Genomic DNA, 121,896 nt, shown 5'->3' on the forward strand with positions numbered 1-121,896 from the left:
GTTCCGCAGGTGTGGCTGACTCCCGGCCTCTTTGGAGAGCCACCACGTGCTTCAAGAGCCGTTGGTGACCGTTGCTTTCCAGTCATTACGCTCGCAATAAAAAACGGAGAAAGCCCATAAAAGCAGAGGGGAAAAAAAATTCAGCTCGAGCGCAGGCTCAGCCCAGGAAGGGGCAGGAGTTACATCGGGCTCAAATCTTGGCCCGGGCTCGCTGCCAGGCACAAAAAGCTTCCTGCAGACCTGGTGTGGAGACAGAGCTTTGTCACGGCCTGGGCCTGAAGGCCTAGGTCTGAACCACCTCCGAAGGGGCTTCCAGGAACCCCTGTGCACCGATGGTGGACCGTGGCTGGAGCGAGGTGGGACAGGCAGCAAAGCGTCTTCAGGCCCCAGCGTTAGGCAGCAGCTTGTGGGGGCTAAAACTTGCAGAATCAGGGTGTGAAGTTCACCCAGATCCCATCATAGGCACCACAGCTTTGTGGTGGGTCGCTCTCTGGAGCAGGACTCCTTAGGCTGACCGGCACGAGAGCTGCAAAATCCGTCTCCATCTCTAGCACCGAGCCATTTCCTCACCTCAAGCCAAAGACCTAAGCTCCGTGCCTCAGTTTCCCTGCCTGCTACAGGAGCCCGGAAGCCTTCCAGCAAAAGTAATGCCCCGTGTGAGAAGCAGGGATCGTTGCAGAGTAAATATAATCCGTGTAAATATAATAGTTTCTCGTATTACTTGCGGCTTGCTTCCTCTCTCTGCTGGCTCGCAGGAGGTGGAGCGTCACCGCAGGGAGCCCCGCTCACGCCACCGCCGTTTTGGGACACGTTGTTCGATTCGCACCAGCCTCCTACATCATGTTTCTTTCAGGAATGCAACAAAAAGAGCGTGGGAAGCACGGAGGGACCAAGCCACTGATCTACGGCACTCAGAAAAATCCCGGCGCGCTTGCTCCTTTCTCCCTTGCCTCTGCTCCTTTGTAGTCGTGACCTCTCCCTGACGAGGCCAAACTTCTCCTTGATGGTATTTCAGAGCTGACCAGGGCACTGAATGAAGAATTAGCCAGAACACAGCATTCTTTGTTAAAATACTTATTTTAACGTATGTAAATGGGGCAGGTTCCTGCTCAAACTCGTACACCCATCAGCAGGTACGGACCTTTCGTGAGTGGCAGAAGCCAGAGCGTAGCCAAGCGCACGTTTCCGTGTAACGCAGGCTGCATTCCTCCATCACAGCCTTCCCAGAGCAATTTGATTGTGTAAAGTGAAAATCAAACACGACATTTTGCAGGGCAAGAACTCTTTTCATCCCTTCCAGCAGGCTCGGGGTTCTCGTGCTGTCTCTTCTCGCCGCCAAGTTGTCAGAGCTGGCTTAGGGATCCCAAACAAGGCCCAACATCCCACAGCGCAAGCTGGCAGTACCTCCAGATCTCCTCAAGAAATCTCATTGCTCCTCGCTCTGTTTTTCCTGACATTCCTTTGTCCCTTACCTTTTCAGAGGTGACACTAGATGTCCCGGATGCAAATTAACTGGAAACCTTCACAAGAAGGCGGCAGCAACTTGCAGGTCACAGCACTACTTGTGGGACTATCTCCTGTAAGCACCAAGCTGTTTAGATACCACCTGGTGCACGAGGTGGAGAAAAAAAGGGCAGAGAAGTCTCGTTCACCTGTTGCTTTCCTGTCAATGGTAAAGTACTCTTGTAAAACGCTTTTCAGACACTGACTGCTGCTATCGGGGTCATCCTGGGGCTTCGTGTACCGAGAGATGGACATCCAGATCCTGTTCACAGCTCCACATCTTGTCCCATGCTTAGGTAAACCCCATTGACAAACCCAAAAATCAAGGTTTGACTTGAGGCAATAAAGAAGAAAGAAAAGGAAATTAAAAAAACCGAGAGAGAGGGGGAGGAAGATTAGAGGCTAAAGGGCATCCAGAGCCTCGTACAAAGCACTCCTCTTTCTTTTTGATCTTGTTCTTGGTCAAGAAGATCCTTCCCACTTCTGTGCAGTCACAGGCCACATTGCGGTCTGCTTTCTTGACAAGAAGAAACACAACGCCAGAAATTTGCAGAGAGCATCTGCTCTCACACAAACCTGAATAAGGGTCACATTTTCAAAGAGGCCAGCGCCCATTATATCCCAAGCCAAGGACATGAGAGGGCCCAAAAGATCTGAGGGTTGCCTGCAGCTCTACAATATGCTTTCCACACAAACGTAGACGAGCAGTTTAGGGCCCCTCTCCTTTCCACCACGCCTCGGTCTCCCTGATCATATAGCAGTGCACATTCCTCCCTCATCAAAGAGGCAGTTGCAAAGTTTGCGAGCAGAAGTGTGCTCAGCAAAGCGCTGGGATCGTTGGGTGAGAAAATCTGAGCATAATGCACACGGGTAATGCTTCTATCGTGCCCAGAAAAAGAGCTGCCCTTATCATGTGTCCACCTGACACTTTCATACAGCTGGGGTCTTACTCCCAGATGGGGCTTTTACCTGCAATAGCAATTGAATTTTGGCTGGGTTTCTTAGGGAGTGAGGCTTGCACGAGCAACTGAGCAGGTCTCTGCTTTGGTCTCCTTAGTTTGAGACTGTAGTCAGCACTGACACCTCTTTCTTGGGGTTCCTCAACGTATCAAGACTTATAAACAGCAGAAGGAATAACAGTTTTGGTGGACTTCAGAATACATCCTACTTTTTAAAAAAAAAACACAAAACAACTCTACAAAGTAAAGTTCTCCAGGGAAAGCACAGAGCATTTCCAGCCACTGAAGAGAAGGGTTTCCGATGGAAAGTGGAGCTCCTCCATCCCAACAACGATGCGCTGGAGATCTGTGTCACCTCATGCAGGAATATGCTGCCTCTGACTGATCCCAGGGAGGATGGATGCATGACATGAGCAGGTTCAACTGGTATAAGGGATGAGAAGTGCAAGTCGTAGCTCATGCCGAGGCTTACCTCACTTACCGTGCCATCCTTCAGTACGCTCAAGCCCTAAAAAAGATGTTGGCAAGACCAAACACATCTTAAGAGCGGTTAGGAGATCCAGGAAAAAAACGTTAGCCCCTAACAACTGCTAGGAAGCAGCGGGATACATCCATAAACGCAGATACAGGATCTTAGAGCCTATCACAAACTGGGGCTGGTCTCAGTGAGCCAAGAGGTTCTGCCAACTCCAGTATTTTCACATACTATTTCCTTCATTAAACACATATTTGCATACGTATTTCCTGCATTCCTGCATGAAGAATGCCCATTTCCAAGAACTTGACGCATGCTTTGTGCCATGAGGTTAGAGACAGCAAGAATTAAGGAGTTTAGGTCCTGATGCAAAAGGAAGACAAACAGAACCACACCATTACTGCAGCCACCCCAAAACAATCTGTGCAACCAATGACAAGATTCAGCTCTGCCCAACATTGCAGCAAGCCTATGTATTAAAATTTGGATCTGACTAGAAAATGGATCTGTACAGGCAGCGACCTCTTACTTCGGACGCATGACTGCAAGGTGTAACTGTACAGAGGTGTAGAAATTGGGGACAGTTTTCATTCCTGTGTTATTCACTGCCTTGTTTCCCTTTGCGGTTCATGCCTCAGAGACAGCAAAGACGACTGATACACGGGATTATTCTTGTTAATGAGTGAACGGGAAAGAACCCGGAATAGGCTCTCGGTTTCCAGACGGAGCTTCAGGGATTGGCACTCAGAAAAACCCTATTTGAATTTGCTTTGGTTGAGAAATCTTGTTTAGACTCCGCTTTTGTCTCACCCAGCAGTTCGTTAGTCATTATGGCACGCGCATGTACCTGTGAGAACCAAGCAGGGTTGCGAGCACAACGCCACCATGGGCCTTTATGTCACGTTGTGATGCTCTAACCCTTCCCTCCACACAAAAACACCACTCTGGTGACATATCTAAGCACAAGGCATCCAGAATCACTTGGAGATCTTTCCTTTGCAGTTGTGATGCTCCTAGCAAGGGGACTTAATACCCAGCTCCATGCCTTCTCACTGGGGAGATGTCAGAAGAGGAAGCCAAACCCCAGGCAGCAATGACGAGAAGCTTGCAGATTTCCTGTTGGGTCATCTATCAAGAAGGATTGACTTATTTCCCTTCCATATTTTCTCATTTATTCATGCTGAACGCTCCCCCGTGCTTCCCGTCTCCGCAGAAGGTACCTCACTGACTGAGAAATGCTCATTCAAAGGACAAGACCACCACATGCCATCAAAGTGGCAGCCCCGAGATACATTTGCATGATTTTAAACCAAAATAATTCTGTCTCTTGAGAGTTCAATTCTTCATATGACTTCGGGATTTCTTGAGGATCAGATTATTGTCTATAGTTTCTGAAATTATTTCTATTCAAAAACAGTACACAGAAGTCACAAGTCACACTCGAGACATTACCAGGTCTCATTTGAAGTACGTAGTATTTATTAAAATTATTACATGAGCAATTAGTGTTCTTTGAAATACTATTTGTGTTTTTAAAAGCAATCTTGTTACTTACTTCGGAGCTCAACCTTTTTCTGGTTGGAGAGGGCAATCAATTTCAGAAGTTTGGTCCACGTCTCAGAACCTGCTGACGAGGTCACTGTGTTTGTCCTAAGGAAAGACCTTTCATTTCCATGAAGAGATTAATTATTTCAGTTAATTATTTCAAGTTTAATTCAATTTCACATACCTACTTGACACGCAGAATGCTTAGAGACTGTAGAGCTAGATATTTTTAACTACCTCTTTCTGTCCTGTCTCCATTACTTTTTCCTCCAATCATCCTTTTCTGAAAGTCTAGGGGCAGAGAGATTTTTTTCTTTCCTCTTAATTTCTTGATACAAGGCAACTTCGTGCATCATTTGGCAGTTCAGCGCAAGCATTTTGTACTTGAATTTCCAGAAAAAGAGGGTGTTATTTACATTTCCAGTTGCAACACTTTTTCTGTGTAAAAGCTCTTGGATTTCACCAATCGCCGCCTTTTTTTGAATAAACAGTCGCCGGAGGCAAAAACACTGCTGGGCAGAGAGAAATCATAGCTGCTCTCGGAGACGCAGAGAGACGCCGCTGGCTTCAGCTGATGAACTTGCTGGAATTGCTGGATCAGCCCCAAAATTTCAGCTTCCCGGTGACAACGCACAAATTATCTGCCTTCTGGCAGAGCTTCGTGGCATCTTTCAGCAGAACGTGTTGATTAGCCACCAATTTGGTTGAAGAATGAGTTGAATTTGGTCACTGACCAAAGCATTCAGGTGCCAAACTTAACTAGGGGCTGAAATGAACCCAGGGCATCCCACCCTCAGCGCAGCCTCCCAAAATGCGTGGCTGCGATCCAAAGCACACCAGAGCCCCCGGAGAAGTCACAGCTGTAATTCTGGGAAGGTTTTAATCCTCTGCTGCTGCCCAGAGGGTCAGGGAAGCAGCAAGGTGCTTGCCCCGCCAATCGCTCTGCTGAGAGGGTGTGGGGTAGTTTTGCTGTTTGACGGCACCGACCCACCAGAGGTGAGCTGCTCTGCCAACAAAAGGTCTGGGAGCAGCATTTGAAGAAGCATCTCTGAAGTCCAAATGCAGGAGCCGTAGGTAAAACCAGAAAAAGGCCCAAGCGGGGGGAAAAAAACATCATGGAAAAAAGATTTGTGACCTCTTGGGATCCTCCAGCCTGAGAGCATTTTTCTTTCGGGGGCCTCTGCACTGCAACAGCTGTGCACGCACACCAAAAAAATACAGAAGAGTCCGAATAAAACAGCTTCTCCTCCCAACCCAAGCACCCTGCAGGACCCCCCCCCACCCTCCATGACTTCTGTTTGGGGGTCTGAAGCATCACCCACGGGGCCGGTGCTGCTCAGCACCAGCACGCAAACAGCAGTGGAAGTCCACAGGTGCCTGAAAACCTTCCAGACCAGGAGACAGATCTATGGGGCGCTGCGGGGTTAACGCCTGGGAGGGAGAAATCCTGGGAAGGAGCCCCAGCTTTTATTGCTGGAGCCTTGCAGAACCCAGTGTAACGCTTCAAGTGCTTCGCCCTTTGTCAGCATCACATTTTTCACATCCAGACGTCGGGGAAAGCACACAAGGAGCAGAGCAGGAGCACCGAGGGGAAGAAGCTCATCTGCTTTTTTCTTTTTTTTGCATTATCATCTCAGATGTTGATTTTCCACATGCCTCGCCAGCTCCACACAAGCTTTTTTTTTCTTCCCCTTCCAGCATTTCATTGAGAAACAAAGCTCAGACGCACAACTCTGCCCCTGCTGAAGGGTGGAAAGAGCCAGGGCTGGCCGCTGGTGAGTGCTGCTATTCATCTGACTAAGCAGCTTTTGATATTTGGGCACGGTGGGTCTCAAGTTTCCCTCTTCCCTCTAGCAAGATATGGGCTGACTCGGCAGCAGCCAATCTCAGGCGGAGGCTGCAGATGATGCCGGAGGGAGGAGAGGCGCACACACATCCCAACAACAGGGCACGGCGAGGCTCCTCCAGGGCTGCGTGAGCGTAGATCCAGCGAGGCTGACCTCAGCTGCACGCCACCGCTTCCCCTCCTCCTGCACCTTCTGGCAGAGTTATTCAGCCTCCAGTTCTTTTTGTTTCCCGGTCGCCTGCGCTGGGTTTCGCTTTTCTTCGCCCATTTTACGAGGGCCGCGTTTCCTGCCGCTGCACGGCTCGCCTGCTGTTGGAATCGGAGCCAAGTGGAAGCCGTATTACGGGAGCGGCGGTTTCCCAACTCAGCCCGAGCTTGGTGCAATCTACCCGGCAGCATAAAGGGAAATCCTTTATGCAAGCCGGTGTTTCAGGGGGAAGACAATCAGTTAAACGGGAGTTGAAGTCGTACCAAAAACGACAGCTTGCTGAACTGGCTGAGTGTTGCAAGGAGGCCGAGTTGAATCCCTGACTCAGACATGCCTTCCCTGGATGGAGAGGGTCTGAGTCAGGCGCCAATACCACAGTCGAGTCTTTTGGGAGGTGTAAACCACCAAAAAAAAATAATCCTCATCTCAGCGGATGTGTCACTGTCCAAGCACGATGCAGCCAGCTGGGAGAAGCTGGCTGTAAAGCGTTTGTCTTTGTTGCCTAAAGCATTAAGTCCAATTTGATAGGGAAACTTTGTGGTATTGGGAAGACCTATAAAAATCCTATAAGCTTCGCATCCTTTTCCTTTGCCACATCCACTTCTCCTTCTCTCCACCGCCAAGACTTTGTAATTAACTACAAGCAATGACTAACACAGTACAGTTTAATATCAAAGCTCAAGTAAGTGCTATCATAATGGCAGTTAAAAGTATTATCCGTTTCCAATTTGAGCACTAAAATCCTCCTCTACACGACTTAAAATCTATTTGCAAATGTTATTTTTCAAGAAGTAATAGCCCTTTGTCATCTTATTTTGCACCAGACCTCTCACAACCATCACTTCAACATTGCTTCAGTCTCCCACCTCCATCAGAGCTGTCCCCCCCAGAAAAAAACACACACAATTGTCACCTTCACTTTAACTTCATGATGCCCCCGAGTTCATAAAGTTTGCGGAGTTGCTTGTGTAACTCACGTGCAAACTAAGTTGAGCACCAACACTTCTCTTGGATGACAAGAAACCTTTATCAGCCCTGAAGGCATCCACTCACCCAAAAAGCTCTGTAGGGACCCTAACCCCAGTCCCATTGAAGCAAGTGTGCGTGGAGGAAGCACTAACCCCAGACCACAAGTGCTGTGAACACTGCAAAGCCACAACAGCCCCGTAAGAGCAGATCCTGCATCCGTTTGAGGCATCTTGGGGGATGAAACCGGGGTCTCGCTCCCACTAGATGACCCCGAAAACCTTGGCTGCACAAACACCGTGGCATATCCTGACCTCCCCTTGACACTGCTTGGCTGAAGTGCCCCAGAGCACGCAGTCCCTACTAAATACCCGACAGAAGACCTGGCAAGTAATGGAGCAGTGGTGGTGACTGAGCAGAGATGGAGGAGCAGGACAGGTATAACTAGATAGCTAGCTGCTGCTGAGTAAGCCCAAAGCCCAAACCCAAACGTGGTCCAAAACAAACAAGGGGAGACTCCACTTCTCCAGGGAACAGTTCGTTCGGGTCACGCCGTTGAAGCCTCAAGCGCCTAACAAAAGAGCAACACCTCCCTAACCAAGCATCTCCACCCTCTCAAAGGCTTCATGCTCACGGGCATTAAGCACACTCCTCAAAGTAGAATGAAGAGGTTAAACCCAGGAGAAAGACCATGGCATACAGAGTTAAACCACAGACTTTGAGCCCTACTTGCTCTGATTGTCTTAAGTGGTCACACACCAGTGAGAGGAAGCTACCTCCAGCTGTGAGTACTCACAGTGCTGTAGTTTTGTGTTTCATAAGAGAAAAGCAAGCCTTTTTCCCCCCCAGCTCCTCAGGGGGGATACAAGATGCGGTGCTTGGACACTTCTGGCTGAACCATAGGAGGACAAGCAGGTTTAAGCCTGGCCCATAGGGATCCAGAGGGCTGGAAAGGTTTGCTTGTGCCCTAAGGCACACCATCAGCAGTGCAACCACCACCCCCAACGCCTCCCCAGAGAAGGAAGAAAAAGGTTGACCAGATAGTTGTTCATCAAATAGGCTTCAAAACTGTCCGTAGGTTCCCTTGTTCTGTCAAGACACTGCGCTCCTACCATATAGCCTTCAGGCTGAGACTGGATGAGTCCCACCACATTTAGCAACTGCTTCCATGTGTGCGTGACTGCTCCTATCATCCAGGTTTGGAGAGAAGAAGTGGGAAGAGAGGAGTTTCCTTACCCCTTCTCAGCTCGAGGAGAGCTTGGAGAATGCTACCACGAAGCCTGCAGAAGCCAGCAACGCCTCAGCTCATGTGCTGTGTGAGCATCAGACTGTCAGCACCACGTAAACGCACTGAGAGCCGTTCACTGCACGTGTGACAAGCAGCTCTATAAATCATACAAAACATTATTAGAAACACAGTCTACATCACTGGAGCTTTGTTTTTGCTGAAGATCCCTCCCTTTGCTTTTCAGGGCAGAAACTCACGGATGTAAAGGGACAGAGAGAAGGCCAGCTGCAAGCTCTCTAGCAGCCCAGCAAGTACCTTGATAAGCTTCAGGAATATTTGTGGTGGTTGATGAACCAAAGGATTTCACTTGAAACAAATACGTGCTTTAAAAAGCTGATGGTCATTTCAAAATACGCCCAGCTGACCCTTACACCGGTCTCAAAAACAATACATTTACATAAGAAATCAAGCTCCCCTCAGAACAAACACCAGACTGCACAATGCCTTTACTCAGCAAGCGCTGAGAACACTCATTTCTTAACCGACCTTCGTGAATGTGACACACACCAACGTAACCTTGCCTTACCCCATCCAGGGTTCAGACTGCGTGCCTGCACAGCAGTCGTGCCACACAAAGAAGCATGGCAGAGCTCAAGCACCAGGCCAGGGCAAACCAAGCAGCTCCACAAAACAGTGAGGGCTTCCACTCCCTCTTAAACCCCCACACCCTTCCAGCGTTACAACAACCATAGCCTCCATTTTGAGAGCTGGGGCTCCTGGGCCTTAAATACCTCCTTCCATCACCTGGATCCCTTTACCGCAAGCGTTTCAGTATCTGTTTCAGCTGGCGATGCTGCACGGGACCGGTCTGAGAGCCAGGTGTTGAATTGTGCCCCCGAGCTCCCCACCTGGAGCCTGTTTTTGATCGCGGTCAGCAGCAGCCCTCAGCTGCTCAGGTCCCTGTTGGGAAACAGGCATCTAGCAAACCCAGTGCCAGGAGGAGCTCAAGGGCTGGCAAAGAACAGGAGATTGGGGTCATGAATTTGAAATTCAGATTTCGAATAATTATTTTGGGGGATGACAGTTAAAATACACTGGACTCTGACAACGATTTTATGCAACGTGCTACAGGGTTTTACCAGGCACCTATCCTGCCTCTATCAGTGGTATGTAATAGTTTAATGAGCTGTCTTGTGCAGGGACTCACTCCAGAATTTTAACATACTTTATTTCACAGAAAAATAACTTTCTACTATTCATTTTTTAGCTAACTGTCAGGCCAATAGATCTGCCCCTGAATTCTACCCAGGCCCAAAGACTGCAACCGTCTGACATCAAGGAGGGTGGAAGCTTGGGACTTAAGCCTTTGGGGGCCTGTACTGCACTCTGGAGCTTTGCATCTTGCTTCCAAATGTCCCTTGTTATTTATTTTTCTTATGCGGTATGCTCTTCAGATCCATGCACAAGGGGGCGGGAAAGAACGACGGGGGCCCACCCGCAACATTAAACAGAGTCAGAGAATCTCCCGACACAAAAAACTCTGCTGCGGTTGGCAGCCCTTGAGAATTAGGCTGAGGTAGGAGGGTAAAGTCCACCAAACCTGCAGCAACCCCACGGAGATGCCCGTCCCAGTATTGTCACACCTAGCTATCGCTCTGGCTACCTCGCTGTCTCTGGAGGATGTGCCACGTAATCTCACAGATGTCCAAATAACAAGGGGAAAACGGGGAAGGGAAGGAAGAAAGAAAGGAAACGGAACATTTCTATGTGGTAACGACAAGCTACTTCTCCTCCATCACACGTGCACCGATGGAGTCACCGACACTCCCCCTTCATTCCCAGGAGAGTCACAGTGGAATCATTCCCAACCCCCAAGCCAGTGATTTAGACCGGAGTTACCCAGGTGGTAGCAACATACCTCAAATTCTTCGGGTTTGATTGGATCTGAAATGAGTCTCAGGGCGTCTATTTTTAGGCCTGCGATTGCAGTTTTCCCGGTGCTTCAAGTTTTCACCTTGCCCCAAGCCCCAGAACTTGGGCAGAGCAGAAAGGGCAGCCACCGGTGGCTAAAGACAGAGACCAGCCCTCCAGCATGGGAAACACAAACTCCAGCGAGGAGCAGACGTGCTTGGAAGTACAAGAGTCGTAGGTCCACCACTGAGATACCAGGGAGCCATTTTACAACGTCAGTTCAAGCATCACGAGGAGTGAAGCAACGCGAAGGTCTTGAGAACCTGACTGACCACACAATCGCAGACCGGCTGGGGTTGCAAGGGACCTCTGGGTCCCCTCAGGGCCCCCCCGAGCAGGGTGCCCAGCCCCATGTCCAGGGGGCTGCTGGAGATGTTCCCGAGGAGCCCCCGGCTCCTCTCTGGGCAGCCCAGCACAGCACCGCGGCCTGGCGGGCAGGTGGAGCCACCATGCTAGGCCCGGGGCCTCTGGGCCTGGACATGGACACCATGGAGAGAGCCCAGATCTGTCCTTTCCACACCTCCCTGCTGGTGTTTATGGCCATGAGATCCCCCTGAGCCTCCCCTTCTCCAGGCTGAGCAGCCCCAGCTCTATCAGCCTCTCCTCATAAGGAAGCACTCCAGTTCCCTCATCGTTTCCGTGGCCCTTCGTTGGACTCTGTCCGCTACGTCCATGGCTCTCAAAGACCTGACGATAGCACCTGGGGTCCAGATCTCCAAGATGTAATGCTACAGGCATTCCTTCCCCTGAATCTCGGGTATTCAAACATTGGCCTTTGCCACCATTGGAGTAAAATTAGTCACAAGTGTCGAGTCCTACTTCTTGTCCACCACAACCTTGCGTGCTTTTCTGCAAACGAGGCCAATTTGTACCATTCTACCAACTGCTGATTTGCCAGATCTCACAATTTTATTATGATTTAGAAGTTCCTGGAGTTGGGGGAGTCTACATTTTCTTAAAAAGAGCATAATTTTAGCTTTGCATACATGGGAAACTTTAGCCTTGCGACTGGGCGGAAAAAAGCCCTGGCAGCATGATTTGTTTAATGGTCAATTTAATGATCAAATGTCCAGTAAATATGACTTCTCAACACTCTGCCATCTCTTAAAGTTTTTTCTTCTGTTTAAATTATGTTATCTTCTGCTTCACGCTCTTTCTAGACCTTGTAAAGCCCTTTTCAAAACTTAAGAAACTTTGTTTATAAATAACCACAGAAGAGGGGAAAAACATTGAAGTGTACAACATTCTTAAAAGCTAAGCAATTAAAACAATCAATTTAACCCGTGTTTTTTTTTTTTTGGTGGTGGTGGTGCAGTATCTTATATTAGAAATAAATATTTATAGAGGGATTCTGATTTTTTTTTTCCTCCCTGGCAACAGCTACAATAAATACTCTTGTAGAGAAAAATGAGTGAGACAGAAGAGTTTCACCGAACAGTGAAGAAACATGTTTGGATACAGTACTGTGAGGAACTTGCAGCAGAATCTAACCATGAAAATTCTGAGCTCCAGCTTGGGGCCAATATTAAGATCTCAAAGAGTGCAACTCCTTGGGCGAGTTTTCCTTTGAGATGTAGTGAGATGGTGTTTCCCAGCTCCCTTAAACAGATTATTTAGTAAAAGGAAGGATTAAGCATTTCACATAGGTTATCAGGCAGCAACCAGAAATAAAAGCATGAAACTTTTCCCCTTCTTGCTGCTTCTTCCTCGCCCCCAGTGGACAGTTTCTGGTTCATAGACACTAACCAGAGGTACCCCATGCCACATAGCACCACGCTCTGCAATAAAAGGAAAAAAAGGGGCTTTTGGGAGGCTGGCTATTACTCTACCCATGGGAGGTGGTGAGCGATTGCATCACTTGTTTTCTTTCACTCTTCTTCTGCTTCTCCTTTGCTTATTAAACAATTTTTATCTCAACCCACAGATTTTTTTTTTTGGTTTTAGTCTTCCTTTTTCTCTTCCCGCATCCCACAGGGGGCAAGAGGGGAGCGAGCGAGCGGTGATGTAGTGCTTAGCTCTCTGCCGAGGTTAACCCACAACACTTCCCTCTACCTTGAGACAGGAATTTGGACTGCCTGCTGTTAATGTCTAGTTTAGGGACCGCAATCTCTCCGCGGACTGGCACAGTAGCTGTCTTGAGCTTGTCATCTTGAGCTTCCGTGCAACAGCTCCCCGCCTCACTGATCTTCCCAGAGATTAAAGCTGTGGTTTCACAATCGTTAATGCCACATTTGGGCAACTCCCGATCTCCCAGAAAACAGATGCAGTCCAGGTGGGGTGTGAACACGCAGCCCTACTTCTGCTGTATCCGTGTAAATGTATGCCCACCAGAGGATAACCAATAGCTGCTCTGGTACAACACCTGCCGGGATGAATTATCACTCTGGCATTTTCAGATAGCTGTGGTTTAGCAACCCGAGTTTACACCTGATCCACCCTGCAATTCATATGGCTACTGTATTTTGACCTGGCATTGCTAGACTCCCAGTGGGATTTGTTATCACATGGCAGCCTTAAATACATTTAGAATGTTGCCTTTTATCTTTTTACCTCGCTTTCTACAAGAAATATTTATCCATTATAAAATTAAAAGGTGAGGTGAGATCTGCCTGAAATTGTGCACTTGAGGAGCTTCAAAAAAAAGATATTTTTTAATAGCATGTTAGATAAGATGACATTTTAACTGTTAGCCCTCCACTCACAGCATGGCAGAACTGCTTACACATAGCCCCAAAATGAGTGTGACAGGTTAAGACTATCTTCATCGAGTCTCCATACCTTCTCCCTCTCACACGTACAGTTGCTTCGGGCTCAGGTTTAATAGTCTGTTTTCTGGACACAGGAATCTTTGGATTTACCCTCTTCTGCGTCTTCTGTCGAATGCAGCACTTCACTTATCAACCTAAAGGAAACTTCACGGTCTGAAAAAGCTGAGAGAGACGGGGGTCGGTGGGGCTGGCTGGCGGCTGAGGGAGCTCGGGCAGGACCCGCAGGCCCCTGGGGTCGGGTAGGAGAGGGGATGAGGGAGGTGGGAGGCAGCAGGGACTGTGGCCAGAGCCAGAAACACAGGCCACGAGCCCTGCCCCGAGCGGCTGGGCCCTCACTGCAGGCTTAGCAACCCCTCGGGGGGGCCAGCATTTGTGCCCCGGCCCTGGCCCAGCCTTCCCCCCGGCTGCTTCACTCACCGGTGGCTCAGGCCAAACTGCAGCACCGCTGTCTGCAGCTGGCCCTAGGAACAGCCCCCCCATTACGAATCGTCCTCTGTGGTGGCACCCGCGCCCCCACCCCACCGCAGGCCCTGCCCTCGGTCCCCACACAGGCCCTGGCGTCACCCAAGGGCCGGACAGAGCTCCCCGGGCTCCCTTTACGCAGCCCATGGAGCCCCCAGGGCCGTCTGTGGAAAGAAATTTGGGTGCTGGAGCCCGTGGAAACCGTGCTCCTCGTGTGCCATGAGAGCGCAGTGCTTCACAGGAGACATTTCTGAAGGGGGGTGAGGGTATGCAGGAGACTCGTTGGACACTTGTTCCTCCCGTGCCTTCCTGTGAGAAAAATCACGATAATTTTTTCAGTTGGGATCTTCTGTGAAGCTATTTTATTCGTGAGTGCAATGTCGAGCGTCCTGCATGCAGGAGTGCCCAGCGAAAGTATATCATAACCTTATATTCCCTATTCGCGGGACCTCTTGCGATTATTTTTCAACGGTCTCGGGAATCTGGAGAGGTCCCAGTTGACTGGAAGCTGGCAAATGTTGCGCCAATTTTCAGGAAGGGCAAGAAAGAAGACCCTGGTAACTACAGGCCCGTCAGTCTCACGTCAGTGCCTGGTTAAATTACGGAGAAAATTATCCTGGGAATTATTGAAGTGCACCTGGGGGACAATGCAGTCATAGGTCCCAGCCAGCATGGGTTCATGAGGGGTAGGTCCTGTTTAACAAATTTGATTTCCTTTTACGATAAGATCACCCATCCAGCCGATCAAGGGAAACCAGCTGAGGTGATCTTTTTGGATTTCACTAAAGCTTTCGGTACAGTTTCCCGTAGGATCCTCCTGGACAAAATGTCCAGCACACAGCTAGATAAAACCATCATACGATGGGTGAGCAATTGGCTGACGGGCAGGGCACGAAGGGTTATGGTACATGCGGTTCCAACATTAACCTAGGCCAGACTTGCAAGAAAAGCAGAGCTACTGCTGAGAGGACAGATGCCACAGCAATACAGCGAGAAATGTCTAAAACGCACCACCCAGTGGCAGAAAGCTATAGCTACATTTATCAGTAAATTCATAGCTTTCCCAGAAATGCTTCTTTTTACCACGGATTTCAAGAAGGATAAAAAAATCGGTGTTTTCATTATAATGGGCCATACAGACTACTTACAAAAATGAAGAATACTCCAGCGCCTAAAAAGAAAAATAGAATGTATGCACATTTTTATAGTTGAGAAGAAAAAGACAAGACTCTTGAAGCACAGCAAGTGGTATTTTTTCCATCACCTAGCACAGACCTGCCTCAGGGAATATCACACTCTAGGCTTAAAAACAAAACCAGGAATTATAGCAAAGAAAAGCAGTGTATTTCCCCCAAACCCAGAGCATCCACGCACCTTTCGGAACAGCTTCCTGCTGGAGACAAAGCTATTGATGACTGGCAGTTTACACAGAGAGATTGCCAGTGGTCTCAACCCCAGAACAGTTAATTGACCCCAAGTCAATTAACCCCAAGTCAGACTGCTTTTGACAGCAGTCTAACAAGTGAGCCAAATTTCAAATGGACAACAGTGAGCAGAAGTACACATGAGGTCGAGTTGTATGTGGATTGTCCAACTTAGAACACTTAGGTCAGTTTTAAACCTAAAGAAAGAATTGCATTCTTCCTAACCACACTTAATTTGTCATCTTTTGGAGTGTTTAGACCACCAGGCATTGCAACCTGAGACCACAGAGAGGCAAAAAGAACTAAGTCTACTCCCCAGACAAGAGCATTTTCCCTTAGGCTCTCTTCAAACTGACGCTGAACTTTAAAATCTCGAAGCTGTGGAAGAAGTTGCAAATATTAGAACTATAACACATTAAGTCCCGGTAACTTTATGGGAAAGGATTTCACTTTCACTTTAGTTCGACAAAGCCCCTCACCAGAGGCTCTTCCAGGAAACGGACAGGATAAAAATAGAATGATACGGGAATAAGCAGTGGGCAAAGAAAGGTTTCTAGCAGGATGTACGACAATGACCCGTGCTGGTAACATACTCGTTATCTGGAAAACGGAGTGAGTATCATGATGCATTTTACAGAAACATTATGCTGGATGACCAAATGCAACTCTCAAAGAGAATTACACGTGGATTTCAAGAACTTGAGTGATACAAGAGGGCAATTAAACATTACGGGCAAAATAAGTGCATGACGTACATGAAGGGGATTATTTTTTACTGTACCTACAGAATCACAAGCTCTGAAAGAATTGTTACTACGCAGGGAAGAGAGCTTGGAAAAACTGGAGCCAGATCTCTGAAAAGACGAGTTCGATGATAATCCACAGTCAAAAAGTGAGAAGGAATTAGATATTTGATACTATAGAAGGAACCAAGACGACATCCTGCTTTATAAAATCCATGTGGCAAATGCATCTTGAACAGTGAAACCCTGATAACCCTAACTTACTAAAACATAGTAGAGGGAGGAAAAAAGACACCGCGTTAAATGAGCATCTGGTTTGCTGCCTTATAGCAGCTGGTTTTTTGAATCCTTGCAATGACTTTAGAAATATTTAGTGCTGTTTAAAGAAACTGCATCCGTAAGTAACCTTAGGAATGGTGATCAGCATACTTTTAACTGCTACCCACCAGTTCTAACGCCACTTGCCTTGACTTGAACTCGTTGCTCGTCTGGACATTCTGGTTCTGAATGGCCTCGAATCTTTCACAATCACCACAGCTCAAGGCAGTGGAGTGGCAGGAAGAAGTCACATCTCAACAGGATGAAGATGAGAAACTGAAGACTGAAGTCTTCGCTACCACTTTAGCCCATGTAGCACAGTACAGTGATTTAAAACAAATTCACAAACACACGCCGAGACCTTTTTCATTACATTTATTGTTCTTTCAAGAGGCACAATGACGATTTCAGCTTCCCCTCATTTTCTTTTACCTTGCAAAACAGCAGGGTACAGGTTAGAGCCATCGATCTACGATCAGTATATACTTCAGATGGTCTCCAATTAAGTTTCCACATTTCCTGATAAGAGAGGCACATGTGCCAGACAGCAGCAGCAGCTGAAATAAGGAAAGTTAAAGCAATACTTGCTTAACAAGCCGCACTGCTATTTTAAGGCAGGTTTGGTGAAAGTTTGACAGGCAATTTCCTCAGGAAATGAAAAGAATTTTGCCTACGGAAATATAATAAACTTGATTGAAAAGAGGCTTTTAGAAAATACGTCATCAGTGTGAAATTACATTGGTACTACACTTTCTTTAGGTACAAAGACATTACTGAGTCTTCTCGTTCAGAATTCAGACTTCTCAGTTATTCCTTAATCTTGCAGGAACACGTGAAGGGAGGCAGTGATGCTTTACTGTCACAGAAGGCAGAAGTTTTCCACAGAATCAGGAATTTGGGCACCGCTGAAGTCTCCAAAATCTCTCAGGCGGTGTTCTCAATGAGAAGGGCAATACCCTGTCCACCTCCAATGCAAGCTGACCCGACTGCGTATTTCCCACCACGCCGCCTGTAGAGAAAATACAACAGTGAAAATGACTTACATTTATGAAACCACGGTAGCTGTTGTCCCGATTTTATCAACAGAAACTAGCTATCGACTTTTCAAAGGTACTAATAACGAGGAGATTTTCCAATCTTCTTTTCCTAGGAAAATCTTACGAAGCCTCAGCTGCTACTGAAATATTTCTGTAGAAAAACAGAGTTCTGCGTCTGGGTCTTTCCCACCTAAAAGACAGTTTATTATATTGCTCTTAGGAGCACAAAACAGAAAGGAACGGCATTAGGGGATACTTCAGGTTTCAACACATGGTAAAATATCGCATAACTCAAATATAATTTTATGGCCAAGGTGGTCTTTAAAAGCTAAGTTTTCTACGGCCGCACTCAACCATTTTTTGCAAGCTGTAAATTAAGGTTTTATGGTTGAATATTAGTAGAGTGTTGCAAGTACCAGCGAAAACATATAGGGATCTCTGCCCTGAAGGGAGGGGAGGGGGAAGGAAAAAAAAATAAAGGGAAAATTCAGATTAAAATGATACTGAGCATACCAAGCAAGCCAAAAGAGTCAGCATTTCTGAAAACGGATTAAAGGAGAAGGAGGGCGATGGCAAAGGCTTTTAAATGTAGCCCGTTAAGGAAGGGACAGACTTTGATCGAGGCAATTTCAATAAAGGAAGCTTCCCACTGACTGCTGGGGGCTTTGGATCAGAAGAAGAGGAAGGCAAAAAGTCCTGTAATGACGAGAGAATGGAATGCGAGGCTGGACTTGGACTGCAGGACACAGGCAACGTTTGTGTACAAAGAGGAACACCTCAGTGATGACAATTTAGAGCCAGTGGACTGGAAGATTTTAGTCGTAGTGCTACAACGCCTTTGCAGGCGTGAATACGTCAGCACTGCATTACCAGTAGCTGTTGGCCATACACATACCTTAATTCGTGAACCAGATGAGCTGTGATCCGTGCTCCCGAAGCACCCAAAGGATGGCCGATAGCGATGGCACCTCCGTTGACGTTGGTTTTCTCAGGGTCGAGGCCCAACACTTTCTCAACAGCCAGATATTGCGGTGCAAATGCCTCATTCACCTGAAACACCAGAGAAATAATACAGCCGTTCACATCCGTTCAACTGGCCACTTGTACGAGGGGAAGCGTTCCTGCTAAAAAGATGGGTAACCTCGCTGTTCGCGTTAAATCCTCTCACCTCTATCAAATCCATGTCCTTCAGGGTCAGTCCCGCTTTCTTCAGAACCTCAGTAATTGCAGGTACAGGGCCTATTTGGAAAATTATGTGCACAGTTAATGAAAGGAAAAATAAAGCCTTATGAACATGCTATACATTGGATAGCTTTATAAAGCCTCAACAGATTCCATCCCCATGAGCTGCTGTGGAGCCCATGAACCTCGGATATGGCACTCACCTACTTTATTAGGTGGCGAGAGAACTCCAAAACCTAAACAATTAACTATTTGACATCTTCCTCAACAAACTGCCAAGGAAAGTTAGGAGCGTCATTGCTGCTGCACAGCGATGTTGGTGAACGCGTACCTAAGTTTCAAGTCAAGAGGACAGAATCCCATGACAAATAAAACCACCTTTTGAGGCATTCTCCTCTCCAGTACTCACACACAAAAAAAAAAAATAAGGCAGGCTTTCTGGAGCTTGGTGGTCATGTGTTTAATTATGGGTACTGCTGTTTTGGTGCTCTTAGTATAACTTAGCTGTAAATCTAGCTTAAGAACAAACAAACAAAAAAAGCAAACAACAAAAACACACAACGAAATGTCGCTTTGGACCCAGGCTGAAGCAGTCCACTGAAGCAAGTAAGATTTTTTTGGGAGAGTATTAGTTTGGCAATAAAATTGTCTCTAGAAGAAAGCTGACATCTGCAACCTAGTAAAATCCACTAAGAAAGATTCATCTCAAAGCACAGCTACCTAAGGAAAGATACCCTCAAAGAGAATTTGAAAGGGCTGTTTCGATATGTGCTTGCAGGTCAAGGACACCGTGACGTTAGATGGGAGCTGACCGTCAGACGAATAAAACCAATCCTAAAATGCTTTTTAAGTATCTCACTACCAAGAAATGGTGCGGACAACTCAGAGCTCAGGAATAAACAAAGCATAAAAATGAGTAAATGACCTAAGAGGCAGAAAGGTTACAAAGAAGAAAGGGCCCAGGTCAAAGCTCAGTGGATCATTAGAAAGACTCCGGCTTAATACTAGGCCCTAGATGTATTTCATGGACTGATTTTAGTATGCTCATTGTGTGAGAGAGAAACGGGAGGGTCTCATGTGGACAACACAAAGACTCCTAATGACAGACAAGGAGACTAAACTTCCCACCCCCCCCAACCTCCCTTTTCTCTTTCTTAAATAATGAATTCTCTCAGAGATTGTAAAGGCAGGGCTCCCTAACACCATCAGTATGTGAAAAGGCAGTCGTTCGGTCTGAGCTCCTCTGTTCTCTCAGATCCATTGCTGTCATGTCTATGAATCTCTTCTGGTCTTTTTGGGTTGCTGGGGACAAGCCGCGGTATTAAGAAGCGAAGACACGAGCTGTTTCTCCGTATGACTTACGAAGTTTTTAAACAGGCTGAAAGAGTTGCCTGACCTACGAAGAATGGGCTGGTTTAGAAAGCACAACGACAGCGTGAAGTCTAGCGAAAGAAACCCTCCCTCTACATTTGCTTTGAAGGTTGGGTTAGTCGGATAGCCCGAGCGAGAAAGCAAAATCTGACAATGCTTCATTTGCATCTCTCCTGACACGTGAAACCAGCCAACAACGACTTCTCTGAACAGAAGGGCAGAGAGGGAAAGTAATGCTGGGATACAATGCTGTCTACGAACTGAACAGAAGGGAAGACTCCCGGCACGTCTGGATCAGCTTTGAGGGTTTGTTTGCGTTAACAGCTACTTGGTGAGAAAGCGTAAAATACGGGACGTGCAAAAAAGTCGGTTGGTTTGCCAGAATAATGCCTAAACGGACACATCTGTCCCGTCTTAACTTGAATCCAGTCTTAACTTGAGCAACTGAGTTACGGCTCGAAAGGGTACACATAGCCAATATTTTTTCAACAAGGCGACTCGTAATTACGCGATAATGGGATGGAAAGCTTACGGGAAACTAAGGTAAGCTTCAGGAGAAAACCAGGTTTTAAAAAAAATTGAGAGCACACCTGTTTTCTTAACTAAGAGAGTAAAAAAAGGGGAAAAAACGTGGCTGGAGGGACTGTAGTTCAGAGCTAACACTCTAGGTCAGGCACTGCGAATACCCTTTCAGCCAAACCGAAGTCCATCCCTCTGCATAAAAGGGTTGGATGGATGCCGCGGGACAATCCCTCTGCAGGAAGCCACCCAAATTTCTCCTTCAGAGCTACCAGACTCGGTACGCTGCAGCCTCCTTTCTTAGGACGCCCACCACAAGAAGAGCGTGCTTGATGCCGTAAGAAAAACGTGCTTTATTGCCGCTTACCGATGCCCATTATGGAAGGGTCACAGCCGGATGAGTGATAAGCTACTACTCTCGCCAGAGGAGTGAGACTGTGCTTTTTAAGGGCCGATTCGCTGGCAACGATGACTGCGCTGGCTCCGTCGCACACCCCCTTGCAGTAAGAGAGAAAAGCATTCTTAGGGGAGAAAGCGCAAACAAAAAAAAAAACCCACATTTTAAACTAAATATGTCCCCCTCAAAGAGAAACCAAAACCCACTTTCAGTCTACAATGCTATCATTAACGTTTAATGAAGAATTATATTAGTGTTTACTCAAAACGTACCACAATCTTTCACTACTCTGCCGACTGTGAAAGAAAGTTAAACACAGATGATTAATTTTATTAAATACAGTTGATTAATTTTAACGTTTTAGAAAAGTAAAATCCATTTTTGCCGCTGAAAGCCTCCCTTATACGGGAAACATTCCATAGATTTGCGGGGACCCTATTAATATCAGGTAACCCACGTATCATTAATAGGAAAAGATACTACACAGACACCCATCCTTACTGTGGCCACGGTCTATTTTAGGCAGGAATTGGGATTGTATTCTCACCGCAGCCCAAAGAACATCGATCAATTGATGAAGGTGATGACTGTAAGAGGAACTGTCCCGAAGGACGCGCTGCTAAGTTCTCAGCCTACTCCGAGTAACAGCAGAGCGTGGTTTGGGCTAGAGAGGATACTAATTGTGGCAGGAAGAGAAGCAGCAGCGTGCCCAGGGGGATAACGGCTGATTTGTAAAGCAGGTATCAGTAATCGTCGCCCCCAGAAGAAAGCAGAATGGCTAAATCCACGCAGCCACTGCGAATATAAAGAATTAGAAATCCTCTCCATCAGGAGACGCTGCTGACAGCCGAAGGTGGCTCAGAAAGGCGTAACGACAGCGACAACGAATTTAGAGAACGTTAAAGGTGACACTTCCGTAAGCCAAGGCTTTGACGTACTCACTGAAGCATTCCCAGCCGTGACCGTCCCATCCTTTTTAAAGACGGCCGGGAGCTTTGCCAATTGCTCCGGAGTGGTCTGGGGTTTCGGGTGCTCGTCCTTTTGCATGCTTTCCTTCCCTTTTTTTGTTTTCACTTCCACCGGTGCCATCTCCGCGTTAAAATGGCCAGCATCTTGAGCTGCAAGCACACAAAGGAAAATAAAAGACGGATAAAAAAAAATGTAGTATACGATTGCCTTTTGCTCTGTTTCAGCCAAGAGTTCAGGGACAGTACCATTTGTGCTTCCTTTAGTTTAAATGGGCCAGCTGGGGGTTTACTGTTTGTTTGTGTTTTTTTGGAAACAGAACAAAAACTGTACGAATACTTTCTAAAACTTCTCCAAATAATACTTTAATATTGGAGATTTTATTTCAGCAAAGGCTCCAGAAACGGTAGGAATTAGCTTCGAATATCAGCAGGGAGGGCATCCCCTTATTTCTAGGTTGGATATTAGGATGAACTTCTTTACAGAAAGGGTTGTGAGGCATTGGAATGGGCTGCCCAGGGAAGTGGTTGAGTCACCATCCCTGGGGGTCTTTAAAAGACGTTTAGATGTAGAGCTTAGTGATACGGTTTAGTGGAGGGCTTGTTAGTGTTAGGGCTGAGGTTGGACTGGGTGATCTTGGAGGTCTCTTCCAACCTAGATGATCCTGTGATTATTGATGAATACTGAGGAATATTGAGGAACAGGACTTCCACACCCATTAAAAATATAAAAGCTACCTTCAAGAGTAGCAGCTGATAAAAACCAACATCATTTGAATCTAAAAACATGCCTAGGTCCTTTATCTCGCGGCCACCTTTGGATTGCAATGTATGTTGAAGGTCACAACTGGCTATTATCCTGTTTACACTATCGATCGACTTCGTAGTAACACAACGCCTCTAAGTTATGGCTTTGGTGATATAAACTGCCCAGAGAAAAGTTTAAAAACGGGTCCTGAAGAAATTTCCCCTCCTTAGATCCCCATCTGCTCTAAATGTTCAAGGGTTGTAGAACAGCATACGACTTGCAGAAGAAAAAAAGAACAATTTAGGTCAATCACAGTAAACGTTGATGTGCAAGAAGGACGTGGGCTGGTGTGGAAGAGGACTACTCTGCAGCAGAAAAGAAAGGAAGGAGGGGACGTCAGGCATCCCACCAAAAGGGCACCAAGCCACACGCCGTGCAGCCAGGGAAAAAAAAAAAAGTGACAACCAAAAAACAAGCGGCACCAAAAAAACAAGTGACAATCCAAAAACAAGCGACGCCAATATGCACGAGCCACATAAAACTTACAAACAGTCCGGATTGTTGCTAAAAACTCTCTGTATTTGAAAATGGCGTCACATGAACGCTTGCATTCCTAAATTTACCAACCAGCTTTGCATCTCTGCTGTGTTTTGAAGGCGTAGCGGTCACAGTCCTCCCGCGTGATGCTGTACTTTGCAGCCAGGTTTTCAGCCGTAACTGCCATGGGTATTTTCACGTGCGTGTCAGTCAGACCTTCCCACAAGGTGTCTTCCAACTGCACGGAACAGTATTAAAAGACAAAAGACCACAAAGCACAGCAATATTAATATTTATTACTGACAGTTTCTAATTATCCTGATTTTTTAGCTTTTCTATTATATGGAGCACTTTGATGGGATACACCAAGTGACCTAAGTTTTTGGTCTGAGTGTTTTATTACACCTACCTTGGAATAGAAATTCTAATATTGTTTTGGAAAAGCTACAAAACCGTCAGCATTATGGAAACCTACTGTCTGCATACTACTGGATAAATGCTTTGACCATCTAAATCTGGATCTAATCTCCAACGATTTCCTTTAGAAGACTGCAGCGTCTATATGGCTGATACTTTACACTCCTTTTGAAACACAACTTCATTCACAGGAAATAAAAAGGAAGTTAGACCTTGAGTTCTGCTCCTAATCTGGTTCCAAACCGAATGTTTCGAACTGCATAAGGAGCCTGGCTCATGTTTTCAGCTCCACCACACAGGACAACTTCGGAGTCATTAAGGCAAATTTCCTGTAAATAAAACCAAAACAGATTTAGGATTTCAGGATTTAGTCTGCTGGTTTTGAAAGACGGTAACGATCGGTTTAGAAAAATACCTCGTCAACTATAAAGCCACACACAGAATGAACTCATGCTTAGTTGTGCGTACTTAAAAAGGGCTTACCCTATTAGGATTGGGCTTATCCTATTAGGATTGGGGTCTCTCCCTTTCATCACATGCTCTTTCCCCCTCCTGTCAGTGAGGAACAGTCATGACAACGAAGGAGGAAGAGAATACAGACGCACACATAACAGGAAAGAGGAACAGGACTGAGAACCTGATGGCATCTCCATGCTTGTGTGGTTAGGTTAACAGACGTTTGAGCCTGTGGTTTGGGTTTGAGTATCACTGCCACAAAACCAAAACTTATTTTTTTTCCCCCCATCTGTTGCCTCTTCAGCTCCCAATCGTCTCAAAAGGAACACAAATTAAACCTCTAAGCCTGAAACTAGACTTTATGATTCTTAATAAATAAAGGGACAAAGTATTAGAAAATTTTAGCCAGGTAAACTGCCAAAAGAAACACCAGCCACACACTAATTCACCACCAGTAACTCATTAATAATTGTGACTGATTTGTGGCATTATGTGCTGAGACGCTTCCTACAGTTTCTAGAAACTGCACATTTAAGCAGTTGTGAACAGCCTCGTCACGTGCCAGAAAAATACAGGAACAAGCACCACTGATGAAATGCCACTGCGGGTAAAGATCTCACGACGATGCTTGGACAAAATCTCCAACAGATCTTTTCAGTGGAGTGCGTATAGACTTCCAGAAAGCGCTAGGGAGAACATTTAGATCAGTATTATTGGGAAAAAAATCACTCTCATAACGATTCATTGCTCCTCAGACAAAAAAAACGTGTTGCTGCTTTTCTGAAGGGAACTATGAGAAACTTGTGATTAGGCAGAGAGTAAATACTACGTTAAAAAAGATGAGCAACACTTCTGCGTGAAAAACACCTCGTTTTTTAAGCAGAAAAATGTCAAATGAACAATGATGTAATTATTCTTGACAGCAATCAAGTGAACTTGTTGAAGGAACGGAGTAAGCAAAGCTTAAAAAAAATCCCCTGGTAAAAGGCATCACAGGAAACTTCCAAAGCGCACGTTAGAAACTGTGGCAGAGTTTCGTGTTTGACAAAGGATATCGAAGAGTCCAGCAGAAATAAAGAGAAGGTGGATCAGGAGATGTGATTTCAAGCCACTAATGGATCTCTCATAAATCTCACGCAATGGTCAGCTGCAAATAAGTTGATTTTTTTTTTTCTATTTTAAAAAAAGCGATGCCATAAACTACCTAACCCATGAGAGCATGAGGATCTTTGAACGAAGACACAATTAAAAAGACACAATTACAAAACCAGACGTAAAAAAACAGCACTGCAGAGGCACACGACCCTGCAGGACAATATGATGCCTCTAGCAGTGGTAGCCAAGAACCCGTAACTCGTCTCAAACCCGCAATAAATGCTTTTACACACCTCTTCTCTCAGTTAACAACGTGATAGAAGTTACAACTAATACAGAAATACGGGAGGAAAAAAAAAAGAGCTCAGTACCTGACATCCATTGGCGATGGCCTGGAAACCAGAGCCGCAAAGTCTGTTGACGGTGAGGGCTGGAACCGGGACGGGAACTCCCACCCGCAACCCGACGTGTCGCGCGATGTAAATTGCGTCCGCGGAGCTCTGCGGGCGGAACAAACAATAAGTTGTGTTACACTCACATTTCGTTGGGAAGCAAACGTCTTGAGCAAAAGTCACACCGGCAGGGAACCGATCTTTTCCAAACAGAAAAAACAAAAAAACTTACGCTCTTGGGGATCGTGCCCCAAGCTAACGGGTGTTATAAGCACACGATTCTGCGCACAACGCTACCTGACCATGGAAACCGTGGAAAAAAAAGTGGAACCGAGTCATTTCTGCTGAAGAAGGGGAGTTGAAAATAGCCCCTTCGTAGTTACTTGTACTTAACCGAGTAGAAAACGGACTAAAAAATCGAAAATTTACTGGTGGGGGAGATGGAAGAGTATGATGCAAAGGAAAAGAAATATAATTCCAACGTGAAAAGACTGCTATTCCTTGCGTGAAAACGAATTACACGATGGAGCAATTTATCTGTTTTTTTTGACAAATAATTCTCACAAAAAGCCCAAAAATTTGAGTAAAAGAAACCGAGATGGTAGCCGTGGCAGACAGAAGAATCAAAAGCCACTCTTTTGGCTACGGATCCTTTAGAAGGAATACAGCGTGTTTGGTCACTTATCACTTCAGTTCCCTGGTATCTTTTTCTTCTGCACCCTTGAAATAGTCAGATTTGCAAGGGAAGTGTCAGCGTCCACCCTTAGCACAATAAAATCAGAATGCAAAACAAAAATAGGAAGAGAAACGCACCTGCCTAAAACAAATACCCTCACCTACATGTGTGGATAACTGCGGCTTTGTAACGCCGGTGCCCTGCATACAACAGCATCCAGATCAAAAACTCTTTGTTAAAAAAATCTCTTTAGAAAGCTCGAGGGAAATGGGCCCAAATCAGTTCCAGTCTCTAAAAGAACAGGATTTATACAATCCAGGGCAAATTCATCGATGATTTAATGACACAGGTCATTAAAGCAGGAAAAACATAGCAGGGATTAGCACCTAGCCATGCGATGAACCCGTATTTTTGAATCAGCCTCACCTGGTTTAAACTATTTTTGTGGAGCTAGAAGAAAGCTAAGCCTTGCTCCCAGCAACGGCACCGATCACGCAGGGTACGTCCCTTAAACACGAACGGGAAGCACTACGCTACGAGCGCTACTTACCCCTTCCATTTCCACCCCTGTGGGTTATTCTCGGCTGCGAAACAGAGGGAGCTATCTATAGGACCGCGCTGAAGATGACTGAAATAATCCCCGGCCGGCGAGTTTTCCGTGCTACCAACCTGCATGACGTTGCCAACGATGACGCTGTCGATGATCTCAGGGGAGACCTTGCCGGCAGCCAGGGCAGCCCGAGCAGCATGTTCTGTCAGATCGGTGGCCGTGAAGTCCTTCAGCAAGCCCCCGTAGGTCCCGAAAGGCGTTCGCTTCGCCGCAACGATGAAGACACCTGCAACAGAAGCGAGAAAGATCCAGATCTGCAGATCAGGGAGCACTCAGGCTCTCTTATTTTCGCTTACGTGAGTTAACAGCCAGACCCACACCAAAGAGAAGCACATAAAAAAGGAGACACAGGGCGTACCGAAGAGAAAACGAGCAAGGTAGCCTCAGCAGAATAACATCCTAAATTCACAACAGGATTCATAAACGCTATCGACATCCTACGTTCATCCTAAAAGACAGCGTGAACCCAAGCAGCTCAAGACAAGTAAGATACAGGAGGCAGCGATACTTTAGACAGGGAAAATATGCCGGAATTAATGGTCAGAAAGAAAAGCTAGAAGACTCCAGGGACACCTCCTTTCCAAGAAGTCTGGAAAAAGTAGGTAGTTTGGATACGGGGCAGACAAAGGAGGCTGCCACGCTCCATCAGATATCAGTGACAGCGCACTAAAAGCATGAAGGGAACTTCCATGAAAACCCACACTGGATACCCGTGAAATAATCTGTCAGATGAGGAACTGTTCTTTTAAAACCGAAAACGGCCACTTCCTATCTTATAAAAATCAGGGAATTTGGGGCTTACTCACTGAAACAGTGTTCACAAAGGTTTTTTTTTAAAAATGTTTTAAATTTGACACCTTTAGCTTTAGAGGAAAAAAAAGCGTTCTCTTATAAAAATATAATGATATTTTCCTAATTAATATAGGTCACCTAAGCTGCATTAGCACCGGTCTTCCAGCTTCGGAGAAGAAAATCCAGTTTCCAACGGAAAGGAGAGCCTGTGCAGGCGCCCAAACGCCTCGGCCGGAAGGAGCCTAAGAGGATTTGAGCTCCAGCAAAGCCCCGCACCCTACAGAACACGTACCGACTGCTCGGCACAGCAGCTCTCTGCTTCCACGTGTCGGGACAAGAGGGAAGCAGGCTGTGAACTTTCCCCCAGTTGAGCTCACGCGCCTTCTCTGCGGCTGCCATGGGACAGCCGCTGTTATTTTAAGCAACGCTGGAAGGATACGCACAGATGGAAGGATGAAGGCAAACGAAAAGGCCTGTTCTTTACGCTGCCCGCGACCACCCTTCTGACTGCTTTCAGGCCTTCTGTTACAGGCTGCGCGATCTTTGGCTGGTTTGTCACTGAGGGTGCTCCTCCATCTCTCGTGTACGTGGATTACGCGGACCCCAGGCTGCACGATTTACAGGAAAGGACTCTCCAAACTCGTGAAGGTCAAGCTCGCTCCACTGACAAGGACCTGAATGCAGTGCTGGGACCCGAAGCAGGCAGTCCTTACGCTCTGAAAACCGTCTGGGAAATGCCCTGATGTAGACCGAGCAAGAATTGCAGCTTCAAGGATAAGCACGAACGTCCACTGACTGAAATCCATTCACCGAAAGTTTTTTTTACTTAGCTTGTACATGTAGGTTTTATTTAAAAAAAACCAAACTGAAAACTAATAACAGATGGAAACTGGGAACCCCTACAGGTGTTTTTGTTCTAAAGAAAATGAGGATGCTTTAATTAACTTATCATTATGGAAAACAGCCACATTTAGTATATTAGTACTCAGCTGCAAGGCTTTGCTGTGAACCAGGTCAAGGACCCGACCAAGCCAAAGAATTTTTCCCCTCCCTTTTGACCTAGAGGTTGGCTGCCCGCATTATCTGCTGAATCACACACAGACAGCTTTACAAACAGGCCCGGGGTGGGGTAGAACTTTGCCCTTCAGTTGACAATTAACAACATTTTCTCTTCCAACCCGACCGTTCGCCGCTGCCCACGTCTTCCCCCACAGCACCACGGGGCCAAAGTGTAACCCAGACCAGATCATGCAACAGAAGGATAAAGACTACGGCTGATGATATTCATGTGGATCAGTTCTGCAACCGAGTCCACTTTCTGGCTGCTCAGTAAAACAGTAGTTTCAGACTAAAGGAGAAGATTGGAGTGAACTAGCGAGGAAAGAAGAAAAAGCACAACCTTACCTCGCAGGCATGAAATTACACTGACCACAGAGATACTCCCCTGAGGGCAATTACTCTCATTTTGCTTGTGGGGAGAGACATCATCTACAAACGCTACACCCTTCACTGAATTTCAGAAAGGAAGACAAGAGGTAGATGAAATCCTGTGAGGAGGAACCCTGCCCTTTTTCCCAAGTCCCCATTAATTAGCACTGTCCTACATCACCACAGCAAGACTCCCAGTCTCCGCTATTTCCCAAGGTGATAAATGCATGACAAAAGCAGAATATTACCAAATGCATACGGATTTGGAAACCTTTGGGACTAGAAAGTAGAGGTAACTGGGCATTCTTATCAAATACTCAGTTCAAGACATGTTTTAATTTGATTTTGTTAAGAACCCTCTGCCAAAATCAGACACAGATCTGAAACCTTCTGTAACCCTCCAACGCTTCTTAAATGCGCTTGGTATGAAAATATTTCTTCACCAGGACTCCTTTACCTTATTTTTAGAGGACGTACGATTTAAACCACACAAAGTAGTTCTTTACACAAAACACTTGCAGGAGCTGCTGGAGCTTACAAGCGGCGTTCAACCTGCACTGTTACTTCATATGCCTGCATATAGGTTTGTGTGCTGCCTCCGGCCCTACAGAAAGTTAAGGACAGTATAATCCTGTCACGGGTCTTTAGACCAGCGGAGGTGTGCCAGCACCCTGTGCTTTATTTGAAATATTAATGTTATTCCCAGCCGTTTATCCATGCTGACACAGGACCGACAAGACAGTGAGGAGGAAAACAGAAGAAACCAAAACAAACCCAAGCAAGACCCACAAGCCAACCAACACCCACAACCCCACCACCCCCCCGCAGACAGAAAGGGGCTCAAAAATGCCATTTTCCCTTTTTTTTCTCAACCCCACAACCCGCCGAGGGGCTGAGGGACCCAGCCCTTGCTGCACCCCCCGCACCCGGCGCTGCCCCCTCGGGCAGGGCAGCGGGGCCAGCCCGTGGCACCGACCCCCGAGCCCTTTTGGGGAGCCTCCCCGGGTGACAGGGGGGCGCCCCGGGCTGACAGGACCCCACAAGGACCCCTCCGGGCCCCCCAAAACCCGACTCACCCCTGAGGAGCGCCATGGCCGCCCCGCTCCGCGCCCGCCCTCTGTGGCGCCCCTCAGCCCGCACATTCGCCACGCCAAGGGAGGAGGCGCCTGTACCGATTTCCGCGCAGGCGCCGCTTTTTGTTGATTTCATTATTTCTTTATCTTTATTTGATGTGTCCCCTCCTCGCCGTCCCCGCGCTTGGGGAAAGGGGAGCGGGGGGACGGCCTGAGGCGAATCGGCGGCGGCACAAAATGGCGGGCGGCCCCGTGAGGGTCCCTCAGGGCACTGATATCTGGTTTGGCCCATGTTGGCGGCTTTACATGGAGGACGAGGGGCTTTTCCTCTCGGTCTTCTCCCTGTCTGCACCTCGACCTTGTCAGTTGGTGAGGGGGATGCCCCCCCAAAGCACCTCACAAATTTCTAGTATTTGAAAAGGCACGCTGAGGTGTAAAAAGTGTGGTGGTTGGTGGAACGCCTCGGGCTGCCAAAGGGCGGATCGATAAAAATGCTTTGTTACAAACAGAAAAAATGCCATAGGTCTTCAATGAAGGAATTTAAAACATTTTTCTTCTAGATTTTCCATATGAAAAGTGTCCTATTCAAAATGTCTTTCAACTGCTTTGCCGACGTAATTCCGATGATTCAATGAATCTGGAGACCAGTGAATGTACCTGTAACCTAACCTTAAAAAAATAAAATAAGGAGGAAAAGGGGAGAGAAAAGGGGAAAAACATAAGCAAAAGGAAAAAAATGTTCTACTTTACTTTCTCTCTTTGCCATTGAATTGTCTCACTTCACATACACAAGGGCTGGCACTGCCTCAGCTCCTCTGCATTGGTTTACAAGGCCGTAACACTTCACGCTCAATTGGCTTTTCATTACCTCACAATATGTAAACATCTCTAAAGTTGTCACAACTTCTAAAGCTTTGGAAGTCATAAGTAAAAGGTTTCAGGCTCTTTGTGTTTGTAAATTAGAAATATCAATGTTTCCGATGTATGAAGCAAGTACTGAAATGTGTATTTAATACAGTCCATTTTTGACCAAGTCACGATTTCTTCAAAAGTGTTTATTTCACATTTTTTCTTATCCACAGCGGAATATTACAGTGACTATTACAAGCATTTTTCTTATAAACAGAGGTGTAGTTTACAGATTTGTTCAAAATGGAAAAATATTTTACAAGCAGTAGTATTTCGTCTACAGCATTCGCTCCTGTATATCATTCAACTTCTTTTAGAGCAGCTATACCTTCTGCTTGTTAAAGTAATTAGACTTCACCCCACCCCCCAAAAAAATAGATATTGCACTACAATAATAATAAACATTTTTGATAATTTGTTTTCTTTTAATTTCAACTTAATTTGAAAGCCTTAGTCCACTGGCATTTACCTTTTGAAATAAATTGTATGCTTGTCGGGGCATATGTCTTCTGGATTATTTTAATTTACATCTACAGTGCTGTAACTTTTTTTCGGGAAGAAATAATTTATGACTGCAATATATGTGAATCAATGAAGCTGGAGGAATAGGTTTCATGGCAGCTCATGCAATTCATTTTAATTAGATTATCATACTTATATGCGATGGTAAAATGTTAATTTTTCAGTTAAACGGTCCGGAAGAATGAGTTTGCATAGTCTTGCTCATTTATGGTTGAAAAGGGAGGAAAAGGACCGGCTGTTTCAAGTGCATCCTTGACACTTGTATCTTTTGCAAGTCACGCGAATTGAGGGTCAGATATTGCAAAGGCTTTAGATACGTTGTGATTTCAATGTTCAAGTCACCGGGCAAGGTAGCAGCCACTGCGTATGCTTGTTGCCTGCAATACACCCACATTTTGTTGTTTCACTCGTAGAAGTGCCGTTAGATAAATTGTGTAAACAAAAAATGTTTGATTTACAGTTGCATAAATTAATTCTAATAACTTAATTCTCATTGTTTAACGTTCTTTTCTACAGTCGACAACTACAACAGCCTTACTAGCTGAAAGATAAGCAACCGCAGCTACAAAACTGCCAGTGAAAGAAAAAAGAAAAAGCAAAAAGAATAAAATAAAGTCAAGTTTCAGCTGGAAATGAAATGTGTATTTTGTCCTAGACACTTCTCATAGGTCAGACAGCACAAACCTGAACTTGCCTTTGAGGTGTTGGTTCGGTGGTGGTGTGTGTAGTTTGTATTTTGTTTTTAACTTGTTTTTTGACTGCCAGTAGTGTTCTTCAGAGGTACATTATACATGCAAAAATCAATATGGTTCAATATTGTCTTTTCCTAGGAATTTTTAAGTGTTTTTGTAGACCTTCTCGGAGAGATTTTATAAGTGGACTTACAACTCCACAGAAAACTGTTTGTGGCAGAATAATAATAAAAAAAAACCTCCCACAGTTTAACGGTGGTTGAGAAGTCAGTTCCCTTAGTAACAGCTAAAGGCACACAGTAGGGAAAATGCTCGACTTCAGAATCGATATTTAAAAATAAAGGCGGACCTGGAAAACAGCCAGCTTTCTGAAAGCCATGCTTTGTGTTGAACGTATACTTTAAATAAAGAAGCGCCCATCTGAGGAAAGAAAGGCATGCTCGAACGTAATGATTTAACAAAATTAATATTTAAAGACAAGTTTTAAAAAGTGCAAACTGAAAAGATGAAAATATATTAAAGATATTTAGTAGAGTCCTCTTCCAGATGGATTTTAATGGGTAAGCTACATTATTACAGACCAGGACATCAAGTCCCAGTTTCTATCTGTACATACTAAGAGTTGTCGTTGTTGGTTTGTTTATTTTTTAAGAAAATCTTTGTTGTACATATAAATTATGGTCCCGGAAAAGCCAGTGAAAGACCGTTATCCCCTAGAAGAGCATTAACCACGTTTGTGATTGTGATCAGTACCAAAATCATTGCAGAAGAGGATGCTGCAGCAACCTGTCATTTAGTCTGAATGATGAGCATTGGTTTAATCAGCCTGCTGGGAATTGTACACTGAATAATTTACAGCAGAGAGAGGTAGAGACCAGAAGAGCCTGAGAGGAAACTGCCGGCCTAAGGTGAATTCTGAGAAATAGCACTGTGTTATAACTGTCTTATGGAAAGAGTAAATTCTGCTTTGATTTTTTTTTTTTAAATGTATTGTGACTACTACAGGATGGAAAAAGGAATAAAACATCATCAAAAATTAAATTCAGAGCATTGGAAAAAAAAAAAACAAAACGCATTCATTTGCAAAACGTGAAAAGAGGTAGGTACAATAAATAAAAATGTTGCAGATGAGCAAGTGGCAGAAGAGCATGGGCTTGCTGGACACAGCAAAATGGCGGTGTCATCCTTACTGTGTTCGAAGGGGCGATGAAGGCACTACTGAACATACGTAGCAGATGCAAATGCTCAAGGACTATAGTTTGGAGGTAGTGCTGGTACTATACAAGCAATCGATTTTCTTCAGTAATTAGCTGGGTGATGGTTAGAAGGAAAGGTAACTTCTCCCTAGAGAATGACCTTAAGTCTGTCCTTCACTGGTAACAGGCGTACTAAATCATCATCCATGTGAAACAACACAGGCATAGACCAATGTATTTCTTAACAGCACTCAACTTTTTTTTTTTTTTTCTTTAAAAATGTGCTTTTTGATAGTAATATACACATATAGTACATACAGGTCTATTACAATTTGTATATACATCGATTATATACACGGTGTTTAAATCAAAACACACACCTTATCTCAAAAGGTGCCTGCGGCATGGCAGGTTTCAGCGGCGTCAATCTTTAAGAGACCTTACATTCTATTTTTAATACTCCAAGCTGACAGGATGCCCGATCAGAAATTCGCTGTTTGGATATGATTTAGACCAACTGAACGCAATCGGGTGCAGAGAGGTTTTCTGAAAGCTCTTAACGGGGACAGAATTGCTGAGACTACAGAAACGGCAACCCCAAAAGCAAATAAGTTAACATCTACGTAGGTACGACCATTACGGAAGTGGAAAGGCCAAAAATGCTCGCAACACAAAGATGAGCATTTCACTGCTCCTAAATTTCCTTTCACTGCTTCTAAATTTCCTGGCTGCCTTTTGGCACGCTGAGCTGTGGCAGAAGGATCACCCCACAGAAGTGTAGTCCTAATTTATGGACTGAAGGCAATCAGCATTACTGTATGGCATCACGCAGCCCCAGGAACCCAACCTTTTTTCCTTTTTACCTTCTTTTCTGCAAGGCTGGTGGCTTTCTGCTTTCTTAAACACCTTATAGTACATACCGAGAAAATTCAGTTGCTGCTTTTGTGAGTAGCTGTCCCCTCTCAGTGCCTACCTGGGGACGTCAGAGGGTTCGCCTGTTTTAATTTATAAGCTACACAAACAAATCCTGATGGTTAGAATTCAGATTGATCGCTGTTTTTATCAATTTAAGGCTTTTTTTATCAATTTAAGAAGATCAAGATCTTCTTGTTTACTCTTAAAGAATTGGCTTACATCACTAACATACTGGTTTACAATTATATTTTTTCTACATTTTACCTTTTTTTTTTGTCTTAAAACATTGCTTGAATCGCACAGTATTTTTCCATTGACTGCTACGGCTAGGACTAATCCACTGAACGTGATTAGGACTGAGGACCTAATTATTTAACTGGGTTGCATTGGCGTGTCTTATCTGTGCAAAAGAGGCCAAACTGCCAATTTCTTTGATTCCTCTGAAGCAGGTAAGTAAGAGATGCACAACATGAAGCTCGAACAACAGCATTTCTCAAATCACGCATCAGTGGAAACAAGTGTGACCTTAACCGGTGTCATAAATACGTATTTGCACCTTCTGAAATCACTTTTACAATACAGCTCCGAGCAAGAAGAAGAGACAGAATTGTGTATCTCCGTTATTAGCACATCCACACCACCTAGTTATTAGGCAAACCACACGTCCTTGAAGGTAGCGTGTCTCAGATTTTGTTTTGAACTGTCATTCCTTCACAGACACCTATGAAGGTCAAAATAAGTTGTCTCCCACTCACCGTTCTTTTTGTTAGTGGCTTTTGGAGGTTGTTATGGGCTTTGAACTACGTCAACATAAAATTAAGCAGTAAAAAATGAATCTACATTTCAAGTATCCTTATTCTGAGATGTGAATTACCAAAAAAATCATACAGATCAGTCTCTTTTTTTACTGTACAGCTTAACATCCATTTATTACTGTGTATTGGCTCTTCCATAAACCTGTTTGGTCCATATTTAAAGAGCTCCTCGCATTTCTTTTGCGGTTTTTCTTTCTTTGCCGGAGGCCTCTAGGTACGAGCGAAGGCTTTAATGATGCTTTCTTCAGACTTTATTGAGAAACTCCAAGTTGAGAGAAGCCGGAATATGAATAGTGTCCATCGTTATGGAGGAAGGGTTGAAGGGGAACAAAACGGGGAACATGTGCTTGAAGTCTAGCAGCAGCTGCGGGGGGTCGTTTCGCTCTTGCAAATGCGTCTAGGAGGTGTAAGAAGAAAACATAACGTTTAGTTTCAGTCACTGCCTTTCCTTGGCGTTTGCCGTGTTTAATATAATCAAAGGTTTGCGAGTGTATGTTTACAAAAGGGATACTAGAGAGACGGATTCTGTTTCCAGCCCAAGGGGAAGCTTGGTTTATGGGTAGGAGCTCGATAATATAACCTGAAACATCCCGTGCCTTAAATAACTATAAAGACTCAAGTTAAATGCACTGGTTAAATTACACAGATTTCACTTTCTCCTACGAATTTGGGTCTGACAGCATGGAACATATTTACAAAGGGATTTTCTGAATTGATAGCAGTTTTAGAGATACCGCAAAAACCACTGAGAACTATTTTGCTTTTCTATTGCAGCACCCTTCCTACAAACATCAGATGTCTGCCTACCCTTTGGTTTTCATTTATTTGTTTTTTTCCCTTTAGCTGCCCATTTCTGATCTGTATGTCAGAGGTAACTATTTCAGTGACGCTTCGCTGGCTCCTGCAACCTGACTTCTGAGTCGTGTTGCTACTAATGATCATGCCCCCCAAGAAACTTTTCTGCTCCCAAAGTCAAATCTGGGATCTAAAGTCCAAATGAGTAAACCCGTTCAAATTATAAATAAATTTCTTAATAAGGGGTCTAATCGTACTGGCACCTTGTTCTGACAATAAAATTTCTCGTGGGCTTGTGCTGCTTGTTACCGTGCATCCCAGCATGCTACAAAATTGTCTGAGCTGGGAATTTCGCTGCTTATCTTGGTCTTCAATCCTTTGTGATTAACAGCCTGGATAACCCCGAAGCTGTGTGTTGCGACACAGCACTAAGTTCAGGACAACGTGCAGCAGCAGTACCCGTTACAAAACACCTGAGTTATTTGTAACAACATAGATATTATATATTAAATCATTATTGTCTCTTCCATTTCGTAGCCTTCTGATTTACCTGTATGTCTCGTATGAAAGCTACTGTCACCCGTTCTTCAAACTCATTCACTGGAGTGTAGAGATTAAGTATCTTTACAATCTGTTGGAAACAAAATAGGATTACAGGCAATCGTAAGAAGCCAAAATTTTCCATACCACGGAGCACCGCTAACATTGTGCCAAGGCATGGCCGTAGCAAACCTCCCGTGACCTCACTGAGGAGCAGAACTGGGAGAAATCTGCACAGAACTGATGAAATGCAGTAGCTAAATTTACACGTAGAGGGAGAGATGTGGTGTGCTCTGCACATTTATAAGCATTGCTTACAGTATGCCTGTTTGCCTAGGAGACAGCACGATTATCACGCTGGTTCCTCGGTCCCCCAACACAAATCTGTGCAGGGCAACCCGCAGGTTAAGAACCCAGCAAGACAACAGGTGGGTTTATGGCCTGCCATAAAACCTAAAAGGTCTGGCTTGTACCACGAGCTGGCTTTTGAAAGCTTCCTCTGAACCTATCTACTTCACACCGGAGAGTCGCTGGCGGCTCAGCAGCACTGTTAGCGCCTAGGAACGATCTCCAGGTGTTTTTCCGCTAAATCCCCAAGCTGCTGGATTATCCCCGTGGTTCCTGCAGCAGATCGCTGGCCTTGCCCTGGTTACGCCGGACTCTGCGGGCACCAAACGCCCAGCAGGGCGGCCAGAAGTTGCCTCGCAGCGTTCCCACACCGAGGGCTCCATCCTGCTCACAGGCAGGGTGCGAGGAGCGAACTGGAGACACGCTCGTTTGGGGCGGCACCTGCCCTGATTCCTGGCGCGCACCCTCCTGTTCCCCACCTGCTGCGTCGTGAGCGCTGTGCACAGGGAGCAGATGGCCTCGGCGTCTTCCGAGGTTTTCTTTTTCAGCTGCAGGAGCTGGGCTGCCTGAATCAAGGGCTCCAAAGTCTGTGGGGCTCCGCTCTGCTGCAGGTTCTTGCCACGCAGCCACTCCTCCAGCTGGCTTATGTTAAACCTGGGGGAGCAACAAAGGGAAGAGGCGAGCTGAGAGGTAAGACGTAGCATCTCAGAAATCACTCACGAGGCTTAAGGGTATCTTGCAGCGTTGGTATATTGGGATTTTTGAGGCATATTTGTGATTCACATGGCATAAGACAACCAGAGCAAAGCTTAATACTCTACAGCTCAAAGCAAAATTTATGCTCTGTGTACCTTAGAAATAGATGAGCCACGTAACACAAGGGATGTCATTTCCTACAGCACTCAGATACATCCAAATTTTATAAGCCCCTAAAAAAAAAAAGCTCCTAACGAGCTTCTAACCACTAACAAAATCCTGCGAGGTACCCGAGTACCTTTGACAATATCTGTCTGCACCCACTCTCAGGCTGAAGAGCAGCACGCAAAGAATCCCCTGTGGGATGGGGAAGGGGTGGCGAAGGGAAGGTTTAAATCATTTACAGTGAGAAGGAAGTTGATACATTTATGCCAGGGCTAATAAATATTGATGACCTCTTCCTGGCAGGCTTGCACTAGCTGTCCCTTTGGGATTTCAGTCCTCATCTCAACACCGCGTTGAGACAGGATTGGGGCACACGGGTCCCGGATCCCAGCCCCGTCCCCACTCTGCCGCTTGCCTACAGTTCCCGTGAGGTCTGTAGCCCTTCACACCCAGCAACAGGGGCCTGCCTTTAGCATCCACCTGCAGAATCGGAGCCTCTGAGTGCTTGCTGGATTAAAAAGAGAAGACGTGGCACTGGGAGGGAACCGAGGAGGCTCCTCCATCCCATTAAGCAACCCGTCCTGCCTCCCCTCCGGTGGATGTGCAGCCTTCCTGCTCTGGCGGGGTGAGGCAAGCGTGGGGAAAGCACACCCCGGAGATAGCCTCTGCAAAATGATTTTAATTCAGAATTCATTTCCCACTTAGGAAATTAACAAAATTTACTTAAGCGGGCCCATCCTCAGCCCGATCCCTCGTCTCACCTTAGCTGCATGCCCGTGCTCCAGGAGCAGACGTCCTTCCGCAGCAGGAGGTTGTTCAAGGCAACGGCGTTGATCATGTAGAAGAGCTGCTTGAAGACCTGCTGGATGATCTCGGGGTCCAGGCCGTGCTCACACATGGTGGTGTGGAACGTGTTGAGCTGGCGAACGATGGCCTCTAAGCTGTAGGAGTTGTCGCCGTCTTCCATGCTGGACGAGCGGTTCCGGTAGCCCATCGGTTTCACTCCCGAAAGCCCCTGGATGCTCTCATATTCCAACACCCCAGACACTGAAAAAGGGGAAAAAATCAGTGGAGACGACCATTTAATAATCACTAGAGGTTTGAAAGGAGAACAGATCCATGCACTGCTAGTTATCTGTGGTAGGATGACATAGCTGAAGCATACAGAATACCCGCAAGATCATGTTTTTTTTTTTTTCCTTGGCCTTACTACTCAGAAATAAGTTACCACGCTGCAGGAACTCTTCGAGCTGTAATCAATTCTCCCTCTACACCTACCACAGAGCCTTAATTGGCGCAGAGAACTCGGAGAAATGAGGACAGATTAAACGAAGACAGATTAAACGTCACAAATTCTTACAGCCTGGCTCGCTGATACTTGAACACGACAACTTTTTCTGCAAGGAGCAGGGCATATGCAGCCGTGGTAGGAGGTAACGCTGTCAGATACAGCCAGAGCGTGTGCAATGACACTCAGAGGGCGAAGGGAAAGAGTCCCAGCTTTAGCGGGGTCCAGGCTGTGAGCTCGAGGAAAATACCAGCAGCTCTCCAGCTGTGAGATGGAAAGCGCTGAGAACAGCCCCCGCCATGAGCTCAGCAAGGAGGAGGCCAGATTTAGCTGAGGAGATGACCCTTCTCATACTGATTCGCCCTTGCGAAGCAAACCAGATGTTCTTCATCTTCTCTTTCATTTCTTTTCCTCTCTCCTTATAAGTTTCTCCGCCCATAAAAAGCTTAGCCGCAAACCTGCAGGGGAAGAGCATTTGTAGAGAACCACCAGCGCCACCTCCCCTCTGTCCCTACCTCCCAAACGGAAAGGAAGGAGCTATTTTCCATCGCTGGGGATAAAAACTCCTCCCTAGCGCATATTCTTATTTTCAGGTCTGCTTCCTCCACTCCAGGACACTGCTGACGTGAGGACCTTTTCGTTTCTCTTCCCTAACATGCGCCTCTGCAGGCTTTTCCTTTGGGAAGAAGTCTTGCTCGCACCGCACAAAGGACTGAAGAACACTCGTGGAGTATGTAACTGCAGCAAACCACCCAAACGAACAAACAAAACACTCCTAAAAGCTAACGTTTTGGGAACTTACCGATCATGGGCTGCAGTATGCCCTCCGCTACCTTGATGAGCTGCTGGTAGATCTGGGTGGAGAGATGGCTCAGCACCTGGCGGTACTCGGTCAGGTCGAAGTTTTTGAGACAGTGCTCGTTCTGCTTCGGCGTGTTCTGCGTCATAAAACCCTGAGGAAGAAGATTAAGACATCTGGTTTTGTTATTCCAACCCTCTGCAGTCCAGTAAAATAACCGTACGTATTAAAAATTAAGAAATACAAAACACCTTAGAGCATAACACGTCCAGATATGTTACCAGGGGGCATTTTGAAACTCTATTATAGGAAAAGAAATCAAGAGTCATAAATCACGTGTGATTATCTCAGTCATAAATTATAACTAGGAAGGCTAAAAAAGCATCATTAAATGATACTTCTTCATTTTATCTTTAGCAAGAAAAACCACATCTGTATTAATTTTCAATATAGAAATGAAATTAAAAGTGACTCCGCAGTCCCTTGGGAAACATTTGCTTATCCCTGGGAGTCACAATTATTTGTGAGACCGATTATTTTGAGGCTAAAATTTTAGAAAATAATTTTTTTTAAAAAAGATAACCACGTGCTGATGTTTTTTGACAACATTTTCAACCGTTCTGAAGTTCCAAAATCTCCCTCGTAGCTGATTTTTTCCCTGCCTCTTGCTGAAAACACAGCAGATTTCTGATGCCGCAAATGGATGCTGCAGCCTTGAGTTCTGGGCTTACACATTAATGCCAACTCTGCTGGCGGAGGCAAACGTGACACAATTATGTAATTAACACAGCCACTGTAATTGCCTGTTTATATGCTCTTATCAATTCTGTGTCAAAACAAGAGGTGTGCGACTGCTTCGTTGTTTGCCGACTGGCAAAATGCAAAAATACAATATGCAAATTCTGAAATCAACTCAAGATACATCAGTTTTCCTGACTAATAGGAGTGCTCTGCTGAATTTAGCTTGGGTTTTTCTTTCAAACATATTTAAAAAAAAGTCGGATGGATTTCAAACTACAGGTAATACTAAAAGGATTTGTAAACAGCTGCTTCAGCTAACACAGCAAATCATGGCAAAGAATGTGAAATTTAAAGTTTTTTTTTTTTCCCCTGCTGTTTTCTGGAGCAGGACTTTGTTTAAATGTAATGTTGTTATCTAGGCAGAAGAGGGCAAACTAGAGCATAAACTGAGTATTAACTAAATAATTTTACTCTTTCATTTAAAACTCAGAGGTCCAGAGGACTCAGAGGTCATCGTCACGTGAATGATCTGAATTTTTAAATTTGGTTGCTTGAAAACTTTGCTTTAAATTCTCAATTTTTCTTTATTCCTAAAGCTTGATTGCTCAATGCATCTAGCACGAGTCACGACTGAATGACAAACTACATAACTGGGTGATGCTACAAATTTTAATACCAACAGCGTATGGCTATAAGGATGGCGGTGTGTAACGTACCAAGAGGATTGTGATGATCTGATTTTGTCAGAAGGGATCAGATACGGCTATAAATAAAGGAAAGAGCTGAAAGACGAAACACTGAGGTGGCAAGAAACGAGAGGATTTCCTTCTGAAATATTATGGTATGAGTAAGTGTTGTTATTTTGAACTAGCTGAACAGGAAAAAGCAATAGAAACACTCACAAAAATATTGCAAGATTTGGAACATTTTTCCTCGTCAGAAAATCTTGGTTAAAGAAAAGCTGTGGGACCTACCAAACTGAGGGAAACGGCCTTCAAGAGCAGCCTACCAGAAGGAAATCCCCTGTTCTGACAGATCAAATAGCACGACTGGCTTTGAAACTCAAAAATTTCTGGGGATCATCCAGAAAAAGTGCATTACAAGGTTGCTGGTTTCTTCTTCCAAACATCTTGTCTGTGTGCAGTGCCCCACGGACTTCTGTTAGGAGCAGCCTCACGTTATATCCAAATAGAAGAAAGGAGGGAAGTCAAAGATGACCCCAAATCGTTGCCAGAGCAAAGCCACCAGGACCCAGGGGACCTGAACACCACCCCCGGAAGGAATGCCAAAACATTTCAGATCGGCTACGAGTTTCTTACCGCATCTCCGCTGTACTGCTTCAAACAGTGCAGGAGGCGACACGTATTCGCCAGCCAAAAGGACGTCATCTCAAAGTCGTCGTTGTGTCTCTGGAGGAGCAAAATGAAATACACGTGAGGCCCTCCTTCAACGGGGGCAGCTGGCACAGCAAGACAAAATGGCTTGGAGTCTCGCCGCCTAGATCTTGAAGCTATCGTTTCAAGCGTGACCGCGTCTGAAAACCACAACGGGAGCTGAACATCAGACATTTTGACGTGGTTTACAACCATTTTAAGACAGAGGAAGCCAACGCCTACCTTCAGCACCTTCTTAATGCCGTTGATGGTGGAGGTGAGCAAGGAGTGCACTTTCTGGTCGTCGTTGATGTAATCCGCGTGCCTGATGCACATGTAGAGGATGTAGGCAGGAAGGCAGGGAACGGTAGCAGACACTGCCTGGGGCTTGAGATCTAGAAGGTTTGACATTTATTTTTAAATCCTCTTAAAATTTGCTGATGCCAGGTGAAGCAGAAACACCTGAGCAGATGTACCCAGGCGAACTCTTCTTCCCCCGCCCCTGAGGATGCTAAGATTTTGGCTCTGCAACTTGTATCCCTCTCTGCTGCTCTCTCAGGCTCATCAGTTGCTGCTTGCTCTGGGATCTACAGCCTCCTTTTTTTGCACTTTCCATTTTTTTCTACCCCTAAGGATCATATCCATGCCAGTTATCTGCTTGGTAAGGCAACACACAGCTTTGCCTGCCAAAACTGTCATCACCATAAACACGCGGCCCTAGGAAGGATTCATTTGAGAAAAACCGTGCCTGTTTTGAGATGTCAAATTTACAAATTCTCCCGGGTGAGAGCAGGAGGAGCCGGACAAGAGCAGAGCAAATTCCTCACCTGTGATGAGGTTTCGGATGAGGAGCGGCTCATCTTCCTTGTAATATTCCAGCATCCCCTGAAAATCTTTCTCCTTCCTCTGGACAGCAACCTGCCTGTTACGCTCGTGATGTCTCCTCTCCTCCGGGACCATGGCTTGGTACGCTGTAAGGAGAAGGGAGGGTGAAACGAGGGTGAAAATTAGCATCTGGTGACCGAGGACTATTTGTAAAGCATCTTGTCCCAGATTTCCAAAATTCATTGGCCTTAGAGCAGGCAGCAGGCCACTGTCTTTTATAGAAAGTTTCCAATAAAACCTTTAGCCTAGACAGACCTATAAAAATTGAAGAGAAGAATTGAATTGAAGAGAATTGGAGAAGCAGGTCCTGAGTTACAACATCTTGAATTACCAGTCTACTGAAAGAAAGAGCGAGCCCAGAAGTCAGACCTAAAGAGTAAAAGATGAAGTCACTTGCTATTTTCCAAGGAACTACAGGCTGCAGTTAGAAGGTGGTAACCGGTAACCCCATGGGAAACTTTTTAATACATCATTTTCATGGGGGGGGGAGGAAAAAAAAAGCCTGGCAATGAAAAATACCCAAGCATCTCAGCTTCAGGCTGGCTGTAAAGCCGAACTAAGTACCACAAAGGCACAATATTAAGCACTGTGCACCCATAAAATGTTAATAAAATGGAAGAGACCAGCACGCGTGTATAGCAGGAACCATCAGCCTGCTGCATGCAAAGCACACTGACAAAGAGCAGCTGTGCCAGCCGTGGAAATTCGCCAGTTATTCGGCTTAATTTCCCTTAATGCCTCGTTTTCAGAGATCAGCTCATGAGAACGGGGTTCTGTGATTAATCACAGCATCAACAGAGAACGGGGGGAAAGAAAGGGGGGGAAGGAAAAGAAACCTGCAGCCTCCAAGGCTGGCCCAAGCAGCCAAAACAGAGTGCTATTCCCCCCCCACCACCAGCCAAGTCACCTTCAAAATCTTGGACCTTCTTCATGTAAATCTTCAGCTGCTTCTTCAGCTTCTTTTCATTCTTTTCCAGCTTCTCTAGCAATTCTTTAAGATCCTGGAAAACGGAAGATGCAGAGGGTTTAAAAATAAAAAGAACAAGCACAACTCATTTGGGGTGAGTTTGAGGTCGGAGTCACTAGCAGCCAGGAGCTCACAGCCTGGTCTGTGTATCAGTAACACGCGATACGAGCGTTTTGATAGAGGAAAATTGTGTTACTAGAAGCAAAAGGAAAGGCTGACATTGCCTTAGTGCCTAATCACAGAGCAGAGGGGCCACCAGCAACTTCGCTGATCTCTTCTGGTAGGCAGTGCCACACGTAGGCAGGCTCAGAAAAAAAGAATAAAGGACACAGGAGCGACAAAAGCCTTTGGCACCAAACAGCTCAAGGGGATTGATGCTGCAAAGCGCACCAGCAGCACCAGGGGGAGATGCCGAAGGATCCTGCGGAGATTTTAGGAGGGTTGGAAGACCCCCAGGTGCCTCCCCTTCACGTTCCCTGTCTCTTCTGTGCCTTCTCAGCAGTCTCTTACCAGGTTTTCGTTGGTGAGCCGTGTAATTTCCTGCTGCAGTCCAAACTCCACCTGAGCCTCCGGGGAGAGCTGCAGGGTCTGCAGGAAAGCCTGCTGCTGTTTTTCCAGCTCTTCTTTCATCGCATCCACCTGGTTTTGCAGAGCTTCCACCTCCTCTTCGTGCTCTCTTCTCTGATCCTGGAGCTGTGCTTCCAGCAACCTGAGAAAAGGAGCAAAGCCATCAGGAATTTATTTCCGTATCGGGGCAGTATCCGCTGTTTGAGTTAAGATCCTTCAAAATCAGCCAACATGGGAGATATTTCCAGTCAACCTCCCTATAAAAATGAAACCAAGGGGGTAGTGTGGCTATAACTCACATTAATCTCTCATTTACTCTACTGGAGATGAAACAATTTTGAAAGAAGATGAGAAAGGGGAAAAAAAAATCCAAGAACTTCCTTATTAAACATGTTTCTTTGTAGGGTTTTGTTGCGGTTGTTTTTTATTTTTAAAGATCTGTACAACCCATTCGCAACCTCCATTTTCCAGCCAGAGATACAAAAGGATCTTTTCCAACTATATAAACACAGACAATAATGCACCCAGCCTTGTAATCATGTTGTCAGGAATTTATATCCTTAATAGGCTCGGAAAATACAGGCCCGCCATGAAATAAGTATTAAGTGCCTCATTTTCATTTTATTTCTTCGTGTGCGTTCGGATTAACTATGAGCTACCCTCAAGAACGTGTTCCTTCTATGAACTTGGGCTCCTCCTTTGAAAAATAAAGGAATCACCATTTATTTTTCCCGTTATTGCCTGGTTTTACCCCGACCCCTCTAGGTGTGACTGCTTTAGATGATATACAAAAGGTTATGATGACTTTTCTTCTAAATAATGTTTTCAATCAGCTCATTTAACATTTTTTATGAAAAAATTTAAAATCTTAAAGATCAGAGGAGGGTCTCAGATCCCCCCTCTTCAGATATCCCCCCTCCAGCTCCTCCCACGGAGGGCAACAGGCGGAGGAAAAGAAAGAAATGAAACGGAAAGTGAAAGGGGGAGAGGAAGAAGAGGGGAAAAAAAGAAAGCGGTTGACCTGGCAACTTGCTTTAAACCTTGATAAGCCAAGCCGAGCTCTCCATCTTCGTTGAGATAACCCCAGTCCTCAGTCTTGCTAGAAATAAAGGACAGAAAAAAGGAAACAAGAGGACAGAGAGAGACAAAAGGTCAGTTGAAACAGAAGGGGAAGAAGAGCAGAACCCTTATTTTTTCATTTTTTTTTAAGCACACTTGCGTTACGTTGTCTTTTGTCCAATCTCTGGACGTGAAAGCCTGAGTTTCATTTCCAAATTGTTTCCCGCGTGATTGCAAGAAAAAGCTGGGAAGCCCGAGCCACGGCAGCTAGTTCAAATCCATGTTAAAATTTCAGTGCAAACAGACCCATTTTCCCGATTTTTATTGCACACCAACAGCAAACTCCCCATTTTCAAAGCAGCCCACGGGGTTTTGGCTATCCCATTTCCCCTGGATGGGCTGGAGGCGTCCTAAATTAAACCGTATTTACAGCAGCTGGACCTATTTTCTCCCTCCTCATCCCTTACCCATTCTGTCTGCAAATCTATACGGCTTGAGCTCTTTTCCCACCACCCTACAAAACATATTTCGATCTGTACACGGAACACCCCACAGATGGGATTTCTCCCTTCTTTCAGGTTACAAAACAAGGAACCAGGTTCAAGATCGCCCCAAAATAAGGGTGGCTGGTACTTCTATACCACTTCTGTTCTCGCAGACCTCTCTACGGGTCTGGCAAAGCGAAGCCGAGGACTAAAGGGAAGGGCTATTTGCTCACGTACCTCCTAATATATTTTTGGGTATTTCATCCAGCCCTGCTTGAAACATCTCACTCATAAGTGGGGATTTCACCCCTTTCTCTTCCAGACCGTCTGTACCCTGGCACATTTCACTAATAATACATTTTTCTGATCAAGCAAAAGACATCTATTTCCTTCCTTCTACAGCAAATATCACTGGTCTAAAACCGAATATATTTCAGTCAAGGGTTTCCTCAGTCATCAAGCCAAACACATCAGCCTTTTTTTTTAGTGCAGCCTCGGGTCCAAACCCCCCTTGGATATTTGTTTCCCCAGCTTCTCTTGCATCCATATGAGATCCAATTTTCTCGCTTCGAGCACCGCTGTGGGACCACTGGATGCAGCACTGCTAGTGGAGGCCAACTGAAGTCACCTGTTCCCTTGTAGCCTGGACTGATAAGCCTTTGAATCCACCCTTGCTGATGCAAACCTCAATAATGGACATTAATCAGCCCTATATGGGGAATTAGAGAGGTTTGGGGGCGTTGTGGCACTGCCACAGAAGGACCCAGGAAGCGTCTCACTGCTGCTGTCCTGGAGTGGCAGTTCAACACCAGCCAACTCTTCTGGCCAATCCATCTGGTAAAGCCACACGTATGAATTTTGATTAAAACCCGATTTTTACCCATGCATCGCAGGTTTCCAAAAGGATCTGTGGTCCGACAGATACGGGGGGAAGTTTTATTGGTCTGGTTTGCATTAATCTATTAGTCAGGTCTTTTGTTGTCCAGATGACCCTAACAGAACATGTATTTAGACATTGAAAACAAGCAAAAACCCAGGAAAGGTCTTCAGATTGCGTTACAAGTCAAAAACCTGGGAATTCAAGGGAGTGCAATTATACTAAGATGAAACTGCCCTGGGAAATAAGCATTTGGTTTGTATTCATCAACGTGGCACCGACTTACAAATCATTGAGATTCCCTTCACCCAGACGTTCATATTGACCAGGGCATGAAAAGTCAATAGGGGTCCTTTCTTGCTAACTAGATTAATTAGCACACGTGCCGTAATCATTTCCTAAAATGCTAGATGCTTCACTCAAACTAGCCTGAAATGAATTGAAAGGATGCAATTCACAAAGTCTTGTTTCTCCTTTATGGACTGGAGATACACACCTAGAAGAGCAGCAGGCAACCTGAATTTGGCAAGCTGGGTTCTTGCAAGGGAGAGGAATTCCTGCCCCAGGTGCCTCCCTTCCCTCCGTGTAGCCTGATGCAAGTAGTTTAAAGGAGATGCGAGCGTACCAAACCCCAGGGATGTTCATTTTTATCGTCTTCAGATCATTGTCATCTTAAGAGTAAGGGGCATTTCGCTTGAAAATGCAGATTTGTTTTGGATTAAACATGCACGCTGCGCTTATCTCTAACATCATCACCTGGTCTTTCGTAGGCTCTGTGTTTCCAGCAAGATCAAACAGCCTTGAAAGAAAGATCCCAAGAACTAAAATGAGGAACAAAGAGACTACTGAGGTTTACGCTCTGTTGTTGAAGCAGAAAATTAGCTGGAAACTCACTTGATGCTTTGTTCTTTAGCTGCTGAAAGTCAAAAAAAAAAAAAAAAAAGAGGGAAAAAAAAAGCTGAGTTCACTGCATTTACAAGGGGCTGCTTTTAATTCAAGCTTCCCCTTGACCTGGCATCAAAGGGTTTCCCTCAAGAGCAGCAGGGAGAAACAGAACCGCTCCATGGGCTCGGTTAGCAGCACCTGGCAGCTTTTCCCGGTTTCCTCCTGCTGTATTTAAATTCCCAGATGAATCAGGCATTCGGTGAATTCAGTGAAATTTGGCATGCTCACCAAAATAAAGCCACGCTTGTCCCAGCCTAAACAGCTGAGATACGATGACTCCAAGCTAGGAGTGACCCGCAGGTTTGCCCCAGCGGTCAGAGCATCCCCTTTGGTTAGGGGTGAGAGTGAGAGGTATCACGGTAAAGAGAAATGGAAATACTCACTGAAAAAGTGGCTCGTGCTCATCGATCCTACTTCCGAATTGCAATCCCACTTCAGAATTGCAATCCCACCAGAAAAGCTTCTCGTTGAAATATTTATTTATTGATGAAGATTAAAGAGGAAGCAGTTGTGTTGGTTTTTGGTTTTTTTTTCAGATTGGTGCTGGGGGGAGGGAATGTTAATTTATATTCCCCCAAAAACAACAGCCCGTGCTCCCTGAGCATTTGTGTTCGTGTTTTACTGCCATCAGCTCCAGCCTACAGCTTATAAACCTACCCGATATCCAAACGAATGCACAGGGAACCATAGCACGGGGAAGCTGGTGATGATTTACAAGCTGCTGGATAAATCACCACCAAGAACCTGGACGATCATACCTCGAGCTACTGCTACCGCTTTACAGGAGCTGTTTCGCCAGCCCAGCTTCACATTAAAGGCAAACGAGGGTAATAGGAAACGGAGCCTGGAGACTGCAGATTTCCCCTCCCAAACCTCAAGAGACGAAAAACTGCCGAGGTCATCGCATGAATTTTTAAATTGCAGCTCACTCGTGGCACTTGCAAGGAAAGAGATTCATAGTATCGTGGAAAATCGGGTGGTTTGAGCATTTCTGGTGATTTCTGAGCTTGATTCAATCCTCACTGCAGCAGTTAGGTCTGCAAACTATTTCAATCAATCTCCTCATCCCTACTCCGCAGGGGGGCTAAAAGTTTGCTCAGCAAGTTCACTTTAGGAACGCAAATATTCAGTAACAACAAAGTGAAAAAAAAAAAAACCACAAACGATTCCCCATCACACTTTTTTTTATCCTAATTAAGTCACGGCCTTTCCCAGCCTGGTGTGCTAGCAACCTACTGCAGCCAGTTTACAAAGTGGCAAAGCACCCTGTGTTTGTTAAAAGCCATTAATCCACAACGGTTACGTCCTCCAAATACCTCGTTGAATGCAAACTGTGTAGGAAATATCTGTATTTGTCAAACAAACAGGTAGAGAAAAGGAGATAAAGATTCAATTCCCATGCGGGAAAATAAACATTTACTTTACATACGACTTTGCGGTTTAATCTATGTAATTTTGTCTTCTTGCAGGACACTATCTTTTTACTTTATATCCTCCTGGATAGTGGCAAGGATTGATTTAACGCCTCACAGTATAAACCCTACGGTACCATACAGACAGATGGTGACAAATTCCTTCCCAGCACAGCATGAGCAGTTGCTCGAAATGAGTAACTCAATTTTTCCAAATCCTCCTTCTTGCTACTGTTTATGCACTGGAAGAGGAGTTTTGGTTTTCAGCTGTTGCTTCCGTGAGTTTTTCAGCCACAGAAGCAAAAGAATGGGAAAGCTCAGCCCTCCCCAAATCAGGGCTGAGCCAGAGGGAGAGGAAAGAGGCTGGGAGAGAGGGAAGCTTTCCCCTAAACCACTCACTCAGGAGCTCTTCAAACAGACCCCTAACTTACCAGCACAATCCCTGCCTTTGCTCTCCCTCAATACAAGCCCGAATCCAGTTTTGCTCACTTCCACGTTGGCTTTTCCACCCATCCCACATCTGCCTTCCCTTGGGGAGGCACTGGCCCAAAGACAAGGGCACCTCACCCACGAGGAGACCAGCATCTTCAGTCCCATCTTTATGGCCTGTCCTTTTCCCCAGCCCCAGAACAGAACCCAGAAGCTTCTAATTCTCCAAAACGTTTTGGTAATTTAGGACCGGATCCCGTCTCTCACGCTTTTCTCAGTCCTTCAAACTGCTGGAAGGGTTTGGGCCACGCTTACCGGTTCGTCTCGCATATCCCCTGGTAGGCCTCGAGCACGTCCTCCTGATCGATGTGCTTGTCACTGTTGGGCCAGCTGGCAGGGCTGGTGAGGGTCTCCTAAATTCGACACAAAAAACACAGCAGCGTGACCTCCTGAACATCCCTCAGTCTTTCAAGGTTCCCAAAATTGAACAAGTCCCACATGTAACAGAGCTCCCTCGGACTAGAGGGTTCCTACAAATTCATACACGCAAGCGGGCAACAGCAGGGATCAGCAGATGGAAGGAGGATGAAGAGAACTCGGGAGGGAGATCAGGAGTGCCTGTGTGTGGCCCGAAACACAAAAACATACTAAAACCTCAGGGGATGATAAAGTGGTGAATTAAAAAACCCAAGCGAGAGTATCAGAAAACACACCCTTCGGTCATAACAGGCTCTAAATAAAAAAGCCTTCATGAGATGGGTCAAGCTCTTCCCTTGCCTGTATGCCAGTAGAGACACTACAACTGCACCAGCATCACACGATCAGAATTTGGTCCAGAAACAATTTTCCACCATCCTGTTTCCTTCCTGAATAGGCCGGTTGTCACAAAATGTCACCGTTTTGACGGAATGGGAAAAAGCAGAAGAAATCCCATTATCCTCTCGTTTACCATATTTTTGCCCGGCTCTTTCTGCTGGGCTGCCTTCATTATCTGCGACCTCAGGATGAGCACTTCTTCCTTCCGCACTTCCAGCTCCTCGTTGGCCGACTTCAGCTGATTCAGTAAGAGATTGTAACTGTCCTGAACGTCGTGGGAAGAGTTGTTCTGGGTTGCTCGGTCTGCGATAGCTTTCCTCAGCTCATTAAGTTCATTTTTCAGCTTCTTGTTCTCCGACTCCAGCTCTTGTCTCTGGAAAACACCAAGCCATTACAAGATTTAGCTAAAGTGCCGAGCAACGGGTCGACTGCCTCATCTGCTTCTAAGATGCCTCTCGTGCTGATGATCCCAGCTGAACCATCAATTCCTGCCCAAATCAGCCTTCAGAAAAGATTTTTGCTGCAATCAATAGCCTGGTGCTATTTAATGTTACGTGCTGACACAGAGGAGAATTGGCATTATTCATTGACATCATTTTAAAACACAAAATCAACCCAGTAGAGAACCCAAACGCATTTTTTCCTCTCTGCCCCTTTTCCTTCTTGATCAAGAAATCACCACCAAACCCCACGATGCTTAATCCATTTCTGGCATTCCTTAGATAAGCCGCAAGGTGCAGTCTTACACGGCCCTTCCCATTGCCAACATCCCCTTGGGTTTGAATTCCCACTGCATCTTCCTTTGTCACCCAACCCGTAATTCTCCCCATCACGTTTGCAGTCGGAGGATTTTCTCTCCCCAGCATCTTGTCAGCTGCTGGCATTTGACAGACGGGGTCGACGCCGTCCAGGTTTTACGCCGACTGCTCCCCCCGAATAAAGACGCGTGAGCGTTGATGTTTCGCTGAGACAACTGAAGGGCTCGTTTGCTTTTTCACGACAGTAGAAGAGAGAGGAATAACAAATTCGGGCAGCTAGACAGCCTCTAGCTCGGTGTCTGGCTTCTGACTGACGTGGATTCCCCTTCCCTAGGGACCGAGCTCCGTGTGGATTCTCCAGCGTCTACAACAGCACAACCTCTCCCCCAGGAGATTCAGGTGCTTCTCTCTCCCCACTGCCTTCTGGCCCATCCCGCAGCTTTCTTGTTAACTACGGGATATCTACCTCATTAGCAGCTTTGGCTAATGAATCTGAAAGCGACTGGGGGGGGGATGGGGGCAGTTTATACAATTTATACAGAGTGTAGCTAGCACAGCTGTGCAAACCTTATTTCCATAGGAAACGGGTGTTACAATTATAAATCCTTACAAATTATAAATAGCAGCAGAGGTGTGAACAGAATAGCTGATCTGGCATCTGGACAGCCAGCCCGCTCCTGGCTGAGCAAACACCATCATTAACAGAGCATATTAAGGTACTTAATGCCATCTGTCATTAAAAAAAAATAGTAAGAAATCCATCTGATCCAGCAATTCCTCCACGTCCACATTAACCACGGCTCAAGCTTTTCAGCAAGGGTTTCTAAAAGAAGTCTGGAGAGCGTGTACACGATGGGAAACCTTCACCAAGAAGGGTTTAACTCTTGCTGGGTTCCTCAAGCGTTGACTCCCTTTGAACTCTTTTCTGGTCAATCTCAGAGAGATGAAGGGGGAGAAGCAAGGCATTAACTGATTTCCTACCCAAATGGTTTTTGTTATTTGCTGGAGAAGCCTCGCTTGCTTTTTTTTTCTTGCAGGTCAGCCACACTCGTAACTCTACAGGCTGGTTGTAGGCATCTACAAGATGCCTAGATAGCAGCACTGGAAGGGTGAACCTACATAAATCTGAGGTTAGTGCTGCTGTGACAGCAATTTATCCCCTCTTCTATTTCTGGACCTTGACAGTAAAAAAAAATACACCCTTTATAGATGCTTATTTAGTGATGAACTTACAAATTCAAGAACATCCCAGCTATGTGAGGAGTGAGAAATCAAACTATGTTTTCCGCTCCTGCTAGGAGCACAAAGTCAGTGCAAGGACTTCTCGGTTTCGTTCCCGCTCCCCCAGCCAGAAAAAGCAATCCAGAAAATACATTTTTCACTGAACTTTGTGTTGCACGTGTATAACTCTCGGTCACACCTGCCATCAGGATCTCCCCAGGAGAATAAACAAGGAGTTTCCCATCCTCCAGCCCTACTTTATGGCTAATCAAACGCCTGGCTGGGCACATTTTGGGACAGCAGCAACTAAAAACTCTATTTATCCATTAGACACATAATTTATGTCTGCTGTAAACATACCGGTGTTAACCCAAGTTTTTTACATTCCTTAGCAGCACTATTAAAAAAAATACACCCCAATCCTTACGCAAATGAGCCTCTCTAAGCAAAAACTGTGCCCCACTCCTTCCCCTCCACCAAAATCTGGACCAAGAACACGTCTGAAGCAGCTCAGGCTGCAAAACCCAAGCCCATGCAGCCATCCGCGAGCAGCAGCACCTTGTTTTCTCCTGCAAGGAGACCATTAAATATCCATCCACAGGAGGAATTCACCGCGTGCAGCTTTTACACACCTCAGCCCAGCTCCTCCACATAAAAACTTTTTAAGCTGGCAACAGGGGAAAAATAAATTTGATTACACGTGACTCTCGAAGGAGCCGTGTATTTCTGAGATGCAAATTAGCAGGAGAAATGGATGCAAGAAGAGTGGAAGAGCTTTGCTATAGTCACAGAAGCACGTGTCGTGGAGGGAGGAGGGAGTTTTGAGGAGCACTCACAATTAGCTCTAAGTTATTTTTTCACTGCAGATGGGGACTTTATGCAGCATCCTATATTCAGAAGTGGAAAAAGGGCCGGTGAGCTGTATTTGCCTTTATTTTTTAGTGGTTTCTCTAAGATCAACCCATCTATAGGGAACGCAAAATCCTCTCCTTTAGGAATACGTTTCCTGCCACGATGTCATTTGAAGGAACTGCTCCTGGCTTTTCTACAGTTCCTCCTAGACCAGAATTCACCCAGTGTGTTATACCCCAAACCCCACGTGCTACTGCTGGTCTGTGCAACTGCTGGCCTCAAGATACAACCCAGCAAGGAGTTGTGGTCAAGTGCCAGCTCATCCTTCCCGGCATACAGAATAAAAAGAGGAATTGCCAGAAAAGAGTGAGCAGGTCCACCAGAGTCCGTCTTTCTCTCGCAGAGCACTGTACGGATTTAAAGCAAGCTTTTAGAGCTGGTTGTTCATTTTTGCAACCTGCAGCTCATTCTCCTACAGCCACAGTGAGAACATCGCGCTGGAGATCCTTAAAAAACACCGTGCCGGAGATCCCTAAAGAGCTCTTGCAGTGTAACATCAGGGTTTTCCCCTTCCAACCTGCACCTTCGCTTTGCTTTACAAGGTCGAGTCAAAGATCAGACTTAAAACCTTCACGGCCACGTTTAACCAACAGGGAGACACTTGGGCAATGATCCTAAAGCTCCTGCCATGCTTCTGCTCCAGCGGGCCGCGCAGAGGTACTAAGGAAACTCAGCAGGGCTTCCCTCAGCCACAAACAGCATGTCTGGCAAGTGCAACAAAAACAGCACGTTTCGAGCCTAAAAACTGGATGGACTAAGTGCCAGAAAAAGCTACTGCTAGAGGTATGCTCTTGGCGAGGGTTGAATGTATTGTCCTTTCCAACTCTAATTTCTTTTGGTTGCTTTATTTTTCTCCCCAGTTCTTTTAAGGAGATGCAGACAGCAAAAAGGGGGTGTTATTGCTGTCAGATGGTTTAGTATGATGTTATCCTGGGTAACGTATGTTCCTTGTATTGCAACATTTGTTACGGGGACAGGGAGAGAAGAAGGATCTGAAATGCACGTTTGCACTACAAAAGAAAAAAATCCCTTACAAACCTATCTCACAAGCTGGTTTTCCAAGGATCAGCAGGACACAAGAATTAATCTAACAGCCAAGCCACAATTTGGGTACAGACAGAGCAGGAGGACACGACACACAGATGTTCTGAGAGGAGCCTAGCAGGTTTGGGTCACTCTGTATGTCACAGGGAGAAAAGGAAGGAGGCAGACACGTAGGGATTTAGAGCCTGGGAAGGACACGGATTGCAGAGCAGGGCAAGAGCTTGGAGGACACAAGCTGCCTACGGCCAGCCAGCACTAAGTACGAGCTCCTCGCTCACCTTCAGACTGTTGTATGCAAAATCTTCATGGTCCGAAGCCAGTTTGGTCTCCGTCTCGATTACCTGCAGGGGTTAAAGAGAGAAATTGGTATTAAAGAGCAGCCGGAGGAACTGAACTGGCTGAACCAGCCAGCTCAGCAAGAATAATGTTATTAATTGGCATTAGATGGAGTCCCAGCTCCACGTAGCAGGGGCTGGGGCTGCTTGGGGAGAAAATGGTTTCATCTCTTGTTAATATCTTGATAACTGTGGCTTATTGCAGCTTTCAAAGAATGACAGGCGCTGGGGGGATCGGTCGTCACCAAAGCAGCTGAAAGACAGGTTTTTAATCTGTCTCTGCAGCAAGAACGAGAGGCTGGGGAAGTTTCCCATTTCACACATTCCCTGCAAGCTGCTGGAGAGGGTCAGCGGGAATATCTGGTGATCCAAGTGAATAATTGCCACCGAGGATTTTGTTGAGTCTCCTGTGTATCTGTTGACAAATGCAATAGATCTCACACTGAAGATAAATAAAATAATTGCCAAACAAAGCACCAGAAGCCCTGGATACTTCAATTATGCAACCAAGAGTGATGGCACTTGCGTGGTGTTTCATATAACAGCCATTTATTGCTTCAGGACCCCATAGGCACAGCCATCATCTCCCCACACATTGCCCTATAACGAAGCACAGAGCTCTGGTTACAGATGGCATGGGAAAACCTACACACAAACTGCCATTAAAAGCTCCCTCCGTGCCATAAATTAGCTCGCTAATTTTCTAGAGAGATGAATTTTCAGATTTCAGTGACAAGTCAGGACCGAGTCCTGCCTCTCAGTTACCATCAGGCTAATAGCTATTTTGTTTGGTTTAAATGGCTTCCAGGCAAACTACCCGAAATATAGAAAGAGCTTTGTTTCCATAGGGGAGAAAGAACATATCAAAGGCAGCCCCCTGTCCTGCAATACAGAGGAAAGGAAAAATACACTCTGCTAGCAGCTATCTTGCTATTTCTGACTTATTGTACTATTTTAGCCTGCGACGAATCCCTGCCAGATGTGGTCACAAAAGCCACTGGAAGTGGGATTTGAAACGTGTTTTGGGTTTCCACTGCCTCCCGAAGAACCCTTTGGAACGCTTTCTGTTCTATCTTTAGGCTCACTTGAGATACTGTCCTAAATGTGTTATAAGCATTTTGTCAGAAAAAAAAGCTCTTCTCCCGTCTAATTGTCATCAGCTGCCAAAAAAAAAGTTCCTCTCCATTTCCCCGGTGGATTCTCTGCCTCTTTCCGTGACCTTGGTGCTCCCAAAACTCAGCTCCTACATCGCGTGTCCTCAGGCAACCAAGGAGAGCCAGTTACAAACCTGAACTATTCCTACCAATTAAAAGGCATCTCTTACCTGGGCTTTCTTGCTTTCTTGCTCCTTCTTCTCCAGCTGGGTTTGCAGCTTCTTCCTCTCCTGCTCGAGCTCCCTCACTCGCTTCTGTAGCTTTAGGAAGAGGCTCATGTCCATGGCTGCTTTATCCATCCCAGCCTCCTGAAGAAGAAACCCTCTTTAAACGACTATTTTTAATGTCCCAGTTGACCCATTTTAATAAATTATTGATTATTGAATGTCCATTAGATAAGCTGGTTGCTTGAGGCCATAGTTAAAAAGATAAATACTTGTCTAGAAGGGGTTCAGGCATTTTTAATTAGCGGGCTTTTTTTGTTTGGTTGGTTTTTAATTGGCTTCACCAAGAACATTTAATATTAGAGCATGGCTAATAGTGCTTGCTCGGGTATCATGCCAAAACCTAAAGCCACGGTTTATAAGATAAGGCTGACTTCACCAAATGCTCTCAGAGCTCCTCAGAAACACGAAAGTAACAGAAGAGCGGCCAGCAAAAGGAGCAGGGATGTCTGCAGGTGTGGTACATGGGACACAGAATATCACCCTTCTTCCATGTGTCCCTTTTCCATTAATGTTCTCGAGTCATGAAAGCGGAGTTTAAAATCAGCTTATTCTAGCAAACGTAAGCTAAGCATTTTTCCTTTTTCCACCTGATTCGTGACGGCCAGGGGATAATTTATGCTGCTCTTTTTCTGCATTAAGAGATTGCTGCTTACAGAAACCGTGCTGGCCAGCAAAGCATCCATAAAGATGCATCGGAATGAAAATGCTCAGGGCAAAGGGGCAATCAATTTCAGTAGCTTCGTGAAGAAGGATCACCGTAGAGATGTTTCCATCAATGCTAGTGTTAACCACACGTAGAGCTTACTGCTTCGATGAATTTTTGTCCGGCTTTACGCTGGTATGGGCAAAATAAGGTACTTCATTATTTTTAGAGCCCTACTTAGGTCTGACCTCACAAACGAGCAAGCATTTTCTACAGCACTGCAACCCAGCCATCTCCCTCACAGCTAACAATTTATTTCAGGACTCAGGACTCGCCTCCCCCCACCCTTTTGCCCCGTTTGCCGTACCTCCACCTGCTGCATTACATCCTCGGTGTCTCCTATCTCAGAGGTGGAGATCGATGGATAATTAGAGTCAGACTCCAAGCTGCTCTGGTTGGATGGGTTTCTCCTGTGCCCCGGTGCTTGCTGTCAAGGAGCGACATGGATACACAACGCCTTCAGTGTTTAAGGAAGGATTCCTCACAAAGCACTGTTTCTTAGAGCAAATATTTGTGTACAGTAAGGTTACCTTCAAAACAGGCTCAACTGTCTCTATTTTCTAATTTCTGGTTCCTGTGTCCTACCACAACGCTCATATTAACACGCAGGCAAATGTTAAAATAAAATATAAAGGGATACAGAAGCTCACTTTAAAAATCCTGCATGAATTACAGGCTGCTCATGACACCAGATGCCTGTTAAGTGAGAACGTGCAAAGCTGAGCTCAAGATTATTCTGTTCACAGTACCCCGTGGGGTTCCCTTTACATGCTCAGCCTTCCGCCTAACCCAGCAGCACTCTAACCATCAGCCCATTTTCAGCAGTTCTCCTAAAACTTCAGCAAAGCTGAATCTAAAAATGCTGCCTTTTGAAATTCTCATGCCTTGCTTTTGTTTTTTTTCAAATTCAACGCCCACTTGGCATGTGAACATCACCGAAACGAAACGCAAAACAAGATGCAGGTGCCAGCTTTTGCTGTGATTCACTGGTTTCTCCAAACTGTTAACAGAAAGTGTAAAAAGATCAACATCCTATTGCAAGACACATGCATGGTTTGGCTTCAGCGTGGACATTTGGTCTTAGAAACCTCAAGCCCAAACTATACGACAATGTCAGCTCTGCCACGTGTTTTGGGGATGAGTGAGCCACGTTATCCAAGCACCAACACGATGGCCAGGACAGAAGTGAATAATTTCAGCTTCATTACCTTTATGATGGTCATTTCGTCCCGCAAGTTGTCGTATCTCTGCTCCAGCCTCGAATACTCTTTTATCAGGTTCTGGTAACGCGACCTCTCCTCCTCCAGCTCTTTCTTCATCTGGATATTTTCCTCAGCTGTGCTTCGTGCAAATTCGTCTTCAAAATAAGAAACAACAACAGTGAATCGTGCTCTTCATCTCTGAAAGGAACTTCTTGTAAACATGTGCAATAACGTTGACTAATTAACAAAACGCTCTCTGCCAAGAAGCTTTAAAATACATACGAGCATTTGTTAGTAGTTAAAGACTTATCATTTAAATCCTGTTCCTTGCTATTTGGAACAGCTCCGGCTCTTCTGCAAGGCTCAGCCATGTCACCTCCAGCTCCCACAGGCTGGTCATAAACCCACTTGCAAACAGACTAGCACAGTACAGAAATATATTGATGTTTAAGAAGTGCCTTTGGTGCTCGCTGCATTTAAAGACTTCTCTGCCTGCTTCCCACCACCAGGTTGGATGTAGGAGCAAATCAACAGCAGCATCTTTTTTCTCGTGTAATCATCAACCACTTACCATGGCAAGGCTGCGGGCTTAAGACTATTTTATATTAAAATTCATTTCTTTGTTGAAAAACTCCCCTTTGGAAGCAAATCTACTCCTCTCCCTTTTTGAGAAACCAGGCAAGTGTAAGTCCATGAAAAACAGTACGGGGAGATGCACCAGCATCTAACAGATGGCACCGTTTTTATTGAACACATAGGAGCCCAAAGTAAGTCTAAGCCAGAAGCATGAATGCTCCCTTTCCTGCTCTGCTGGGATCAAGTTGAGGTCCCTAATCATTTTCAACGTTTGTTATCCATTTTGAAATACCCAACCTCCACACAGCAGAAAGGGCAGGCTTCTCCCTGGGAGCACTTTATTTCACGCACCCGATGGAAACCCCGGGTATTGGGGGGGGATGAGGTTCGTCTGTGCCCACGCTTGTCAAAAACGTACCGGAAAGCTTCAGATGGCCACTGCCTTACTCTCAACGGTGCCTTCTACATCCAGAGAAACAGGCACAGAAACCACCAAGCCATAAACCTTTTTTCTTACCTTCAGACTGGCACAGGATTCTGCTGTTCAGCTCCTCTTTCTCCTGCTTCAGGAGGGCGTTTTCTTCTTCCAGGTCGGAGATACGCTGCGGAACGAGGCAAAAATTACTGCTTGCACACGGGCCAGCTTGCATCCGTATTACAAGATTAAAGTCACTTTACACCACTGCAGAAGCTCCAGGTCAGTGAGGCATGGTGTGTGCTTTGTACATCAACTATTAACACCACAAATTGCCTCGCAAAAAGTAATGAAAACTGGAACTGAATCCTGCTGAACAGTTTGTGTGTTTTTTTTTGTTTGTTTTTTACCTTTTTTTACTACTTCTTTATTTAAAATGAGGGGAAACGATGCCACTTGTCACCTGACAGCAACACTGGGCTGAGGCTGACAGCAACCTATGCTGTAATTTTGTTCATCCTCACGAATTTTGATGCATTCACTAGCGTCATCTCGAGACACAAAAGCATTACCGAGTGGGACACGCTGCTGCAGTTAAGCAGGATGATTCTGGTGCTGTCAGGAACGAGAACAAGCTCACACCCCATTGTAACGCCATCCCCACGCCTGCTCCATCACATCACACAGCCACAGCTACACAAAGCAGAGGAATCTCGAGATGCCGGCGATAAACAACGCTGTACACACCATAATAAAAGTTTTCACTGCCCACAAGTAATAATTTTGCTGTCACCAGTAGATAAATTACATAGGCAGCCTAGCTGGCACGCATCCCTAGCGCAGACTTCAGTCTTCTACACAAGCATGCTCAGATCAAGGTATTTTATCAAACGTTTATATGTCAGATACGTCGTAATGGTGAAGGTAAAAACACAAACTATTTTGGTGTAAATCATGCCTGAGGCAGTCATATCCATGCAAAGAAATTGGAAGATCCCACTGCCTCTTTCTCTCTGATCCATTCATTTGTTCTGTGACTACGATTTCATGCATCTCTATGTGCAGTAGGAAAGCTGGAGACTGAAAACACAACGAGAAAGTGAAGAGAAAACATTTTAAGGTATGCAAAAATCCTGTTTTTTTAAATGGTCTGAACCGAGCCATGATTTTCATCATGATTTTTGCACCAACAACTTAACGATACCCCCTCATTCATGTACCACTTCGAATAAATACCCTAGCAGCTGTTAGGTCAGCTTTGATGTCTTCAAGTGCAGAAGAATTCTTAAAAGAAAGAAAAAAATCGAAAACAATCATAACACAGAGGAGGAAAGGAAAACCGATGCTGCAATAGGACAGCGAAGAACTCGATTCATTTATCCCAGCAGGGAAAAGCTAAGGGATGATGGGATTATTCGACAAGTGTTCTTTAGTAGGTGCTGATAATGAACTCTCTTATCCAGAAGACAAAGTTATGATGATCAGAAGACAAAACTGGACAAAAAGTTGGACTCTTTTTGACTGTGCTGGAAGAGCTGCACAGCTTTTCCCCAGAGCCCTGCTGCGACACCGGTGCCTTCTGCACTTCCTGCTCATCTTTCTGTGTTAAACCGATCATTGAAGGTGCTTCAGATCCAACGGGATCCGTAAAGAGGTGGCTGCTTTGAAGAATTCCTGTGGAAGATGTTCAGCACTAATGATGGCTTCAGCTTTTATTTAAATGCCTATGCTGGAAGCACCTGTTTGGCTCTGATACCGCCATCCTCTCCTCACGAGATGAGGTATTTAGGATTTTCCTAATAAAATTCCTGAGCAGGTTTTAAACCACCTCTCCTCCAGGGTCTGGACCTCCAGCTCTGAGATCCAGCCTTTGAGCATCACCTTTGCAACCATTCCGGCGCAGGACCACAAACCCGCTCGCCCCCTGCCTCCCACTGCCAGCCATTTCCAGGGCACCTCTGGCACCAAAAGCATTTCTTAGAGCAAAGCAGTCGCCGCAGCGTTTCCCTGGCAGTTTCTGAGGTCTTCCCACTGCTGAAGGGAGCAATTGGAAGCTCATGTCAAAGCTGGGAGCCTGCACTCCTCAGTAGAAATGGAAACAACTGCTATGGTTTATAATTAAACCATTTGTTGACGTGGCAAACTACATAGTATTTACTCAGCCATGGGCACTTCTGCAAGAAGGGCAAGCTTTTGCTTTGTTTTTGTGCTTTTTGAAAGCATCTCCTCAGTTGTTAAAACAGCCTTTCTCCCCAGTGCTGGAGGGGGATTTGCTATCGAGAACAAAGAGAAGCCGGTTTTCCCCAGCTGCATCACCTTCAAAATAAAACATCCTTTCAGGCTCTAAAAGCCTGGGCTGCAGCCAGCCAACAAACCGAGCCCCGGGACAAAAAAGGATCCTTTTGCTTGGTGTCGGAGAGGAGAAAATCACTGAGTCCACACCTCCCAACGTGGGGGCAATGCACAAGCACACGTGCGAAAAGGGCCCTCGAAGGGAGGTGGTCCCTAATCCAAGATCTTTTTCCCCACCTCAAAGCAACTCACCTTGAGGTTGTCACGAGAAAAGCCGTGTTGTGGAATAACAACTGCAGAAGGATCGTTCATTTAACTCGAGCAGTCACAAATATTTGCAGCAGGAAACTAAAGCCACACCTCAGGTGACAAGCATGGCTGTGAAGGTTTTTCAGAATGAACCTGGCCAGCGAAGTAATTCAGGGTAAAATGTGCATTTGGGCTTTTTGCTTGAAAAAAAAACAAACCTTCCACGCTGAATTCTCTTTCTCCCAGTTGAAGGATTTCTCTCCTGTTTGAAGGATAGGAAACTAAGTCTCTCCCCTTCAGATCTGCAAAGCTTTCACCTGCGTGACCACCTGCAAGAGACCTGCACAAGACAGGACATGACAAACACACGCACCTTTCTGAGTAGATCTTTCTCCTTCACGTAGCTGTCTTCCACCACCTTCCTCTCGCCGTGGGCTTTTTCCAGCTCCAGCCGGAGGTGCTCCATCTCTTCCCGCAAGCTGACGAGCTGGTTGCCATCACCCTGCTGGCTCTGCTGATACTGCTCCAGCTCCTTCTTCAGCTTCTCCACCTCGGAGGAGTGGGCAGACGTGAGCGTAGAGAGCTGCTCGTTCAGAAGTTTGTATTCCTTGTTCTGCGGCCGGCGTCCCAAAAAGAAGAAAGCAATACCATCAGCAAGATCCAGCCAAAAAATATAATATGTCTTTTAAAGTTTTCTTTTTGAAAGGTTTCAGTAGTTTTAAAGGACCGGGCTCGTGCCACTGTATGGAAGGCTCGTGCCACGTGGAGGCTTAGGAAAAGTGGAGGGGAAGAAGTCAGAAGACAAAATAGTTAAAAATTATACATTTTTGGCATTTTTTTTCCTTTTCCTTACAAAAAATAAATTAATAAAACTCAATAGACTACAGAATTCCTGGCACACAATTTTTAACTGGCCAGGACAAGCAGCAAAGACACAGATCTTGAGCTACCTCTTCTTCCTTTTTCAAAATATTCACTGGAGTGAAATAAGAAGAAAAACTCAAGTGCAAAAAGTACTCTGCAACAGAGCCAAAGGCTCCCGTTAGTCCCAGCACAACAGAGCTTTCAAAGAACCGTGCAGCCTGGTTAAGAAAAGCAAACATGAAAGTAGAGAGTTTTATCTTCCAGGTCTACACAGGTTCTTCTGATCATCCGTACGTGCTTCAGTCCCCGTCCCACCCCTTGAGCAAAGGTGCTGGAGCAAAAGCCCCTTGGCCCCTGGGATATATCCCAAGATACCCCCTTCTCGCTGGGATATTCTCTAGGAAAACAGATTTAATCCTTCCTTGTGTGTGCAATAGTCCCCCACATGATTTAGAAACTGAATTAAGCAGGCCCAGCGTATGAGCAGTGGCTGATATAGGATAATAGGTTTTAATATTTTCGGAGAAAGATCTTTTCTGCTTCAGGGGCACACCGAGCACGGTGTATCTCTATCCATGCATGAGCTAAAGAGGCAGAAATAGAAACGTTTTCTTCCACGGCTAGTCAGATAAGGGTACAACTGCAGCTCTGCGGGTTACCTGCAATGTATTTTCGTAAAAGTTAATGGGTATTTGAAAAGGTCGTGTTTATAGATTAGCAAAGACTGAAATAGGGGTAACTTCAGGGAAAATATGCTACCACAAACTCGCTGCTGCCAGGAAACAAAATCCAACGCGCTGAAATTAAATTCTACTGCAGCGATGCTCATTAGCACCTCCAAAGCATCGCAGGGAAACCTGTCAGCCCTGAAACGAGGGTTAAAATTAGCTCACTGGACAGGCCGTCAGGAGTAATAATACTGAGCTGTAATGCTTTCCTGCAGAAGCTACACAGAAAGCATCGAAGTACCTCCTTCAAAACCGTCTGCAGAGATTGAGGGAGACGGCGACGAGCCCCAGCCCGTTATTTCTGCCTCCTTAAAATCCCCCCGTGTCTCCTTCCCTTTCTGCTGCTTTCACAGCCCTCCCCGGGAAAGCCAACCTTAACCAAAGATGAAGTCGTAATTAATTCCACCTTTAAATGAAGCACAGTCGTATCAAAGAGATTTCTGGTACGCAGGTGTACAGAAAACCCTATGCCCAAGTTTTTCCTCTTCTTAGCTACAGTTCTGCAAATGCCTAAGCAAGCGAGCAGGCATTTTAAACTTAAACACCGCAGTTTAAATGTCAGACTACCGCGGTGCACACGTTGTGGCCAATTAATACAAGCAAGGAAAGCGGCCAGCAGCAATGCGAATCCCCAAGTGGCTTGACTCTGCAGTATCCCAGCCAACGCACAGTCATTTTTCATCTTCTTCATCGCAGGACCTCTCCTTCATACGGGGATGGGAGAGATTTAAGGCTGCAAGGAAATTGAGCGTGATGTGTGTGGGTTCCTGACACATCCTAATTGTCCAGCGTGTTTCCAAGCTGCTGGCTTGGAGTTTCAAGCAACAGTTTTCCAGGTTTCCTGATTTTATCTTCCTTCTGGGCAGCTCGCACAACCCTTATCACACAACTTGTGCAGCTTACTGAGCGTGCTCATCAGACGTGAAATGGAGACCCAAGAGCCAAGTGGCATCCATGGTGGCACCCCACCCCTACAAATATCTGGCCAGCAGCAGGAGAAGGCTGCTACCGGCACGTTGTCCTCCCCAGACCTTGCGGGAAGACAAAATCCATCCCAGAAACGGACAACGGAGGCGCAAAGAGGAAGCAGGCCCGCACCTGCCCCAGCGCGGCTCGGGACGTACCTGCTCGTCAATCTTCCTCTGAAGCTGGACCACTTTGTTCTCCATGCCAATGTTGAGCTTCTTCAGGTGCTGCGCCGAGCGGGCCTCGATCTTCAGCGCCTTCAGCTGCTGCCTGGCCTTCCTGCGCCGGTAGTAGCACTGCAGGACGATGGTGGCACCTCTGATCCGTCGGAAGCGGGTGCGGGCCAGCCAGCCGCGGGCGTACTTCTGGAGGATGGTGGCTTTGTGCTCCGCGAGGACCTTGAAAACACAGGCAACGAGAAATCAGGGGAGAAAAGGCACCCGCAAGGTCGCAGCGGTCCTTGTCTGGCTGCGGCGTGGCACCCAGCACTTCCCAAATTCCTTCAAAAGGATTTTCCCTCCAAGTAGGAGCATCCCGGTAGGTGCTGAAGGTGATGGCTGGAGACAGTGGCTTTTATTTTGCATTCTCCTTTATATCAGGAAGGGATGCTTCAATTCCCTGTCCTACAAGATTTCCACAGACACCGAGTCCTCTCTTAGAAGCCACCCTGCTTGAATGAGTCAAGACCCACTTGGCCTTGAAACAAGAGGGTATATAGGATCCTGGTTGGTGACTAGGGGACATCTGTGCTCACATACTTCATGGACCACCTAAAAACAGTGCACAGATCCACAGGACCCATAGCTAGCAAATTACCTAGCCATTACTAGGCACCAACGTAGCAATAAGCATACCGTACCTTCATCATCAGCTATAACTCACACCAGAACAGGTTGTGATATTTTATGAGTGCCATCTCTGCATTAAAATAATTTCTGCTGCAGATAAATGCTGCCCTGGTGGTTTTCTCATCACGCGGATAACCTTCAAGCAAAACCCCGGGGACCTTTCATTTCGGTCTGCAGCCAGCGTTCTTGCATGATTTGATTTCTAGAAACTTGCACCGGGTTTTGTGAGATTTCTGGCACTTGTGCATTGTATTTCTCTGCAAAATTTTACAGCAGCTTTTTCAGTAGGTGGCTGTTCAACTCTCCTCCCTCAAACGGAAGGCTAATATTTTAGAGAGACAACAGCACGTTAATAACTTTCTCCTGTTGATTTATGCTGCAGTATTACGAGGAAAGAAATATCAGGAGAATTTCGAGATTATGAGACACCTTGCTGTTATTAGTTTGGGATAAGCTGCATCATAAAAGGTACCACATCAGCTTCTTCTTACACATCTTTTGTTTCACCTTAAGGCTTTGTCTGCGTTAGAAAATTTTAAATTAGAATAAAGGGATTGTGTGAATTTAGGATGCAGCAGGAGTTGCTCTGAAATGAGATTTTATGTCTCCAAACTTGGCACTCTTAGAAATGGAGCTACCCGGGGGTGGCCCAAAAGGCAGAAAACACCCAAGTGCATTTACCTGGGGACCTCCGCCAGCCTGACGGCAAAGATTTTGTAGGCACTGGGCTTGTCCTGACTCCAGGGAGCAACACCTGCAGCTCTGCATCTGCTGCCAGGCACCCACCTGAACCAGCACCTCTGTCCAGGTGCTCCGGAGGTGAAGGACACTCAGGTTTGAGACGCCTGACCATCGGCCAGCTTCTACACCGCATTAAAATTTTGGGTTGTCTTGAATCCCAGACAATTTTTTAAGAGCTGGAACAGCTGCCTCCCCTGCAGAGGCTTCTGATTTGAAAAAGAGATGCTGAAAAAGCAACGGCAGCACAAATTTCTGATCGCCAGCACCCCAACTGCTCTGTTTTGGAGGACATCCCTGATGTGGGTCACCAGGTGTCCAGGTAACCCCATCATCTCCAGGAGCAGGCTCTCCCCTCCTGGCCTCTGATTTCAAGCATCCCCGTGACCGCCCATTGAGGCATAACAAGACTCGGTGACTACCAACGTAAAGCTGGATCTGAAGAGTGGGCAGAGGATTTCCCAAAGCCGTTCTCAGTTTCTGCACAGCGATGGTCTGTCACGGTAACACCGACTGTCATCAAACCTCTACAGCTGTGCTTCCAGCTCCTGGCTAAATGAAGGAAGCTAATGAAGAGAAACGATTAAAGAGATTTCTGTCGATAAACGACTTGTCACCTTCAATGACAGACCCCACCAGTCTTCCTGCCGTACTGGAAAAGGCACCTGCAGCATGGCTCCGACACAACTTCTGCTTGACGGGGAAGTTTTTGCCGAGCACGGGTTGGATCAAATGACATTTCCAGATTTCCACAATGCCTTCTGGCATTTGTGTGACTAACTTCATTTAGCTTCTCCTCGGAGGTGCCGCTGCCAAAATCATTTTTTGCTTGCGCAGCTTTAAATGGCAGTGCTTGCCATCAATGTGTGCGCTCCAGAAACACCTGAGGCGGTCGGCTTATTAAAACATCAAAACGTCCACTGTAAATGAATCGCTGTGCTATGCCGTGGAGGCAAATACAAAGGATTTTCCTACTCGTTTCTAATGCAAAGCCAGTCTGCGGAGTCCTACCTGGCGATAAATCCTCCTGACAAACATGCCCCGAGCGAAAGCCTGGATGGTGATGGTCGCCTTGCGGACCCTCTGGAAAGCTCGGTGGATGCGCAGCATTCGGTATTGCTTCTGCAAGGTGATAGCAGCTCTCGTCCTCCTCAGGTGCTCCGCAAGTCTGCAAAGCATGGGGAAAAGGTTAGGAATAAGACTAAAACTCCCCATATTGTTGTCACAAAAGTATTAAACCTTATGGTGAGAAAGACCTTTTGTCCCAAAGTAGCTTGGAGAGAGACCATCCCAGCAGTAAGGCGAAGAAAAGAGAAGCTGATAGCATGTCTCCGTTAGGATAACGGGAACTCGTATGCAATCAGACAACGTTCACGGCTCCTGGGAGCACTAGAACCAGAAATCACACACCTCGTTATTCCTCAACAGCATTAAAAACAAACATTTTCCAGCTTTTCCCTTAAGTTTGAACTCTCTGCATGAAATACTCAAGCCAATCGACGCCCAGGTTGCCTCCACCACTTCCAGAACCATAAAACACGAGTGTTGCGCTGGGTATCTACCAGCTCCAGGAAAACTGCAGCAAATTGATCTGACATTTAAACCGGTGTGCACTGGTTTGGCAACATTCATGAGCAGAACCCCAAGCAATTCATACAGAGTAAATAATGAGGGATGTGGTCAGCTCCGCGACGTGCTGCTCCCATTCTCCGACTGAATTCGTGTTCAGTTTGCTGTTACACAGGTTAATAAACGCCCATAAAACCTCCATTTAATCTGATAATTAGCTTGTTTTGCCGAATTTATGATTCATTTATTGCTCTCAGCATGAAGGATTTTATAGGTATTTGAGCCACTTTCGCATTTTGTGAAATGCCTTGCAAACCTAAAAGAGCCGTATCAGATCGGCCATATATCCTTCTTCGAGATGGTTTCTCATTAGGACCCACTGAACCAGAGCTTGCTGATGTGGAGGAGGAATGGTCTGCTTCCAAGCAGAGGAGAAAGAAGTTATCCCAATGGCATTCTTCTCTATGAAACAAACTGATTAGCCATGTTGGAGAAACAACGCAGCAGAAAAAGTCCAGGAAAATATTAGTGGGGAACAGCAGGCTGCATCCAAAGTCATGAATGCTAAAAGAACCAATTCTGGACTTATTTCTCTGTACACCTGCAGATGGTTCAAACCATGAGTGGGGGCTCTTGTTGGCACTCTTGCCACCCCACATTCAAAGGGATTTCGCACCCTCCTCACTGGGAGGCACCTCACCAGGGATTCCTCCCTCCCTTGCCAAGAGGGATGGCTGGCTGATGCCAAGGCAAATATGGAGTTCAAGCCTGTAACACCCCATATGTGCATGTAGAGCCCACCAGAGAGGCTACAGTTCCTCACCAACTCCCCTTTTTGTCAACCTTTCTCTTACTGCTCAGGACTCAATTTGCTTTAACTTCAAGTGAGCTGTCAGATGCACAAGAGGGTCCTGCAGCCACAAGCCTGGAGAAGCACACGGACTTTTAGGGACAAGAAACATCTCTGCTCAGCTCTAAATAAAGGTCACCAAACTGCCCAGCTTTGCTCGTTTGAGACCTTCTCATCCCCGGATTCTCCAATCCCTTTCACAAGCACAAATAATAGAACAAATTTAAATGGCATCTCTGATGTTCTTCCAAAATACAGAGTGACTTATAGGAAACCCTTGGAAGGAACACGTAAGCTCTTCTGTTAACTGATTTCTCTTAACAGAAAACAATCAAGAATGGAAATGAAGCTCCAAGGACCCAAATCTGAGCACATGGGAGGCGTCCCTGCCCACTGCAGGAACAGGAATTAGATGACCTTTAAGGTCCCTTCCAACCCAACCCATTCCCTGAATCGAATCTCCTTGTTCCTATCTGCAAAGTGCTGGTCTGGATGTGGGAGAAGAGCAGTGCTTGATGTGAACGAGGGGCACGGATGCACAGTGACCCATGTGTTGGGATGCTATCAAAGGGCTTTACCGCCTCCTCACACCCACCCCACATTCACAATCAGCCGTACTCTCCAACGCAGCGTTATTTACAGAAACCCAGCGAGCTGCCAGCACTAGGACGCCTGGGATTCCTGCACGCAGGGAGTTAAACTTTCAGCTCTATCATTCTGTACTGTAAATAGCCCCATTGCCAGTGATTTGGAGTGATTTTTCTCATTACGAAGAATACAGTAAATCAATTCTGAGAACTCCCCTTGGATACCAAGGAGGCAGAAACCCGGTCCCTGCAGAAGACGAGCGCATACCAATTAGCGAAGTGCTCGCTACCCGGTCCAAACGCCGTTTGCCAGCAGTAGTTCCAGAAAAATATTAGTTCTGTGAAGCACTCGCACCTAAATATCTCAGAGTGCTTTAGTCATCCAATTATAACCTAGCTGCCTACGCTATTAACCCGGCCCAGCACCCAGAAATCAAATTAATACAGTTGGAGGCAGGGAACTTTGATCACTGGCCTCTAATAAGGCTGGAGAGGGAGGCCAGGAGCGTGAATTCGGCACGGCAGCTTTCACCACAGTGGTACCTCCGTGCACAAAACGCTTCTTACTACAAGGGCTGAAAGGAAGCCCCCCACGCAGAGCATTTGCGTGTTTCTCATCCAAAACCTCCAATTTTCAAGGGCTGCAAGACAGAACGTACTGAGAACACGAGTGCCCAGAAATGTTTTAAGATGACCTCCCAGCCAGCCCTTCCCTGGAGGGCTTCCTCGGACCCACCTCCGCGCCAGGTGCCCACGCGTGTAGCGCTGGATCACTATTGCAGCCCGTCTCAGCCTTTGGTACTTGATCCTCTGCAGCCAGCCCCGCACCGTCTTCTGAATCATGATGGTGGCAGCTCTGAACTTATCCGCTCGCAGTTTCTCCAGATATGCCACCTGGCCTGCACGGAAAAAGATCTTGGTACGTCCAAACTGGAACTTGTCTGGATCCTTTTCAAAAGCATAAAGGAAACTAAATTTAATTAAGGCAAACATTATTCTTGTTTTTTTTTCTTCTTCTTTTTTAGTCTATCTTGCTCATTAGATACAGATTACAAAATTTTGAGTCAAATTTATCAGCTAACGTCTCTTCTAAGTTGGGTAACAAACATAATATTAGACTCCAAATGACTTCAACTTCCACAAACCCACTGGGGAATGAAACGCTAGGATTCAGTCTTGAGTTCCACAAATTTTGAATGCATTTATTTACACAGCAAGGCAAGTCCAGGAGACTTCAAGAAAAGGTTTATTTTACAGAAAAGATTAGGCCTTAAATCTGCAAAATTCTGCACACACTGCAAATGACTCCACAGCTGAGAAGCCAAACACCCGGTGCGTAAGGCGAACAACCTCTGCAGAGAGGAACCCAAGTGAGTAAATTCCTCAAAATCCTATGAGGAAAGCAGGGGTGAAAAATTACAACCCGCCAAAGATTCTGCGCACATTTTGGGCTCCTCAGCAGTCTGCACATTTGCAATTTAAAATAATGCACATGAGTCTGAGTAGTAAGGTGCTGGGGAGACGTGACGGAAACTTATTTGCTTAAATATGTAAAGTGAAAAGGTTCCAATTCATAATTATTTTCTTTTTTCAACATATAAGTGGTTATTAGGAGTCTCCCATACATCAAGACAAAGAAGTTATTGCGTGGCTAGCCACATACGGGAGGAGAGGTTGGGGGATGAGATTTCTGGAGATTGTACATGAACAACTGGCCGTCATGGCAGACTCTGGACTCCACTAGCCCAGAAATACCAAAGCCATGAGCTTCTGTGCTGTAAAAATTGCTGCTAAAAGACTCGGTCCCAGCTCACCTTAATGAGGTCTTCCAGCAGGGTCTGACAGATCTGCTTCTTGTCATTCTTTGAGAGGTCTCTCTTCTTCATAAGAACACGATACCTATTGAAAAAGTCGTGATAGGTCCACCTGAAAGCAAAAGATAGACAGGATCAGTCTGTGTGACAGGCATTGTTTCCTAAAAAATAAAGCGTTTGGAGTTGAAACTCATATACAACCCCAAGGAATTAGCACTGGAAAAAGAAAAGAGGCTCCATGCAAACATCTGAAACAACCCTCTGCCACAGTCAAAATTACGAGCTTTTCCCTCACTTTGTCCCAACATCAGATCAGTTTAAACGTGGTTAAAACGCGCCCTGGGTACTGAGGGATCTGTCCCCATCACCCCAAAACCTGACCCCAGTGTTGGCTCTCCCCAAGCACCCTTATCGGCGCCCTTCCAGCCTGGAGCAGGAACGCCACGTTAAAACAAACGTGAAATCTTTGGACTCTGAAGACACAAAGCAGATACTTTGAAGATGCTTCGCTGTCACCGGAAAGTCTCCAAGCACCCAACACTAATCGAAGGAATTAGAGCACTGTACCTTACTGCGAGGAGCTATCATCTCCTGCCATCACCGTTAGATTTAGAGCCTGCAGACTGGATCCTGAAATTGGCTCAGCGTCTGCCAAGTTTCAGCCTCCTCCAAATGAACGCAGTGAGTTATGGACCCCTCAAAACCCGAGTTTTTAATTAAAACGCTAGGTGTTTCCAGCCCTGCCAAGTACAGCCATGGTTGTTTCAAAAAAAAAAAAAATAATATGCAAATGAACGTTGAAAGAAGACGGGAGAGAACTGCAGAGATCTTGATTTGTGCCCTCACTCAACGAAACCACTCGTGTGCCTGAACCTCACCCTCATGGCCACAAACAGCAGTACCAAAATGAGAAGAACACACAGAAACATCTCCTCCTCAGCCCAGCAGCCCTGTCTATGCATTTGTTTGGGGGTTATTACACCTAATTTACTTTTTTTTTTTTTCCCATTTCACCAAAATAAAATATTCTAGGGATTGAGAGAGGGGGAATACAACACATATTTCAAAACACGTGACCAGTAGTTTCACATCTGTCCAGAAAATTTAGCAGGGAAGGAAAGCCAGACTGATAAAAACAATGAATTTCCTGCACGGAGACACTGCAAAAAAAGCCATTTGCGAAGAACATGGGAACAGCAAGAAACTAGAGTCCTTCGTATCATACCTAAAGCACAAGGTAAGAGACAGGCGTAAGAGGGGAGTTGTGACGAGTGTCAGAAAAAGGAGGATTTCCCAGGCTCAGAGTGCTCTGGGAAGCTCTGGCATAGCCAGATTTGGAGGTTTCACCCTATTCTGCATGGGCCAGCCCCCAAATGAGGGCAAGTACTGGGTACAGAGAACCGTAACCCACAAATAAGACTGCTGGTGAGGTGAAACACAACTGAAGACAAAGTCTATAGGTTTGTGTCATGTAGGGTTTAAGCTTAAATTTGTTTTTTCTTTGCTTTCTGGAAGTCTTTCTTTTATAATGACATTTCCCATCTCATACCTGCACCTTAATCCTTTTGCTTCACGCAAATACCATAAATGTGGCGCTGGAGATGTCCCGCAGGTGGGGCAGCTCGGTGGGAGAAGAGGGGATGGATTATTCCCAATAACCTGCCAGGGTCCGTTTAGGGGCTGCTGTAAATAATATTAATTATTGCTGCTATTTGAAGGAAGATTTGGAGGAAGAAGTCGTCTGGTGGGTGCCACCCGGGCTCCTCCAGCAAAGAGCAGATGGAGAAGAGGCCACACACATAGCTGAGGGCATGGGTCCAAGCCGGGCAGAAAGCAGCAAAATCCATCATCTTCCCCTACTGAGACCGAGATCCCACAGCTGCTTTCAACCCAAACTCAGATAACCTGCAGAAATTCCTTAAAGCCAGTTCATAAATCGCTGTAGAGAGGATCTGTTTTCAGAGCTTGTCACTCTCACTTCACGTGGTGGTAAAAACCGATTTTCCACTCCTTTCCATCCAAGTCCATCTGTAGCATAGGTACCATGCCTCACTTTTTAAGATTGGCTGGTAGCATCCTGCGGTGCTCCACCTCACCCCAGCCACACGTCCCAGGGGTTTGCTGCCACACGTCGTGCCTCCGTGGTGTAACACGGCTTCTCTCTTGCTGCAGCGAGGCTGCTCCTGCCGTTCCAGCTGATTTAACATGAGACGACAGTCCTGAGTCCACATCATTTTTATTCTTGTCCACCGAATAGCAAAGGAAAAGCCGTCGTGCTGGGCTCAGGTGGTCCATCAGGAGCTGCACCACGGTATCTGCAGTCCCAGTTAACAAGCAGAGAAAATCTGCAGATGTTCACAGGTGCTGGTTCAGGGTCTCCCCACGGAAAGGAACAATTAAAGCACTTAGGTTCAATGCAACATGGTTGGTTAAACCACTTCTGCTTCAAAGCGGCATAAAATTACCTTACAACTACGTGCTTCAAGAAAAATGAACATGATCCCCCAATCCTTCAAGAGAGGTTTCTCTTGTGCAGAAATACTGAAACTTGCTGCTTTGGCTGACGAGGACTTTTTCCATGGTCTTCTGCACATATTTTTACATGTTGATTGTTTTTTTCCCTCCTCTTCTTTAAAGGTTCACCATATACCTATGATATACATCATAGGTGGATGATGAACCTCATGACGCATGGTATATCATACATGGTATATCTATGATATACACCTTCATTAGGAAAAAAAGGAAAAAAAAGGGAAACGTTTTCCTCCTGCTAGACCACAAAGTGCTTACCAGCACCAGACAAATGATGTGCCCTGCTACCCCACGGTTTAACAGGTCAGGGAGATTAAAGGAAGATATCTCAGTTCAATTTATTATCAGGTTAAATTTAAACCACCCCTTGGGTTTCCAGGATGCTGCCCCACACCTAGCACACCTCACTGCTAGGAGCTGGACATCACTAAGGCACTAAATAAACATAATTCCTTAAAACTATGAAGTTACAGGAGGTGAGGGTGAAGAGCTGTACCCAGGAGGAATTTTGCGCCTGCATAACTGAGAAAGCGAGAGAAGGAGGCACAAAGGACTCAACAGGCACTACACAAATTTTCCCAAGGAGATGATCTTGGAGCTAAGATTAAGCACAACCAGCCTCAAATATCAGAATTTTGCTTTGATGTTAGCACGGCTCACTAAAGGAAGAGGCATTAAAAGGAATGGAAGGACACAGGAAAATAACTTAAGCCTGCAAAAAAAAACCTCTTTGGGGCTCGAGCAGCAAGTAGGCTGTTTGGCTTAGCCAGGAGCTGGAGCCTTGGTCAACAAGCCCAGCAACGTTTTGGAATTAAACAGATGAAATAAGCCAGAATGCAAGCCCCAAATTAATTCCTGTATCCATGGCTTGAAGAATGAGACTTGGAAGCTTTACGGTGAATTTCGAGGGGGTGCAAAGTGAATGGGCTGTTCCTGGGAGCAGAGGTGCTGAAGGGGTCAATACTGGAAGCAGCACAGGAGGCGGCCGATATTTAACTTTCTGTAGGAACTGAAGACTGTTTGGGGGCACGTGGGTGGAATATTTGAGTCAAGACAGGACACGGAATTATTTTGGAAACTGATGCAGGGACAAAATTTCTCTTGCCTTGTTTACTGCAGCAGAATAGATTTGCCTTTCAATTAGCTCTAAAGCATGCAGGCTGGCATTGTTTGAAATTATCTGGAAAATGTTCAAAGAGCAGAACAAGGAAGAAAAACACTATAGATATTACCTTTGTTGGGAGTGGGGGGAGTGGGCAAACAGAACTGCTGGGAGCCAAAGTCATTTATGGGATTTGTTTCCCTGAAAAGACTGTAAAGTGGCTAAAGGCACATTATTTAAAAAAAAATGATCTTGTGTACAAGGACGCCCATGAAACATTCCAATTATGGATGTTTAATGTTTGGTTTGCAGAGTTTAGCAGCCGTGATTTCCTACCGAGCTCTTACAAAGACACAGCATCTGACAGGCAGCTCCAGCGACCAAAGGAAGCAGCCAAGCACCAGGAATCCTTGAGCAATAAATATCCTACATAACGAGTTCGATAACGGCATCTCCGAGAGGCTGCAATGATAACGTTATTCAAAGCGACTGCTCTTTTTGTAGCACTGACCAGAAACCAGAGGAACCAGCAGGAAGATTTGGAGTTCTGCTAATATCCAAGTGAAAAACATGTTTAAAGGAGTATTTTGCTATTAACGGAGATCTGCACCAATTCATTTTCTATAAACTAATCTTTATGTAGCTAGTTTCTACAAAAAAAAGACAAATGGCTTATACTAGAGACATCTTCCATGCTTTGCCCCTGGAAGATGATGATGGATAGACTATCTACGCATCTAAGACAGTCCATTCATCAGCGTTGTATCTCTACACGCTAACAAATGCGTTTCTTAACTGCTGCGTAACATTTCAAGCCAAATAATACATTTTCAATTTACTTGAGATAGCTGCCGAATGCAGCGCACCGTGGAAATGAGAAAAGAAAGCCAGGCGTACCCAAAGTGGAGAGCACGAGGCTCCGCCTTTCAGTGGAAGTCTGTCACATCTCATGTGGGTTGAAGAACGCTAAAAACCGTATTAAAATATTTTTTGGTTTTGTTTTTCTCAAAGGGACCGGGTAAAAGATGACTGAAGCCTCAGAACATTCAGTCCTTCAACCCATAAATAACAGTGATGGAGAAGTGTGAAGTAATTGCAGAAGGTGGCTTTGTCCAGAGATCTCCAACCCAAAGCCACATCGATCTCAGAAGTCACTCCTGTCACTTGGATGTAAACACTACAAGACAAAAAATTAACATTTTCTCCCGTTTCTCTAATAAAACGTCATTAAAAAAAACCTCTCTTGCTCTGAAAGTAAATTACTGACACTTAAGTGAAAGAAAATCTCACAAAGATTTCAAGTTTGGCAGGATTATTTTAAGAGATCTAAATTTATAGCCTTCACAGACCAACTTTTCAATGTACAAACTCCTGGCTCTGGCTTTTCAAGGCTGGAATTTGATGAGCAAACAATTACTAGAACCCAAAGTGAGTATCTTATTTAGTGTAGAGATGTTTCCATGTACGATTATGTTGCAGAAACACTGAAACAAAGAAAAATCTTTCCTTGAGGCAACCCAAACACTGATCTTGAGAAGGTCACTCCGAAAGGCTGAAATAGCTATTTGCACCTTTTTTTTTTTTTTTTTTTCCCCTGGAGAAAGAACAACAACTGACAAGTTGCAGTGATGGAAGCGTTTTGTACTCTTAGTGTCCTGGGAAAAAAAACACCCCATGGCCAAAATCATACAAGCGGACTCAAAAGCACGCAAGCAGCTCACACTGAAGGTCCCTTTTGAATTTTTCTTCACACTGGTCAAGTATTTGTCGTAAATAGACCTTGGCTGGTCTCCAGGTGCTGCTGTTTTCTCCTTTCGCCCTCTCCAATTACTAACCACACGTGGATTTTAGCACTATAGGGTCTGAGCTACACGGAGTTTCGTGGCAGAGATGGAGAAATGCTATTAGTCGTCAGGAAAATTAAACCTAAAGACATAAAACTGCCTTCGTGGCCTCTTCTAAAATAAGCCACAGCAGTCTTGGGGCTTTCATCACAAGAGGACAGACAGCCAGATTTGGCCCCACAGCTACTTTAACAAAGGAGGGAATAAAAAACCAACAGCGGCTCAGGGATCACATAATTTAGGATCGCATAAATTAACAGCAACTTCCACTAACACCTTGAGGATTTCAGGGCTCAAGAGATGATCCTCAAGAGATGATGCCCATGGCTGTGACACTGCGGGAGACGGGAGGCAGTCGTCATGCTCCTTCCCAAATCTTGGGGGGGGAGTTTCTGGTGGCACTCACCATCACGCCTAGCCGACTCCTTGCCGGGCGTATTTTATAACTCCTTTGTTCCACACAAAAAAGGCTGATGGCTATGCTGACATTAACACAAAGCTGCTCGGCACTAAAGTGCTATTGACGCGTTTTTAGAATTATTTGCCCTTGTCGTTTTCAGACATTATTTACAGTTTATGTTTTCTGATTTATTAGGCCCTAAAAACCTCTCTCGAATTTCGCATAACAGCCAGCGAGAGCCACACTTCCCATAACCTTTCTTTTTTAAGATGCAAGACTTTAAAGCCCAATATCCTTTGGACGTGCTTTGTGAAACCCTGCAATAATAATTGACAACCTTTATTTTCCTTCTCTGCAAGTCTAGTCAATTTTTTTTTATTTTTTTTGGATGAAATGACTACTGTAGCAAATATCTGAAGCCAGAGAAAAAAAATAAATAATAAAGAAGCAAACTCTAAAGGCCCTGGAGGTCAAGGAGCTTTTGTATAGGGTGCTTCAGGGGGAGTCCTTTAGGGCAACACTTGCTTCCCAGTGAGCCAAATGCAGAAGACGTAGAGCCGTTACTGCTGCTTTGCTGTAATTAAACCATTTGTCCTGCAGATGTTTTCTGCTCCCTTCCCCCAGATAACAAACTTGCTGAGCAAAGCACTCCAGCGGCTCAGCACCACGCCGAAACCCCAGCACAGTACCTGGAGGGGAAGCCAGCTGCGCTGATGCGGATGGTCTCCAGCACGCCGCAAGCTCTCAGCTGCTGCACCGCTCTCTTTGCGTCAAACCTGCAACGATACGAAGGACGGAGATGAGCACGGTGAGAAGGCAACCCACGTCATCAATCACAAAAACGTAAATGGTGAAATCCTTTGCAATGTATCAAATTTTGAGCCCGCCGTTACACACGGTGCGCGTTAGGGAATTCAGTCCTTTATAACCCACTGGTGCATTATGCTGTGAGAAAAAACTTACTATTGCCTCAATCAGCTTGAGAGCGACTCTTTAGAGGACATAAATTAGTTTCCAATTTGTGGAAGAAAGCTCTGCTCTCGTCCTTGGTGTAGGGGCTGAAGAAAACCATGTATGTGTGGATAGCTTTTGCTATAAGGACAATGAGATATTTCCAGAAAGAAATCCAATTCAACTCTAAAATAAATCTGATATATTAAATTCCATACCAAAACCAAGTAGTTAACAGGTCCCACACATTTGGAGACCATTAAGTTTTCCAAGAAGAGTGATTTTGATGTTCTAAACTAGGGGCTTTGGTAGGGGTCATGTGAAAATTCAAGATATTTCGGCTCTCAGCTGTCTGCACTCTTCAGCAGGCACCAACCCTCACTGCTGGATCTCACTTCCATCAGCAATTTGTGCTGATGAACTTTGCACTTCCAGCTGATGGAGCTCACAAATACTTGGGCAGCACTCTGGTTCCTGTCACGAACCCACTTTCAGAGCTGTTTATCTTTGCACACAGGTGTCAGCATCTCCCATCCCTTCTCCCTGCCTCCACCCATGGCACCAAATGCAGCAAGAGGCCCCAGATCTCCACGTCGAGACATTGGACCTTGGATGGGGTCATTGGAACAAGCTCAGACTCACACGATGCAGATCCCCAGAGCTGCATTGGGTTTCCAGAAGGAAGGTGAGGATCAGAAACGGGGTTGCTTAGGGATTTATCCAGGCAAGGACTGGAAACTTCTAAGGACAGAGGTTGCACGAGCAAGAATTTTTTTTCTAAACCTCCAGTCTCAACCTCTTGTTTCAATTTGTGGCCATTCCCTCCTGTCCTTCCACCACAAACCTGGCACCCTCCTGTAGGTACTGGCAGGCTGCTGTTAGGTGCGTTCATTCTCTTCTCCAGGCTCAATTATCTCATTTTAGAAATAAAATGTAACGTTCCCATTGCTGAAAAATGTTGTGTTTTAGCAAGATAAGAAGGTCTACCTTTTTTCACTGAATAATGAACATGTAACACCAAGTGCTCTGCATGCTACAAGATACCACTTCAATGCTAGCTCAGTGCAGCGACGCTGATGCTTCATTTCACTAATTCTTCCTGGCACCGTGTATTTTTCAGCACAAGTGCCTATGAAATGCAGAATCCTTCACAGCCATCCCAGTATTTGGCAGATTTTTCCAGGCATGAGTTTTACGTACGAACAGACGGTTTTATTCAAGTCATGCTAAGGATGCAAATTCCTCAAGCTGGTGGCACCAAGAGCAATCATCCCCAGATCACAACATCAATAAAACAATCCATGATGGGTGAGGAGGGAGAAAATCCCCGAGGATAAGATACCTGCAGCACTATGTTCTGGCTCATAAATGGGGAAGCAATGACCCAGAACATCCTCCATCATTTCCAGCACATCTTGGCTTCTGCAATGACACTGGCTGCAGACAGTCCCCTGCACGCTGCTCCTCCTGAAAAACTCCTGTCTGTATTTTGGCTTGCCCTTTGTTCCCAAAATCCTGAGCTTGGACAACCCTGACATCAGTCAGATGGGAAGCGTTGCATCGGACCGGGTCACCACTCGGCCACAAACAGCGTTATCCTCCTGGTACTTGCTAACCTGAATGTGTTAGAAGCACAACTGAGTTCATTCAGACAATTCATTGCACCTTGACCACCAGGAGCTTGTACATTTACAAAGGGATACTAACGATATTATCTTGAGCATCGTGTGAAAAAAATGAAAAGTGAAGTTAAAGGCAAAAAAACTGAAGAAGGATGGGCTGAACGTTCAGCTCAGTAGGGAAATGGAGTCTTTGAAGCACCTCCTGGAAAGGTTAAGCCAGTTCTCCTTGCGCAGAGCCTCTACCAAGCTTCTACTGCACAAAGTTGGAAAATATTTCCTTGCCTCGTCTAAAGAAAGTAACTGGAGTAAAACTGGAATCCCTGACAGCTAACACAGTGCTCTCCAGACCCGTTAACTAATCATCTAATGAGTCTGTTAAATGCGAGCCAGTTCCTGAACGTCTTCTAACCATTATTCCTGCTGGTTTTGCTGTTTGCAGGGGGTGAGGAGCCAAGCTGGGGAAGCTTCCTGGGACCAAGCAGTATCATGACCAAGGGTGAGCGTGCTCACAGGTGCTTCGTCCTCCTTTGCAGGATGCTGTGGGAGCCGTGTCTGCACCCCGAGGCGGCACCGTGCTCACCGGGAGCCTTCAGGCTGCATTGCATCAGCTGGAGGGAAATGCCTCCCTGATTACGAGTTAGCTATAACCCCGCTTCCTTAAATGTCAGCACCTGCAGCTTACGGCAGAGCCTTTAAAAGGCATCGCAACGAGATATATGAGGTCCCCGCGTACCAATGGCCAGGCTTTGCTGCAGTTACAGGGAACAAAATCGGGTACAAATACATTATCTAAGAGGTCAAGCAGGGCTAACAGCTAGCTGCTCGCAGCATTCACAGCTTGCAATGCACCTCTGAACTACAGAGAAAGATCAAGACCAGCTTTTTGCTTCAGCTGTTCGCTCACCTGGAAACCTGCCTGGAGTTGATGCAAGTCATGTTTTTTACTTTTGCCACGTTTATTTTGGAAGCTCCGAGACATTTCTGTTCACTTTACAAACCAGTTTGCAAGCACACTGCTCATCCCCGCATTTTTATTTCTTTCCCTACTACTTCTCACTGCTTACTACTGTAACTATTTAAATCAAGGCGATTCAAAGATGAAATTGCATCGAAGACCCTATTATTGCAAAGCGAGGATGTGCTACAGCATACCCAATATCTGCAGAGCATGTCAATGAATTACTAGGATCTGTTTTAGCCTCCATTACAGGGGCAGGAGGAACACACAATGCTTGATGAAATCCAAGAGGAGAGATTCCAGCAAACCGCTGGGACCTTCCGGTTATGGAACCAAATTACGAGGGGCAATCTCTTTAGGAAAAGAGAGCCCAAAGCACTCTCGGTGCTACACAGCTGAGCACGTTTGCCCATCCGAAAGCCCACTCACTTGAACGGGAGCTTCTCGTCGTTCGGCTTGATGCAGCGCACGTAGTGCGGGGTGGTGGCGTTCAGAGTCTCCATGAGCAAGTGCAGCGAGTTGCGGAACTGAAAAACAAAACCACGCACTTTTAGGAGGGATGAAGGCGCTGCAAAAGCTTTTTCTCAAACCAGAACCTCCCTATTCTTAATTTATGAGCACTGTGATACCTTGGGATACAAGTCCAGTGAATCCCAGAGCAGCCTCCTCCTTAAGCAATGTCTCAGCTCCTTATAATCAAGACAATTCAAATCTGCTTTACCAGAGACACTGCTGGAAGGTATACAAAATACAGCAGCCAAATGGATCCATCCTACAATATGGGTCACAGGAAAGTCTCCTCACTTTCCCCCACAACAGCTTCTTATTTATCCCTGCTTCAAACTGAAGAAATGAGATCTTAACCATAGAAAATACCTGGGTTCAGCTGCCCTGTTCCCCTGCCCTTGGTTTCCATTTCATCAGTCACTTTGGATCCCCGTAACTGGAAGCTACTCACCTGTTACTCCACTGCGGGTACAATAAAAACCTTTAAGCCACGCAACCACCTCTTTGCTTCTTGCACATTGAACCAAAACCTCTCTAACTACTTTTATTCCAACTTTTAAGCGTGCCTGATATCAGACAATTTGCAACCCAAACCTCAAGAGGGTATGGTTAAATCACACAGATGATTTGGGAGAGCTTCTGGTTTTCATGACAAGGCTGTTCCACCAGCCACAGTCACCTTTATGCCATTTTTCTTTGTTTTTACCAGTATTCAGAGGCATCGCAGAGCACTCGACCAGCCCGCTCACGTTACCTGGTGCCCCACCGTCTTCTTGTGCTCCTTATTGGCAGCTTTGATCACTGGCCTGGCCGAACGGACGTTGATTTTGGACGTCCCCTTCCCCAAGGAGGTGGCGGACGCAGCATCCTTCTCGTCTTGGAACAAGTCTGCTACCATCTGATACTGAAAGGCAAGACAAGGACTGAGCACCCGTGGCACCGCTCTTTGCTGAACGAACCCACCTAAGATGCGTTCTTTGCTTGGGGTTTTTCCTTCTTAAAGCAGAAAGGGAAGAAAAAGCAACAAAGTGAAAGCGATTCTTGAATTTCAAGACTCAAACTATCTCCTCAGTGCACAGCTGTGAGCCCCATTGATCCCTAGCAAAAAGGACATTGATGCAAAGCGAAAGGGACAGATCCTTCCTTCCCAACTGGCAGAGTCAAAACTCTGCCTATTCATAATTGCAGAGGACTGAAATATATCCTAACAGCACGCCCGTATGCTTTCGATCAGCATTCAAATCATTTTCCTTAATGCAAAGGACATCACCTCTCAACAGTTCTGGCTGGCCAGTGCCAGCAAAACCAATTAGCTGCTTTAGAAAGTCCTTTCTACCATCTTGTTGACTGCGCTAATTGCATTCCTAATTAGCGGGATGCAATTCCACCTTGGTGGGAGCTCCTCATCAGCGATGCACTTGCTGACAGGGAGGTGTTGAAGCCCTTGACAAGCGAAACGGACTGTACTCCCCCTTGCCTGCACATCACCTTAGTGGGAATACAAAGAGGAATACAGGGGGAAAAAAAAATCAGACAAACCCCCGTCACCCACCCCTATTCCTGCAGCACCACATCAGGTTCAGCACTGGCTAAATGATTTATCACGTGGCATCAATTATTCCTGCAGGTTACCTGGAGTTTCCAAGAAGCCCTAATATTGCACAGCTTTTACCCTGGGAAAGCTGTAAGATTCCTGAGCACACAGAGCTTTTGATTTGGGCATTGTTAAAGCCCGGTTTCAGCGTTAGGAGACTTGCAACTGCCCCCGTGGACGAGAAAATTGCACATCTTGCCATCCTCATATGAATTCATCGCTGAGACACCAGGCAAGCCACTGACAACACTCAATTTCCCATTCTCATTTCCCATTTCTCTTATTCTGACCGGAACCAACTCCTGCTAAAGATGCTCCTAAAAATAATACCTGTCCCCTTTCCCCCCCATCCTGCATTTTATTTAGGGTCTGCTCCCAGCACCAACAGGGCTTTGGGAAAGAGGAGCCATCTGGACTGCAGTCGCTGCTCACACCAAACCCCAGGTGCCAAAAAGCACTGGAGCAGGAAATTGGGTGTTCGGGGTCATTCGATACGTCTCTGTTGGCAGAGATGCAATGAGATGTTGAGTAGCCCACAGTCCTCAGGAGATGAAAACTACGCGGCACAAACTCTTGTAGTACAGGAGCGGCAGCGAGCGTGATCATCGAGACATGTAAAGTTGTTAATATTACATATTGGCAGCAGTGTAAAATAGCTCTGTCAGCAGCTGGACTGCCTCAGAGCTGGCTTTAGATTTCAAGCTTCTTACATGAACAATGAATATGCAAAAAATGGGGTTAAAGTCATCAGAAGTTACAGGGCGAAATATAATGGGTGGCAGCCGTGTGCGGGCAGGAGGCGGTGGGGTCAGCGAGCCCCATCCATCCAGCACCAAAAAGCTCTGAGCGACAGTTCAATGGGATTTACGCTGCCCCCGAACTGCTTATTGCTGATTTTTGCCCTTGGTGTTCAGTAAGTTCAGAAAGGATTTTTTCTGACGCACCAACGGGGCACTGACACTAGGGTGGAGGAGAGCAGAGGACCACGCACATCCTCACGGGGCTACAAATATAGCCCCAGCATCCCCTTTTTCCCTCCCCCATTGGTCTGCTTTTTTTGCTGCTGGTCTTTCAGCTGTCCCCAGGCACTTTCACATACTCAGCACGCTGCTGCGCAGCAGATGAATGCAAATCCCAAGCTCTCCCTGGGAAAAGCAGCAGTGCCAACAGCTTCAGCCGAGACCGCTGCCCCGACGGGCTGCACTTACCTTGCTGGCTTTCAGGATGTTGATCTGCTCCTCGTACACCGTGTCCCTGTTTTTCTCCAGAAATCCCTCGCACTGGTACTCCACCTAGCACGGGACAAAGGGAAAAGCCCAGTGGTCGCATTCTGCCCACCCAAAAGCCGACAGCGCAGCTACAAGGCGCTCTGCCCGCGGCCCACCTGAAAAACCCGAGGGCAAGGGAACAGACAGAACCTGAAGGTTGCTTTTTATTAAAGAAAGTGAATCTGAATGAAAGCAAAATCCTCTGCGCAAACACAGACTGCTTTAAGTCATTAAATTGCTCTGGGTGCAGCTGCGCTTCCACTCAAGCCAGCAGTAGAAATGCAAGGATTATCTGTCCCTCAACAGGACGTTTCGTTTAAAAGGCTCCTTGCAAGTCAATCAATGAACCTGAAAAGATCTCCTAGCTGTGTCTCCTGTAGGTCTCTTGGTTTTCAGATTGCGGAGGGTTGGGGAACACAAAAGAGAAGAAAGAGGGAAACTTTTGTTTCTTTTTTCTTTTTAAACATTTTAAGTCAGCTGAAGTAACTTATCACAAAGCTGACAGGCAACACCTGCAAAGAAATATCGGTTTTGAAGTGTATGTGTGCAAAATCATATGTCTAAGGAAAGGAAAATATCAGCCTTCACCATGAAAAGTGCCTCTTGCATCCCAGGCATGCCAGGTTACAGAGAAGCTCCTGCAAGGGATTGCAGCACCTGCACATCGCGTGGCTCCTCTGGCACGTCCCCAGGCTGCTCCTTCATTTCCCTTTCAAACAAAGGTGTGTTTGGATAACTACAAGCTTCCAGGAGTCTTATTTGAGTGGCTCGCCACGTCAGGTTTTCAATATAACTGGAGCCCATGGATGAGACCCTAAAGCTTCAGCCCCCGGGATCTGGAGATGCACAAGGAGCATCTTCTCCTCCAAACAGTGGGACCTGCCACATGGTCAGCTCTTGCGCTCCTCCCCACCACCCTTCGCCTCTGCTCAAAGTTCCTGCTCTTCAAAAATAATTCCCCCTGCCAATATATTTGCAGTGAAGCTGCCCTAACAGAAACTCATTTCACTACAGCTCCGAGAAAGGGGATTTTCCTCTCCTCGAGAAAGCGCGGCTGTTAAAAGCTTTGTGAGAGAGTTCAGAGGCTGAAGTCCTCCGAGCTGATCCGGATCAGAAGCAAGGTTACCAGCAACTGGGCATCCCTATCACCAAAAAGCATCTCGCTGGTTCTATAATTGTCTTCTTTCCAGGCGTGCATTTCGTATTCTGCACCCCAGCACACGTGGTTACCTTATCCGCGAAGTGCAGGACGATGAAGGAGATGTTGGACATGCGGGGCTTCTGGAAGTGCTGGCTGCCCCCGTGCCGGTCGTAGAGCTTCTGCGCCCAGTTCTGGTCGGTGCCTTTGGGAACCTGAACGGGGATAGAAGGACCAAGATCCTTGACACAAAGCCATAAGTTACGGGGGGCTTCATCCCATCCCTCCTGCCCACCTGGAAGGGGCTGGCGTCCCCCCGCATCACTGCAAGAGGAGCACTCACACATACCATTTTTAATAAAAAAAAGTCTGACCGCATTATTCATGTTAGAAAAAGCTGTCGGAAGAGAAGAGTTAGGCAATATTTAAAATGGGATAGGACAAAGCTGATAAAACCCAGAACAATCGTGCAGAGTCAGGAAAAGCTCTGATCATCCACCAGATCTTTGCGGGGACCTTTGTAGGAAAAGCGACAAAGGGAATAGGGGCAGCAAGCAAGAAGAAGGACAACTCGAGGCAGATGATGAATATTTCCTTATGCTTCTCCGGAGCAGCCTCTTACAGCAACAACCCCAAATCTGCCAGAAGGGGACACAGGGACAAGCTGCTCCTGCCTACTCCATCGGCGAGAAATGGGATCCCAGAACTATTTTCATGTTTTACAGTTTTAAGCGTAGCCAATTCTGAAGACACAGTAACGTAGAGATTACACATAAATATTACAAAGTACTTATTTATGCAATTACGCACGTTTTATTGATGCAAGATTGATGTGCATATTTAAACTACGGAGCTATATAAATGCAGATTTTTTATTTATTTATCTTTAACATATTTATATGCATTATAACTGATGTGAACACCCTCTCTGGAGTATTTATTAGGCTCTCTGGGACCAAGCCATGGGTGGAGCGCAGGAATATTGCAGACACCTGAGCTGCCTGGCTCTGTGGAAAGCAGATTTACCTTGCTCCGGCTCTCTTCCAGGCCAGCCACTTTGCTGAGAAACCTGCTTATCTCAGAGCCAAACTTCAAAAGCTTCGCTCCTGCCTCCTGGAATGAGGGTTTCACTGCATCCACGCCGCTCCCTGCGCACCGTTGTGCAGCCTGGGTATTTTTAGCTGCCTGAGAAGCACCTGATAGGGGCCGAATCCTGGCCAGCATCACCTCCCGTCCTCATACACCATCCTCCGAGCTGCCAGGAGCTGTTGCAACCCACCTCAAACCTAGTCACTGAAGCCAGGGGCAGTGCCTAGGCTCGAGCCTGACCCCTTGGTTTCAGAGGCATCCTATGGTTAAGAGCCTACCCTGACCACGAGGCAGCTGAGGAGGTGTTTGGAGCCACACAGGCTGCAGGGTGAAATTCCCACCGCTACCACCTCCAGCAGGAGGACCAGATAAGCAATGGAGGTCCATTAAAACAATATTTAAGTCACACTCTTAAAACAGAGTAGGAGCTAATTAAATTTTTGTTTTTCTCTTTATCGCTTCTACATATGTTAAATCCTGGAAAGAGCCTTCCTCTGCGCTCCGGAGTCACGTATATCTGCTCGTGGAGCAGAAATCCCCTCAGATGAAACCCACCGGTAGGGGAAGGCGACGTGCTGGTTTCTGATGTTCAAGAACCTAACGAGGCAAGACAAGGAAAATGCATTTGCTCAGATCCCCGAGTTCACAGCAGCGCGGAGAGGCAAGCAGGGTTGAAAGCTGGTCCGTTGGAAGCAGCCTTCAGTGCTTCTACCACTTGACAGAAGGACACGGGGAAGGTTAAAGATCATCTTTTGAACGGCATTAGAAGACGCGTTTGGCACATCAACAGCGTAATGCGATGGCAACGTGCCACAAAACACAAAAAGGGAGCCACAAGAGAGTTTGAGAACACGCGGGAGCTCGTGGCTTTGGTTAGACACGTCCTCCTCTAGCAGCCTCAGGCTCACACCGCAGCTCAGCAGAAAGAATTTCACCGAGATTCATAATAAATACTTGGATGCAGACGTCAGGATTGACACGTCAACCTTCCCCACCAGCCTGTTGTTGATTAAACCCCTTTAAATGCATGTCCTGCTAACAGAATTTTTATCCGCATTTTTTTCCACTCCCACTCCCATCCCAACAGGATAAATAAAAGCAAGAAAGTAGGGAGGCAGCAGGGCACCTTCCAGAGAAACCTGGCTACCCACAGCAACTCCAAACAGCACTTGGATGACTCTTGGGAAGCGTATGGAAGATGCATAGCACTCACAGCAAGGGGTTTCTTAGCTTGAAAAGCAAGAAACCTCATCCAGCTTTGATGCAGAGACCCTGCTGCATTTCTTAGTGAATTTTCTATTTCCTCCGAGGATAAGTTAAGTCTCTTGAAAATCAGCCCGGACCGGCTCCTCCTCTCCAGCGCTCTGAAGTCACTCTTCACATGATCCCTCCAACCTCAAAGCCTTCAAAGTCTTCCTGGGGAGTCCGCCGTCCTCTCCAAAGTCAGCACAGTGAGGACAACCAGACACTAAAGCTGTCCCAGATATCCACAGCAAGTCTTCTGCATGCCTTCCCAGCTCCCCAGGACTGGATTTTCAGAAGACAGTCTCCCTTTCTTAACCCTTCCTTAATTACCATTTCTTCTGATGGGCTCTATGTCGGTCTCCTTGCTCTCACAGCCCACCAGTTTGTGTAACCCCACTGTTGTTCCCATTGTGTTGTTGTGTTTCTGTTCATGGGACGTGACTCTCGCTGTTCCTCTGGCACCATTTCATGCCGAAGTAAAACCAAGAGGTCCTAAAAGCACCAGATCCAGGCAAGGTGACTCTCCAGTGCAGGAAGATGGCAAAAGACTCTTTGAGGACTCCAAAGTCACTTAACAGAGGATAAAATGTCCCAGTTCCATGGAGAAATAAGGCTTCCTGGGCAGACCATAGACATAACTGCCAGGGGAGGTTTAGGTTGGATATTAGGAAGAAATTCTTTACTGAAAGGGTTGTTAGGCATTGGAATGGGCTGCCCGGGGAAGTGGTTGAGTCACCATCCCTGGAGGTCTTTAAAAGACGTTTAGATGTAGAGCTTAGTGATATGGTTTAGTGGAGGACTTGTTAGTGTTAGGTCAGAGGTTGGACTGGGTGATCTTGGAGGTCTCTTCCAACCTAGATGATTCTGTGATAACTAGAGGTTGGACCAAATGATCTCCAGATGCCACCTCCAAAATCAACAATTCTACAACAGCTTCCAACTCATAAGACCACAAAGTTGTTTAAAAAAAAAAAAAAAAGTAAACCCTACATATCTTAAAGCCCTCTGTTTTTACAGAGCCAGAGGGTTTTATCGTTTCCTTTCATGCGATAGGTTGAGTCCTTACAGCTCCAATTGTGACTCGAGAGCCCTCTCTTTCGTTGCTGATTGCCATTTCTATCCTGCCTGGGTCCCTTCTTCTCTAGATGGTGACAAGACTCTCATTACACACCAAGGGTCTACGACCTTCGTTAGCTGAACTACTTCAGCACGTAGCCAGCCACCACCCCCCCCCAACCTCACATTAAAAATAAATTTAAAAAAATCCATACTGCGAAGCGAGGACTCTATCGACAAACCCTCCGCCTTTTGCGCTAATGCTTCATTATGTTAGCAGGACCCCCTCGATGCCATTTCGGTCCCGGAGTACATTTACAGGCTGCAGTACATGCTTAACGAGGTGACTTGCAATTACCCTAATTGTAGCGCTGCCCCGGTCTCTCCGCGGGGCTGTGGCAGAAGCTGCCGGGCTCCTTCGCGACGGCACGGCGAGCCCACGGAAAGGTGAAGCGGTACCGCAGGGGTGAAGGTTTCCATCCATAAACCCGTGCTTTCAGTTGACAGCTTGATGAAATTTTTATAAAGCTGGAGAAGGTTTGAGGGTTATTATAAAAGAGCCGATTAGAGGGCCCGTAATAAGTGCCTGTGACTAATCGCAGCATAACCCAGTGACAGGTAAATACCAAGATAATTGGAATTTGATGTTGACGGCGAGGAAGGGGGGGTGTAGATGATGTGTTTCACATTTTTTTTGGTCAAAAAGGCACATATGAAAAAAGCGCTAGGCAGATTTTACAGCGAAGTTGCCCGTGTTACTGCCGTTGCATAGAAATTGCTGCAACATCACAAGCAACCAGTGCTTCAGAGAGGAGCAAAGGGCGTTATCAACCCATATGGCGCGAGGAAAACTTTCCTTACGGTCCTCAAAATGCCCAAGAGCTGCTAGAGCCTGAATCATTTAACAGGCTTAATAGCACAAAATGAAATGCCACTGAGTATCAAGTATATCTGACCTCCTTCTTAGCCAGCACTGGCTAGGAGGCTCTTTTAAGGGTTTCACCTGCACAAAGGCAGTCATCATCCCTTTCCCACCAAGCTATCCTCGGCATTCAGAAGGCTTATTGCACAGCTGAATCTAACTTAACCTCTAGCTATTGCACGCCGCTTTGTCTTGTGCCAAATTGTCTGAACCCCTCTCTGAAACTCACAAAGGCAGACAGACTACACAAGTACCAACAGAAAATCGGTGAAGAAAGAGCTAAACAAGAAGCCTATGCAGTAGGATTCCTACAGGTCATCCCAGCTCCTGTTTCTCTACCTCAAAGGAGCACAGAGGACATGCAATTTCAGTCTTCTACAAAACAGACGCAAAACCCAGGCTTGTCTGAAGTCAGACGGAGGTTGGCATCACCTTCAGCAAGTCCCTGGTATGTGGCTGATGTCCCTCGATGCCGCATGGTTAACCAAAGAGGAGACCCTCCCAGGTGCACTTTGCCCATACACCAAGTGCCACAGGAACACAAATTCCAGAGTCTGAAGTCTAAATACAATTGCCTTTACCCAAATAGCTATCGCAAGAAAACTCGATTTTCCCTTGGGACAAGACAAATGTTGAGGCGGGGAGGAACTCCAGCTCCTGAACAACACTGAGGGAATAAAGAGTTGCAAGCAAGGGCTGTCCCTGGGCCAGGAGCACGAGCCCTGGCATCACACGGTGAGATCAGGCACCCAGGTTAATTGCAAGCTTCTGCCAAGGAGGATCCAAATTGCGCTAAAGCAAAGCAAATGCCAACAGCCTGCCTAAGCCATGAGTGCTTGAAGATGTTCACACATTGTAAGATACCACAGGTAAAGCCCTTCTTTAATAACATCTTATAAAAACAAAGGGGATTCGTCCTCTCTACCTTGCACTCTTCATCCAATAGGTCCAAGATCCCAAGCTTTGCCTCTATAAGGTCTATGCAAGGCTGGTTATCGTAGAAGTCGATGAGAGTCCAAGGGATTCCCTCCTTCATGTACTCCTCCTGTTCCAGCTTGAACACGTGCTGGGGTTGGACAAACCACACAGTTAGTGACCGCGACGCCAGCCCCTTCCAGTGCCAGCCCCTTCCCCCTTTCCTCATTTGTCCCCACCCGAGTAGAGCTTTCCTTCAGTGCTTTAAGTCATAGAAACTTCAGGTTCCTTAACATACACCTTCATACAGGCTTTGCCACTTGCAAGGAAAACACAAGTATTATGCTAGGAAATCATGAGGCAGGAAGAAAAAAGCAGTTTTTCCCTTGAAAACTACTGAAGCCATCAGGTGAAAGCCACATACTGGAATGGCAGTGAAATATAGCTGCTGGGCTTCAAAAAATCCCTCTCTGCTGGTGCTCCACTGATGAAAACAGTGACCTGCAGCAGATTCACAAGCTGGGACCAAGCCAGGGCTGAGCACTTGTGCCCTGATGTGTGAGCAGAGTTTCCCAAAATGTACCCATCGTCCTGGAGAAGATATCAGCATCGGTATCTGACCGACTCAGGAACATTTCCACTGCAGATTATTAAAAAAAAAAAAAAATCAAATCTTTGCATGGCTTATATATCTCAGACCTCTGCCCAAGCAGATAATTTGTCTTTGGCTATTTCTGAGATACTCTAAGGACATTAAAAAAAAAAAAAAAAAAAAGATTTTTCAAACGCATTTTTTTTCTTCAAAGATAGCTTTGTAAAATCTCTTCAAACATATCATCTCCGAGTTTGAATTTATAAGCTTCAGAAGTGATAGTTGGACATACTAAGAAAGATATGAATAGTGCAAATACAATCCATAATTTACTTCTCATTTTTAGAAGCAGTGATCTGAGGCATTAGATATCTCAAAAATGTTCGTGTCTGTGCATATGATACGGGTCCAAAGTGCCAAACTAACCCCCACAGCTGCTCAAACTTAACAAGTTTTGCCTCATATCCTGAAAATAGCAGTAATTTTTTTCCCTGCTTACAGCAAAAGCAGAAGATGACCCATTAATGGATTCATTTTCAGTGCAGGTAGGTGCTTGTATCTAATAAAACAGAAGAATCTCTCTTTTTTTTTTTTTTGTCACATGAAAAATGGGAAGTGTGTCCAGTCCTGCCATTTAACACAGAGTTTTAGTTGCAGCGGTTTAAAAGACACTTCATAGGAAGGTTTCCACTGGAAATCCAGACTCAGCACAAGACCGAAAAAGTTTAGCACGGGTGAGGACTGAAACTGTGCAAAAAAAAAGTAAAATAAGGGGGGAAAGCACAAACTTTCTACCTATTCAGAAACATCAATGGGGCTCTGCAAAAGCCTGCTACCAGTATCCATCCTATAAATCAACCAAGCATCATTTTCAACTTGATCTGAATATGTAGTGCAATTACTCAGCATAATCATTGCCCAGGAGATGGTACCGCAGGGACCACATGCATGCTGGCCACGGGTTCTGGTCAGGCTGCAGATAAGTGCCATTAAGCGGAAGCCAGCCGTGCCTTGATGAATTTTCTGCTAAGTTCTGTGGAAGGTTTCCAAGCCGGCCTTACCGAGTTGAACTGCTGCTGGAGCTTCTCGTTGGCGTAGTTGATACAGAACTGTTCGAAGCTATTCACTTCAAAAGTTTCAAACCTGCAAAGCAACGAATAAATCAGCAGTAAGCGTTGCTTCATCTGAAAATCTACTTTACTCTGCAGGAGCATCATCTGTGTGACAGGGAAGGCCAGTTATCCACCCGTCTCTTCGCGTTGCTCGCATCCCAGATCTACATTTTAGCCCTCGTTCCCCAAAACATCGCCACAACTCAAGGGATTCAAGAGGTCTAAGCGTGTATCAGATATTTGGTACAACTGTAGCTTCCTGCCCATCAGGCGGTAGTACTGAAGGAGATAAGAAATCTAACAGCATCGATTGGGAAGAATATTATTAAATATTAAGTCCAAATATATTTCCTGCAAAAGCGACGGAGAAAGAGTAGCTGCTATTTTAAGAGACCCACGACATTATTTTCCGTGTAATTCGATAGAGCACATGAGATATTAAATTCATAATTACAGCCTCTGCGTTGCAGCCCTGGTGGCACAAACGCTGGGTACGTGTGAGCAAGAGACCCCTCGAAGGCAGACCTGGAGCTTCCAGCTCCAACTCCAACACGTTCCTCACAGGGGCAGCTTGGGGGAGCTGGGCTTGCTCTTATAAAAGGGCATTTTTCAGCTACCACGGGGAATTATGTTATTTCTAAGGCACAGTAGGGAGGAGAGAGGGGGAAGGTCTTTGAAAAGTGCCTGTAAGGATTAAAGTAAGGGAAGAAGTGGCAAAGCTCCCCGTGCTAAATGAATAAGCCGCTGCAGTGATTAATGCGCAGCGAAGTAATTGCTCAGGTATTAGGTGCTGTAGGAGCCAGCAGAACAGTCTTAAAAGCACTGAATGAAGCCCTTTTTTCCTCAAAACATAAACAGTGGTTAATACTTTCCAGGACCAAGACCTGCTATCCCCACGACGTAATTATCACCCGGTCATTGCCAGGTGTAATGCCCATAAAATGCGTCAGCCCATGGGGAAAGGAAGTGCAAAATAGGGAGAAAGGAGCAGGGTTTTTGCTTTTCCCAGCCCAACAGCCCCGCAGGAAACGCCAACCTGCTCTCAATCTGCACCCCAAAGGGAAAAGCAAACTTTGCATCTGTTCATTTCAATGCGCTATAGCTCAGTGCAAAAAAATGAATATATTCACCCCTCCAAACTGGAGTAGACATTTAAGGTCCTGTGCTCTTCACCTGGGAGAGCCCAGACTCTTACAAACCTCTGACAGCAACCTCGCCACCCCAAACCTTCCCACTGACATCCCAGGCCCAAGAGGATTGCACCCTTACCCTACTTGGTACAATTTTCCCATAAACCTGGCCGTGTGGCAGCAGATGCTGATGGAGATGGACCGTGCCGACGCTCCGGCACTGACTTCCGTCAGGCTGTCCAACGGGACCTTAAAATCCCCATCCCAAAAGCCAGCAGCCATAGGAACCCCACGTGATGTTTCATACAGAGGAATTCCAGTAACTCAACTGGTATTACAGCCACAGAAGCTTTCTGTAGCTGGCCCAGAACCCCTTAGGCAGGATTTCATTCGGAATTTCAGGTTTACCTGGATTTGACAGACCGTACAAGGAGTCTGCAATTAGGTGATGTGGGGTTGAGAAAGCACAGCAATGGGTCAGGGACCAGTTCCTGGAGTGGCTACAGCTCGTCCATCCCACCCCACCTCCGAACTTAGAGTAATCAAGCATCTCGGTATATTAAGGGAGCACAGCGGGTCACTACTGCCCCACCGCTCCCTTTTCCTTGCTCCCCAAAGGGACAGAAAGGGGACAAGGTTGAAGGGGAAGAGGGAATAAACCCAGGAGGCCTCTTTCCTTGTGCACCCCACAGCTGGAAAGCCCCCATCTCCCCAAAGCAACCCCAGGCAGAGCCCAGCACAGGAGCCTGTCTTCGTCTCCACATCTGCACCTTCAGCCCAGCTCATCTTTAAACTTGAACAGCATCGAATGGTGCGGGAGATAAATCCTGAAAGCCAGCGCTCTGGCAGGTCTGCACGCCCAGTTTCGGGGTCAGGGTTGCACAATCTAAAGCAGGATCGGGTGAAACTGCCAACTGCACTCCACGACCGCGCTTTTTTCCACCCCTTTCTATGATTCCCATCCCCTGCTGCAAGCCAAGGTCAAGGATGCTCTGCCAGAAGGGCGAAACGCGTCAGGGGTGCTAGTTTTGGGGCCTCGGAAGCGGAAAGCACGCCTACCCGTAGATGTCGAGCACGCCGATGAAGGAGTGCTGCTTGACGGTGGTGTGCAGGGCCTTGTTGATGTGCTGCACGATCCAGCCGAAGAGCTGGGCGTAGATGTGCTTGGCCAGCGCGTTCCTGGCGTTGACCACCTGCTGCACGGACATGCTCTTCACGTAGGTCTCGGCGGTGGTGACGAGCTTGCGGTGGCAAAGCCAGTGCTGCATCTGGCCCTGCTCCACGCCCAGCAAGCTGCAGAAGTGGTTCAAGTGCTCGTCTTCGCTCTACGGGCAAGCAGAAGGCAAGATGAGCGGGTGCTGACTCTTCCAACCCGAGATTTGGAGAGGAGAGGGCGCCCTCTTCTCACCGTGCAACCCACCCGCGCCTCCCAACCCCAAAAACCATCCTTCAGCAAGCCCCCAGGTAGACCTTAGGCACATAACACCTCTTACAAACTAACTCAATTTTGAATAACAAACTTGTAAAATAGGCATTACCAGAAGGCACCGTTTTACACGATCGATGAAATGAAAAGCAAACAATTTTCCCTAGTGCGTTCTATTTTTTTCCCCCCAATAAACCATGGCAGTGGGGAGGCTTTGTTATGCTAAGGCGGCACTTTCTTTTGGACAAGGAGAAATCAATTTCCCTTTAACTCGGCGTAATAATATATATCAAAAGGAAGGCAATTATTTCCCGTTAGATGCTTGTTTGTACAAAAGAGGGAATGGGCTTGAGAACGGGGAGAAAAATGCATTTTAAAAGACCTCCGGGGTGCTTTTTTGCTGCAACATATTTTGGACCACGGATTCAAAGTCATAACGGGGTTCATTTAATACCACACAGTTCCATCTGAAGGCAATTAAACACCATGAACTCCATTACAGAACTCGACGTCGTTGGAGCAGGCCAGTTTTACATATCCATACGACTAAATATCAAGCAAATTACCCCCAGCATCCCACTAATTGCACACCGCATTATCTCAAGGGTAACGCTAAAACGTGTGCAGAGCCCATTTAAATACTTTAATTAGGAACAAACGACCCAGTCTGGGATGCAATGATAATTGATAGGACGGTGCTCTCCATATCATCTATTTATTTATTTATTTTTAACCCTGAACCAACAGAAAGAAAGGGAAAAATCCCAGCTAAGGCATCTTTAAACTTATTTATTCTTGCTAATTAATTGCAATACGTAGCAGCTTGTGCCACCCTCCTTTGAGTCTTGGATCCTGGTGGCTTTGCCAGCAGCAAAGTGCTTGTAGGAAATTGATTTTGCCCCCCCAGTAGGGCATGCACCAAGACTCTTAAGAAAGCAGAAAAGCTGACATACAGAGGCAAACAACCTTTCCATCATCTTGCTTATGGGAAGGCTAAAGAAGAGAAATGAGGCACCATTTCCCAAGAAAAATGGATCAGCCAGGAAATAATGCCAGGAGGAAAAGGACTGGAGACAAAAGGGCACTGCTTAAAGCACAGCACACCCAGCACGGGCTGATGGACGAGCACACAAAGCTCCTCACTCCCACTGGTGACCTACCGACACGCTACAGGCATCGCCGTCCCGCTCCGACTGAATTTCCAAATTTCCCAGGTGCAGAATGGCAGCGATTATCCTAAAAATGGCCATCTGGTGAGACTCCTTCACTCCTAGGGGAGCAATCGACAGCTGGTTTTCACGACAAAACGACACAAACTGCAATTTTCAGTTCATTTTGAAGCGCTCGTGGTGCTCGATTCCCCGCCTGGGCTGCTGATTTTGTGACTTTTGGGACTTATCAGAAGTATCCCAACAAACCCATCCTCACCCCATGGTTCCGAAACAACAGCTCAGATGCCAGAGGAGCCCCTCACGTGCTGTTATGTCTTTACAGAAATGGTCGTATCAAAACAATTTGACCACTGTTGTGAACGTGCGCAAAGCCAAGGATGCTGCTTGGCATTAATTAACAGGAGGTGAGCCAGGCTGGGCCAGAGACAAGACCCCAAATCCACGAGCTTGGCAACACCTTTAGGAGTAGATCAAAAGAAAGATGGAGGAGATGGATTTTTTTCAGGCAAAATACTGAGACTGCTGCCGGGAAGCCTCCGAGCCCAGCAGCCCCTTACCGAGCAGGGTGAAGGCGTGCCTGGTTTTCTCAAAGTCATCAGCATCGTCCACGCCGTCGATAGACGTGCCGCCTCCCTGAGAAGTGTAGAAAAAGTCTTCAGCACAGGCTAGAAAAGAAGAAACAAAAAAGCCTCAGCGAGCAGCACTCGCCCACCACAGCCGCTTCGCCTCATCCCCAGCCTGCTGGATCAAAGCTTTCATCTGACTTAGGATCTGCCTACCTTTATCTCCTACTTTTGATTTTTTTTAATATATTTTTAAATATTTGTACCTACTCGTGACAGCTTCAAGTATTTTAGCACCTTCTCAGCATAATGCCTCGAACACAGGGGGGCAAAGGGCATGGAGAGACGCCAGCAGAGTCAGCATTCGTGACCCCATCCAAGCATCCGCGCTCTGCGAAGTTATTTCAGGGCAACACCAGGCTTAGAAAGGGCGCTGTGATGCACGCCAGCTCCCACGTGTTAAGTCACACATTTACTTGCCAGTTTAAAATTCAACTTTTCGGCACATCTCGTGCATTGCCCTACCTGAAGAACCAGCTTACTGGATCGCTTTGCTGGGCTCAAGAAAGTTTAGAGACTCTTGTCCAGCATTTTGCAATATAAAAACAGGGCAACAACAGTTCTTTGTGTGTGTGAGACTCCAAGGAGAAGCAACAGCTCCTACTTTTGATATGGGAAAACAAACGTCTTGCTCAGTTTAGTAAAAAGGGGAGAAAACACCGAAGACAGAGCTTCACGTTTTTGCAGAGAATCGTTTCTTTTTTGCATTTTAAGCAAACGCACAAGCAGCGTGGGAAAGCACAGCTGGAGACTACACACACCGACATCATCAAATTTTGAGTAGAAATGATGCAAAAAGGCTTCTCCTCCAGAGAAGTGCCCCGTGGGACAGCAGCCCCGCGCCCACCGCCTCCTGCGGTGCCAGCTGTTGCCGTTTCGCATTCTCCCTCGAGAAGTGAAGTTGAAAGCTGCACAGCAGCATCAGGACGCCCTGGGTGATGCACCAGGGAGCTCTCAGCCTTCGGTGTCCCAGTCACGGCAAACGCAGACATGGCTTTTAAAGAGCCACGTTGAAAAAGACTTGGATTTCCGCTGGCAGCTTGTGGTTGTGAAATCACAGGGGGAAACGGGACAAAAACAAAGAAAAAAAGCACAACAACTCGGGATGCATCCCAGGGGTTAACCATTAACAGCGGACCTGGAAGGCGAATAGACTCAAAGGACAAAAGTGCTCCTGCCAAGAAACTGGCCGGATCAACCCAGGCTTCATTTGAAACACAGATCTTTACAAAAGTTTCGTACAACATTAACACACGATCTCCCTGCTTCAGCAAGCATCTTCCACAGCAGCCTTGTGCGCAGTTTCTAGGGGCTACAGGCAGGCTTCTCCCCTTCTCCCGCAGCGACAGGCATCTCTAACCCCACCGCGCTTTCCTGTTGCCCTCAGACAGCACGGGGAGGTGGAAATACTCACTGAGACCAAGGTCTTTGAATTCTGGGAGGCTCGCCGAGGCACAAAGCTGATAGAAGATGTGGTAGTTGCGCTCGTCCTCCGCCTGCGGGGGAAAACACCGAGTTAATGGGGGGAGAAGAGGTTGCCAGCAGCTCTCCCACCATCTAGAAAAACTGCAAAAGGCTGAGCCTGACCCACCAGGAAGGCCACAATGTGCTTCAGGGCATCCAGCGATCTTCAGAAATGGGCACATTTCCATGCCCTGCCTAGTCTGCATGGTCTAATTAATACGTGGCAATTTGCATATCTACATGTTGGTCCGTTTATCTGACACGGAGCACGTTTGTTACCAACCTGTAGATTTATTTTCCAACGTTAACAGCTCTGCCAGGAGAGAGACTGGCCTGCATCAGTTTTTTTCCCAACCTTCAGGACGAAGGAGCGGGGCATTATCCGCTGACTGACATGTTTATGAGCATTATATTCTATATCTGCCTGCAGTAATGCAAACCTGGGAGTGATGTCTTGCATTAATCCTATGTAACGAAGCCGTATAGCGGCCTCTGGGAAGGCGTGGAGATGAAAGATTGGAGGAAAAGAGAAAGAAAAAAAATAACAGACTGGCTTCTGGGATTGCTTGCACTGACAAATGGGGCTATCTGCACAACTGTGGAGCTCAAATAACTTCTGCATTTGAAAGAAGGAATGGTATGAAATACTGATTGTATGAAACACTGATTATTTCAGGAAAAGTTAAACAAAAAAAAAAGAATAGTCTTGGGACATTTTGCTGATACCTCACGTTTTAATTTAGACTCCCAAACCAACATGCAATCAAATGTCCCTTCAGCGAGGTGACTTGTTTAATGCAAAGAAAAGATCCAGAGTATTGAATTCCCTGAGTACAGCCCCCGAAAGAAAGGTCTCCTCACCTGGAACACAACTCTTGATTTTTCCAACAGATACGTCCTCATGTTGGCACCAATGATGTGGTATCTTTTATCAAAGCCGATCTGAATGTACTTCCCAAAGCGACTGCTGTTGTCGTTCCTTGTTGTTTTCGCATTTCCAATTGCCTGCGTGAAAGGAAATTAAACATTAAATTTGTAATCAGCTTTACATAAATAGTCATGGGAGGATTCGAGGAAATCCCCCTGCCAGCAGCAGAAGGGAGAGCGCCGGGAGCTGATGAAGGAGCGGTGTGGCTTAGGGGAAGACCTCGCTTGCTGTACAAATGCTCCTTTCTGTCACTGTGTGTTTTAATTCCATAAAAATTCTGGCAATACCACGTGTTCAGTGATTCCACCACCAACATCCGAAGAGCCACCGCGCTTCTATTTTGCCTTACAGGACACCCACACCCTCCTTCACCACCAGCTTTATCCAAGCCCTCTGGAGATGCTCTGCAGCCACAGGCTGGGCTCCTCCCCAACAAAACCCAGCGCCAGACAAAAGCACAGCTCCCACGGCCTCTCTGCACAGCTCTCGCCGTTTTAGGGACATCTGGAGAGAAACGGGGATCGCTGCGAGCAGGACAGAAGGAAATTTCAGTTTTTACCTCCATAATCGGGCTCGAGGCGAGGACTTTGGCTTCGATATTGGTCTCGCTGGCAGAGCCACCGACGGTCGCAAAGAAGCGCATGGCATATTTGGCAGAGACTGTCTTTCCAGCACCCGACTCGCCGCTCACGATGATGGACTGGTTCTTCTCATCCCTGTGACAGCAGACAAGAAAAACTTTCATAAATCAACCTGTCCTCTCATCGATAACACATTCGCATCACGCCATCATCCTCCATCTCCTTGTGTCTCCATCTCCCTTGCCTTGTTACCACCTACATTACGAATCCTGAATTTATTCTGCACTCTACAAGAGTAATGGTAAATAACAGAAAATTGTGATGCCTCTCTGCTAAAGCGTAAAGGGCACCCTGAACATCTCCAGAACATCACCAAGCGTTTGCACAGACACCACGAGATGAAATCCTGCACGAAGCGCTGCTGCGCCCTAAAATTAGGAAATAGCAAAAGTCGTTTGATCCCCCGTGCAATTAAATAAACAGTCAAGTCTGGACTCTTCCAGTGCTGGACTGCTGGACTTCTTGCCTAGAAGTCACTTGATAATTATTGCTTCTTACCCTTACATCTCAGCAGGACGGATGCTGCCCAAGTTCCCACATTTTGGGGAACGTAGCCCCAGGCTTTTTCCTTTAAGCCAGAAGATGAAAACCACACCAGGCAGGGTGTCTCTTCAGTTGAATGAAGCCAATAAAGCTCAAAAGAGCGGAATTATGCATTATTTAATATCCAATCAGCACTGCCACCAGGTAACATTGTGTAAGCTGGGCTTTTTTTTTAATCTGGGATTCATAATTAAGACCTTTTGTTACCAATTTTGACATTTTTCCATGCCTTTTCAAGAGTTGCACAAGAGTGCAACTGGTTGAGGGAGGCAAAGATCATTTCCACCTGGCGAGCTCATTCAGCTGAGTGGTTCCTTCCTCCCCCTGGCTTGCCTTTGTCAAAACACCATCATTCCCCAAAAGACACCAAACCTGGTGATAAAAACCACGGCCGGGGCGTTGTACAAGGGTTTGAGCCCCAGGACAGCGACGGTTTCCACCACCAGCAGCTCCTGACTGCCCTTTGACTGGCGAGAAGAGATGGAGGATATCTTGGTGCACGCGGATGCAGCCAAGAACTTAAGCCTTTGGAAATAGTTCTGGAAAGCTGGAGTATCTGAAAACAAATATACCCTGAGTATTCTCCAGACCTAAGTCATATAAGAACTCTTTCGTTGTTGTTTTCATTGTTTTCTTTTTCGGAAGCCATCGCTAGAGCTTTAAGCAAACTGCTGAACAACTTCATCTCGATCTCAGCAGAGAGAGCAAAGGCACTCACACTAAAAACCTTAAAGAGGGGAAAAAAAAAGAATATCCGAAGCAAATGAGGGCAGAGCCAGATCCCGGGAGCAATTATCAGGGGTCACTCCAGCTCTAATCCCTGCCCGACACTAATTCTCCGCGTTGAGGCATGAGTCAATGACTCGCCGCATCTCCGCCATGGAAGTGATGTTTAACCTCCTTCTTGCTGGATGCTCTGAGGATTAGTGGCCATAAAGCAGCAGGAAGATTAAAAATGTTTTAAGCACCGTACTTCAAATTGAGCCTGACCGTAACAAGAACACCCTTAAAGTCCCAAAGTGGGGACTAAAAGCACGTGTCGGTGTTACATTGCATTGGTAGCAGTATATAAATATGTAAGGATTTAATACAATTGCATTGCACTCCCCCAAATAACAGCAATGAAATAAACTGAGATCGTCAACCCTGCCTTCAAACAAAGGGACAGAAGTCGCACATTTTTAAGATAAACAGCCCCCAAAGACCCAGATCATTCTCATTTCTAATTTCATTTTATGCTGCAGCTGGTAAAGCCAGCATCGACATGAGGATGTTTTTTTCAAATGCTATGTATTCACCTGGGTCTTTTTTTATTCTGTATCTTCGATAAATAGTATGGGTTACCTACACAATTTTTTATTTTTTTATTTTTTGAGGGGTAGAGAACCCTTTTATACAGTGCTTTTTTACCGATGGGGGAGAAAAAAGAATTTCTTCCACCGACAACCTACACCCACACAGGCTCCGAAGTCCCTCGTGGCTCGTTTCAGCACCTTCTCCTCAGGCAGCTGGAAACGCAGCAAGGAAAATCCTGCTTACTCCAGCTTGACGCATAGGAATTTGCTGCAAAACGCTGACCTGTCTCCACTCTTTCCATGAATTCCTGGGGGCACACAAGGAAGATGACCTCCTCCTGGGATTTATGCTTTGCAAAAGGTGTTGGGGTGAAGAACACAGCTCTTCTTCGTCCACAACGAACAAGGTCAGGGGTTCCTCAGTGTGCAGTCTCGAGAGAGTTGCCAAACACTCACCTGGCCACTTTTATCAGCTACCTGACACCCAGATGCTCTTTTTCTGCGTTGGGATCGCGACGCGGAGCATCGCTGGCTGCAGCCCAAGCCAGCAGCTGGCCCCTGCGGAGCTGTCTCGGGAGGAGGCTTTGTTCTGCAGCCTCCCAGGAAGGATTTCCTGGGGTTTTCCGCTGCCCAGGCTCGCCCAGTGCCGTCCCAGCAGTGTAGCATCTCTGTTCCCTGCCACAGCAGGGCAAGTGAGACCAGTGGATCTCTCCTTTAGCCCCTAGGAAGCGTTACCTGCAGTCTCTCCTGTTTCCTTCCTTATACCCTCCCTGGAGAACGTGCATCCAGCTTTTTCTGCAAATCCTGCGTTCCTACACAACTGCTGTGCTTGTGGGATAACTCTCCCAAAGCCTCACCCTCTCCTCCCCATCCCATCTCTAACCCCAAACAGCATACATCCCCCTTGGCTTCTCCGTTTCCTAAATTCCATGCTATTATTCTATGGCCCAGATTTGTAAAAGCTGAGCTCATCCCCACCTTCATTCTTGCATTTCTTACTTTATTTCTTCTCCAGCAACTGCAAACAGCGCTGCTCAGAGATCCTAATGCTGGGAGAGAAGAAAATTCCTGCTTAACCAAGGCGCTACCTGCACAATTGTTTGCCCCCTGACATCGCAAGGCTCAGCTAAGGTCTGCCAAGCCCTGGCAGGCTTTTGGCAGGAGAACATTCAATGTTCTGCAGTCCCAGTTTGGCAGATTTACACCTGGATCAGATCACGGTATGTTTGTGCATCCCTTACCCCATCAGCTGATGCATGTGCACGCGAATAAGGAGCCCGGCACTTCTCCTGCCACCAGTCTACACACTTCTTCAGAGGCTCCTGCAAGTCCTTTATTACCCGAGACCTTTTTCTCTGTAAAATCAGCTCATTGCACTTATTTTATTCCAAAAATTGTGTTTCTGGCCCCATCGGCTGGTGGACATAATGTAATCATGTGAAAATTAAGACAACCCAAAGAAGTGATGGTTTCACACCAATTTAACACACTCAGAAGCCTCAGTCCTGCCCAGGTCCCGCCATGCTCACGTGCACCCCAGCTGCCGAAAGCAGAGCTGGGGATACAAAGCATCCTGCACGGTCAGTAATTCAGAATAATTTTTAAAAAATCATAGCCAAATCACAAGAAATCTAAATGTATGGTGCGAGTCCAGCTACAGCAAAATGATCCCCGGCACTACAACTTTTGGCTTCCTCTTATATCCTCTTTTAGACCATGGCTTATCTGATAAGAGCAAAATCCCACATCTGTCCGCAGCACCACGATAAATACAGAAACAAAATAAAACACACTGCATTCATCTGGGGAAGACGCTGCTTCTGCAGACCCGTAAATATCTCCAGGTACCCACCAGAGGTGCCTCCTAACTCAAAAGCGTGCATTTGCCACGTTTAATTCCCTATTTGCCCATTTTTGATCCGACAATTTGATGCGACTGAGCAGTACTCACCTGGCCATCTGCTTATAGGCTTCCTCCGCCACCGCAAAGATGTGGGGATCCATGTCCCCCATGTTCTGGCCGCTGTACGCGTAGATGACATCTTGTTCGTAGATTGGCAGCTGCTCGTAGGGATTGATGGCCACAAGGACAATGCCTTAGAAGAGATAAATACACAGATACATTACAAAGCAAGCCTGGAGTTAAGGCTTCAGGCTTTACAGGGCTTGCCTGAATTGATTTTTTTTAAATACAAAGCTTGGGGAAAAGAAATGAAAAAGGAATGGGAAAGACTCCTAGTTCTTATCTCGGCATCTCCTTCAAAGTGCTGTGCTTTGATAGCAAGGGAATAAGCTGCAGGATAGCTACAGAGGAGGCACATGAAACTGGTGAGAAAAACGAATAGAAAATAATCTCCGTTGTGCAAAGGCGGACTTTCCCCTGGCTTAAACTTCTGAGTAAAACCTCCTTGGGTTTTACTCTGCTAGCAAGATCACCTTGAGTGCCAGCAAGAGGGTTCAATATTCAATATTCTCCCGCTTAACTGCAGAAAACTGGCTGAGTCAGCTTTTTTTCTAATTTTATTTTTATTATAAAGGTTGCGATCTGTTGCCATCCACCCACAGGTAACTGCTGCCTTGAATGATTTTGGCAGGCCCCTCTCTCCGGGGATGACAAACCCAAGTTCACAGCTAGCCTTCTTGAGCTTTGAATTTAAGAGCCCGATGACCCCAAAAATCATCAAGAAAAGGCAGGGCAGCGAGGTTTGTTTCGCAGTCTTTTCCACCCACACACTGCTAACCTCTGCCATCAACACTCATTTTCTTTGGACATCACAAATGCTGGATGGAAACGTCTCCAGAAAGGAGCTTCTCTTGCAGAAAATTAAAAAAAAAAAAAAATAATGCTTGGCAACAATGCTAACCGAACATCATTATTGTCTACTCTTCCGTAGCGTAATTACAGAATTATGTTCTGTAATTCTTCTCGTGACTGGATAAATTGTGCAATTTTCTGGGACATCAAATCCCATAGATCTGGTCCCCGTTATAAACCCGTGACAGCAGGAAACTCTCTTTTGGGAGGAAAACACACCATGGACACGGAGTTGGATGACATCTTCCTGGCATGCTGCTGTTCTCCCGTGGTTTCCTAGGTCCTACTTTTTCTCCACAGACCACCAAGTTGGCCTCAAAGTCATCTGATAAGGCTTTTCCACCAAGAATCGTGTACTATGTCCCCTGCCCCCAGATATATATAACCCAAAACTTGTTGGCCACACACGTGCTTCCCACCCACCCCAAATTCACAGTCCTGGACCTTACTCATGGCACAGCCTCTTGCTCGTGGTGGTAAGAAGTTTCTGCGTAGATGTGCTCTGACCTGACGCTCTCCAGGAGATAAATACATGGTCTGGACACTTGGACATACTCAAACATAAATTTTCAGAGAGTAGTCTTCACCCCAGCATAGGGTCAGATAGTATATGACCAACTGATCCGAGGAAGAAGAGTTTAGAAAGGAGCCTTTAGCCCACAAGACCTGGACACGGCCCCACCGCGACACTCACCACAGTACGTGTAGATGTGGTTGGACTCGAGGAACCTGACTTTGAGGTTGTGGAGGACTGCAGGCTCGTGCAGGTAGCTCAGGGCCGTCAGGTCATTCTCTCCCACCAGGATATCTGGGTTGCGGAGGAAGGGCAGCTCATTGCCTTGGAGGTCAAACTCGTAGAGCTGAAGAGACACACATGAGGAATGTAAGAACACAAAAACCAACGGCTCCTTTAATATCTTGTAACTTATTCAAGAATAACTCCAGCTTGATACAAAGCAATACCTGTACCTTCTGCTTTAACTGTGATTACATACTTTTGATGCTAAATACTACAGGGACTTGGATGATCCAGACAGGAAACCCCCTTGCTAAAGAGCTTGGAGATGGCCATGGCCAACAGATGGTCCTAGGGGACAGGGATGGTCCAGAAACTCCAACCTGAGCACACCTGAGTTGTTTTCAGGCCAGCCTTGGGGCAAAAAGCCTTTGGCCAGCTCTGGGCAGTAAGAGGTAGCCTACAGAAAACCCCAGCTTCAGCTGATCTAAGCATCTTGACGCTCTTTGAAGGACAGCCTCATTTCAGAATAAACCACATTCTTCCCAGCAGAATGACTTTTCAGCGCATCTTTAATTCAGGCTACTTTAATACTCAAATCCTTACACCCCTTCAGGCAGAGAAGGACACGGAGAAGCAGAGTCCCTGCTGCTTCAATCTCTGAAGAGCCAGGTTATAACATTGAAGCATACGGCTGCCCATACGCCAAGTGCTCCTGGCTCATCCCCAGACGAGCAGCAGAGCCACCAACTAAAGAAAAAGCGTACTTTTTTTTTCTCCCTTTGCAGTGGAGTAAATAAATAAGTGTCTCAGGAAGGGGCCCCAACGCTCAGCTCCCAGCCAAAGGGAGGAATCCAGTTTGCAAGCAGAAGGAAGCCACCGCCGGATCACTGCCTACGTGAACTGCACAAGGATCAACCCATGTGCACAAGGACAGGCTCACACGACGCGTTTGGAGATCTCAGGCTGGTTTTATACTCTAATCCCCCGTAGCCGATGCCAATTTTCAAGAGTTTGCACTCAGCCTCACATCTTAATGGCAAGCACACCAGGGATCCCCTGTGATATTTAAAACTTAGCTCATCGTTGGGAAGGAGCACGCTGTACGCAGCCAGCAACCACAAAACGCGTGAAAATTCACTTAAAGTGCAAGGACAAAAGGGAAGCATTAACCCGTTGGGTAATGCATGTCAGCTGTCAGGAACTAAAGGCTTGCTTTCAACAGCTTTGACTCCCCTGAAGTTATTTATACTCTGATTTTTTTTTTATCTGATGCACACCTGCATGGTTCCCCTTTGGTGATGCTCTTCAGCCCAACATGACGTGGGGTCCAGGCAGGGCTTTGTGGGGAAGAGCATTAAAAAGGTTTTGCAAGAATTATTAAAGGAAAAAACTTCTGTATCCCTTTGTGTCGTGTTTGACAGAAACAGGTGGGATCCAACAAAAAAACCTGCTCTGACTCAAGGTACAACACAACGCTGAATGACAGTTACAAGGTTTAAAACAAAAAAAAAACTATGTATTACAGTAAAAGGCACAAATAACTTGGAGGAAAGACTTCAGTTTAATAATCTAAACTCAACTTCAACTCTAAAAGAGCTGATGGGGACAGGGGGCTGAACTGGCACGTGCGGATGCTGGGCTTTTACGCTGCTTTTTGGTTGCAGACAACCCACCGGCGTGCTTCCTGCTGGCACAGGTCACGCAGCCCTGCAAAACATCAGCATTTCCCCCAGGGAAGAGAAAATGGGGAGGACAACGAGCACGGCAGGGACTGACCCCAACAAAGCCGGTGCAAGAAAAGCTCCACAAGCCAAAGCACGCCAGGCACACATTTCAACGCAAATCCCTTCCTTTTCAAGCCCAGCACGCTGACGTCCTGCAACTGGCCCGCATTTGCTGCTCTGAAAGCAAAATTGTTTTGAAGAGCAGCCTAATCAAGCGTGCCTCATTCCTCCTCTCCATCTTGCCATTAAGTCATTCGGTAAAAAGTATTCCCCGCGTGGAAACGGGCGGCTGGCAAGGGACGTGAATTACTCACCATCCTCGGAGGATTTCCAATTTGGAGAAAGCGGCCTCTCTTAAATGTTTTAGCTACAGAGCAGATCACCTGCTACGTGATCACGGGAACCCTGCTTGCTCAGCGAGGAAAGCTGGTTTAGGTGAAGTTCTTCACGAAAAAAACACATTTTTCTTCATGCAGGTGGGATGCACCTCGTGGCAGGTGCATGGCACGGCTGCTCCCTTCCCAAAAAACACCCAAATCCCCATGGTTAACTCCACTTGCAGCCCCTATAGTTATAGGATGTCCCAGACCACGAGCTCTGGGCTGAGGACAGAGAGTAGGCACTCTACCCCAGCCTCCATCCTGCTTTATTTTTTTTTTTTTTAATGCACAAAGAATAAATATAGCCCAGAAAAAAAAGTATTTTTTACCATAGGATCATGTCCTATTTGATTTTCCATCGGTGTCCAGTCTCAAGTAGATGTTACCAGCCATGCTCCTTCCAATTTGCTCAGCAGCAAAAACCCATAGTCTGATATTTCTAACACTCCGCTGCTACATAAAAATAAAATTGTTCTGCTATCGCAACTTTGCCAGAGGATGAAAGGAGTTGAGGGAGGTCAAAGGCTTTTCTCGCAGCCTCCTCTAACACAAGCACCCGGAGAGGGAGCAGGCAGGGGAAAGCTGCAAGAGCTGAGGCATTTAAAAATGTTTTCTGAAAAATGTGAGATGGCTCAGGCCTTTTTTTTCCCACCCATTAATTTGAGGGTTTAAATTACCGAAAAGAATAACAATGTTCAAAAGCTTACAGTTTCATCTTCAAGTTTCAGCTGGAGGCTTTTATCTCCCTCTTTGTAATCCTTGATAATTTCGGCCGATTTCCAAACTTCGTCAGGGTCAGGAATCCAAACCCTGGTGTACTGCAGAGGGGGAGAAAAAAAGAAAAGCTCAAACACGGGAAAAAAAATAATAATAAAAGCTCGAAACATCAAGAAATTAAGTCAGAAATAAATTAATTCCCCGTGGACACAATCCACCATTCATTGTAAAGTCAGAGCTGCTAAAACGTTGTGTCAGCCTGAAAATAAAAGTCCTAATTTTAGGTTTGGGGGTAAATTATAAGCCAGCAGTCTGATTTCCAAGCAGACTTTCAATCAGGTTTCTCCCGGGCAAGGTATACAACTGGCTTGCTACCAATCAAACAAAGCAGGGTACAAACTCAACGTAAGCAGGGAATTTAATTTCCAAGCACCTTTTAGAAGCTTTTTATGAAACACTGCAATTCCAACTTCAATAAATACTCTGCCCTGGCAGCCTAAAAGATTCCCCCTGTGCCAAAGAAATAACCAGTGGGGGGCTGAGACCTCAAATATTTGCTCAGAACAGGAGAGTTTGGGGCAAATCCAGGCGATGCCGACAGTGTTGCAGAACAGAGGGGTTTGGTCCCTGTCTTATAAGGCTAAATAATATGTAAATATAGCAAATACCCCTGGCTGGTATGGCCAGGAGCCCTGTTTTTCACCTTGCTGTGGAGAAAGGAGCAGGTCAAGCTGGGCACAGCCTTTCCTCGCCCCCTGCTCCTCGCCCCAGTTTCCCCGGGCTGATCTCTCCTCCCGGCGCCCGGAGATCAAACGCGTTCCAGAAATGCCCGAAATAGTCGGGGATCAGGACGTACCCGCCTCGAGGCAGCCACAAAATCAAAACCTTTCTGGGTTTTGTATCCCTTCGTCCATCCCGGCTGCAAAACTACGGAATTTCAATAATAAAAGTGATTTTCCTCGTGCGTACACACGTCCAAGGGATCGTGCAGCGGGGAAAGCAATCAGATGGCCGCGTTTGCGACGTCTTTGCAAGCTCGTTCCCAAGCTGGGAAACCCCAAAGCCATCGCTGCTCCGGCACCTGCGCCCCCAAACCGAGGCCTTCCCACCCTAACGGATAGCCACAGGCTGCCGGGGAGAAGAGGCTGTTATGACCCGATCTGAAAGCATTTCCTCAAGCATCCATTTTTTTTCCCAAAAAACCTCTTTTCTAAGCCAGCCCTGGCCAGGACGAGGAGCCCTCGGGGAAGATGGATGAGCTCAAAGCCACCGGGTGACCAAAACCAAGCCAAAAGGAAGTCCCCATCCAGGCTGGAGAGCCTCTACTTCTACAACCTCACCCCTGGCACGACTGTCCCACCCTCGGGGACACTTTTCAGACGTGTTTTTTGCATTATCTGTGCTCAGCTGGGTGGCTGGCTCCAGATCCTGGCTCAAGACCCAAGGGAGAAAATCAACATTTACACCCAACCCGCACCCAACTGGAACAACCCAGCGCCCTCGGAGCCTTTCGCGCTATTCGACCCAGATTAAGCAGAGGTTTTGGTGAATAAACTCAATCCCCGCCTCATGATTTGATTTAGATTTTAGCAGGCTGCCGCTGCGGAGGCAGATTAGGAGCAGGATTACACGGGAAGGGACAGGATTTGTTCGGCTGCTGAGCACTAACGCAGCCTCCCGAGCAGCTAGAAAGGCTCAAACCGTTGGACACAAGCGTTGGCCAACGACACCGGGACAAATATCTGGGCGTTTTGCTTCGAAAAGGAAAAGCACGCTTCTATTTTTCCCTTCTCTGCACTGGGCTTAGTGCCAGCCTCGTTACACGAGGAAGAAATAGGATGGAAGAAATAGGATGGTCCAGTATTTCCAAACGGTCTCGAAGAAGACACACCAAAAGAAAATCTGTTCGGCGACCTGTGGATCATTGCCTTTTAATTATTATTTTTACTTCCAACTGTGGCAGCCTCTCAGAAGGAGATTTTCACCCTGGGGGTGGTTTCTGCCCCACGGGGCCAGCTGAGGTCATGGCCACCACCTGCCTGTGCCACCCCAGGAGACCGCGGTGTCCCCAGGCTGGCCGTAGGGCACCCGCCTGCAGCGGGGACCCCCTGGACCCCGACTTCTTGCTCACCATAAAACCCCAAAAGGCAGAAAGGAGAGGTTGTGCAAATCAGTGCTTCGGCACACAGCGAGGGGCATGCAATCCTTTAGGGCAGGGGAAAAAGGAAAAGTAAATAAATGGCATTTTCCTTACTCAAAAACCCTAGAAACAGCTATAAAATGGAAGTGTTAACTTTCTCAAAGCACTAAACTCAGGGGGAAAGGCAGCGGCCTGATGCGGAGCTGCTGCACTGGGACGGGCACAGCACATACGGGGTCGGAGCTGTTTCCTTCCCCGGGGGGCTGCCAGGCTGATGGATGTCCCCACGTCCCCCCCCCAGCGCCAGCTCGGCTCTCTTCCTCCTCCCTGAAATTTATTACCCCGCACGAATTAACTCGGATGGCGATTTGCATAAAGCGTCGCTGCTTTTACTCCCCCAAAAATCGCAAAAGTTAAATCCTTCCTGGCTGCTTTCTGCAAATCCCCGTTGACTGGCGCTAATTACCCTGCTCTCCCTTAATTCTCGATTAATCAAAGCCTCGAGCAGCAGTGCCGTGCCATAACCCTGCCCTCGCGGTGCCATTCCCCATCTGAATTCCACGTAACCTCCTTGACGGACGTAGCCCGGATCCAAAAAACGCTCAATATGCACCGCGTGCACCTGATTTTTAATAAAGGTATCATTATAAAATACTGTTTTTAAATGGAGGAGATGCAGCATTTAATTGCAGTAACACCACGAGCATCTTGTGCCCTTCCCGTTGCTGGTGCAGGTGCAAGCAGCACAGCATCGTCCCGTGCAAACGCCCTCCCTGCCCGGCACGCTCCTGCCAAGCAGCATTACCAAAATCCAGGTTTAATTTTCACAGGATGGAGCAATCTTTCCACCCGACATCTTTCATTAGAAAGCACCAATAGGATGAATTAAACCCGCACGCTTACCCCTCGCCTCGCCGGCACTGACGCTTTCCAAACCCTCTCGGAGCATCACTTTGCACGTGCTTAGCCCAAAGGAGGCTTGAAAAGTAAATGAATTTATGAAGCTTTTCTTCAGCCCTGGCTAACCAGGGCTGGAAAGGCCCAGCGGCCACCTCTGAGGCTTTTTCGTTGCTAAACAACTGATGGAAAACGCATTGATCGCTGAGGATTCAAGCAAGCGGCGTTTGAGTAGCGATAATTAAAAAATTCCAGCAATAAGGTTTGCTGGCAGGGAGACCTTTAATACCTGGGGAACGGCACCAGTGGTCAAGACGCAGCAAAACCGGGATAAATAACTTCAGTTAAAATAGCTGAAGGGGTAGAAAAATCATTCAAATGCTTCCCTTGCTTGGGGGGCAGAGAAGGGCTCTGCGGGAGGGAAGGACGGGGTTTGGTTTCCATCCCCTCGCAATCCCCTTAATCCCACAGGTGGCTTCCTCTGCTGAATGTAGGGGAGAAGAAAGCACGAACCTTAAAAATGAAATTAAAACAACAAAAAATCACATTAAAACTATTTTTAACTTAAATTCACGTAAGGTGCCTCCAAGAGCTCTCCCTTGAAGCGCTGTCCCTTCATCAGTGCGCTTTCATCCGGCCACCCACCTTTCTCATCCTCCCCACGATGGCAAGCGTCCTGCCACGGGCTGGGAGCTTTCAGAAAAATATTTCTGGGTGTTTTCTTGGGACAAGGCACGCGTCTGCCCGGCCCGGAGCCTGCCCCAAGCCTCGCGTGCGGATCTGCAGAGACTTGTCCGCCTCGTAGCTGGCATGCAACAAGCCTGAATTTGTGTTTCAGGAACCGCTTCCCGAGCCTTCAGCGTCAAGATTGCGTCACCCTCCTTGACAATAGCCGCTCAATAAGCCGTGCTTCGAGTTCCACAGCAATTAGTCTCCGAACCGCGATTGCTTTTCACAGCACGCCGCCTCCCTGCCAGCTCCCTCCCAGCAGCGAGTGGGAAAACAGGCTGCCGCAAGCCAAGCCAGAGTCATCTCACCAGGCTGCAAGAAAAGATGAGCACGCTCGTCCACCTCCTCCTCTACAGCAGCGTTACACGTGCAGGAGCCACCTTTATACCCTGGCAATCACGGGATTTTCTTGCTAAGACACAGCCGGGAGGGCACCCACCGGCACCTTCGTGTCCGACGGGAGGATGGAAGCGAAAGCCAGCAGGAGGACCAACAAACCAACAGATGAATACCAAAAAAAACCACCCTACGAGCGCTGTTCGGGGCACTCGACTCCATGTCGTGCTTCTTTCCCCAGTGTGTGAAGCCAAACACGACCCACAGAGCTGAATCCCCAGAAATGCAGAGTGGAAACACCCAGAGCAGCTTTAACTCCGCTTCACGCGGAGACTGCACGGCTTAGAGGAATTTTAACCTTCAGCTTAGGTGAAGGTGTTTCTAACTCGCTGCCCCAAATGAAATCCGTTTTACCCGTTGCCGTGAATTGAAGGGTGAGAGCTGGCTGAGCACCAGCACCGGGCGGCACCCATAGCACCCAAACCCAGCATCGCGCTGCAGCCCCTCCACCTGGGGCAGCCTTCTGAACGTTATAGGGCAGCATCACGAACAAGCACCAAGAACAACGATGGGATTAAAGTCAAATTCCCGACGTGGACTGCAGTCATTCGCCACACCAGCCAAAACCACCTGTAAGAGGGGAGGAGGGTTTTTTTTTTTTCCCCACCCGGCTGGGTGGGGCGGGCGAGACAAGAGTCAATTCTTTTGTAGGGCTTACATCACACGGAAGTTGTGCTTTTCTAGGTGACATCAGGGATAACCCAGCCATTATTGGGCTTTGGGGACAATTACATGACTTTACTCAAGCAATAGGTGTTCCTCGTAGGATGAGAGAGAAACTCGGGGCAGTCCTTCTGCAGAAATTCAGAGAAAAGCCTACCACATATATATACACTTCATATATATATATATATAAAATATATATAATATTAAGCTGCAAGGGGAGGAATCAGGACGTGGAATGCACTTTCTATCGGCTTACAAAGTAAGAAGAGCCGTGCTTCAGGTTTCTGAAGCCCCCACTGGGCTGGGGACAAGCTCGGGGACGCTCCCGGGGGACGGTGACTTCCCTAAGGCAGCACCAGGGACCCAGGACAGCTGCAGTTACCCAAAGCTCAGCCTAGCAGGTGGAAGGGGTTTCCATCACATCCCAAACTTCCCTGCTTGGGTTGACTCTCTATATCCCACAGAAACTACACCAATAGCCGTTTTTCCCAGCAATTTCAGAATATCAGATGCAACCCATCGCTATTAGAATGCAATCAACGAAAGCAACGCGTAGCAAACTAAAGCGCGGGCTGTTTGAAGAATAAAATAACCTCAAACCAACGACTCAATAATCGGAATAGCCACTGAGATTCAGTTTTGATGAATAATGCGTACCCTTGCCTCTTTTCCTCACGGGATATTGAGACGAGCAGCGCCTCGGGGCTCTCCAAATTTAAGCCCGTGCCCAGCCTTTTCACCTCCATCACACAACAGCCTGCCAAAACACATTTTGGCTGCCAGCGCTGCCGTCCCGGGGAGAATCCCCAAGGGACGGCTTTTCACAAGGGCTCTTTTTCTTAGGGAAGCAGCTTAACCTGTTCGCAGGACGCTTCAGCCCGTTCTCGGAGGTTTTCGTTGCGCACCACCACCGGGGACACCGAGCTGTAAATCCCTCCCTGCCACCAGGCACACGAGAGGATACGGGCCGCTCCTGCGGCTAGACAGAGTGCTGCACTTCGATTTCATTGCCACAAACACATTTTTGTACCTGCCTCGGCTGCTGTAGTGGGTTTACGGGGCAAGGTTTTGGTGGCAGGGGGCCATAGGGGTGGCTTCTGTGAGAAGGATCTAGAAGCTGCCCCATGTTAGATAAGGGCCCCGCTGCTGAGCAGAGCCGAGCCAATAAGCGATGTTGTTTGCGCCTCTGTGAGAGCAGATTTAAGAAAGGGGGGAAAAAAAAACAAACTGCTGGGGAACAGCAGCTGGGAGTGAGAAATGGCCTTGCAGGTGCCAAGGTCAGCGAAGAAGGAGGGGGAGGAGGTGCTCCAGACGCCGGAGCAGAAGTCCCCTGCGGCCTGCGGCGAGGACCGTGGTGGAGCAGGCTGTCCCCCTGCCACCCATGGGTCCCACACGGAGCAGATCTCCACGCTGCAGCCCGTGGAGGAGCCCCCGCTGGAGCAGGTGGATGTGGCCTGGAGGAGGCTGCGGCCCATGGAGAGCCCCCGCAGGAGCAGGCCCCGGGCCGGAGCTGCAGCCCGTGGAGAGGAGCCCCCGCAGGAGCAGGGGGTCTGGGGGGAGCTGCCGCCCGTGGGGGACCCGTGCTGGAGCAGTTTGCTCCTGGGGGATGGATGGACCCCGCGGTACGGAGCCGTGTGGGAGCAGGTCTTGAAGAGCTGCTGCCTGTGGGAAACCCGCACAGGAGCAGTTCGGGAAGGACGGCATCCCGTGGGAGGGACCCCACAGCGCAGGGGAAGAGGGCAGATGGGAGGAAGCCGTTTTTGGTTTCTTTCCTTTGTTTCTCACCCCTCTAGCTTGTTAGTAATAGGCAATAAATCTTACTGTCTCCCTCCTCCGAGTCTGTTTTGCCCGTCACGACAATTGTTGAGCGATCTCCCCGTCCTTATCTCGACCCTTGAGCCCTTGGCATCGTATTTTCTCCCCCTTTTCCTTTGAGGAGGGGGAGTGAGAGAGCGGCCGTGGTGGAACTCGGCTGCCCACCCGAGTAAAACCACCACAGCTGCCCACATTCAGTGGGATCAATCAAACGTTTCTGGAACGGAGGAGGCCCCGTGGGAGACCCCAGCCCCTCCTCGCTGCAGCCTGCTTACCGGAGCACAAGACCTACAGGTGCTCCTCTGGTGGCGTCGGCCTTTCTCAAGCTCTGCCTGAAAACAACAAGCCTCCGCTTTTAACCAGCTTGCTCCTATAAAACACCATAAACACCCTCAATACAACACTAATTCAGCCATCTAAGGTGAATCGCACGAGTAGGCCCCGCAGCTTCCACGAGACTGCCCCACCGGGTCGCTGTTGCAGCCAACGTTGAAAGCAGTTATAAATTAGGTACAAAACCCATAAGACACGAGGGTCAGGACTGCTTCTCGGGCTCAAGTACGTAAGGCAAATACAATTCAGCGCTCTTCCAACACTTGGGGCAGCTCCAAAGCTATTCAAGGCTTAAAATTATGAACCGTGATTGAGATTTGCTCTTATCTCCAGCACACCCAGCGGGCGCGCTGGCTCTTTTCGGCCTCGACCGCTGGATTTTGCTCTGCCCTTACTGCTCCATTACACAGGCGGTGTGCCTGCAGGAGGAGTGGAGCCAGGTCCTGCTAAAACAGCACCTTCACAGAGAATTTAATGGTATACACCGACACGGTCGGACCCAGAGAACCACCAGCCTTCTGGCTTCAAGGCTTAAAAGGCAGAAGAAGCAAGACTTGAACCTGGGGAAAGCGCTGGTCTGCTTGGTAAAGATGCTCGAAGCTTTTAATGTGGCCGTCGAAAGAGCGGGCTTTGTGAAACCCATCCTAAATCTGGAAAAGGGCCAGCACAATTAAGAGACGTAAATACTCATTCCTACCCCGCGAATGTTTCTCCCTCCCCCGTTGCGTAGCACAACCTCCGTTGTCTGAAAAAGCGTTTATCCGAAAGTGGGTCATGTCTCCTGGCATCACTAAACCCTCCCAAATTTCCCCTGATTAGTCAAAGGCAATATCCTCGCTGACATCTGAGTGATTGAGGCAGCGTGTAATGCCATTTTTCCCCTGAATGAGCCACATCAAAGAGGTTTATAAGGCGAGAGATGACAGGCTGGATAAAAGTGTTGCCAACGGATTGCGCCCAAAATATTACTGGAGAAAATGAAATCGTTTTTTTTTTTTTTTTTTAACTGTTTTAGGAGGTTTCTCCTTTAGAAATGTTCAGACTTTATTCTGTGAACGCATAATGATGAGAAACCACCTCCAGAGGCTGAAACCTCACCAACTTATGAATGGAAAGATTCAATAGTTAAAACCCCGCTTGCACACTGAAGTCTCGGGGATTTTCTATCTTTCCTCCGTCAGCTACAACATCCAGTCTTTTCCTAGCACAGGGACAGCAAAAAATGGGTCACCCTGGCGATTAGTTACAGCCTGACCGAGCGATTAGATGAGACCCGGGCAAAGTTTAGCCAACACCAGCAGAGCTTGCATTCTGCTAATTCGCTCCACGTGACCCGAAACTTTGTACCGGGCTGCGAGCAGACAGCACTTTTTTTCGATTAAGAAATAAAAATACAACCGTGAAAGCGTGGAGAACCTCGAAAATCAAACGGATTTCCCCTCAGCAAATGGATCTCCCCTGAGCAAAGGTTCCACTCGCCTCCACCCAGCATCGAGGGACCATGCCCACAACAGGCAAGGATTTCCCTAAAATATCCGAGCACAGAGGGGCTGGAGGGTGGCTGCTGTTGAGCTCTGGAAAGCATCAGAGCTTTAATTTCACTTTAAACACGTCGATATTTTCTAGAACTTGGATTTACATGCTTAAAACACCCTTTTTTTTAATTTATTTATTTCCTTTTTTTTAAAATAAAGCAGAGCATGGGAAATGTAAGCGCCCGTCTCACCACTGCACAGGGAGGAACAAGTCGTCACCCCACCTGGGATGGGTCCAAATGACAAAAGGCTTAAAAAGGAAAAAGAAAACGAGCACATTTCAAACCTGGTATTTCAGCCTTCCTATCCCTCTGGCCAGGGCGTTTATAATGCCAAGGGCCATAAAAACACCGCAGGAGAGCTCTCAGTGGGTACCGCTCCTCCGCCCGGGTGGGCGTCACGCTCCCTACCCCAAAACCAGCGCAGCGCCCGCGTTATCAGAGCTCGGGGTTTAATTAAGAAGCAGAAATCCACCAGGGAGGTACTCAGCCTAATTAGATTGAAAGTAACCGCTCCTATCAGCTCGGTATCTCAGCATCCCCTCGCTGCCTTGCGGTACCTTTCACTCGCCGGGGACATCAACTGCAGAGTTCAGCAGGTGGGCAAACCCACCCCCATGTCCAAACCACATCCCCAGGTTAAGCAGTAAAGAAAAGGCAAAGCAACCTCGCCTTGTGCCTGCCTGTACGCCCCAAGTGCCATCCCACGCATTTATTTATTTATTTTTCACTTTTTTTTTTTTTGACACCGATTTGCCCAGGAGCACGTCGGCGCTCCAGCTGCCCGCTCGCGCGCCCGGGGATGTGGTACAGCGGGTGACAAAAGAGCACCTGGAAGTTCGCCTCGGCCACAAGAAGTCATCCTCGTGGGGTTTCTGCACGAAGCTGGACCTTCCCAGAGCCGTCCTTCGAGATTTGTAAGAGGGACCTTAAAACATATTACGGGTCTTTGGGCTTTGAAGAGGCGCAACCCGCTAGGGCGCATTCCTGGGATGCAACATGTCATTCTGATAAATAATGGCCGTGATTCAGCCACCAGACAACCCTCTAAATGGTGTTTAACACATCCCAGGAGCATGTCACCCCTCCGTAAAGGGTATCCACACCTCCGTAAGGGTGTCACAGGGCAGGGCGAGGACACGGGGCTCTCGCCGGTTAACTCGCTGGCTCCACGCCTGGGTGGAAGACGTGCCCATCCCCGCAGGGGCTGGTTGGGGATCGGCAGGATGGGAAACGGTCACGAGAAGACAAAGCCGGGCAACCCGAAGCAAGAAGACTTGTCCTCGGAGAAGAGCAGACATTTCGGGCGCCTGCCAGGGCTCTGAGTTTCGCTGCAGTCCTTTTCCTGATCCCAGCTGTGCTTCGTGCTGATATCCCTTTAACCGCCCCGAAACGCTGCTGTTTGCAGAAGAGGTCGAAGAGCAGAGGATAACCCACGCTATCGGCCGTTTATTGCGCCGCCGGTAACTCGGAGGGTCCAAAGTCCACCCCTGAGCTGAAACTGGGCTGTTGTAGGGCCGTGCTTCCCACAACCACCCCAGGCCAAGCCCAGCTCTCCGCTCTTTTTTTAGGACAAAGCTACAAACTCATCCAAACGGAAATTAAAAGTCCTAAAAGCTTTGACGTGCTCAGCACTACGGTCACCGAGACCAGCTTCCAAGACGTATTTGTCACGTGAAGGGCAGAAAAGCTGCAAAGAAAGCAGCTCTGCCTGCTCCGAGGCTCTGCATGGGACTAACTCCTCTCCACGCCGCCCCAGGGTGCCAGGCAGCTCTTGGCACACTTATTCCCAATATTTTTTTCCAGCGTAACACGCAGAAAATCCTCTCTGCTCCTTCCCAGCTGCTCCTCAGCCTCAAACCAACACACAGGCACTCGCTAAGGAAGCCTTGAAGGACAAAACGTTTCCAGAAAGGCGTTCAGAAATCAGAGGGTTTACGCCGAGCGGTTCATTCAACCAGCGGGGGATCACGCCGGGCAGCTTGGCTTTTGAAAAGTTTCTCCCCAGAGTCAGAAACCGTCGATTCATTCCCGCTACAGCACTTCGCGAGGCAACTTTAAACGAAAGTCAGAGTTTAGACGTTAGGAAAGGATTTTTTTTTTTCCATGCGTTAAGGTCTGGTGCCTATTAAAAAAAATAATAATAATCCTTGGCAAGTAAGAGTCACTTTGCACAACGGGAGGGGAAAAAAAATAAATAAATCAATAGCCTGGTTTCTAACTCATTAAGGCTTGCAAAACTTCGGAAGAGCATCTCCCGAGCTGCACGCCAGCCCTGGAGGAGAAGGCAGAGCCGATGCTCGGGGCAGGCAGAGCGCTGCTGGGCGTGAGGTTTCGAGGCTAAACTTTAAACTTTTAATTAGCACGGGTCAGGAGGCACCTTTAAGAGCAGGATATCCAGAAGCAAAAGTCCTTGTGTTCGATTTAGCAACACGAAGAATGCCGAGGAGGAAGGCCAGGCGCGTAAGCGAGCCCCACGCTGCAAATCCAAGCGTCTCCGGAGGCGAAGCTCACAGAGGGAGGGACGCGTGGCGGGGGAGCTTCCCCTCTTATCCCATTACGGGACAACGCCGGCATCTGCCCGGGCTTAGAGGGATTGAGCTGCGGTTGCCTCGGCTGCATTTTAGCAGCGTCAGCGACAGGGCAAGAGGAACCTGGGGACGTGGCGGGAGCGCGCGAGCAGCCCCAGCAAAACCTTTGCACGGGGTCCCACAAAGCTCCAGCCATTCTCCGTCTGAAACAGGCTTTATTCTATTTCCGATTTTAGTGTTTTTATGCAAACAGGATCCCTCAATGGCACCACGCCTCCTCTACTCACCTTCCTCTTCCCCTAGGACCCAGGGGCACTGAATTCCTGGTGGGCACAGGACCGGGGAGCAAGAAAAGTGCGCTCGGGGTCTCCCCAGAACTATTTACCCACGCAGAGTCCCACGTGCCTGAAGCTTGATGCACGCCAGCTGCTCGGGAGCCACTCACCTGCTCCTAATTAGGCACGGCTGCTAATTATCTCGCTTGACGGGGGGGCTATTAAACACCAGTCATGCCTTCTGAAGGGTCACAGGTGAGCCGTGATGCAAAAAAGGGCCTTCCCCGGGAGTTCACAGCTGCTGATGTTTCCAGGGCAGGTTCCTCTCCTGCCTGATAAGCTCCTCAGAGTAATATGTTTATCAGCGTGGCCTAACGAGCACTAAATAAGTGCTAAGAAAGTGCTGCGTGTCCCTTGAGGGCCCAGGAGACCCGCTGCAAGCTGCAAGTGGAGGTTAGAGGTCTCTGAACCATGTCGCAGCTCCTGCAGCCGGCAGGAGGACACAAAAGGCCCTTCAGCAGCTCCTTTCCTTCTGGTTTACGCAGCCAGAGGAAGGGCTTGGAGGGGGATAATGTTGTGGCTGGGTTAATGCAACACCCCGCAGCGGATTGATGGGCACTTAGCTGGGAGTATCGACTCCAGGCAGCCGGGTTATCCGCATCTTCGTCCGCATCTTCGCTCAAAAAGCGTTGTTCCCGTCCTGCCGGCAAGGTGATCCAGGAGGCGCCGCCGTCCTGCGCTCCAAAAGTCCTCTCCTAATCCATCACGGAAGCGCTCCTGCATCGGGCATCTTTTCCTTGCCTCAATTCCGTGCGTAAGGTTGTGCAGGGGGCCAGAAAACGCAAGAGGGTGCCACAAAACCCAGGGCAGGCAGCGGGTGTCTTCACCCCCCGGTATTTTTGGGGGCTGGATGAGCCGTAGGTGCTCAGCGGAGCTTCAGGCCATGGGGCTGGACGCGCAAAGGGTGATGCACGGGTGAGCACCGTGATCCATCCTGGGATTTTCCCAAAGCAGCCTGGAGAGGACATCCCGGGGACATCTGCGAACCACGCACAGCTCCAACCTGCCCCGGTGATGGGCGGCGGCACGGCCAAACCTTGCCCGCTTTCGCTGCATCCCCAAAATGTCCCCTTGAGGCAGGTGGGTGCCAGCAGCAGGATCGGCGCTGAAGCACCGGCGCTCATCAGGAATCTCATCATTATGAAAAACAAATCGAAAACAGGGCACGCGGACGACTACTGCATCCCCGTGGCGTCCCAGGTGCCACGGGATAACCCGCAGGCATCTTACGCCCGTTCGGCGGACGGACGGGAGTGCAAACCTAATCAAGCTAGCATAAAAACGCGCAACCCGGGCTAATTAACCCGATCATCAAGTTAAGAATCAGCTAACCCCACCGTTACAACCAGCCCACAGATAGGGACAGCGCGGCGCTCGCGGCGAGCCTCCTGCCCGGGGCCACTTGCCGTGGCGTCCCCGCGCTCGGCCGACGGAGATGCTGAGGTCTGCATCCGACCGCGTCTCCGCCTGGGCTCCCGCGGAGATTTTTGCCGTGGAAAACCCACGGGTTTGGCTCACAAGGGCTCCCCCCCAAAAAAAAAAGGAGGAGATCAGCCAAATCACGGGCAGACCTGCCGCGTCCAGCAGGGATTCTCACGTTCGCAGAGGTTCGAAGGACGAGCTGCCGAATTCGCGACTCATCCCGCGCCCGTGCGATACGGACAGCCCCGAAAATAAGCGACGGGCCCCCCCCCCCCCCCTATTACATAAGGGCTGCCTGAGCTGGGTACAGAAGCAGGAATCCGCAGCGAAGTCGGAGCTGGGAGACTGGCACGGAGACAGAAAGCCATTCCTTGAAAGGGCTGGTGCCAGCCCAGCATCGGTCCCCCCCGTCCACCCTGACCACGCTCGCAGGGAGAAAACCCTCAAAAAGCCTCATTAAAACCCGAAAATCCTCGTTATTACGGCAGGCGACGCCGGCGTCTCTCGGTCTGCCAGCAGAAAAAGGTTTCAGAGCCGAGAACTTTTCTCGCTGAGCCTCTGCCTCGCACGTCCCCACCTCGGCTGGGGACCCCACAGCGGTGGCTCCACGGTACCGGGCGTCATCCCAAACCCTTTGCAGGTAGAAGGGTCCTGCCCAAGGGCGCTTTCCCCCTTTTTTTTTTCTTTTTTTCTTTTTTTTCCCCTGCACCTCACCTCCACCCTGGCATGCAAATGCCATTTGCTTATCCGGGGCCGGCCGGCTGGGCAGAGCGGGAACTGATCCGCCGGGAAGCAGCCGCACGGAGCGGAACGAAAAGAACCGAGAAAAGGAGAAGAAAAAGAGCAGGAGAGCAAGGGGAAAAAAAGAAAATAATCAAATGCCACCTCTCCCAGCCCTAAAAGGCAGCCCCCGGGCTGGCTGGCCGCCCCCCCGTTGGCACAAGCGCGGCTCGCTGGGGAACAAATCTGGGCTCCTCTCTCGCCCATCGGCCATGTTCCCCTCCCTGCTGCCAGGAGGGAGCGGCTTGGCCTCGCCTGCTGCTGAGAAAAAAAATAAATAAAATAACAAACAAATAAAAATAAACGATTTGGGATTTGCAAAACCAAGAGGGAAATCCGCCAAGGCGCCCGGGAGCGCTCCGCTCCCGGCAGGTTTTTCTCCTTCCCTCTCCAGCCCGGTGTTTCGGGACCACGGGGAATAATTCGTCAAAAAGTTCCCGTCCGGGAAGAGGAGCGGCTCGGAGCCGCACCTTTCGAGCCCCGCTTGAGGTTCACCGGGCGAAATTCGGCTTTTTTTGCCCCAAAACCCCCGCTGGGGGGGGTGGGGGGGGTTGGGGAGCCGCGCGTCGGGGCGCGGATGCGGCGCAGGGGAGGGATGGAGAGGGGCAAGGTAAGGGGGGGTGGGGGGGTGTCCTGGGGGCAGGCAAGTTGCTGCCCCGCTTTTCCCAGAACGAAACGACCCCAGACCCCATAAATCTTCCCCCCAACCCCCCCCCCGGCTCACCTTGGTGTAGAGCTGGGCTGCGGACATGGCCGGGCATGGGCAGCGCTAGGCGAGGGGCATGGGGCCGGCAGGTTACGGGGATGGGGTGGGGGGGTTTGGGGGGGGGGGGGGGGGCCGCCGGCCCGACAGGGCGACAAGGCGACAGAGAGGGCGACCTTTACACCCGCCGCCGGAGCGGGTGGAGGAGGAGGAGGAGGAGGAGGAGGAAGAGGAGGAGGAGGCGAAGGCAGCGCCGCCTCCGCCGCGCCCCGCTCAGGTAAGGGGGTGGCACGGCTCGGCCGCCCCGCGGGACCCGCCGGGCGCTGGGTCCTCACCCCTCGCTCCGTATGGTCCGAGCCGATCCTGCTGGTTTTTTTCCGTTCGTCACCCTTATTTGCTTCGCTGCTTATTGGTTTTGTTGCTTATTTGTTCATTTATTATCACCACCTTTTTACCATCGTCCCCCTTTTACCATCATCCCCCTTTCACTATCATCCCCGCTTTATTATCAGCCCCCTTTTACTTCCAGCCCCCTTTTACTTCCCCCCCCTTTTACCATCGTCCCCCTTTTACTCCCACCCCCCTTTACTCCCACCCCCCTTTTACCATCACCCCCCTTTACTCCCACCCCCCTTTTACTCCCACCCCCCTTTTACTTCCCCCCCTTTTACTCCCCCCTTTTACTCCCCCCCCTTTTACCATCACCCCCCTTTTACTTCCATCCCCCTTTTACTCCCCCCCTTTTACCCCCACCCCCTTTTACCCCACC

At 47.1% G+C, this 121,896-nt stretch overlaps 2 protein-coding genes across 6 annotated transcripts; both read right to left on the bottom strand.

Moving 5' to 3' along the window:
* Positions 1-16,776: 16,776 nt before the first annotated feature.
* Positions 16,777-30,418, bottom strand: ACAA2 (acetyl-CoA acyltransferase 2). Its single transcript, XM_080572197.1, has 10 exons — positions 30,115-30,418; positions 26,878-27,044; positions 25,512-25,640; positions 23,802-23,918; positions 23,263-23,410; positions 21,865-22,040; positions 20,893-21,022; positions 18,622-18,692; positions 18,349-18,503; positions 16,777-17,425 (listed from the first exon to the last, which is right to left on the bottom strand). The coding sequence occupies exons 1-10, from the start codon at positions 30,401-30,403 to the stop codon at positions 17,341-17,343; spliced, it is 1,467 nt and encodes a 488-aa protein (XP_080428323.1). The 5' UTR covers positions 30,404-30,418; the 3' UTR covers positions 16,777-17,340.
* Positions 30,419-31,151: 733 nt separating this feature from the next.
* Positions 31,152-121,629, bottom strand: MYO5B (myosin VB). 5 transcript variants are annotated; one of them, XM_080572045.1, is made up of 40 exons: positions 121,149-121,629; positions 106,837-106,947; positions 103,981-104,146; positions 102,423-102,567; positions 98,552-98,708; positions 97,926-98,069; positions 97,015-97,096; positions 95,535-95,642; positions 94,966-95,075; positions 93,439-93,704; positions 91,199-91,280; positions 89,556-89,696; positions 84,411-84,533; positions 83,121-83,204; positions 81,073-81,222; positions 80,241-80,338; positions 76,970-77,056; positions 70,400-70,511; positions 69,322-69,533; positions 66,591-66,747; positions 64,152-64,391; positions 61,809-62,048; positions 58,997-59,081; positions 57,910-58,058; positions 57,009-57,128; positions 55,942-56,079; positions 54,561-54,623; positions 50,481-50,720; positions 49,847-49,944; positions 45,346-45,423; positions 44,268-44,466; positions 43,698-43,791; positions 42,733-42,876; positions 42,149-42,300; positions 41,852-41,941; positions 39,795-39,945; positions 38,466-38,751; positions 37,323-37,497; positions 36,506-36,586; positions 31,152-35,557 (listed from the first exon to the last, which is right to left on the bottom strand). In XM_080572045.1, the coding sequence occupies exons 1-40, from the start codon at positions 121,173-121,175 to the stop codon at positions 35,405-35,407; spliced, it is 5,538 nt and encodes a 1,845-aa protein (XP_080428171.1). In that variant the 5' UTR covers positions 121,176-121,629; the 3' UTR covers positions 31,152-35,404. The 5 variants fall into 5 exon arrangements, with proteins under 5 accessions (XP_080428171.1, XP_080428168.1, XP_080428167.1 ...); XM_080572042.1 differs by lacking the exon at positions 45,346-45,423 and having other exon boundaries at positions 121,149-121,308; XM_080572041.1 differs by lacking the exons at positions 45,346-45,423; positions 121,149-121,629 and adding an exon at positions 120,359-120,983.
* Between the last annotated feature and the right edge of the window lie 267 nt (positions 121,630-121,896).

The sequence above is a fragment of the Anser brachyrhynchus genome (assembly GCF_964034855.1).
Source record: "Anser brachyrhynchus genome assembly, chromosome: W".
Taxonomy (NCBI): domain Eukaryota; kingdom Metazoa; phylum Chordata; class Aves; order Anseriformes; family Anatidae; genus Anser; species Anser brachyrhynchus.

What these genes read in the sequence shown, in the direction of transcription:
- ACAA2 (XM_080572197.1), bottom strand. Translation starts at nt 30,403, where the DNA reads ATGGGCCAAACCAGATATCAGTGCCCTGAGGGACCCTCACGGGGCCGC. An exon ending in CCATCGCCAATGGATGTCAG is followed by an intron (nt 23,919 to 25,511) that starts GTACTGAGCTCT and finishes TTTTATTTACAG; the next exon opens with GAAATTTGCCTTAATGACTC. An exon ending in ACAGCAGAGATGCAAAGCTG is followed by an intron (nt 22,041 to 23,262) that starts GTTGGTAAATTT and finishes GTGTGCTTGCAG; the next exon opens with CTCAAGATGCTGGCCATTTT.
- MYO5B (XM_080572041.1), bottom strand. Translation starts at nt 120,631, where the DNA reads ATGGGCGAGAGAGGAGCCCAGATTTGTTCCCCAGCGAGCCGCGCTTGT. An exon ending in TGAAACTTGAAGATGAAACT is followed by an intron (nt 104,147 to 106,836) that starts GTAAGCTTTTGA and finishes GTGTCTCTTCAG; the next exon opens with CTCTACGAGTTTGACCTCCA. An exon ending in AATCCTGTGCCAGTCTGAAG is followed by an intron (nt 58,059 to 58,996) that starts GTAAGAAAAAAG and finishes CTTATTTTGAAG; the next exon opens with ACGAATTTGCACGAAGCACA.